The 144,179-nt window shown below is 32.5% G+C and overlaps 3 protein-coding genes across 5 annotated transcripts; 1 reads left to right on the plus strand and 2 right to left on the minus strand.

Moving 5' to 3' along the window:
* Positions 1-24,483: 24,483 nt before the first annotated feature.
* On the minus strand, positions 24,484-76,335 carry LOC143082712 (very-long-chain 3-oxoacyl-CoA reductase-B-like). 3 transcript variants are annotated; one of them, XM_076258533.1, is made up of 11 exons: positions 76,121-76,335; positions 74,328-74,374; positions 66,406-66,481; positions 65,516-65,626; positions 54,333-54,397; positions 52,371-52,415; positions 49,883-49,999; positions 48,265-48,330; positions 44,113-44,262; positions 34,768-34,901; positions 24,484-24,645 (listed from the first exon to the last, which is right to left on the minus strand). In XM_076258533.1, exons 1-10 carry the CDS (start codon positions 76,302-76,304, stop codon positions 34,785-34,787), a joined length of 978 nt encoding a protein of 325 aa, XP_076114648.1. In that variant the 5' UTR covers positions 76,305-76,335; the 3' UTR covers positions 24,484-24,645; positions 34,768-34,784. The 3 variants fall into 3 exon arrangements, with proteins under 3 accessions (XP_076114648.1, XP_076114650.1, XP_076114649.1); XM_076258535.1 differs by lacking the exon at positions 49,883-49,999; XM_076258534.1 differs by lacking the exon at positions 34,768-34,901.
* Positions 76,336-89,196: 12,861 nt separating this feature from the next.
* Positions 89,197-94,103, plus strand: LOC143082713 (uncharacterized). The gene is made up of 7 exons (XM_076258536.1): positions 89,197-89,711; positions 90,504-91,080; positions 91,444-91,627; positions 92,161-92,406; positions 92,779-92,950; positions 93,366-93,517; positions 93,919-94,103. The coding sequence occupies exons 1-7, from the start codon at positions 89,413-89,415 to the stop codon at positions 94,101-94,103; spliced, it is 1,815 nt and encodes a 604-aa protein (XP_076114651.1). The 5' UTR covers positions 89,197-89,412.
* LOC143082714 (uncharacterized) lies at positions 93,825-96,444 on the minus strand. Its single transcript, XM_076258537.1, has 3 exons — positions 96,095-96,444; positions 95,182-95,403; positions 93,825-94,571 (listed from the first exon to the last, which is right to left on the minus strand). Exons 1-3 carry the CDS (start codon positions 96,268-96,270, stop codon positions 94,415-94,417), a joined length of 555 nt encoding a protein of 184 aa, XP_076114652.1. The 5' UTR covers positions 96,271-96,444; the 3' UTR covers positions 93,825-94,414.
* Positions 96,445-144,179: the final 47,735 nt, after the last annotated feature.

Raw genomic sequence — 144,179 nt, forward strand, 5'->3', positions numbered from 1 at the left:
TACGATTATACTACTTTAATATATACAGACTCTCTGTATTCTGTAAGGGAATTTCTATGTTAGTATAGAAAGTCCCTGATTCTGTTTACTGTTTTCTTTGAAATGTTTACTATTTAAGGGGTCATACCACTTGCATATATATTAAAATTAGTAAAACATGCTCAACTTCATCTAAAACTACCAAAAACTTTTACCTGAAGTGGGACAGTCGGACGAAACGGACGGACGGACGACCGAACAAACGAACGCACGGATGTGCAGACTAGAAAACATAATGCCCATAATTGGGGCATAAAAATTTATTGTTTAAAGGGAAAATAGTGATTTGGCAAAAAATAATTAGAAAGGTAGAGATTAGAGGGATGCAGGACCTTTTTCGGGGCGTCGGGATCGGGTGTTTTTAAGCTCGGGACTTGGGGATTGATCCTTACGGGATCCGGGAAAATATTTTTCGATTTCGGGATATGAATTTCTTTAAATTCTACATCTCGGGATTTTATGGTTTTAAGCCCGGGATTTCGGGATCAGGACCCCTCCGACAACCCTTCAAATTAGCCTTAGTCGGTATTAATCATTTATACACGATTTAAATCCTACCATTGGCATGTTAATAAGGCTCTCAAAGAAAAAAGCACTGATGAATTGTCATAGAAGCATATTTTTTAGACTAATAATGGTCTATATATAAGCAGTTACATTTATTTCATGTTTGAAACGGTGCAAATTTTTAATTTGATTTGACTTTTACCAAAAAGAAGCATTGTAGCAAAGGAGAATAATTGTGGTCGTAGGCCAGAAACACGAATATAATTGAATTTAACAGAAAGGAAACACATATCGGACTTTGAAAAAAGGGAGAGGGCTTTTGATACCTTTTATGTAATTCTCCATACATAATATCTTTTACAAAAAATCATCCTACAACAGTTCACAAGCTGTATATGCCCGCGATTTCGCGGGTGTGTTTTAGTATTATTTATATTTGGATTTTGCCTTTCGTAATGGACCTTTCGTTTGAATTTTTCTTGGAATTTTTTGTTGTTGCTTTTTATAACTTACGAACAGCCCTTGTTTGTGTAAATGACTTTCATCATGAACGGTGGGAACAAAGCATTAATTGAGAAAGAAAATTAAATATAAGTACGTGAAAGAGTTACTGTTCACATTTTGGCTGTTATTTTTGTTTTGCAAATCCCTTTTTAGCAGAGCCTCAATTATTAGAACGTTTGTGAGGATAAAAGGACAAGTAAGGAATAATGGTCTTGGTTTAGAAAATATACACTGAATAAAAATTATCTACAGTTTATCATACATGTCGTTTAATATTACAAATATAACAAAACAAAAGGAACACTTGTACCTTGTAAGCATGAGAATGGAAATAAAGTCTACGATAACTATCAAAAGTCTATTTAATATCCGGAATGGATTCAAATTGCATACAACACAATTTTTAAGTTAATATAAGACAATCGATTCTTGGAACAGTTCTGAGTAAATGATAAGTAATCTATTGATTTGGTTTGGAACTTTCAATAAAAATTCCAAATCTCAGACAAGTTATGTAATGAAACAGAATTATTATAATTGACAATTATGTACTCTAAAAGAATTTCTATTCTGTCTGTTCTAAATAATTATAAATGTAACATGTGTGAAGCATCCTTTCAAAGTTAATAGTGCAGGTGTACTGGCTAGCCATATTAACTGCGCAATAATAAGCGACAAAAAGTCATTTAAAGTCATTTAAAATAGCGACTAGAAGCAATCATTTTGATATATAGTAGTTTAAATGTATACACATATTTAAAGAAGAAAAGCATAAAACACATCCAACTTCAAAGGAAAGACCGAGCAAGACGACAAATTTGGGAATGAAATAAGGTGCTCCAGGATTACATACAGCGGGGCATCCATCGCGTTCGGCACTTTGTCAGAACTAATGTCAACCACTTTCACAAAACCAGGGAAATTAAAACATTCTTAAAATAGATGTGTCAAATAAAGGCAACAGTAGTATACCGTTGTTCAAAACTCGTAAATCTAGGGACAAAAACAAAATCGGGGTAACACACTAAAACTGAGGGAAATGCATTGAATATAAGAGGAGAACAACGGCACAACATTAAAATGTAACACACACAGAAACGGACTAAGCATTAGACAAAATCCGATGAGAATAACAAATATAATATCAAATCAAAACCAAATACATGAATATGAGATAGAAAAGTACCGTGACACGTCTTATAGTAATGTGAATTTACACTCAAATAGAACAGAAAACAAACGACACAACGGAAACACAACGTAAAAATGTTACACACAGAAACGAACTATGATATAACAATGGCCATTTTCCTGACTTGGTACAGGACATTTTTAAAGACAAAAATGGTGGGTTGAACCTGGTTTTATGGCATGCCAAACCTTGCACTTTAATGACAATGTTAAATATAACATTAAAATGACAACAAAATATTACAGGACTACATTGCAAATAAATAGGAGAACGTATTAGGCAAAGAAACACATGAATAATAGACGATCATAAGAATGGCCCCGTCTCAAAAAGTTGAAAAATCTGCAATTTCAATAAAACTTGTGGATACAAACATGATGGTAGTCTCACATATCAAAAATCAGTTCAAAATCTGGATGCGTATAGAAAAAAAGTCTGTAATCTGTGTTTTCCAACAATTTTCAAAGTTGTAAACTCTTAATTTTGGCAAGAATTAGGGGAGCAGAACAAAACTTTAACTTGATCTGTAACTCATCATGAGTAACTCACATACCAAAAATCAGCCCAATATCTAAAAGCGTTTAGAAAAAAAGTCTGTATATCCGCGTCTTATCAATTGCTTTAGAATGAAAGTGAAATTTTAAAAAGAAGAAAGGAAAAATGTAGACCTTTTATGTTATTAATCTTTACAGATTCTAACGTATTAGAATTTTAAACTTTGTCAGAATGAGGTAAACTGAACTTTCAATCTACACCAAGAATACAGACACAACAATTGTCTTAATTTAATGTATCTTTGGTAAAGCAATACATTGATAAATAAGATTACACATGTATATGTGTATACGTGTGCGTAAAGGAACACACATTAATAGATAATGGCGAGTCGGAAAGTGATTAACATTATAACAAATCCATTTTTGACATTTTTACCATTTATGTCTGTTTGTTTTGTTCATACATCGTTGTCAGTATCATAGCTTCATGTAGCTTTAAAATGAGACCATTTTCTACAAAAGAAAATACCTGCACCAAGTCAGGAATATGATAGTTGTTATCCATTTGTTAGTTGTGTTTGAGGTTTTGGTTTTGCCATTTGACTTGACATTTTCTGTTTAAAATTTTCCTCAAAGTTCTTTATTTTTGTTATTTTACTTTTGAATGCATTCAAAATTGTATAGTTAAAATTATGGGTCGAGTAAATTGGTTTAGAAGTGATTTGTAAACAAACAAGTTGATTCAACGAGTTTCTTCGATTGGTTTTGTTCGTGGCTGTCAGAATCAGAATCAGAATCTGAAATGGATTTGTTAACTTTTTGTTACGGAGAAAACTAATTTGAATGCTGTATTTGGACGGTATATTTAAAATTTGAATAATTATTAAGGAGGATATAATAGAAAAATATTGATACATTTAGAAGATCGTTATGAGTGTTAGTTCTTATGGTATATGTTAACGATACCACTATTCTCCCAAGTCTTTTACTAAAACTATATGCCACTTTAGATATTGAATTGGTCGTAATCTTATAAATAGCTGGTTCAAATATCTTACCAATTGTAAAGTTGTTTAGTTATGCAACAAAAGTAACAAATTACCAAAAAAATGTGATTATAGATTTTTCTCAGAAAATTTGTCTATACTTTTTTAAAAATTTTACATGAGTAATGTTTTATTTTTGTTGTTGCTTCACTAACCTTTGATCCACAACTTCTTTCATTCTTGGAGTACTATATATTCTGAACATGTCTCTTCTAAATGTACCAGTGAAATTTTAAGCATACTTTTTTTTTTAAATCCATGATGTATGACAAACGTATATAAAAAAAATAGCCAGTCAAATAATGTGTAACCTGGGAGGAAAGAACACTCATTTGCTTTCCCTTTTTAATTTTATAATGTACTAAAAGTTTTATATCGGAAGAATTAATTTTGAATGTTTCTTATAATGATAGCGTTCAAAATCTCTTGTTGTTTGTTTTTTTATGAGTAGTGTATAATAAAATTATATTGTTTTCTAGAATGCCATTGTCCACCAAAATGTGTATGGAAACTACGGTCTTGCCTACAGACAGGAAAATGTGAACTCTGTCGGAAACCACCATATGGAAAACGACAGGTTTGTTTAATATCTTATTATTCAAAACATTCTTGAGCAATTGGAAAATAATAAGTTGCAGCCAAAAAAAAATACATACATTTATACTTTCAGATAATAAATGTAATTTGTTGAATTCAGTTCTACGAATTTTCTATACTGTTAATAACTTTTATAACTTAAAAAAACGTTTTTAAGATATGATGGATTACAAAAAGATATCTTCCAAAGATTGTTTTTCGCCGATTTATTTTGCTTTCTATACATATTTTAAAAGAATTCAATCAGTAATATTTCAGAAGATAATAGAGATAAATGGATTATTTCTTTTCTTTCTCAGTTTAATCTACCAATTATATTTGATCGTAACATCATTTTGCCATACAATAGGTAGACATCGTGTCAGGGAAAGCATTATTTATAGCATTTCTTGCAATTGTTTTTCGACTTTTCTTGTGAAAATTCTATTCCAGTCTATATAAAACTAATTTCCAATTTATCTCTGAAAACATAAAAGCTTTATATAGATTTTTGTTCATGGTTTTAGTATTATACCATTTGTCTTATATGTAACCATACAATTAAAGATTACCTATTTATATGTAACCATACAATTAAAGATTACTTATTTATATGTAACCATACAATTAAAGATTACCTATTTATATGTAAGCATACAATTAAAGATAAACTATTTATATGTAACCATACAATTACAAATAACCTATTTATATGTAACCATACAATTAAAGGTAACCAATGTACAAGATATCACAATATTCTTATATATGGGATATAATTCTCGCGTTTACAGACAATGGACAGATACGAAAGTGATACACAAACTCACAAGTCGAAAACAGACTGACAATACAATGAAAAAAAAAAAAAAAAATGATCCAAACACAAACGACATAGAAAACAAAAAACTTAGCAACACTAACACCCCCAAAAATCGGGGGTGATCTCAGGTGCTGTGGAAAGGTAATCAGATCCCGCTCCACATATTGCACCCATCGTTTTTCACATTTAAAGATTGAAAAGTTTTATTAAAACAAGTATTTTTATTGCAGGATTCCCACATGGCAGCCATTGAATCCTCAGATTATCGCAAGCAAAAGACGTTTGAAGATATACATATGCTTGCTCTGTTATGAACAGACTTGTCCGAACGGGAAATTCAGCTCATCGTTTTATATGCTGTGTCCTTTTTTTAAATAGATTTTTATTGAAATTATTTTGTTATCATTTGAAAAGTTTGGCTTACACCCTTTTATCACAATGTTATTTGAAGAACTAACATAAGCATTATACGAATGGAAATTTAAAGCAGAAAATTTACTAGTATACTTATGTTGTAATTCACAATAACTGTTTAAAATCTTTCGAGTACATTGAAATTAAAAAAACATAATATTGTTATAAAAATTACTTTGTTAGACGATTTAGTACGCAACCAGACACCACTTAAAAAACCCACACCAACCAACTACTACGATTTATTTCTGTCACACTTTTTAACAATAATGATGTAAATTTTTCGTCATACAAACCTTTATGGATTGTAAATAAGGCAAAAAAGTTGATAGCTAGTTACATATAAGATATAAACTTAACTGCAAAACTGTAGTAGAAAATCATAGCAACGACAAAGTGCCAATGTGTAAAAATAAGTTATTCATTCTTTTTTATATAAATTAGGCCGTTAGTTTTCTCGTTTGAATTGTTTTACATTGTGTTTAACATTGTCATATCGGAGCCTTTTATAGCTGACTATGCGGTATGGGCTTTGCTCATTGTTGAAGGCCGTACGGTGACCTATAGTTGTTAATGTCTGTGTCATTTTGGTCTCTTGTGGAGAGTTGTCTCATTGGCAATCATACCACATCTTTTAGAAGAGGCATTAAGCTGTGATGTGGTTATGATATTTTTTTTACTATATGACTCTTTGTAGAAGGCACGTACTTGAAGTAGAAGAGTATATGATCTCGTACTTTAGCAAATAGTAAAATCACAAAAATACTGAACTCCGAGGAAAATTCAAAACGAAAAGTCCCTAGTCAAATGGCAAAATCAAAAGCTCAAACACATCAAACGAATGGTGGATTGAACCTGGTTTTATACCTAGCTAAACATCTTACTTGTATGACAGTCGAATCAAATTCCATTATATTGACAACAATGCGTAAACAAAACAAACAGACATACTAGGTAAAAATCTCAAAAAGGGGTACATCAGTCAACATTGTGTTATACTCTTAATCACTATAAAAACAAACAAATGCATAACAAAGGAGCACGAAAAGGCATATATCAAATTTAAAAATCTCATTCATTGTTTTTTTTTATTATACTATTTTGTTTATCTATGTTAAATCCACTCATAAAGGATTGCAAGATTTTAAGTACTGCGACCGAATCCTTAGATATAAAGTTTTGAAGTTGATAAAATCAATTATACCTCCGTTTATATATTAAATTTTCAGAAAATGCCGTTAATGATCTTCAGGTTTATCGATACGTGGGAATAGCATTTGCTGACAGAAAGCTAGATATTTATTAAGCAGTCAGTAAACCACATTGTATCACACTCCCTGAAAATATCGTGAAACTTACTAATTCGTATTTGACAAAGTTTTCTGTTGCCTTTATTTATATCATAATGAGTGCCCATTAATGTTTAAAAAACGGATAGGAAATCATCAAGAGTATATTTTATTCGACGATTAATTCGTTGATTTCGATACATACGTTTGCCATGAGACCTGTCTTTTATCGTGAATATTCATATACCAGCATTGTCATGAAAATGGTTTGGACTGTTATAATGAAAATAATTGTATAACGTTCTAGATTACATGATCTTTACGTAAGTGCGTCACTGTTTGTGTTGTTCTATGGAGTATGTCGCTGATTACGACCTTTAATGTTTTACTTTTACAAATTGCGACTTGGACGGAGAGTTGTCTCATTTGCACTCATACCACATCTTCTTATATCTATAAATCTGGAAAAATTATTATGTTTATAAACAAAATCACCAAACCCTTAATAAGCAAACATAGAAATGTCATTATGTAAATTTTAGCAAAGATTGGACGATAAATGGAAATTGTGTGAAGATGTTTGTTTTCAATTGAGTAGCAAGTATCGAGTTGTATTCAAAGCACTGACGTACTAGTACCTAGAATGATTCGAAGATCTGATGAATGTCTAATGAAAAGCACAGAATTAAAATTGAGAATGGAAATGGTGAATGTGCCAAAGAGACAACAACCCAACCATAGAGCAGACAACAGCAGAAGGTCACCAACAGGTCTTTAATGCAACGAGAAATTCTCGTACCCGGAGGTGTCCTTCAGCTGGCCCCTAAACAAATATATACTGGTTCAGTGATAATGAACACCATACTAAACTCCAAATTATACACAAGAAACTATAAGTTAAAATAATACAAGACTAACAAAGGCCAGAGGCTTCTGACTTGGGACAGGCGCAAAAAATGCGGCGGGGTTAAACATGTTTGTGAGATCTCAACCCTCCCCCTATACCTCTAGCCAATGCAGAAAAGTAAACTCATAACAATACGCACAATAAAATTTAGTTCAAGAGAAGTCCGAGTCTGATGTCAGAAGATGTAACCAAAGAAAATAAACAAAATGACAATAATACATAAATAACATTGAATCTATCTGTAGAATGTTAGAAATAACTTGCAGTTGTTTTATAACGTCTATTATCATATATTTGCATAAAATCGAGGACAATAACAGATATTGAAAAGTGCAAGGCACTATCTGAACGCCGGACAATTAATTCAATAAATGTTTCCTGTCCGATAAAACGGCAAACAGAAACCCTACAATGAAAACATGTCTTCCTAATCTTATCCAATCATGATCATGTGTATATAAAAGTTAGACTTTGACTTTGAAATCAAAGAGAAAAGGCCAATTTCTAACCTGAATATCTTTTGGACAATAAGCTTAAGTATAAATCTGCCACAATTAAAAGGTTTAGAAATACAATCATAAGAATCTAAATAAGCACACATACAAATGCCATTATGTAAATTTTAGTAAATATTGGAAGATAATTCGAAAATGGACCCAGTGTGAAGAGGTTTACTTTCAGTTGAGTAGCAAGTATCGAGTTGTTATCAAAGCACTGACTACATTCTACTACAGATAACGACAAGATCAGATGAATGTCAAATAAAAAGTACAGAATTTACTCTCCCTGTAGACTGTTAGAAATAACCTCCAGTTGTTTTATAACGTCCATTATCATATATTTGCTTAAAATATAGGACAAAAATAGGAAAGGAAAAGTGCAAGGCACTAACTGAACGCCGGGTAATTAATTCAATAAATGTTTTCAGTCAGAAAAAATGTCAAACAGATGTCCTACCGGGAATATATATCTTCCTATTCTTTTCGAACTTGTAGATGGGTACATTAAAAATTAGACTTTCACATTGAAATCAGAGGGAAAAGGCCAATTTCCCACTGATTCTATTTCATAGTAGCCGCAAAAACATATTTTTACATTTTTACTTAAATTCACAGCTCCGTAACTGTACTTATAGATTCTCACAATTACAAGGATATTGAGCCAAAGTTATAAATGAAGATTGCACGCAATTGTGTCAGAATTCGGATAAGTTCTAATACTTATCCCCAAATAGACAAGTTGTGTTGGATATTCTCATTGAAGATATATATATATATATAAAAAAAAAAAAAAACAAATTGCCGTTTAAATTTTTATAACGTAATGCATTTAGGTACATGTTATATTGGTGTGTGACGCCCGTAAAGTTTTGACATTGACATTGCGGTATGGTGTGTTTTACATATCAACTGCGATGTCTAACATATTTTTATAAATCTATTTTTTTTTGGTAAGATGTTGTTCTCATTATTTATTTGTTTCGAAAATAATTATAACTTGCCAAAATTTAAATGTTTAGAAATAAAACCATTAGGATCTAAATAAGCACACGTAAAAATGTCTTTATGTAAATTATAGTAAAATTTGAAGATAAATCAAAATCAGACCTAATGGTACGATGTTTGATTTCAGTCAAGTAGTAAGAATCGAGTTGTAATCAAAGCACTGACTTACTACTACTTCGGATGAAGCGAAGATCTGATGAATGTAAAATAAATACTACAGAATTTAATCTCTCTGTAGCCTGTGAGAAATAACCTGCAGTTGTTTTATAACGTCCATTATCATATATTTGCATAAAATTTAGGACAAAAACAGATATTGAAAAGTGTAAGGCACTATCTGAACGCGGACAATTAATTCAATAAATGTTTCCTGTCCGATAAAACGGCAAACAGAACCCTACAATGAAAACATGTCTTCCTAATCTTATCCAATCATGATCATGTGTATATAAAAGTTAGACTTTGACTTTGAAATCAAAGAGAAAAGGCCAATTTCTAACCTGAATATCTTTTGGACAATAAGCTTAAGTATAAATCTGCCACAATTAAAAGGTTTAGAAATACAATCATAAGAATCTAAATAAGCACACATACAAATGCCATTATGTAAATTTTAGTAAATATTGGAAGATAATTCGAAAATGGACCCAGTGTGAAGAGGTTTACTTTCAGTTGAGTAGCAAGTATCGAGTTGTTATCAAAGCACTGACTACATTCTACTACAGATAACGACAAGATCAGATGAATGTCAAATAAAAAGTACAGAATTTACTCTCCCTGTAGACTGTTAGAAATAACCTCCAGTTGTTTTATAACGTCCATTATCATATATTTGCTTAAAATATAGGACAAAAATAGGAAAGGAAAAGTGCAAGGCACTAACTGAACGCCGGGTAATTAATTCAATAAATGTTTTCAGTCAGAAAAAATGTCAAACAGATGTCCTACCGGGAATATATATCTTCCTATTCTTTTCGAACTTGTAGATGGGTACATTAAAAATTAGACTTTCACATTGAAATCAGAGGGAAAAGGCCAATTTCCCACTGATTCTATTTCATAGTAGCCGCAAAAACATATTTTTACATTTTTACTTAAATTCACAGCTCCGTAACTGTACTTATAGATTCTCACAATTACAAGGATATTGAGCCAAAGTTATAAATGAAGATTGCACGCAATTGTGTCAGAATTCGGATAAGTTCTAATACTTATCCCCAAATAGACAAGTTGTGTTGGATATTCTCATTGAAGATATATATATATATATATAAAAAAAAAAAAAACAAATTGCCGTTTAAATTTTTATAACGTAATGCATTTAGGTACATGTTATATTGGTGTGTGACGCCCGTAAAGTTTTGACATTGACATTGCGGTATGGTGTGTTTTACATATCAACTGCGATGTCTAACATATTTTTATAAATCTATTTTTTTTTGGTAAGATGTTGTTCTCATTATTTATTTGTTTCGAAAATAATTATAACTTGCCAAAATTTAAATGTTTAGAAATAAAACCATTAGGATCTAAATAAGCACACGTAAAAATGTCTTTATGTAAATTATAGTAAAATTTGAAGATAAATCAAAATCAGACCTAATGGTACGATGTTTGATTTCAGTCAAGTAGTAAGAATCGAGTTGTAATCAAAGCACTGACTTACTACTACTTCGGATGAAGCGAAGATCTGATGAATGTAAAATAAATACTACAGAATTTAATCTCTCTGTAGCCTGTGAGAAATAACCTGCAGTTGTTTTATAACGTCCATTATCATATATTTGCATAAAATTTAGGACAAAAACAGATATTGAAAAGTGTAAGGCACTATCTGAACGCGGACAATTAATTCAATAAATTTTTTTCTGTCCGATAAAATGCCAAACAGACGCCCCGTGGCGAATATATGTTCTTTATCCCTATTTTGACAAGAATATGTGTACACGTATACAAAAGTTAGTTTTGACTTTGAAATCAAATGAGTATGAACAAATTCCCCCTGAATCTATTTTACGATAGCGACAAAAATTCTTTACATCTGTTCGTAAATTCACAGTATTAGAGCTCCATGAGTGTACATATAGGTTCTTACAATAGTTGGCTGATTCAAAAATTAATATTCAGACCAAAGTTATAAATGCCCGCAATTGTGATAATTTTTTATATTTATTCCAAAAATATAAAAGAGAGACATTCTCATTGTTGTATTTTGATACACATTATTTTGGTAAGTGACGTCATTACAATTTTAAACCAAAATGACTGCGTTAGCAGCTTGTAGAGTCCACGTATTCATGTATTATTAAAAAAAAATAATGTAAACGACACCGTATGTGTTTCTTTATTCTACATTGGCTAGAGGGATAGGGGAGGGTTGAAATATCACAACACATGTTAAACCCCGCCGCATTTTTGCGCATGTCCCAAGTCAGGAGCCTATATATGACCTTTCTTAGTCTGGTATGTTTTTTTAATTTTAGTTCATTTATATGTTTTGGGGTTAAGTGTGACGTCCATTTTCACTAAACTAGTACACAATTTTGTTGCGGGTTCAGATGAGGACCACCTCCAGGTGTGGGATTTTCTCGAAGCGTTGAAGACCCATTGGTGGCCTTCGGCTGCTGTCTACTCTTTGGTCGGTTGTTGTCTCTTTGACATAATTCCTATTTTCATTCTCAATTTCAGTATAAAAGTTTAATGTTACTAATCAGTAATGCTTATACAAAAACAAATAGTAATAAGTGGTATGTATTTCATTTGATCATATTCATAGGTTTCAAAACAAGTGAGAACTGGATATCACTTTATATCAACTCGTGTTATTTAATTACAATATAATAACAAATGAGCCTCTGCTAGTTTATTATTACCATTTAAATTGAAAAGCGAGAGATTATATCAAGCGATATCCAATTATCAAGAGTTTTTAAACCTATTTCTCCTATGGTCAACGATCTTTTTGTGTTAGATTGATCTTGTCTTTTGCACGGTTTATTCTGGCTATTCCTACATTTTGAATTTTATAGGTAAAATAGTAAAATCTTATGTAGGAGTTCCCAGAAATTTTATGTAAACAATGGGATTATGTAGGATTATGTTGTAACAATATTAAACTAATGAATCAAGGTAAATCCTGGTAAATCTTGTTGAAAAAAGGAAAAAGAATAATTTCCATTACAATATTTTATAATATAATTAAAAAGCAAATTTTGGGTAAATAATATTTAAAAACACTAAATAAATTTATAGACTCAATTTAATTCACAAGCGTTTGAAATTAATTAGGTGAAAACACATTAATATAAACAAGTAAATGATATCAATTGAAATAAAAACATATCAAAATTGCAGTTGTTTTGTTTTAAAAAAGCACTAAATTTTTAGTTACACTACATATTCATTGCAATAAAACACCAAAAATATACTAAATAGGCATTAAACCAGAGCACTTAAACAGTAACAAATTTTACTTATTAAACACAGAAGAGAATATAAAGTCTGTATCAATGTTCAGTAGATGAGAAGCAGCATCTATATACTAGATTGGTACAAGTTCACCATTCTCTAACCTTGTTTTCAGTGTTTGAATACAAAAATAAGATAAAGTGGTATGTTTGCATATGCGACAACTCTCCACAACAGACCAAAATGACACATATATTAACAACTATAGGTCACTGACGGCCTTCAACAATTAGCAACACCCATACCGCATAGTCAGTTTAAAAGACCCCTAAATTACCTATATCAGGCCATGACATACATCAAAATCACAAGTGCTGGCTCAGAAGCGGCGAGAAGTCGACATGACACAGAAAAAGAAAACTTTGCTCATAAAAAGTATCAACAACTAATGAGTGGAGGAGTAAGCAGACATTTAGAACTCACTTATCACATATTTAGTTTATTACTTATATTGAGTAAGTATTTTACATGACATAAACAGTCATCTAACCATAAAAATGAGGTCAAGGACAACGGACATATGACAGACGGTAACTTTGTAACATAAGAAATCTGCAGAAAAAGTATGAAGTATCCAGGTTTTCTGATTCTGAAATATAAACGCGTTATCTTAACAGTTTATCTTGTAACCACTGGTTTGTTATCCTGATTTCTCGCAGACAATAATAAAAAAAAAACAAATAACAAAATAAGTCAAAATATATATATTAAAAAAAAACAACAGAAAAATAAAATATAGGCAGGAGGTGAAAAGTTAGATCACATCAGATTCACATCGATCCTAGAGTAGAAAGACTTGCGTGGAATGTGTAGCCTGATGCTTTGGTATGTTATAGGAATATATACTTATTATCAAGTAGAGTAACAAGTCCAAAGCAGACAAAAAACTACATCCATCTTAGATACAGTAACGACTTACGTGATTTAATATAACCAATTCAGGACTGTAGCAGTCTTTGGCCTTTTTGTTTTTCTTTGATACCATGTCGTGGCTCTGTACTTATACATCCCGTCATTATGTTATTATGATATTGTAATTTTTTGTCTTTCGTTGTTGCTAATGCTCCTTGTCTATATGCCTTTTTGTGTTTTCTTTGTTACATATTTGTTTGTTTTATAGTAATTAAGATTATAACACAATGTTGGCTGATGTTCTCTATTTTAAACATTTTTACCTATTACATCTATTTGTTTTGTTCGCACATCGTTGTCAATATAAGGAATTTTGTGCGATTGTCATATCAGTGAGAGGTTAAGCTAAATATAAAACCAGGTTTAACTAACCACTTTATACATAAAAAAAAATGCCTGTACCAGGAATATGACATTTGCTATCTATTCGTGTGATGTTTGGGCTTTTGATTTTGCCATTTGATTAGGGACTTTCGTTTTTAATTTTTCACATAGTTTAGTATTTTTGTGATTTTATTTGTTGCACTTGTTTCACTTTAAAGTTTCGTATTTTTATCTTTGTCGAAGTAAAATTTATTTTATAAATGGTTGTCTGTTTGTTAAGGGCAAAACGTATCTTAGAAATAAAAGGGAACATGTTCTAACGTTCTACATTGTTATAAGAAACACGATGTTTTCTAGTTTTATTATGAATATTCAATGGAGATATATTTTTACTAAAATCGTGGTAGCCGATTTGACATATAAAATCGGTTTCTATTGTTTTGTAGAATTATTTTTCCATTGAACTTGAACTAATTAAACTTTAACCGGAAATTAATTGTTAATTTTGTCTTTATTCGTATATCAAAGTTGCCTTATATGTCAGAAAGACTAATCTGTATAGTCATATCAGATGGTAAATAACGTCATTTCACAAGTAAACAAAAATTTGAGAGTCACGGTTTTAAATAAAATGAAACTACAAAAGATTACGTTCAAATTGATGGAGTTATTATATTAAACTATTATTAAATTAGGGTTATTTTTACGCAGTAATTATACTTTATGACTCGACAAAATTTTCCTAGTGATTTATTGATGTTGAACTGGATCTAGTAACCCGTAAACTGAATTAAGTTTATTTTCTTACAGACGCCAATCATAAATTGCATAATTGTTCTATAAAGATTTATAAAAGAAAAAACCAGAGCAAACACAATTTAACAGTCTTCTAGGAAACATAATTCATTTATTATAATATACTTGTACATGTATCATAATATACCTGTATGCATATCCTTAAGAAGCGATCTACAACGGTCAAACCACAAATTCATATAAAGCATGGGAAAATTACCAGAGGGACATTCAAACTGGAAGATCGAAAATAAACTGACGACACCCTGACTAAAAAAGAAAAAGACAAACAGACAAATAATAGTGCACAAGACACAATATAGAAAAATAAAGACTAAGCAACACGAACCCCACCAAAAACTGGGGGTGATCACATGTGTAAAAGTAGCCCTTCCCTGACACAATTAATTACTTTTAGTGAAATTGTTCACTTTAACAAACAAAAACAATTGCAAAAGTGAATATGTTGGTGGAAGAGAAATATATATATAGACCATTTTGAGCACAAAATTACCAGTTTATGACTTTGCATTAAAATTGGAGGTTGAATGCGCTCCATATTAAACTTATTTGAGATTTCAAGATATCAAGTAGCCTTGGATCCTAAATGCTCAAAAAAGATGGTTTGATCAGGGTGAAATGCTATATACACTACAAAGTAAAATAAAATCTGAAAAGATCACTTTTTGTCTGAATTTGCTTGAACTTTTACTCGACATTCTTTCTTTGTCTGAAATATCTAAAAAAAATCTTGACAAAGTCTGAATTTATCTAATAAAGTTCTTGATTTTTCTTGACATAGGTCGTGACAGTATTGACTGTCTGATTATGTCTTGACATATTCTTGACATTTTTAATAATATCTGAATATATCTTGATTCATTTGCAATGTCTTTAAGCTGTCTGAACATATCTCGACACATTCTTGACGGTCTTAACGATGTCTTGACACTATCTCAACCGTGCAAATTTCTCCTGAATTGTGTAGAGACACATTCCTCACAGTTTAAACACTTTCTTTTGCTGTTTTACACTCATTTCTATTATTGCTAAACTAAACTTAGAAGATTTAGGATACAATAATACATTGCTAATTATAAAAGCCACATTTTGGCATAATAATTGTTTATCAACCTTATTAACATCGAATATTATGTGAGAAAAATGAAATATGTTTATATAATGATTGGTTTCAATCACTTAGCATTTATTAATCAACATTTAAAAACCCATTTTTGAATTGGCTTTAATCAGCATATTCGCATTTGATTTTGTTAATGTTTAAAATTCATAGCCATAATCATATTTATGAAAATATTCATATACCCAAATTTTTTATTTATCAAAATATTTATTTATATGCCCAACTTTTGTTTTTGTTGAAATAAATGTAACTTAAAATAACAGTATATTGTCTAAAGGGAAATAATGATAAAGATACATCCTGTACATGGTTCATGATTTGTAAAACTCAGAATTGTCAAGTAAATTCGAGACATAATTCAAAATGATTAGAATATGTCAAGACATACTAAGAAAAAAATATGTCGAGAACCTATCGAGAAATTTCACGCCAACATTCATAATGTCAAGAATATGTCAAGTAAATTTCATACAAATATAAATCAGAAACAGTCGAGAAAAATTAAGACACCTGTCATTCTTTTGGAGAATATGTAATAATTGTTCTTGCAAATTGAGACAAACATTGTTCTTTTGCAAGCCTACAGCAATCACCAAAAGCAGTAAACTATGATCGTTTATTAAAGGATTATATTCAGTTTTAAGAAATTTTTTAGTATTTTTGATGACAGACAGTACGTTTATCTTTACTTTTAACATTTAGACCTTTGAATACTTTCGCTAGACAACGGTAAGATGAGGGGACTGGGTTGTAACCCTTGGCTAGCGAAATGATTGAGAGGGAGAGCGAAAAACAGAAATTAACAAACAATGAAGTAATCACTATGTAAAATATTCCCTCGAGCTCTCAGTATCTTATTCCTTTACAGGTGAATTTGATTTCATATCCTTTTTTTCAAGAAGAGCAACTTAAAAGTTTAAACGGTATCTTAAAAGGGGATAATTTGTACAAAATGTTGAAACATTCTCAAACTGCAAAATACAATAGATAAAAATAGGTAGCAAACTCGTGCAATTAGATTTTTCTAGGTCTGTTAGATTTTATATTATAGTTTAAAATCTTAGGTTAATCCTCGTTTTTACCTGTATACGAATGAGTTTTTATCGGTCGGATCAGTCAATCAAAGCGTTAACTCTTATTTGACATTATTTTCCTTTTAATACCTGAACACGCCTAATTCATACCTAACCCATCTCTAGCTAAGGCAATGAGGTCAAATTATTAACTTTAAAAAACATTATTCATCAGCAACGTTTTTTACCCTTATATTGACAAAATTGAACCAAAATGAGGGCTTAAAGCGAATTATTATTTCTCTATTTCACTTTAATAAATGACCGAACTATTAAAAATCATATTTTATTTTTTCTTATGTCTTTAATAAATCAATTACGTAGGTGTTACAACTACATCGATTAGTTCAAAAACGTCACATGCTCTCCGATCATTTAAACAATTATCATTTACGATCTTTATTTTGATTCATTTATAGTTTATTGATGGGAGTACATCGTTATTAGTTGTTATTCCTCAAACATTTAAGTCACATTAAATCATAATAATTCCTGCTGAAATATAACACAAAAACTAAATGTAATTCTTAATGACAGTCAATGGGCAATATTTGTTTTTATAGTTTCCGTTCACAGGTGCAAGTCTGTCAACATTATCATTTCATTTGTTTTAATGATTTAAAATGTTATATGAGGAAGCAAAGAAGACATTGTATTTATTATGAATGGAAAGAAAAGCTGGATAAATGTCAATGAAACAGCAACTGCTAAAACACACGCAAGGGTCATCATACGATCGATCACGTAACATCAGTTTTATCAATGAACTTCCCTATCCTTTAAGAATGGAATTCATAACTAATATTAAAGTACTATAATATCTAATACTGGAAATATGTATTTGGATCTAGATGGGGTCCTTCATTTCTGTATTCTTTAATTTATTCGGCCATTTTTGTCTATTCTGTATATATATGTTTTGCCCATTATTCTCTATTCTTTATATTTAAGCATCTCATTTTCCCATATTTATTATTTTTTCGGTCCATATCTGACTATTCTGAAAACCGGAATCTACTTCGTCTTGTAATGGATCCGTCTTAATTTGAAACACAAATAATTCAACATGATTGTAAAGATGTGTTATAAACATCCAGGTACATAAGGTTATCTTAACAAACATCAGTGAACATCAAGTGGTATAACTAGTAACAGTGAAAATGAGATTGTGTACTATGCATCAGTGAGAATGAGTTTGTGTATAAGGTATCAGTGTAAATAAGCCTTGTGTATAAGGCTTCAGTTGAAATGGGTTTTGTGTTTTAGGCTTCAGTTGAAATGGGTTTGTGTATAAGGTATCAGTGTAAATGGGTTTGTGTATAAGGCATCAGTCTATATGACGTTTGTGCATAAGGCATCAGTGTAAATGAGTTTGTGTATAAGGCATCAGTGTAAATGAGTTTTGTGTATAAGGCATAAGTGTAAATGAGTTTTGTGTTTAAGGCTTCAGTTGAAATGGGTTTTGTGTATAAGGCTTCAGTTGAAATGGGTTTGTGTATAAGGTATCAGTGTAAATGGGTTTGTGTATAAGGCTTCAGTTGAAATGGGTTTTGTGTATAAGGCTTCAGTTGAAATGGGTTTGTGTATAAGGTATCAGTGTAAATGGGTTTGTGTATAAGGCATCAGTGTAAATGAGTTTTGTGTATAAGGCATCAGTGTAAATGGTTTGGTGTATAAGGCATCAGTGTAAATGAGTTTTGTGTATAAGGCTTCAGTTGAAATGGGTTTGTGTATAAGGTATCAGTGTAAATGGGTTTGTGTATAAGGCATCAGTCTATATGACGTTTGTGCATAAGGCATCAGTGTAAATGAGTTTGTGTATAAGGAATCAGTGTAAATGAGTTTTGTGTATAAGGCATAAGTGTAAATGAGTTTTGTGTTTAAGGCATCGGTGTAAATTAGTTTGCTTCAGTGTAAATGAGTTTGTATGTAAGGCATAAGTGTAAAAGAGTTTGTGTATAAGGCGTCAGTGTAAATGGGTTTGTGTATAAGGCATAAGTGTAAATGGGTTTGTGTATAAGGCATCAGTGTAAATGAGTTTTGTGTATAAGGCATAAGTGTAAATGAGTTTGTGTATTAGGAATAAGTGTAAATAAGTTTTGTGTATAAGGCATACGTGTAAATGAGTTTTGTGTATACGGCATCAGTGTAAATTAGTTTGTGTATAAAGCAAAAGTGTAAATGAGTTTTGTGTATAAGGCATAAATGTAAATGAGTTTCGTGTATAAGGCATCAGTGTAAATTAGTTTGTGTATAATGCTTCAGTGTAAATGAGTTTTTATATAAGGCTTCAGGGTAAAAGAGTTTGTGTATAAGGCGTCAGTGTAAATGGGTTTGTGTATAAGGCATCAGTGTAAATGGGTTTGTGTATAAGGTATCAGTGTAAATGAGTTTGTGTATAAGGCATCATTGTAAATGAGTTTATGTATAAGGCATCAGTGTAAATTGGTTTGTGTATAAGGCATCAGTGTAAAGGAGTGTGTATCAGGCATCAGTGTAAATGACTTTGTGTACAAGGCATCAGTGTAAATGGGTTTGTGTATAAGGTATCAGTGTAAATGAGTTTGTGTATAAGGCATCAGTGTAAATGAGTTTGTGTATAAGGCATCAGTGTAAATGAGTTTGTGTATGAAGCATCACTGTAAATGAGCTTGTGTATCATGCAGTAGTGAAACTTTGTGAACTAAGCATCAGGGAAAATAAGTTTGTTAACCACACATAATTGAAAATGAGTTTGTGTATCAGGCATATTGAAAGCTCAAACACATCAAACGAATGGAAAATAACTGTCATAATTCTGACTTGGTACAGGCATTTTCTTATGTTGAATTGATCGATTAAAACTTGTGTTATAGCTGGCCTAACTTCTCACGTGTATGACAGTCCCATAAATTCAATTATATTGACGACTATGTGTGAACAAATAGGTAAAATTGTCAAAAATAGGGGTACAGCAGTCAAACTTGTGTTATAACTAATCACTATAATCAGAGTTCGCGAAATCTTTTTTTCCCTGGTGGTCCTTGAAGAAAATTTACTGGTCCTCACTATTAATTCTATTGAAAAATACTAAAATTGTGTCAGTCCTATGCTAAATTTTGTTGGTTAAATCCTGAGGACTGACACTTTTTGCGAACTCTGTATAATAACAAACATTTGACACAATTACATAAATGACGGGATGTTAAAGTACAGAGCCACATCATATGCAAACTAGAGGCTCTAAAGAGGCTGTGTCGCTCACCTTGGTCTATGTGAATATTAAACAAAGGAAGCAGATGGATTCATGACATGACAAAATTGTGTTTTGGTGATGGTGATGTGTTTGTACATATTACTTTACTAAACAGTCTTGCTGCTTACAATTATCTCTATCTCTAATGAACTTGGCCCAGTAGTTTCAGTGAAAAATGTTAATAAAAATTTACAAATTTTATGAAAATTGTTAAAAATTGACTATAAAGGACAATAACTCCTTAGGGGGTCAACTGACCATTTCGGTCACTTGACTTATTTGTAAATCTTACTTTGCTGAACATTATTGCTGTTTACAGTTTATCTCTATCTATAATAATATTCAAGATAATAACCAAACACAGCAAAATTTCCTTAAAACTACCAATTCAGGGGCAGCAACCCAACAACGGGTTGTCTGATTCATCTGAAAATTTCAGGGCAGATAGATCTTGACCTGATAAACAATTTTACCCCCATGTCAGATTTGCTCTAAATGCATTGGTTTTTTGAGTTATAAGCCAAAAACTGCATTTTACCCCTATGTTCTATTTTTAGCTGTGGCAGCCATCTTGATTTGATGGCCGGGTCACCGGACACATTTTTTAAACTAGATACCCCAAAGATGATTGTGGCCAAGTTTGGATTAATTTGGCCCAGTAGTTTCAGAGGAGAAGATTTTTGTAAAAGATAACTAAGATTTATGAACTAGAGGCTCTCAAGAGCCTGTGTCGCTCACACGGTCTATGTGCATATTAAACAATGGACACAGATAAATTCATGACATAATTGTGTTTTGGTGATGGTGATGTGTTTATAGAATTTACTTTACTGACCCAGTAATTACAGAGGAAAATATTTTCTAAAAATTTATGAAAAATGCTAAAAATTAACTATAAAGGGCAATAACTCCTTAAGGGGTCAATTGACTATTTTGGTTATGAAAAACTTATTTGTAGATCTTGTTTTGCTGAACATTATTGCTGTTTACAGTTTATCACTATCTATAATGATATTCAAGACAATAACAAAAAATGATGATTGTAGCCAAGTTTGTATTAATTTAGCCCAGTAGTTTCAGAGGAGAAGATTTTTGTAAAAGATTACTAAAATTTACGAAAAATGGTTAAAATTTGACTATAAAGGGCAATAACTCCTAAAGGGGTCAACTGACCATTTCGTTCATGTTGAAGTATTTGTAAATCTTACTTTGCTGAACATTATTGCTGTTTACAGTTTATCTCTATGTATAATAATATTCAAGATAATAACCAAAAACAGCAAAATTTCCTTAAAAATACCTATTCAGGGGCAGCAACCCAACAACAGGTTGTCTGATTCATCTGAAAATTTCAGGACAGATAGATCTTGACCTGATAAACACTTTTAACCCGATCAGATTTGCTCTAAATGCTTTGGTTTTTGAGTTATAAGCCAAAAACTGCATTTTACCCCCATGTTCTATTTTTAGCCATGGTGGCCATCTTGGTTGGTTGGCCGGGTCATGCCACACATTTTTTAAACTAGATACCCCAAAGATGATTGTGGCCAAGTTTGGATTAATTTGGCCCAGTAGTTTCAGAGAAGATTTTTGTAAAAGATTTCTAAGATTTACGAAAAATGGTCAAAAATTGACTATAAAGGTCAATAACTCCTAAAGGGGTCAACTGACCATTTTGGTCATGTTGACTTATTTGTATATCTAACTTTGCTGAACATTATTGCTGTTTACAGTTTATCTCTATCTATAATAATATTCAAGATAATAACCAAAAACAGCAAAAATTCCCTAAAATTCCCAATCAGGGGCAGCAACCCAACAACGGTTTGTCGGATTCATCTGAAAATTTGAAGGCAGAAAAATCTTGACCTGATAAACAATTTTACCCCCATGTCAGAATTGCTCTAAATGCTTTGGTTTTTGAGTTATAAGCCAAAAACTGCATTTTACCCCTATGTTCTATTTTTAGCCATGGCGGCCATCTTGGTTGGTTGGCCGGGTCACGCCACACATTTTTTAAACTAGATACCCCAATGATGATTGTGGTCAAGTTTGGTTTTATTTGGCCCAGTAGTTTCAGAGGAGAAGATTTTTGTAAAAGTTAACGACGACGACGGACGACGGACGCCAAGTGATGGGAAAAGCTCACTTGGCCCTTTGGGCCAGGTGAGCTAAAAATGGTTTAAAATTGACTATAAAGGACAATAACTCCTAAAGAGGTCAACTGACCATTTCGGTCACATTGACTTATTTGTAAATCTTACTTTGCTGAACATTATTGCTGTTTACAGTTTATCTCCATCTATAATAATATTCAAGATAATAACCAAAAACAGCAAAATTTCCTTAAAATTACCAATTCAGGGGCAGCAACCCAACAAGGGGTTGTCCGATTCATCTGAAAATTTCAGGGCAGATAGATCTTGACCTGATAAACAATTTTTACCCCATGTCAGATTTGCTCTAAATGCTTTGGTTTTTTAGTTATAAGCCAAAAACTGCATTTTACCCCTATGTTCTATTTTTAGCCATGGCAGCCATCTTGGTTGGTTGGCCGGGTCACCGAACACATTTTTTAAACTAGATACCCCAATGATGATTGTGGCCAAGTTTGGTTTAATTTGGCCTAGTAGTTTCAGAGGAGAAGATTTTTGTAAAAGTTAACGACGACGACGAACGAACGACGGACGCAAAGTGATGGGAAAAGCTCACTTGGCCCTTCGGGCCAGGTGAGCTAAAAAGAGACACAAAAAGGCAAATAGACAGAACATATTAGCCAAAATGAAGGACAAGAATAAAACAATTATAACCAAGAATAAAACAATTATAACCAAGAGTACTTTTAGATTTGTACTCTGTGTTTTTTGTCTCTCTTTGACCTAATATGAGTTTAGAATTTCCTTTTGGTATCGTTCTCCCCTGTTATAAATGCTATTTTTGTTGCAATTTTATTTAAAAACATCCTATAATTTTTTTGGATCAAAAACTTTTTCCATATAAGGAATATTTTACAAAATAACAAAATTTTACAACCTACAATTAACTGTACATTCAGATTGATATTAACCTATAAAGGAGTAGGGGCAATAAAGCCATTATTTAGTCCAAATATTACTGCAAATTTAAAAGTTATCATGTATATTCTTAAATTACTCCAAACTAGATTGAGGTACAAGGTAACCAGAAAATAAAAACATATTTCACATTGAACGAGTTACCATGGCCACAAACCATAACTAAATTTGAATATTTTGTAAAATTTCATGATTTTTCATGTTTTTCATCAATTTTTAAGTATGTTTCAGATTGAAAAAGTATGTGCACATCCAATAAACAAATTTATATTTGGTGAGATTATGTCAATAGTTATAATAAAGCTTCTCTTAAATTATTTTGTTGTTCCTTGGCTGGGCACAATGTTTCCACAATGGAAATATCGATTGAAAACTGCATAATTTCTGTATTTTTCAGCGTTATAGTGAGAATGGTACATAACATGACGTAATTGTGACATCATCAGATAAAATCATTTATGTTTTGATTTATACTTGTTGACCCTATATATTTCTAAACATTTTGTGCCAATTTGAAACAGTTTTGAAACATTTTATTTTCTTGTGCCAAAACAGGGCATTAACACACCTACTCCTTTTTATAAAAATCTGGAAAAATCTAAGAATTATTAGAGCAATAACAAGGCTATTTCCATAAATTTGATATTTCCAAGGGACATAACTCTTTTAAAAAAGTCGATTGTCCACAATTATAAAACTTATCTGAGATATTGTTGATATTAACCTATTATATAAGTTTTATAGGCAAGAATTGTACCTGTGAGAGCGCTAACAAGAATGGACAGAGGGAGGATCACACAGAGGAACAGAGGGATGGATGCCTGGTGTTTCCATGCCCCCCACGATGGGTTATGCAGGGGACAACAAATACCTTGTCATGTACAGAGATTAACAAAAAAACAAATTATATAGTGCCTTCTTATTGTCATTCAAAAGTAGGCAGATATAAGCTGTATAGTGACTTAAACCTGCTAACATTTATATTGTATGGTCTATGGTAGATAGTTGTCTCATTATTTTAATAAATGGATTAAAAATGTAATTTCTTTCAAGAATTTGTGTTCTAACCAAACAATAGTAATGATAGATATCTTGGTAACAAGGTAACATAATTTTTTTTACCACACTTCCTAAGAAAATATATCTGACAAGAGTGGTACATGATTTCATCATTTTTATTATCAAATATAAATAAAAACAAAAGATTTTAATCCTTTTTTGGAGCATTAGATTTTCTAAGTCCCTTCTTCCTCGCACCTTGTAAAATCTTCATACCCGAATTCAGCATGAGACTTTCTGGGATTAAACCATACAACCATCCCTGAAAAATAAAACACCTAAATGAAAGTCACAACCATGGATTAAAAATAATTTGTTAAACAAAACCCTGTATCTTTACATGGTTTTATGTGAAACAATCTGGAAACTGAAATAATTCAGACAGACAGACTGATTGACAGCTATGTGAATCACTATATACCCTGTCTTTGAGAATAGGGGTGTAAGCAAGGGGGAATATGTCCATAGGACACAGATGATGCACCCCATAAAGGAACATAACTGAAGAACACAAAAAGTGAAGCTACCCAAATTTATACTTTATCTAGTTTTGTTGTAATAAGTATTGTGTACAAGTTTTATTTGGTTGTGGCAAACTAAGGTAAGAGAACGGAAACAATAATTCAGCATTTTTCTATTTGTAATGGTGCATAACACTAAAACAGTAAAAGTGAAGCCATCAAAAATTCAAACGATCTCTGTGTTATGGTAATACATTGTGTATAAGTTTCGTAACATTTGATTGATGCAAACTTAAGATAGAGAACAGAAATCAACGTTGGCCAATTGGGGCGTACAGATGGACAAGGGCAAAACTTAATGCCGCCTCCTCTATGGCAGGGGGCATAAAAAGAAAGATTAGACAAATAATCAACATCTGATGCAATATATGGAACATACTTACCTTAAACTATAAAAAGAAGATGTGGTATGGTTGCCATGAGGCAACTATCCATCATATCTCCACAAGAGACCAAATGACACAGAAATTAACAACTATAGGTCACAGTACTGGCTTGTATTAAAAATTTATTTTCTTAAATAACTTTAAATATATTATTGATCAAGACTAAAAAGGGTGAAGATTTATATCTCAAAAAACAAGTCTTAACATGCAACATGATCATGTGACTGTCAAGTGACTGTTTGAATTCAGGCCCTTGTTAGAAGTTGATGTATGTCTTGTGACTGTTCGATTTTAGGCCCCTTGTTAGTAGATGATGTATGTCTTGTAACTGTTCGATTTTAGGCCCCTTGTTAGTAGATGATGTATGTCTTGTGACTATTAGACTTTAGGCCCCTTGTTAGTAGATGATGTATGTCTTGTGACTGTTCGATTTTAGGCCCCTTGTTAGTAGAGGATGTATGTCTTGTGACTATTAGATTTTAGGCCCCTTGTTAGTAGATGATGTATGTCTTGTGACTATTAGACTTTAGGCCCCTTGTTAGTAGATGATGTATGTCTTGTGACTGTTCGATTTTAGGCCCCTTGTTAGTAGATGATGTATGTCTTGTGACTATTAGATTTTAGGCCCCTTGTTACTAGATGATGTATGTCTTTTTAGGCGCCTTGTTAGTAGATGATGTATGTCTTGTGACTATTCAGGCCCCTTGTTAGTAGATGATGTATGTCTTGTGACTGTTCAGGCCCCTTGTTAGTAGATGATGTATGTCTTGTGACTATTCAGGCCCTTGTTAGTAGATGATGTATGTCTTGTGACTGTTCAGGCCCCTTGTTAGTAGATGATGTATGTCTTGTGACTATTCAGGCCCCTTGTTAGTAGATATGTATGTCATACCTAATGTTGTCCACTATTTTGAGATTTAAGTTTTAATTGCATGATCATTGTTTGTTTATGTTAAATTTATTCCCATCTTTTCAAGACTCCAGATGATTAAGAGCTTTACAAATTGTATAGACTACGGTCTATAATTGATGACTGTATATTACCCTCTGTCATGGTCCCTGAATAACAGTCTTATGGTTAGGATTGTCTTTTTGGTGTCCTCTCCTTGAACTTAACAATATATCTCCTTTCAATCATATATATATATCTGAATTAAATTTATGTAATTTGGTATTTCATAATGATAATAAGTCCATGATTCCTTTAGAACTTATATTTCCTTTAAAAAAAACATGCTTCTGAACAGCTGTTATAAAAGTTTTTTTTATCTTAAGGGATAGTCTGCAGTGAATGATAATTATCTTCATTCACGCCTACAACTCGCACCTATTCTTTAAGAACAAAAAGTAAAAGCTAATGAATGGATAAATGTATATGTAATTAACTTTCAGTTATTCACCAAGGAATCTTTGATATAAATGCTTTCATGAAAGATCATGATCTTCTTAATCAAAGGTTTGAAAGGTCAATATCCCATATTTCAGATTATTTTTTAATTTTTAATTTGAACTACATGTAGGATCTTTTACTGTTTGATTGAAGCATATCTGAATGTCAAACTTCATTTAATGAGGGCACTGTTTTAATGAAACTCTTGATTTTTTTAAAGGCTAATTGACTTTATATATAAAATGACATTTAAGACATATAAGAAATTAATTTTTTACAGTGAATATACTGTGTCAAGTTTGTATACAGACCATTAGTCATGTTTGAAACTAGATTAAGACACAACCTCATATGGCAAAGAGTAAAATTTATTGAAAGTACAATACCAGAAATCTATAAAATGTTGTATCAGTTTGCAAGAATAACATTTTGCGTAAGAGAAATGCAAAAGAAAGCAAAGGCATATTCACAATTTCATACCCAAAAAGTCAAAATTAACACACAAAGCCATGGCAAAATATAAAAAGAAAACCAACAGACAAAAATTCGCAAAGGTTCCATGGAACCCAGTGTCTTTTCTATTTTTGCTGTTAGTCCTGAATCAACAAAAATGGGGAAAAATTATCAAAAATGTTCCTCTAGATACAATCTTTTGATTGTAAGAAGATTCTGTCTAAGTTTGGTAAAAATCCAGGATGGTTTAAGAATATAATAAATGTGTTAGAAACTTTAACTGCAGACTGTAAGTAGATTAACTTGAAGAAAACATTTAATTAGTAATATATGGAAACTAGAGGCTCTAAAGAGCCTGTGTCGCTCACCTTGGTCTATGTGCATATTAAACAAAGGACACAAATGGATTCATGACAAAATTGTATTTTGGTGATGGTGATGTGTTTGAAGTTCTTACTTTACTGAACGATTTTGCTTCTTACAATTATATCTATCATGAACTTTGCCCATTAGTAACAGAGAACTATATTTGGTAAAAATTTACATAAATTTACCAAATTAATGAAAATTGTTAAAAATTGACTATAAAGGGCAATAACTCCTTAAGGGGTCAATTGACCATTTAGGTCATGTTGACTTATTTGTAGATCTTACTTTGCTGAACATTATTGCTGTTTACAGTTTATCTCTAACTATAATAATATTCAAGATAATAACCAAAAACAGCAAAATTTCTTCAAAATTACCAATTCAGGGGCAGCAACCCAACAACCGATTGACCGATTCATCTGAAAATTTCAGGGCAGATAGTTCTTGACCTGATAAACATTTTTATCCCCTGTCAGATTTCCTCAAAATGTTTTGGTTTTTGAGTTATAAGCCAAAAACTGCATTTTACCCCTATGTTCTATTTTTAGCGGTGGCGGCAATCTTGGTTGGTTGACCAGGTCACGCCACACATTTTTTAAACTAGATACCCCAAAGATGATTGTGGCCAAGTTTGGATTAATTTGGCCAAGTAGTTTCAGAGGAGAAGATTTTTGTAAAAGATTACTTTAATTTACGAAAAATGGTTAAAAATTGACTATAAAGGGCAATAACTCCTAAACGGGTCAACTGACCATTTTGGTCATGTTGACTTATTTGTAGATCTTACTTTGCTGAACATTATTGCTGTTTACAGTTTATCTCTATCTATAATAATATTCAAGATAATAACCAAAAACAGCAAAATTTCCTCAAAATTACCAATTCAGGGGCAGCAACCCAACAACCGATTGACCGATTCATCTGAAAATTTCAGGGCAGATAGATCTTGACCTGATAAACATTTTTATCCCATGTCAGATTTCCTCAAAATGCTTTGGTTTTTGAGTTATAAGCCAAAAACTGCATTTTACCCCTTTGTTCTATTTTTAGCCGTGGCGGCCATCTTGGTTGGTTGACCAGGTCACGCCACACATTTTTTAAACTAGATACCCCAAAGATGATTGTGGCCAAGTTTGGATTAATTTGGCCAAGTAGTTTCAGAGGAGAAGATTTTTGTAAAAGATTACTTTAATTTACGAAAAATGGTTAAAAATTGACTATAAAGGGCAATAACTCCTAAACGGGTCAACTGACCATTTTGGTCATGTTGACTTATTTGTAGATCTTACTTTGCTGAACATTATTGCTGTTTACAGTTTATCTCTAACTATAATAATATTCAAGATAATAACAAAAAACAGCAAAATTTCTTCAAAATTACCAATTCAGGGGCAGCAACCCAACAACCGATTGACCGATTCATCTGAAAATTTCAGGGCAGATAGATCTTGACCTGATAAACATTTTTACCCCATGTCAGATTTGCTCTAAATGCTTTGGTTTTTGAGTTATAAGCCAAAAACTGCATTTTACCCCTATGTTCTATTTTTAGCCGTGGCGGCCATCTTGGTTGGTTGACCGGGTCACGCCACACATTTTTTAAACTAGATACCCCAATGATGATTGTGGCCAAGTTTGGTTTGATTTGGCCCAGTAGTTTCAGAGGAGAAGATTTTTGTAAAAGTTAACGACGACGGACGACGACGGACGACGACGGACGACGGACGCCAAGTGATGAGAAAAGCTCACTTGGCCCTTCGGGCCAGGTGAGCTAAAAAGGGGAAATAAAATTTTACAAAATTTTCTTTTAGATACTAGCTTTTGATCATAAAAGTCCATTATTATTGCAAGGTTTTGAATAATTTAACAACTCCCATTCTGATATCTGATACATATCTGTATTCAGTTTTACTGAAATCAAAATGGCATAAAATAAAACTAGAGGCTCTAAAGAGCCTGTGTCGCTCACCTTGTTCTATGTGAATATTAAACAAAGGAAGAAGATGGATTCATGACAAAATTGTGTTTTGGTGATGATAATGTGTTTGTACATCTTACTTTACTGAACATTCTTGCTGTTTACAATTATCTCTATCTATAATGAACTTGGCCCAGTAGTTTCAGTAAAAAATAATTGTAAAAATTTACAAATTTTATGAAAATTGTTAAAAATTGACTTTAAAGGACAATAACTCCTTAGGGGGTCAATTGACCATTTCAGTCATGTTGACTTATTTGTAAATCTTACTTTGCTGTACATTACTGCTGTTTAAAGTTTATCTCTATCTATAATAATATTCAAGATAATAACCCAAAACAGTAAAATTTCCTTAAAATTACCAATTTAGGGGCAGTAACCCAACAACCGATTGACCGATTCATCTGAAAATTTCAGGGCAGATAGATTTTGACCTGATAAACAATTTAACCCATGTCAGATTTGCTCTAAATGCTTTGGTTTTTGAGTTATAAGCCAAAAACTGCATTTTACCCCTATGTTTTATTTTTAGCCATGGCAGCCATCTTGGTTGGATGGCCGGGTCACCGGACACATTTTTTAAACTAGATACCCCAAAGATGATTGTGGCCAAGTTTGGATTAATTTGGCCCAGTAGTTTTAGAGAAGAAGATTTTAGTAAAAGATTACTAAGATTTACGAAAAATGGTTAAAAATTGACTGTAAAGGGCAATAACTCCTAAAGGGGTCAACTGACCATTTCGGTCAAGTTCACTTATTTGTAAATCTTACTTTGTTGAACATTATTGCTGTTCACAGTTTATCTCTTTCTATAATAATATTCAAGATAATAACCAAAAACAGTAAAATTTCCTTAAAATTACCAATTTAGGGGCAGCAACCCAACAACGGGTTGTCGGATTCATCTGAAAATTTGAGGGCAGATAGATCTTGACCTGATAAACAATTTTACACTCTGTCAGATTTGCTCTAAATGCTTTGGTTTTTGAGTTATAAGCCAAAAACTGCATTTTACCCCTATGTTCTATTTTTAGCCATGGCGGCTATCTTGGTTGGTTGGCTGGGTCACGCCACACATTTTTTTAAACAAGTTACCCCTATGATGATTGTGGCCAAGTTTAGTTTAATTTGGCCCAGTAGTTTCAGAGAAGAAGATTTTTGTAAAAGATTACTAAGATTTACGAAAAAATGGTTAAAAATTGACTATAAAGGGCAATAACTCCTTCAGGGGTCAACTGACCATTTTGGTCATTTTGACTTATTTGTAAATCTTACTTTGCTGAACATTATTGCTGTTTACAGTTTATCTCTATCTATAATAATATTCAAGATAATAACCAAAAACAGCAAAATTTCCTTAAAATTACCAATTCAGGGGCAGTAACCCAACAACAGGTTGTCTTATTCATCTGAAAATTTCAGAACAGATAGATCTTGACCTGATAAACACTTTTACCACATGTCAGATTTGCTCTAAATGCTTTGGTTTTTGAGTTATAAGCCAAAAACTGCATTTTACCCCTATGTTCTATTTTTAGCCATGGCGGCCATCTTGGTTGGTTGGCCGGGTCTTGCCACACATTTTTTAAACTACATATCCCAAAGATGATTGTGGCCAAGTTTGGATTAATTTGGCCCAGTTGTTTCAGAGGAGAAGATTTTTGTAAAAGATTACTAAGATTTACGAAAAATGGTTAAAAATTGACTATAAAGGTCAATAACTCCTAAAGGGGTCAACTGACCATTTTGGTCATGTTGACTTATTTGTAAATCTTACTTTGCTGAACATTATTGCTGTTTACAGTTTATCTCTATCTATAATAATATTCAAGATAATAGCCAAAAACAGCAAAAATTCCCTAAAATTACCAATTCAGGGGCAGCAACCCAACAACAGGTTGTCCGATTCATCTGAAAATTTCAGGACAGGTAGATCTTGACCTGATAAACACTTTTACCGCATGTCAAATTTGCTCTAAATGCTTAGGTTTTTGAGTTATAAGCCAAAAACTGCATTTTACCTCTATGTTCTATTTTTAGCCATGGCGGCCATCTTGGTTGGTTGGCCGGGTCACGCCACACATTTTTTAAACTAGATATCCCAAAGATGATTGTGGCCAAGTTTGGATTAATTTGGCCCAGTTGTTTCAGAGGAGAAGATTTTTGTAAAAGATTACTAAGATTTACGAAAAATGGTTAAAAATTGACTATAAAGGTCAATAACTCCTAAAGGGGTCAACTGACCATTTTGGTCATGTTGACTTATTTGTAAATCTTACTTTGCTGAACATTATTGCTGTTTACAGTTTATCTCTATCTATAATAATATTCAAGATAATAGCCAAAAACAGCAAAAATTCCCTAAAATTACCAGTTCAGGGCAGCAACCCAATAACGGGTTGTCGGATTCATCTGAAAATTTGAGGGCAGATAGATCTTGACCTGATAAACAATTTTACCCCATGTCAGATTTGCTCTAAATGCTTTGGTTTTTGAGTTATAAGCCAAAAACTGCATTTTACCCCTATGTTCTATTTTTAGCCATGGCGGCCATCTTGGTTGGTTGGCCAGGTCACGCCACACATTTTTTAAACTAGATACCCCAATGATGATTGTGGCCAAGTTTGGTTTAATTTGGCCCAGTAGTTTCAGAGGAGAAGATTTTTGTAAAAGTTAACGACGACGGACGACAGACGACGGACGACGACGACGACGCCGGACGCCGGACGCCAAGTGATGGGAAAAGCTCACTTGGCCCTTCGGGCCAGGTGAGCTAAAAATAAATGCTAGCAATAATTTCTAATCTTTAGTAGAAACTATATACATGCTATATTAATTTACAAAGACCACAACAGGGTCCCAGACAAAATAGTTTAAATCCTTGTTTGACTGGTTTTAATTCTGTTTTGAAACCATTTCAAGAAAGCTGGTTCCAAAAAAAAATTAATGAATTGTGTATTGTTCGACTATTTCTATAAGTCATATTGTACAAAAAACAAGAATATGTCCATAGAACATAGGTGCCCCAGTTGACTATAATTTTCTATGTTTAGTGGACCTGAAATTGGAGGCATAATTTTAATTTGGCATTAAACATGTTAAAATTAGAAAGATTATATCATAGATAGGGAACATGTGTACTAAGTTTCAAGCTAATTGGACTTCAACTACATAAAAAATTACATTGACCAAAAACTTTAACCTGAAGCAGGACAGACAGAGACAGAAGGATAAATGAACGAATGGTCAGACCGACAGAAGGATGAACGAACTAATGGTCAGACCTACGAATGGATGCACAGACAGAAAAAAATATGCCCCTAAGTGGGGCATAAAAATAAAAAGCAGATTAAGTTATTTTCATGACCACCAAAATTCATTGGTTCAGGAAAATTTAATGGGTATTGAATTTTGTTTAGCAAAAGTTTGCATATAAACCTTTCAAAAATTTGCATTTATATAGTTAAACAATTTGATTGTAATTTTCATATACACATTAAATCCTTGATAATTGGTATCTATACTATTAAACGAGAAGACCTCATTTTGTGTGTCGCTTCTCTTCCTTCCACCATAAATTAATCATCATAGCTCTGTGTTCTATATGTATCATGCATAGTCGCATTTGTCATCCATTCTTATCATTACTCAGATTGTGTTATTTTTGGAGAAAAACGAAAAAAAAGGAGTCCGAATATTGATTCCGTCATCAGACTGACTTTAAGTCATAGATAAACTTCCGGTTTGAAACATGCACAAGTACAACCAATCGTATGATAGATAACAAAAATGAAAAAATAAATAAGCCAATCAGAGCGTTCTCCATATCATGGTGTTTAGATCGCCAGAACCACAACTTTTATACCTCCTTAGAGAGAATTATTTTTCGAAAAACGAAAATAAAAGGAGTCCGAATATTGATTCCGTCATCAGACTGACTTTTAGTCATAGATAAACTTCCGGTTTGAAACACGCACAAGTACAACCAATCGTATGATAGATAACAAAAATGAAAAAATAAATAAGCCAATCAGAGCGTTCTCCATATCATGGTGTTTAGATCGCCAGAACCACAACTATTATACCTCCTTAGAGAGGACAATTATTTTTCGCGTTTATCTACATGTAAACTACAATTATAATACTTTAATATATAGAGACTCTCTGTATTCTGTCTGCAGTTTTCTTTGAAGTACATTACTATTTAAGGGGTCATACCAGTTAAATATATATTAAAATAAGTAAAACATGTGGAAACAAGAATGTGTCCATAGTACACGGATGCCACATCGGCACTATATTTACTAAGTTTCGAGTTGATTGGACTTCAACTTCATCAAAAACCTCCTCGACCAAAAACTTTAACCTGATGCAGGATAGACGGACGGACGAACGGACAAACGAACGGACAAACGAACGGATGCCCATAAATGGGTCATAAAAATTTATTGTTGGAAGTCAAAGTAGTGATTTGGCAAAAATGAAAGTAGGGTAGATTAGAGGGAGGCAGGACCTTTTTCGGGACGTCAGGGTCGTGTGAGTTTAAGCCTGGGATTTGGGGATTGTTCCTTACAGGATTCGGGAAAATATTTTTCGATTTCGGGATATGAATTTCTTTAAATTCTGCATCTCGGGATTTCATGTTTTTAAGCCCGGCTTTTCAGGATCAGGACCCCTCCGACCACCCTCAAATTGGCCTTAGTCGGTCTTAATCATTTATACAAGATTCATATCCTACCATTGGCATGTTTAATAAGGCTCTCAAAAGAAAAAGCACTTATGGATTGTCCTAGAAGCATATTTTATCAGACGAATAATGGTCTATATATAAGCAGTTACATTTATTTCATGTTTGAAGCGGTGCAAATTTTTAATTTAATTTGACTTTTACCAAAAGATGCATTGTAGCAAAGGAGAAGAATAATTGTGGTCTGAGGCACAAAACACGAAAATAATTAAATTTAACAGAAAGGAAACAAATATCGTACTTTGCAAAAAGGGAGAGGGCTTTTGATACCTTTTATGAAATTCTCCATACATAATATCTTTTACAAAAAATCACCCTACAGCAGTTCACAAGCTGTATATGCCCGCAATTTCGCAGGTGTGTTCTAGTAATATTGAATATACAGTACTGAAAAATATTTCTTTCCAAATCTGTAAACCCTTTTTGGTGAATTAGTACAGCCTAATATATATATATAGATATACATTATGAGTGCATCAGTAATACAGATAATATCTAGCAAACAAAAATGGGAGGAAAGCTCAATATTTTTTTTTATACCATTGTACATGTATCATTTAGTCTGTTTTGGAACCATTCAATCTTTTTATTGGAGCTCCCTTTTTCTTCTCTAGCAATATTCTGACCAAAATGCTCATCTGTGTCTGCTTGGGTATTACATCCAGCAGCCATCCCTTTAAATATTCATTTAAATCAAATGTGAAACTTTGGTTAAATATATCTATTTATATTAGTTTTTCCTTTTTTGAGGTAACATAAGATTGAATAAATTGCTTCGCTGAGTGCTGCTGGATACAAAGGCAGAGGTCCTGAACAGTTGGGGCAAAAATTGACACAATTTTTGCGCTTGATACAGATCTGAATTTGAATTGTAATTAAATAGTTGACACATAATAGGTTTCTGACACAGAATAACTGTAGTCAAAGAACTTAGAATTGGTTATATGATTTGAATTTATATATTTTTTGCTTTTGTGCTTTTGCAAATTGACCACCACCCCCAACCCACCCCTAAAAAAAATGTTTACCCCATTTTTTGCTTTTGTGCAATACACTATGCTGTTGCCTATTGGCTCCCCCCAAAAAAATATGGCTTGAGCCATAACCCCCCAAAGTCAATCCGAACCATCCCTTTGTGGTATGGAAACTTGTGGTATAATTTCAGAGAGATTAATACACTTAAACACAAGTTGTTGTCTGGAAACTACAAAATGCTTATTTGGGCCTCTTTTTTGGCCCCTAATTCTTAATCTGATGGTACCATAACCCCAAAATCAATCCGAACCTTTCTTTAGTGGTATTGAACCATCTGGTAAAAATTTATAGAGATCCATTTACTTAAACTAATGTTTTTGTCCGGAAGGTAAATGCATCTTTGGACAACGACGACATGATAGCATTATACAATGCAAAAGATTTTTGGCAGGCGTATAAAAACATGTATTTTTTTTTTTTTTTATATCAATGATGTCACAGAATATGCCCTTCTTATTATAAGCGTTTAAATACAAAAAAAGTCCTTTGACAAATAAAAACCATACTATTTTTTGAATTTTTAAATATTGACTTTGGACCTTGAAATGTAGAGCATATGCAAGTACCAACTAAATAACTTACCATAATGTTTGTCTATATAAACAACATCTTTCAAGTAAATATTTGTGTTAAACATCAAGTCTTTCAAACTGACAATTATCTTTAAACAAGCGAAGTGAAACGAGTCATTTTGGTACAGGCTATAATTGGCCCTGATCAATGATTATGTTCAATGTTTCAAGGTGAAACATGCTCCAAGTTGATGAAATCAAAGAGCTGATAGCTCTGAAGTGGAAGAAGGTGAATAAAAGGTAACTTGAATTACCATACATGTAAAAGCAGCCCCACTTACCCAGGCTGCTTTGTTCCATTATCGTTAAAATGTATTTTTTTTCTTCAAACAAGAAAAGGTCATAAGTACATGGATTTCCCATCCGTACAATCATTTTCTATGTTCAGTTGACTATGAAAATTAGGTAAAATCTTTAATTTGGCAGTAATTAAGAAGATCATATCAAGAGGAACACATGTGTACTAAGTTTCAAGTTGATTGGATTTCAACTTCATCAAAAACTACCTCGACCATAAACTTTATAACCAGAAGCAGGACGGACGGACAGACTAGAAAACATATTGCCCATAAATGGAGCATAAAAATAGTAAGACTTGTTACATACCTGCCAACTTTTGAAAGTTCCCATATGAGTTTTTACTGTACAACAATTTTAAAGGTTACAATTTTTAGCGACATATTTTGCAAGATCTGGATTGTCTAGAAAAAGTGTCATATTTGTATGATGAACTTACATGCCTTTTCCTTAAGTCTGTTTGCATGATTCTAGTTATATATTAAATCGGTAGAAAAAATATACATGAAGCTAGCAGACCAGGGTTTATTTTCCAGATTAAGAATATTAGATGCTTGTTGAAATTTCCAATTTTGAATTATGCACAAAGATGGACCTTTAACAGGTTGGGAACAACACTCCAAATGAGGGTAACCTAACTGGAAGATCATCACAACCCACTGTAAAAATTGAACACAAAATATAATTTTTCAATAAAATGCTGAAAATAGGCTTTAAAGTATTAAAATGCATTGCAAAAAACAAATATTTCATTAAATAAATTTAAGTAGAATATTCCTATGATATTCCTTTTCATATTGGATACAAATTTTATTGAGTCTACTGCAGACACTTTGTAGTCAAAGTGTTTCAACTGAGGTACTACACAGGCGTCAAAAGGCGTCATTATGGAGTAAAGGGGGTGGCGTCAAAAAGCGTCATTATGGAGGAAAGGGTTAAGTACTGAATGGTCAAAACATCATGTTTTTTTTATCGACATAAATTTTGTCATAAATGTAACCAAATGATGTAGAAATTGTGTTTTTTCTTCAAATTTCCATCAAATTGTAATGTTTATAGTTCCATTATTGCCTCTCTATTTGAATAAAATAAAATAATAAGAAGAATCTGTTTCTTGTTTTGTTTTTGACAAATGATTGCTCACTGCTAGCAAATGAATCATTATATTTATATATCTTATCTGTATATATTTCTGTTCATGTCTTCATCTCCTTATCATTTGTAAATGTATAGACAAATAAGAAAGAAATAAGCTCCACATGTATATTTGCAACATCGTAAAATAATTAAAAGAAAAATTCTGTTGTAAACAAAATTATGATATAAACTTCAATTTAATCCTTGAAAGGAGGTCTAGATTGCTAAAATAATTTATAAATTTTAATTTTTTTATTTGTCCAAAATCATTTAAATTCATTTAATCAACATCCTTTTATGATTATTTGATTAAAATATTAATCATTTATAGTCTTTTTACAATTTATATTTTTAAAAGCAAAATAACTGAAAACAGGATAAAACAAAGGGAAGTAACAAAAAAGTATTTCAATATTCCCAATACACATCGTTTTGATAACACAACGGCAGTTAGCCGGAGGTAAACATCGTTGATTACCAGTATGTTTGACACCCAAGCTGTCAAGTGAAGCCATATAATTATACATCTTTTTTGATGTTCAGGTAAAATTTAACACAGGTGTCAATTACACCCGTACAGTAGTAAGAAATGATCAAATATGGCGTCTGAAAAATTTCATACACGGGAGTTTTTTCTCCTAAACGGGAGGTTCACATGTATGTTACGAAGGGCATCTAATTCACATGACAAAGGAAAACCATGAATAAAGACAACACTTTATATATCCTTTTTATTTATATAAAAACAAAATCTTCTTGTCTGTAGGATTGCAAATTCGTAACTTCAAGGGCGAACTTGTAAACAGGGCGAGTTGTCCCAATACCAAATTCACGCATGCGTAATACAAATATCTACAGTTAAAACATACTGTTACAAGTAAACAAATAACGTTCATGTGGATGAGATGAAATCTAATAATTTACATAAATAAAAGGGTCATATTTACGATAGTGATTGTTTTACAATCATAATTTACAAATTAAATGATTCAGATGCCTAATCATGTGTAAAAATTGGTGTCAGGAATCTAAGTTGTTTTGAAATTGTAATACACGAAATGAATGCGGCATACGGAGACTCAATGCCAATGGTCAGCCCCTTAAGTCTTCAGAAGACTTGACGTCTTCTTCCACTAAAAACTATGAGAAAGTTTTATTTTCAAAGTGTTGAATTTTACATCACAAATATGCCAAAAATAGAGAATTTTGCTTAAAATTTAAAATTATCCATAAATTTTACCAGATTAAGGTCTGGGAAACATTAAACGCAGGTGTCAAACCAGATGCTCCACAGGGCGCAGCTTTATACGACCACAGAGGTCGAACCTTGAACAGTTGGGGCAAGTATAGACACAACATTTAAGCTTGATACAGCTCTGAATTTGGATTGTGATTAAAACCCTTTCATCCCCGACGTTGCTTTGAGGCATCACCTGAAGTTGGCCGGACAGTGCTTCAACGCATTGCCTGACATTGGCCCATAGTTTTTCGGTATTTTTAAAATCAGTTTTATGACGAAATGACAGGGCATATGAACGGAGAAATGGACGTAGTCATTAAGCGTATTTTGAAATTTGTTTTCATGCTTCATTTAGTGTAATCATACAGTTTAAAATTTAAAAAAAATACAGTTGAAACATCATACACAATGGGAGAAATTAATGGTGTCCTCCGTGGAGCAACTTATGTACAACGGACGTTTATTTCCATGTTAAACGTTTTGAAAGAGGCCTTCTCTGGTGAAAAATTGGAAATGTTTATTCCCTGACCTCATTTGCAATCATTTGCATATCAATGCAGATATTCAGGGGTTATTTAATACAACATTTCATTGAAAGTTGCCGTTTTCAGATTCGGATGAGCTAACCTTATTGTTCCTTCGCTATTTTTTTATTTGTGCCTGTAAATGGCCACGACAAACATTTATTTAGTCCAAAAATGAGACCGCATGCAAGTCTCCATTTGTCTTTTGTTTTTCGATTCTATTTTATAAATATATTGACCTTTAAAAACGGCCTTCTATTGACGAATTTATGAACACAAAATATATATCATCTTGTTCTGGGGATATTATGTTTTTTTCTTATTTCTCGGGAAATCGTGGTACCCCAGACTGAGAGAAAAAATTTTTGTGAATGGAACAAGGTATTGAATCTTTCTAATTGTATCTCTTCAGAAATTTAAGAATGTGCAAGTCTTTGATCTTACACTCCCAAGTTTGCAGACCACAATTTTTAAAAGTCCAGTCACACTCACAGCAGGATGGATAAAAGTAAATTATAAAATACACAAGCTAATGATATATGTGTATGTCCAGTCTTTTTGCTTTGATATATATTAGAATAAAATGGAAAAAGAGTTGATATTTTAACAGATTAAATTATAAAGATTGTAGTTAGCTGGTATTGCAAAGTACATGTTGACATGTAGCAATAGAGAAGAACAATAATTTAATAATATTTAATGTGAAAGGAAAAGAACATGTTTACCTCCAGCTCCAGATTAATGACATTTATATATATTTTTTTAATTTATACCTCAGAAATTAATGGGCACTATCTTATTAATGTCTTATTTATGGAGGGCTTTAGGTAAAAGCAAAATTTTTTTTTTAATTTATTGACTTGTAAACACCAACCTAATATACCCTAGGTACTAACTACAGGAAAGGAGTGATCTGAGAGACTGTACTTCTGAAATATTAAGTCTTTTCATTTTCAAACCTTAGAAAATAATACTTCAAGTGACATGTTATATGATGTTTCATAATGAAACAAATTAAGCAAATAAAATGTACAAAGGAAGACTTTCAATTCAAATTTGAGACACCACAGATAATACAAAATTCTTATCTTTCCAATATGTAAATAATATCTTGTGAAAATATACATGAGGGTAAATGTTGGGAAATGGTTTACATAACAATTGTTAGACAAGCAACCCAACTATATATATACACAATAAAAATAAGATATTCAGATGTCACCTAGAGAGAGGATTAAGACATGCATTGCATCTCATATGTATTACATTAATGTTTACTGGGTGTAATTCAACACAAAATACGTTGTTCAGTTGCCCTGTCCCAAATACAAAGAGGGAAAACATATTGGTACTTGAAAATTGGCTGTCTTTTATAAATTTCTTTTTTTACTTTAATCTGATTAGTCTAACAGTGGTAATTTTGAGCAGATTCCAGGATGTTAGTATCTGACTTAAAAGCAGAAATTATTAGAAAAAATATTTCAAACTCTATGTCATTTCGGCTCTGGTATATATTTTAGGTCACTGGTGTAAGATATCAGATATAGCTTTAATGTTTTATAAGAAATCATCAGTTTGGCATAATGAATAAGGGGAATATTAGATTCTATATTTAATGCTTAAAGTGACAAGTCATGGGCAGTATAAATAAATATATTGTATCTCACTTTCTCTTGTCAGGTGTATGTGTTTTAATTTTAATGATTTTTAAGGGGGTAACAAAATCAGAGACATAATGTACTCTGACAAAATTGATATTCCTTTTAACAAGAGTCCAATTCCAAATTTTATTTTCAAAAAAAATAATTTGAAAAACCTGGGTGTTGTTTAGGAAATTTCAATTCCAAATGTTAAAGTCCAAGTGTTCATATATATGCAACTATAAATAAATCATCAAAATTCCCAATGATAAGAAAGTTTAGGTAAAGATTTTATACTCTGACTTCTAGATAATCAAGACCGTCAAGGGAGCGTTTCTCTGTAATTTCCTCCTAAAAAAAAATCAGATGATTTTGATGCTGAAATAGTAAAAAAACCTGCTTCTACGCTACTTATATTGTTGTGTTTTGAAACATGACCTATTTATATAAATAACTGGGGAAAGCCGATTCCAAATCAAGTCAAGGTCAACAATGGCTGCAGATGAATGTTGGACGCTGACAAAATATTATGATCATCGTGAGACGTGGACCATATGGCATACACTTTCCTTTACACAACTGTTTTAATAATTAAAATGAGCAGTCACCGATTTGTTTGATGAAGGTATTTTAGTGGAAAATACGCGAATATGATTCTTTTCAAAGAGACTTCTCCTTTAAAAAATTCTGTTTTTTTACGAATGGACTTAGTTCTTCCATAGCTTTGCTTAAAATCAAATATTTATTTTACACCTATTTACAGAAAAAATACGACAGAACAGTTCGTATATTATTCACTTATCGATGTTTAATCAATAATTGCACAACAGCTCCAGGAAAAGCATCAACAGTCAGATTTACGAAATGACAACAAAAAACATGCACTTTTATTGAAATCAATTCAGGCGGGTGACGGTCGCATGCAATTTTTATAATGTCATAGAGATGCTCAATCCAGTTCAATCCGGTAAAGAAAGTGTTAATTAAATAGTTGACACAACATAGGTTTCTGACAAAGAATGAATGTGGTCTAAGAACTTAAACTTAAAAACTTAAAAATTTTAAATTGGACATTTACCTATTATGGTCCAATATCCAAAATCTAAATACATGGTTAGATTCAGCATATCATAGAACCCCAAGAATTCAATTTTTGATGAAATCAAATAATGTTCAACTTTTAGACCCTTTAGACCTCAATGTGGACCAATTTGATAACTGGGCCCAAATATTAAAAATCTAAATACATGGTTAGATTCAGCATATTGAAGAACCCCATATATTCAATTTTTGTTGAAATCAAACAAACTTTAATTTTTGACCCTTTGGACCTTAATGTAGACCAATTTGAAAACGGGACAATACTGTGCAATTGAATATTTCTTGCTACTGCGCAAAACTGTGCAATTGAAAATTTCTTGCTATTGCACAATACTTAATATAATAATTTTGGACCCCGATTTGGGCCAACTTGAAAACAGGACCCATAATCAAAAATCTAAGTACATGTTTAGATTCACGATATCAAAGAACCCCAAGAATTCAATTTTTGTTTAAATCAAGCAAAGTTTAATTTTGGACCCTTTGGACATTAATGTAGACCAATATTTGAAAACAGGACCAAAAATTAAGAATCTGAATACACGGTTAGACTTGGCATATCAAAGAACCCTAAAATAAGTTTAATTTTGGATGCTTGGCCCCTAATTCGTTTGGACCAAAACTCCAAAAATCAATCCCAACCTTCCATTAGTGGTCATAAATCTTGTGTTAAAATTTCATAGATTTCTATTAACTTATACTAAAGTTATTGTGCAAAAACCAAGAAAAATGCATATTTTAGACCTGTTTTTGGCCCCTAATTCCTAAACTGTTGGGACTAAAACTCCCAAAATCAATCCCAACCTTCCTTTTGTGGTCATAGACCTTATGTTAAAATTTCATAGATTTCTGTTTACTTATACTAAAGTTATTGTGCAAAAACCAAGAAAAATGCTTATTTAGGCCCTTTTTGGCCCCTAATTCCTAAACTGTTTGGACCAAAACACCCAAAATCAATCCCAACCTTCCTTTCATGGTTATAAACCTTGTGTTTAAATTTCATAGATTTCTATTTACTTTTACTAAAGTTAGAGTGCGAAAACCAAGTGTCTTCGACGACTACAACGCCAATGTGATGACCTTAAATCAACTACTCAACAGTTCTTTAAATGAGTAAAATAACTCAAGAAACCTGAAATCTATTTCTAAATTTTGTTGGGATTGCAATTGGCCGTTTCAGAATCTAAAGCATCATGGGTAATTTCATTGTTGGTACCCCAAAGTGAAAATAACGTTACGTCATTGGTTGAATGTCCATTGTTTATAACGTTTTAAACCAATCAAAACGCTTTGGTGTACACTTTTGAAAATATTACCCAGGATGCATTAGATTATGAAACGGCCAATTGGATGATTTGTAGCTTCACTCAGCAGAACAGATACCTATATTCAATCATTTCTCTAATCCATATTGTTTGTTTCTTTGTGTCATATGAACCAATATAAGAACTAGTATAAGTATTTATAAAACCATCTGCTACACAAAACATCTTAAGAAATATAATATTGTACTCTTTAATGCTTGAAAACATTAGTAATTATGTACCCAGTAGTTGTAATTTATTTTTCAACCTTTTTTTGTTATTAGCCTTCAAATACAATGGCATATGCTCTTTTCTCATGATTCACTTTGAAATCAGATCACAAAAGCAGTGGGAGAATTGATTGAAAATAAAGGTAAAGAAAACATTTCCCAGTTTAAGCATTATAGAATTAATGTAGAATATGACACTTTTAGACTGAAAAAATTACAAAGTTTAAAGCTCAGTCAGTGAATCATTGGTGAACTCTAAAATACAAAATAGAAAGTTTTTTGTACTTAAATTATCTGCATGTAACCTTTCATAGATATATTTACACCTTTGGGTATTAAGCTGATTTTTTTGATGACCTTAGTCATAAATAATCTTTAGATGTCATATGCATGCAAGAATCATATTTTTATGAAATCAAATGTTTTTGTAATTGTCATACAAAATTTTCTGAGAACTTGTGTGAGATCTTAAGTAATGGCAGACAGTTTTGCATACAAATGTCTTAAAATAGAAAATAAATAAAGCTTATTATAAGGATACATTAAGCTCAGTTAAAAACAAATGTTAATTGAAAAAAAATGTTCTTTATTTAAAAAAACAGTTGAAATAATAGGATAACTTCGCTTAGTTTCCTTCATTTTTAAAAATGAAAAATGAATTCCTGGCTACAAATGCCATTTCATAAACCAGACCAATGCTTTCTTCTATTTTAGGACACCTATACAAAATGTTACTTTAAAACATTACTATATCTAAATAACAGGTAAGGAGTGAAAACAAAGAATCTCCAGTAAATATACTTACAGTAATACTATGTGACCACCATCCGTTTGTTGCCTTCTCAAAACCAACAGTATCTAAAGCACTGGCAGCATACTGATCAGGGTAGGGGATCCAAAAGCTGCCTTTCTTTACCTTAGACATTTTGGTGGCAACAAAATAGGGCAATACACTCTAAAAACGAAGATAAGAGTTAAAATTGATTAAAATATGATGCATTCTGCTTCTATATGCTCAAAGCCTGGCACAAAAGATGATTCTATTCAATATTTTGACAGTCAGCTGTACACGCCTGCTTTGACCTATACAAAATTCAAATATTGAGTAAATTAACAGTCATTATGCATCTTAAGTTTGCAAATTATTAAACAAAAACAACTTAACATGCCATTTTGGAATCAACCAAGGACCATAATCCTGAATGGCACAAGGTAATTCATCAATATCTAATTTTACTTCAATTTTGTTTTTAAGTGACATTGAATTAATTGGAAAAGCATTATATGTTCCAATCACTTGTAAATGCAGAAAATATGACTTAAACTGTAATTTTCCAAACAATTTAGGACCATTATTGCCAAAAGGAATAAGTGAAAATCATCAATATTAATCTTGACCTCCATTTGTCACCCAAAGGAACATATAAAGTTGAAAGCATAGATTAAAAGGTTCATACGTTAATGTAGGAAAACAGCTTGAATCCCCTGTCTTGTTTGCCCAAATGCTGTACTATAACCCGAAATCAATAACCAGATTTCTGTTGGGGAAAACTTTTGTTTCAAAATTTATGGAAAAGTTTTAGTACATGTGAACCTATTTTAAACTGAATTGATCTGTATAAAGAGTGTCTGATTGTCAGACCTTGAGAAGGACTTAAAGTATTACATGTATAACGCATTTGATATAACATTTCTTTTTTTTTTTAAAAATAAAAAAGAAGCTAAATTGAAATAAACATGATACATTTTGCCCAACATGCATGCCCAAAGGCATATTATATCACATTATTCAAAATGTTACAAAATTGACATAACAATGAAAAATAAACCCTATAGAATTTTGAAAAGTCAAAGAACAGAGTTCCAATGTACCTCCCATAGTACATATTTTATCTATCAAAGGAAAAATGGCAATAACTAAATAAAACACACTATTTTTTAGCACTAAAAAGACCATTTTCCATAAATTTATTATATCCTAGGGGCATAACTCTTCCAAAAAAAAGTTGATCATCCACCATTATAGAACTTGTCCAAGTATTGATGATATTATAAGCATATAGTATAAGGTTTATAAAACATCTGGCAGGAATTGTTCCTGAGCTAACATGACCTGATGGACAGACAGACAGACACATTGACACTCAGTATTTCCATGTCCTCCTCAACACATTACGCGGTTGACGCAGTTCAAACTTTAAATCTAAACACAATAATCTTGATTCTTACAGGTGAGAAAAAAACAAGTTGAAAGAAAAGATTGGTTATGAAAAATATCAAACCAAACACCTTTAGTTAATATAAGTTAAAAGATGGAAACTTCATCTCAAAAATAATGTTTCTCTATTTTTCTGATAGTTTGGACTTTTTTGTGGGTACAAATTTTCATAGCTACTTGATATCATGGATTTGAAAAATATCTGCATGCAAGCCTCAAAGAAATCTGTACTTTATTGAACCCTGTATGGTGATTCTACACCAATCACATTTACAATGTCTGCATGCAAGCCTCAAAGAAATCTGTACTTTATTGAACCCTGTATGGTGATTCTATACGAATCACATCTACAATGTCTGCATGCAAGCCTTAAAAGAAATCTGTACTTTATTGAACCCTGTATGGTGATTCTACACCAATCACATCTACAATGTCGGCATGCAAGCCTTAAAAGAAATCTGTACTTTATTGAACCCTGAATGGTGATTCTACACCAATCACATCTACCATGTCTGCATGTAAGCCTTAAAAGAAATCTGTACTTTATATTGAACCCTGTATGGTGATTCTACACCAATCACATCTACAATGTCTGCATGCAAGCCTTAAAAGAAATCTGTACTTTATATTGAACCCTGTATGGTGATTCTACACCAATCACATCTACAATGTCTGCATGCAAGCCTTAAAAGAAATCTGTACTTTATTGAACCCTGTATGATGATTCTACACCAATCACATCTACCATGTCTACATGCAAGCCTCAAAGAAATCATTACTTTATTGGACCCTGCATGGTGATTCTACACCAATCACATCTACAATGTTGCATGCAAGCCTCAAAGAAATCAGTTGTTTATTGAACCCTGTATGGTGATTCTTCACCAATCACATCTACCATGTCTACATGCAAGCCTCAAAGAAATCATAACTTTATTGAATCCTGTATGGTGATTCTACACCAATCACATCTACCATGTCTGCATGTAAGCCTCAAAGAAATCTGTACTTTATTGAACCCTGTATATTGATTCTACATCAATCACATCTACAATGTCTGCATGCAAGCCTTAAAAGAAATCTGTACTTTATATTGAACCCTGTATGGTGATTCTACACCAGTCACATCTACCATGTCTGCATGTAAGCCTCAAAGAAATCTGTTGTTTATTGAACCCTGTATGGTGATTCTACACCAATCACATCTACCATGTCTGCATGTAAGCCTCAAAGAAATCTGTACTTTATTGAACCCTGTATGGTGATTCTACATCAATCACATCTACAATGTCTGCATGTAAGCCTCAAAGAAATCTGTACTTTATTGAACCCTGTATGGTGATTCTACACCAATCACATCTACCATGTCTGTATGTAAGCCTCAAAGAAATCTGTACTTTATTGAATCCTGTATGGTGATTCTACACCAATCACATCTACCATGTCTGCATGTAAGCCTCAAAGAAATCTGTTGTTTATTGAACCCTGTATGGTGATTCTACACCAATCACATCTACCATGTCTGCATGCAAGCCTCAAAGAAATCAGTTGTTTATTGAACCCTGTATGGTGATTCTACACCAAATAAATCTACCATGTCTGCATGCCTCAAAGAAATCAGTACTTTATTGAATCCTGTATGGTGATTCTACACCAGTCACATCTACCATGTCTTCATGCAAGTCTCAAAGAAATCATTTATTTATTGAATCCTGTATGGTGATTCTACATCAATCACATCTACAATGCTGCATGCAAGCCTCAAAGAAATCTGTACTTTATTGAACCCTGTATGGTGATTCCACACCAATCACACCTACCATGTCTGCATGTAAGCCTCAAAGAAATCTGTACTTTATATTGAACCCTGTATGGTGATTCTACACCAAATACATCTACCATGTCTGCATGCCTCAAAGAAATCAGTACTTCATTGAATCCTGTATGGTGATTCTACACCAGTCACATCTACCATGTCTACATGCAAGTCTCAAAGAAATCATTACTTTATTGAATCCTGTATGGTTATTCTACATCAATCACATCTACAATGCTGCATGCAAGCCTCAAAGAAATCTGTACTTTATATTGAACCCTGTATGGTGATTCCACACCAATCACACCTAACATGTCTGCATGTAAGCCTCAAAGAAATCTGTACTTTATATTGAACCCTGTATGGTGATTCCACACCAATCACATCTACCATGTCTGCATGCAAGCCTCAAAGAAATCTGTACTTTATATTGAACCCTGTATGGTGATTCTACACCAATCACATCTACCATGTCTTCATGCAAGCCTCAAAGAAATCTGTACCTTATATTGAACCCTGTATGGTGATTCTACACCATTCACATCTACCATGTCTGCATGTAAGCCTCAAAGAAATCAGTCGTTTATTGAACCCTGTATGGTGATTCTACACCAATCACATCTACCATGTCTGCATGTAAGCCTCAAAGAAATCTGTACTTTATATTGAACCCTGTATGGTGATTCTACACCAGTCACATCTACCATGTCTGCATGTAAGCCTCAAAGAAATCTGTACTTTATTGAACCCTGTATGGTGATTCTACACCAAATACATCTACCATGTCCTTAATAGAGGACAGGATTGAGGCTACAACAAACATAACATATCGATGGTCATCTGTGTAGTTTATTTACATAGATATCATAATGTTGAAATGTAATATTTCTATTTTAAAGTATAATTTCTTGTCATTTAATTACCTGTACAGTAATACCACGGTCCCTGTATTCTCGTTCTAGACACAGTGAAAAGTAATGAACAAAAGCCTGAAAAAAATAATCAGTAAGATTATATTTACATAAAATTAGCTTTTTTATAATCATGATTATAAAATATCACAAACATTTCACAATACAATTATTAACATCTGAAGTTATAACTATATGTTAACTTTGCAATCATAAAATGTATTCATTATTTTCATTGCATATATATTAATAAAATAAGCTTCACCCATAATAAAACAAACAGTTTACTTTTAATTTCGATGACGTTTGTATAACACAAAATGACCTCCAATGGAATAATCTCAGTTATAGAGCTCAAAGTCCTTAACCTTTTTTTTTAAACTCTTGAATTGAAACGGACACATGCAAACTTAAACAACTTAACATCTGATGGTTCATATATTTTCTTTTACTCTGCAGAAGTATGAGCTAACAAGAGTGTGTCCCTAGTACACAGATGCCCCATCTGCACTATCATTTTCTATGTTCAATGGACCGTGAAAATGGGGGAAAATCTCTAATTTGGCATTAAAATTAGAAATATCATATCATACAGACATTAGTACTTTTTCAAGTTTATTGGATCTCAACTTCATCAAAAACTATCTCAACCAAAATTGTAACCAGAAGGTACAAGTCTTGTATTACAACTCCAGTTTCCGGTGCATGTCAAAACATGGAGGCATGTGGCATGACCCACTTTTTTTTTGATTAATTCACAATTTCACATCAGTACATACATGATATGAACATGAATTTTTTTTTTCTATGTAGCATTTTTTATTTTTTTATTTTCAAAGATCATCTGTTTTGCATGTAAGCCTATGGAGCAGTCAATTACAAGACTGCAACCTGAAGTGGACAGACGGACGGATGGACAGACAAACGAACGAACGGACACAGACCAGAAAACATAATAATAATAAATGGGGCATAAAAACCTGTAAACAATGTTGAGAAAGATAACTACATGTGAAAAGAAACAAACATTCAATTAATTTGGCTGCATGATGGGCTGGACAATCTTCATATTCAGAGTAATCTTCCGTTACTGAAATTGTGAAGGAACACCAAAACTTATTTCCTGGTTAATATTACTGATAAAAGGTCTGGCTACAATAACTTTTAAAAGATAAAAATGAATTGTAAATTTTGAAATTTCTCTTTGTCTTGTAGCCTTTTTTTTTAGATAAACACAAAAAAATCATTTAATATAAAACTATAAAATTAATAAAAGCTACACTTGTGGATTTAACTGTTTTTTTCATGTGAGTAAAGTACTCAGATGCATTATATTGTCAAATGATTTTATCAATTAGTCCTGTGAGTCTTCATTCTAAATTTCTTTTCACATGGTGAGTTTGCTTTTGAAATGCATACCCCTGAGATAGATATAAGAAGATGTGGTATGAGTGCCTATGAGACAACTCTCCATCCAAGTCACAATTTGTAAAAATAAACCATTATAGGTCAAAGTACCGTCTTAAACACGAAGTCTTGGCTCACACTGAACAGCAAGCTATAAAGGTGCCTGATTTACAAGCAAAGTCTATGTTATATAACCATCTAGACAGTATACAATAAAAAGTACCTTGGAAGCTGAATACACAGTTAGAAGAGGACAAGGATTTACACCTGAGGCAGACGCTACATTGATGACCACTCCTCTACTCCGTGACACCATTTCAGGTAAAACAACACTTGTCATCTGTGGAAAAATACAACATTTTCCTCATTTATACTACCATTAAAATGTGAATTTCTCATATGGTAAATTCAGAAATGATTGTAATATTATTATTAATACCAAAAAGTTGACAGGTTAGCCACTATAAAAACTGGTCATTGTTTTTTTAATCCAAGGTTCCAATAATCTAGGCTAACACATGACTAAATGTAGTAGCACATGCCCAATAAACAAAAAATAAAGCCCTAGTAATGAGACTATAAGGTCGGTAGGTCAGCAATTTAAAAAAAAACAAAACATTTTTCTATTTTTTGCAGTCAAAATCCAGAAAAAATTGTGTGTTTACCGAAATTGTTTCCAGTATTATTCACACCCTACTGGAAGTTGACCATTTTACTTGTGTTTGGTTGTAAAATAAACAAAATACAATAAAAAGTCATGATACATTTTTAGTTAATTTTGTTGCATTCTGTTATGAATTCTTGCATTTTAGTCATAACAGATACTTCTGATAGAAATTTATCAGTTTAGTTTATTTTAATTCAGGACCCTCAATATTTGATCGTTTGAAAAGTTCTAGGGTCAGTCTGGTAACTGGAACCAGATATATTTTTATTTGGCCTTAACATGAAATTGCCCATATTTGATTCAGATATAATTTTCCCAAAAAGTAAAACACATCATTAAAAAATTGTTTTTGAGAACATATCTTAACATGTATGTGGGATTTTCATTTTTTTTTCAATTTCCATTTATTGCAAAAACATAACATTGTGCTTAGGCCACTAGTCAGCATTTTTTTTAAAAAGAAAGAAATAAAACATCTGACATACTTAGACATTTAATTATACCAATCTGAAGTACAATGAACGCATTATTGTTCTTAGAGTACTAACTTCCATTGATTTTGTTGGTAAATGTAAACCACAACTTCTGTCAAGTCCGATAGTAACAGGCTTTACCTTATACTTAGAGCTAGGCAGCTCATTAAATGTACAATCAAGTTATATAAGAAACAGAATTCTCATTAAATTGGTGATGTTGGTATTTAATATTGGTTTTCTGTTAATTGGCGTCTTCTGAGGACAAATGATACACCTTAAATTGTAAAAGTTCATTCTACATGGGATTTTATTTGATTGATCTTAAAACTGTACCTCAGATTATCTCTAAAAACAAGATAGCTTTTATAATATCTAAAAAATACAAGATATCTTATATAATCTCTAAAAAACAAGATATCTTAAATAATCTCTAAAAAAAACAAGATATCTTAAATAACATGAATAATCTCTAAAAAAACAAGATACAGTCGACTCTCGTTGTCTCGAAGTCAGCTGGACCAGGGAAATATTTCGAGATACACATAGTTCGACTCAAACGAAAACCGGAAGTTTGACAGAACAAGGGACACAACTCTTGTTTAGCTTGGTAAAGCAAAAATAAATCCGGATGAATATGGGGAGGGGATCGATATTCTGGTATCAGATCGATGTATTTGTACGTCATGGTCTTTCATGATTATAATAACATTATTTTTACTTATTCAATTGTTTCATTTACAATTTTTTCCTATGGCTTTTATCGGAGAGAGTAATTTCCAATGGATAGTTTCGATATTCAGGTTGTTTATAGTTGACAAAATTGTTTATTCTCGGATACAAGAGACTTCAGAAAAGTTATATTCCTCTTCATTTTGTTTTATCTCACTCTTTCTTTTCAAAAGAAAATACAACAAGATTAAAGACGCCGATTGAGTAGTATTTAGGTGATCATCAACGGAAGTCATAATCCTTACTGTATACACACCCAAGCTCATAAGTGTAAATCACAATTAATTGTTTTGTAAACATTTTAAATGTATCACTAATTATTTATAAAAATTCTATAAAAATAATCTTAGGTAAACACTCGTGGAAATAGCATGTCATAAATCAATACAGTGGTCAGTGACTGGAAATTTAATTACACGTGTATTGTCAGATTAACTCTTCAATCCATTTAAATGGCGGAGGTTATGTTTTGACATATGTGTATTAGTTTGAGAAAAATAATGAATTTTGAATGCTTTTGTTAACCTTGGGATCGTAAATTTAGTTCGACTCAACCAAAATTTCGACTCATCCAATTTCGACTCATCAGGAGTCGAATTACGTACATTCATATGGAACAAAGTTTGGGACCACGTGAAAACTTCGACTCATCTGAAATTTCGAGTCAACCGAGTTCGAGACAACGAGAGTTAACTGTATCTTAAATTATCTCTAAAAAAAAAGAAGTTATCTTAAATAATCTCTAAAAAAAAACAAGATATCTTAAATAATCTCTAAAAAAACAAGATATCTTAAATAATCTCTAAATCTCTGCTGTTATCGTACTTGGCAATACATACCATTGTTACAGATGTAATATTGACATGCAGTAAGTCCATTATCTTCTACAAAGAAAAATATTCTAAATAAAGAACTTTGGATACAGATTATATCAAAATAGCCATTATACACCAATTAATGATATCAGACTCCTGGTGTAGTGCGGGGACTAATTGTTAATATGTCAGAACTTTACAATTGTATATTACTCAGCTTATGTATAAAACAAGAGTGCACACGCTGAAATGTCTCGCCTTCTATACTAATCATTGATATTATGTTGATAGTCCTAAGTATAAAGCTTAGTTTTATTACAACTGTCTCATAAACTTAACTTTAACCAAGATAACTAAACAAAGGCTAATGAACCTTGAAAATGAGGTCAAGGTCAGATGAACCATGCCAGGCAGACATGTACAGCTAACAATGCTTCTATACAACATATATAGTTGACCCATTACTTATAGTTTAAAAAATAGACCAAAACACAAAAACTTAACACTGTGCAATGAACTGTGAAAATGAGGTCACCGTCAAATAAAACCTGCGCGACTGACATAAAGATCATAAAATATTTCCATACACCAAATATAGTTGACCTATGGCATACAGTATAAGATAAAAAGACCAAAACTCAAAAACTTAACTTTGACCACTGAACCATGAAAATGAGGTCAAGGTCACATGACATCTGCCCGCTAGACATGTACACCTTACCATCATTCCATACAACAAATATAGTAGACCTATTGCATATAGTATGAGAAAAACAGACCAAAACACAAAAATTTAACTATAACCACTGAACCATGAAAATGAGGTCAAGGTCAGATGACACCTGCCAGTTGGACATGTATACCTTACAGTCCTTCCATACACCGAATATACTAGCCCTATTGCTTATAGTATCTGAGATATGGACTTGACCACCAAAACTTAACCTTGATCACTGATCCATGAAATGAGGTCGAGGTCAAGTGAAAACTGTCTGACAGACATGAGGACCTTGCAAGGTACGCACATACCAAATATAGTTATCCTATTACTTATAATAAGAGAGAATTCAACATTACAAAAAATTTGAACTTTTTTTTCAAGTGGTCACTGAACCATGAAAATGAGGTCAAGGACATTGGACATGTGACTGACGGAAACTTCGTAAGATGAAGCATCTATATACAAAGTATGAAGCATCCAGGTCTTCCACCTTCTGAAATATAAAGCTTTTAAGAAGTGAGCTAACACCGCCGCCGCCGCCGCCGCCGCCGCCGTAGCCGCCGCCGCCGGATCACTATCCCTATGTCGAGCTTTCTGCAACAAAAGTTGCAGGCTCGACAAAAATAATGTGATATTTGGTCTGGAACATGACAATGTTCAGTTGAGTGATTTTAAAATTTGCCAGACTCCTTTTGAGTATACTTTTAATTTTTAATAGACCATAAGGCTTTGAGTATATTTTTTTTCAGTGTATAATATGATACATTTGGCTATACTTGAACAACATCAAATAGATGCTCTCATATCTTATTAATTCAATGATTGCAATATTTACTCGCTTTATTGTAAATTCAGATATTTTGGGGTTCATTCTTCATGGACTTTAAGGATTTTAAATGTAGCATTTTATAGTTAAGGCTTTCAAACAATATGCATAGTAATATGGCAATTTTTTTATCTGATGAATTAAATCTAAGCCTTAACTAATACTTAGAGACTATTGAAGTGCTCTTTGCATCAATATGCCAATGATTTGATATGTATTTGAGGAACTAATTCCTATTCCTATATCATGCATATTAAATGCCTTCAATAAACTGAGAAAAGTATGAAGATTTTTTTTATATTCTTTATCTTTTCGAACTATTTCATTTTGAGTAAACCAAGCGTAAACTATAAAAACAGAGCATTAGTACCCCTTGTAGCAAACCCCTAGTATATTTTTAAAATTGTGAAGATAAATCTTTTTTATCATTTATGTTTACCTTTTCTCGATCAGGGATTTCCAAGAAGTACATAGGGAAATCATATGACATTCCCACGTTATTTACTGAAAAGATAAAAAGGTAAAAGATATTACTGTTATTTTTAATTAAAAGTTTGTTGAATTCTAAGCATACATGTACAACTAAAGGTGCTTTGTGGTGTATTTGTATATCATAAGTACTTAATTAATGGAGAAAATGCTTAATTCATATACTAAACAAGACAAAATACCCCTTCAACAGTTTTTATCAAAAATTGTCTGTCAACTTGAAGAAAATGCAAACTCGACCTGTTAGTCATTACCTATCATAATCTGCTCCAGATCTGCAAGCATTAATTATAAAAGAATTGTTCATAAGAGAATAAATATCTCTTTCCATTTAGAATCAATATACACTTAACTGTACCAAACATTAGCGCAATATCTATAGCCATTACACAAACCAGTTAGTCAATTAAGTACAATAAATTTTGTAATTTCAATATGTTCAAAATCCATAATGCCCCAAAAATCAGTTAACTGGAACAAGATGCATCTGTAACAGTGTAAGTCATTATTGTACAAAGAAATCAGATTAATATCTGTAGGATCAATTATTAAACTTAAAGAACAAAACTTGACCCAATACTTTTCAATAGTGATGGTGTATCCAATAAGGACAAATCTTCTTTTTCAATTTACTGATTAACCTAGTATATAAATTCCAATAAATACAATATAACTTCTCAAACATTATACAATAAAACTAGCATTATATTTAAAATATCATATATCTGGATTATAAACATAGGAAATTCATTTTTATGTAAAAAAAGAACAGAATTAAAATGGGCACTAGCTGTCAAATTCATGTTCACCGATTTGACTCAAATTCTCAATTTTGATTTAAAACAATGTAAAACATTTATCAAAATAATAAAAAAGTCTAAAATAAACAATTTACCAGGCATGGGCTCATATTGTGTATATTAGTCTAGATTCCATTTAATTTACCAAATTTGGTACTGTTGAGTTGACCAACCTAGACCTCAAATTGCCATATCAGCCTTTTAAACATATATAGATATGAATAGGTATCAGACTCATGTACAATGTATTTGGATTTTTCTATGTCTGTTTAATATAACATCACTTTTACCTGTATTAAGAATTATTGTTTGTGAATCAAATTGGTCAATCAAGTGATTTACCTTTGTTTCACTTTCAATGTTGACATTCTTTACCTTTAAATAATTTAACATGCACAATGTATGTGGTATCCAACTCTAACTAAGGGGTTAAATTGAAGTTCATATGAATACGGATTTAATGAGGTCAAATTACTCACTTGCAAGTGAATAATTCATCAACAATGTTTCTTAGCTTATTTTGGCAAAATTGAACCATACTGACTGCTTAAAGCGATATATTATTTTACTTTTTCACTTTATAAATGATGAACAAAAATGTGAAAGTTTACAGAGCATAATGAAGGAGAGATAGACACCATATGATAGCAATACAAACTTAAATTATATTTTTCTGTTTGAATAATTGATGTAAACATTTATTACACACATAAAGTACATGAATTTGCATGAATTTCAATATTTTCATAATAGAAAATAAAGCTAGGAAGGTGAATTTTACCAACTACAAAATGTAGTTCTAGCGTATACATGTATGCATTCAATTGACTATTACATTCTGTAGTTTAGTTTAAACATATTTTATTGTTCTAATCCATTTGTCATTTTTGAACAATAAAATATGTTTAAACTAAACTACAAAATCATGTAATAGTTATATAATTGAATGCATACATGTATACCCTAGAATGACTTTGAGGTGTCATATGAATTGCAGCTGCAGGTTGGTTGGGGATCATGGGTGCCTGTATCAAATCGCAGGAAAAAGACTTTTATTCAGTTTTTTGGTAGATAAAGACTCAAATTTGATTTTGTCAGAATTTATAAACTTCCTTATTTTTGACATTACCTTTGAGTTTGTTATTTTTTTCATACTTTATTTATGAAATGAGTTTTGTATTATTCTAATTTTACAGAAAATATATGGGCGAATTTAGAGTACAGGAAGACAAAAGAGGGACGATTGATACAAAAGGGACATTCAAACTCATAGATTAATAATTTAATTTTGGATGTAACACGTCTTCTGATTGGCTGACGTTATTTTGTTATGAGCCCATAGACATAATTTAGTCATGCGACCGTAACGTCATCAACGTTTTTTCATGGTTTTCTACGGTTTAAAATGGAATTTAGAATTAAATTATAAGAAATGACTGTAATATTTTTTCTGTCTATTCGAAATAACATAAAAAATGTGGTGCACACTGTTAAATAACCCGCTACGCGCGTTATTCAGTGTGCACCACATTTTTTATGTTATTTCTTCATAGACAGAAAAAATATAACAGTCATTCCTTAAATAAATTGACAACGTATGGCTTAAAAAGAAAATGATAAATTTGAAGACAAAAATTCAATAACAGTATATTTCTGAAGATTTTGACAAGATAAGAATATTGTTTACAAAAAAGTCAATACAAATGTTTTATAGTGAAATATATATAGCCATTCATGTACATAAAACATCTTCAACTTTTTATTTTAATATTTGAAGAATTATATGACTTAAAGAGTCCTGATGTTTGTCACATGGATGTTAATGTGAATAAAGAAATTCAACACAAGCATAAAACATCTTTTTTTACAAAAAAAAAGTCATGTTTTCCATTCATTATGTTTAGAAAACAAATATATTATTCCTTGAACCCACCCACTTTATATATTCCAAAGATTAATATAAATTGTGATACAATATTAAAAGCAAGAACAGTTCATTCACCCATTGTTTTATTACAGCAGTGCAAAGATATAAAAGTAAAACATTTATTCTGAGAGCTAAGGAAACGTTACGTCTTTGCTTTCTAAGAATTAATCAAGAATATTGCTTCTAATATGACACATAAATTGAACACTTCTGGCTTAAAGGATTACAAATTTCTTTTCAAAATAAACCACAGTTTCAGATTTCTTAATATATTACAACAATTAATCCTACACTAAATATTTAATTGCATTGCTTGGAAATTTTATTGATAAATAATAACATGATTCTTAAGATTTATAGTTTTATCATGTTTCAGTTGAGACGGTTCACAAGTACAGTTATTGGTGAAAGCCTTGCTGACTTAAACTTTAGGGGACTCAACATTCCTATACTGTAAATTCAGAAATTATTGCATGCATTTATTTTGGTGATTACAGACAATTGCGGAAAACTTTTATTCCATTGAGCATAATCAAACTACAATTCTTTTTTTCATAGGCAGTTTTAAGATATTGAACAGTTAATAATGGTAAAGGTTAGAGCAAATTATTGTCAATCAGGGACAAAAACACTGATGGAGTACGTAGAAAGATCTGAACCAAGCACTTCATAAATTATGGGTTAGATTTATAGCTTTTTGTTCGGTGTGAGCCAAGGCTCTATATTGACCTATAATGGTTTACTTTTATAAATTGTTATTTGGATGGAGAGTTGTCTCATTGGCACTCACACCACATCTTCCTATATCTATTGGATGGAGAGTTGTCTCATTGGCACTCACACCACATTTTTCTATATCTATCTAGAATTGGGATATTAATAGTCACATTTATCATAGGAGGACATGACCCAAGCTTTTTTTTTGGGGGGGGGGGGCAAACCTTAATATAAGTAGCCTAAACAGGTCTTTCAATATCAAACAAGAAAAATGTGGTAGAGTGGACATGCAAAATTCCATAAATAAATTACTTTGAAGGACAAAGGGCAAATTCAGAGGTCATCAACCAATAACACATGTTCCAACTCTTCTGGAATTTTGGAATTTTTTTTATTTTCTTCAAAATCCAAATAAATCTTAATTAAAATAAAATATCCAAATATAAGCAACTGATAAACAGAAATCTAGGTTAAAAGTTAAGACATTTTATTACAAAACTTTTTTCAATCACCCTAAAATAAAACTTTTATACCAAGAATCTTCATTTAATTGAAAATACAAGCTATGAAAGCCAATTCATTCATGATATATGATCTGTCATTAAAATGAAATTAAACCAATCCTACAATTAATGATCTTCAATTTTTGTGTGCCAGATATAAATCTAGAGCATCATGGGATATTCTTTGGCATTGGTAATATGGTTAATCCAATTATATTCCCTTAAAGATGCATTGCTTAGTCAGGATAATGACAGTTTTATCACTCGTAAGTATTTTCAATGATACTCTGATTTCTACAATATACCATAAATTTAGATATCATTGGGTGCATTTGTTATTGAGATTTTTGAAGAATCGACAAAATGTGAGGTTACTAGGTAATTATTGCTATTCATGAAAATCTCCATCTAGATAATAAATTCTATATCAGAATTCTATTTTTTTTTTATTATTGCATTAATTTCTGTAAATGTTTTTTTATTTGTCAAAGACACTTATATCAAAATATCAAAGGGTAATCTTAAGCTATTCTTCATAAGCATATCTACTCTGGAAACATACAAGTAAATAAAAATCTAAAAATTCATTTTGCTGAATAAACTGAGAATTTGAATGGGGAATGTGTCAAAGAGACAATAACCCAACCAAAGAGCAGAAAACGGCCAAAGGCCACCAATAGATCTTCATAAACACAGCAAGAAAATCCCACAACCAGAGGAGTGCTTTAGCTGACCCTAAACAAAAATGTGAACAAGTTCAGTGATAATTGACATCATAAATAGCATGACAGAGAAGACTTATCGGATACGCATGAAGGCATCATCATACAATATAATAATTGTATACTAAAAAAAATCTACATAAATTAAATACAGTTAATTTGAAAACATCATTATGCCTCAAGTATTGTCCAGCGTTCTTATGGAAATGCAATGTCCAGCATAGGTCAAGCTTCATAAATGCATGATAACCAAAGTAAAGCAAAGAGCAAAACTGTATATTCTGTTCTTACTGTTGAAAAACTAAATGCAAAGAGGTTAATATAACAAGATACCAAAAAAAGGTTTACAAGATACCAAAAATAGGTTTATCGTAAGTGATTATCAGTATTTCGTTTTAACTTACTGTAAATAAGAACATAAGCATAAATAATAGACCATTATTGAAGTCTAACACCTACACATGTACATCTTGATCATGTTGATGTGAATTAATAATACTGGTACTTTTATTGATGCCTTACATCTTGATTTAAGTTAAACTGACCCTGTATCATCCATCTGGCTTAAATCATGAACAAAATAGCTAGGAAGTACATGCATTCTGGTGTACATGTCATACTACTACAGTAATTGTCTGTTCAGGGGAGACAATTCTTGGAATTTTGAAAATACTTTACCAAAAATTAAGTTATCTTTTTTTCGATAATCATCTACATACTTCATTTAAAAAGGAGACTCTAGCACAGATAGTTAAACAAGAATGTTGCTATACAAAGTCATATTTCCAAGGGAAATATATTTTTTTTACTAAGTGACAACAATCCTAGCTAAACTGTTACAATTATATAACATGCAATGTAGTAAAAAAATCATTATTTTCATTTTTGTATGGGTATGAACAACCTAACATACTTTCACAATTGTTTTTTTCTCATTTTACTATCATTATATCTTAAATTCAGTAAACACATAGATCTGCAGAGGGCTAAATCTTTAGGAAATATATTCTAAGCAATTATTTACATACAATTGTGTGAGCACAGCAAAATTTATATAATTTACACTTTCTTATTTACTTACAAACAGACTTGATGACATATGTTCTACTTGTAGTGGGCCATTTACTACTGTTATCAATGATTATGATATCAAAATAACTTATACATTTGAGGAGTTCCAAGGCTAGTCAGAGATGTTAATCTATTTGTTTAGTGTATGTAGATATTAAAACTCAATAAATCATTGAGGAGAAAGCATTAATCAAAACAAATAATGTGATATATATGTGAATTATGCTGTCAATGCAGACTCAATGTCTATTTTCAATTCATAATAATGTTTTTTCCCTACCAATAAATATATTTTTTTTTTACGATTTCATGTAAATTTCCTTTAAAAACAATTTAATTGCAAAACCTTTGACATTTGATTTAATATTTAAAAAACAAGAATGTGTCCATAGTACACGAATGCCCCACTCGCACTATCATTTTCTATGTTCAGTGGACCGTGAAATTGGGGTCAAAACTTTAATTTGGAATTAAAATTAGAAAGATCATATCATAGGGAACATGTGTTCTAAGTTTCAAGTTGATGTAACTTTAATTTCATCAAAAACTACCTTGACCAAAAACTTTAACCTGAACTTTGCACTATCATTTTCTATGTTCAGTGGACCATGAAATTGGGGTCAAAACTATAATTTGGCATTAAAATTAGAAAGATCATATCATGGGGAACAAGTGTACTAAGTTTCAAGTTGATTGGACTTCAACTTCTTCAAAAACTACCTTGACCAAAAACTTTAACCTGAAGCGGACAGACGAACAGAGGCACAGACGGACAGACGGACGGACGGACGGACGAACGGAGGCACAGACCAGAAAACATAATGCCCCTCTACTATCGTAGGTGGGGCATAAAAAAGAAATTTCTGGAGAATGACATATACATGTAACCTTTATTTTGGTTTTCATGTAAAAAAATAAAAGATTTGCTGAAATTGTAGTCTTTTAACAGGTGCTGTGACCTTCACCTTTTTTTGCTTCAAGGCCAATAATCCACAAAAGGTAGGTAAAGATCTAATTGGGTTGGGGCTCTTTGGTACTAGATAAAAAAGTTCCCCTTACTAAAAGTCACTGTTTTTCACCCTGTTCATAACTACAATTGAAATTAAATTATAAAAACAATAAGATGTTACATTTATTGTTAATGGGACAACTAGCCACCAAAAACAAAATGATGTATATGCCAAGAACTATAGGTCTACATACAACATTCAACAATGAGCAAAACTAATACCGCATAGAAAGCAACATTTCCCCACATAACAAAATACAAGAGTGCACACGCTGAAATGTCTCGCCTTCAATATCATTGATATTAAGTTGATAGTCCTAAATATAAAGCTTTATCACAACTGTCACATAAACTTAACCAAGAAAAGTAAACATTGACCAATGAACAATGAAAATGAGGTCAATGTCAGATGAACCATGCCAGGCAGGCATGTACAAGTAACATGACTTCCATACAACAAATAAATAGTTGACCCATTGCTTATAGTTTTTAAGAAAAACAGACCAGACACAAAAACTTAACACTGAGCAATGAACTGTGAAATTGAGGTCAAGGTCAAATAAAACCTGCGCGACTGACAAATAGATCATAAAATATTTCCATACACCAAATATAGTTGACCTATTGCAATTTGTATTAGAAAAAAAAAAACCAAAAGTTTTGACTACTGAACCACAAAAATGAGGTCAGATGACCCCTGCCAATTGGACATGTACACCTTACAGTCCTTCCATACACCGAATATACTAGACCTATTGCTTATAGAATCTGACATATGGACTTGACCACCAAAACTTAACCTTGTTCACTGATCCATGAAAAGAGGTCGAGATAAAGGGAAAACTGTCTGACAGGCATGAAGACCTTGCAAGGTACGCACATACCAAATATAGTTATCCTATTACTTATAATAAGAGAGAATTTAACATTACAAAAAATCTTAACTTTTTTTTCAAGTAGTCACTGAACCATGAAAATGAGGTCAAGGACATTGGACATGTGACTGACGGAAACTTTGTAACATGAAGCATCCAGGTCTTCCACCTTCTTTAATATAAAGCTTTTAAGAAGTTAGCTAACGCCGCTGCCGTAGCTGCCGGATCACTATCCCTATGTCTAGCTTTCTGCAACAAAAGTTGCAGGCCCAACAATAAAACAATTCAAAAAAGAAAACTAATGCCTGCTTTTTACAGAAAACAATAATAAAAAAAAATACAAAATATGATAGATAAAAACAATCGACAAAACCAATGAATAACTGGCTCTAGACTTGGGACAGGCAATTACAGCATGTGGCAGGGATAAACACACTTGCTGGCAAGCAACACTCCCATAACCTGAAACAGTGGTGTTACAGCACACTTGAGATATTTCAGGTAAATAAAAATATGGAGAACAAGAATGTGTCCAAAGTACACGGATGCCCCACTCCCACTATCATTTTCCATGTTCAATGGACCGTGAAATTGGATAAAAAATATAAGTAGGCATTAAAATTAGAAAGACAATATCATAGGGAACATTTGTACTAAGTTTCAAGTTGATTGGACTTCAACTTCATCAAAAACTACCTTGACCAAAAACTTTAACCTGAAACATGCACTTTCATTTTCTATGTTCAGTGGACCGTGAAATTGGGGTCAAAAGTTTAATTTGGCTTTAAAATTAAAAAGATCATATCATAAGGAACATGTGTACTAAGTGTCAAGTTGATTGGACTTCAACTTCATCAAAAACTACCTTGACCAAAAACTTTAACCTGAAGCGGGACAGACGGACGAACGAACAGACGAACGAACGAACAGACGGACGGACGAACGAACGAACGGACGCACAGACCAGAAAACATAATGCCCCTCTACTATCGTAGGTGGGGCATAAAAATATAAAATCGTTTCATCCCGCTGCAATTGTTTGCATCTGTCCTGAGTTAGGAATCTTATGTTAAGTGATTGTCGTCTGTTTATGTTTTTCTTTTAAAGTGTTTCTTTATTAGACTGTTAGTTTTCCTGTTTGAATGGCTTCACATTAATAATTTTTAGGGCCCTTTTTTACGTTGCTGTTCAGCGCACCTGTGAGCCTTGGCTCCGTGTTGAAGACAGTACCTTGACATATAATAATTTACTTTTATAAATTGTGACTTGGATGAAAAGTTGTCTCAATGGCACTCATACCACATCTTCCTATATCTGCTTAGTTAAAGTTACAGGTATTTTCAATCCTTTAAATTTATGCTAGTTGAATGCTTCTTTAAATTATTTCAATCAACAAAGATGTTGATAAATAGCTCTCCATCAATGACCTAAGCTTCCCTCCCCATCTCTTCCTGCTTCCAATGCTAACAACAATAATCATTAACACTATATAATATTTGAAAACAGAAAACAAATAATGCAATGATACAGAGCTTTACGTTTTCCTTTTCAAGTATAAAAGTTGGTCATGAAGGGTATGACCTAGCAGATCTTAGTTTTCCCTAAAATTTTCAAAACTATAACTAAATTAATAAGCACAGTCCTTTCAATGTAAACAAACATGTATTCTATCCTTGCAAACTTGTTGAACTGATGAGACAAACTGTATATCATGCATGTTTATGCAAGATAAACCCTGGTGTGTCTTCAATGACAAGAGCCTTTCACAATCCAATTATAGTAGTTTGTAAGATGTTGAACAAGTGAACAAGATAGAAACAACTATTAATACACACCAAACACCACTGCTTCTCTACATATCTGTAGAAATACAGCAACATTGATATATAAAGCTTGCAATCATTAAAACAAAAAACATACAAAAAGTATTACACAGCATAAGGTATTAAAGTTAACTCCAGTCAAAGATTCTCAATAATCGTTTTGTTTGAAAATGCAAACTGATTAACAAAAAAGTTATAACAAACAATCATGATTCCAAAGGTCACTGAACATCTCTACTCCACAAAAGATAAAAAATAACCTTCATCAGTAATATTAATGGAGTAACCTTCATCAGTATCACTTGACTTTTTTAAAATGTAATTCTACAATTCTGAAATACCAAAAATGTATCTTCATGTGTATACTGCATGAAAAATTCTATCCAATGTATAATCTATGTTTGAAAATCACATTTATTTACAACTATACAACTGTTTTTTTTTTTAAAAGAACTCAAATATTTCTACAATACTGTATAAGGGGAGGTTACTGTTCCTGAAATTTACAACACAATCATTCTTTAATTTACTGTTCATTTAAAAAAATGTCAATGGAATTAGATGCGATGAATTATTCATGTTATTTGTATACACCTCATTTGCTTCATGCTAATAACCTTTCAATTAGGTCATGAGCTAGAATACTTAATCAGTCGACCCGTTTGTAGAGGTGAATTCAAACTGCAAATTGATAAAACATTTTAGCAATTGGTATTATGAAAGGACACTATCTTTCGTATATCACCTTCAATAAATCATTCACGCAAAAAAAAAAAACTTTTCCTAGATATACTTGCAAATTTAATTAACAAATTGTGTAGAAACCTCTAACAATTTTTTTGTAATTGTTGCCAAAATAGGCTTTAACATACAACAAACACCAATGAATTCAAAAGACTGGGGATTGGACTCAACTTACTCAATCTAGACAAGCACATAAAGTCAACCAGGTTTCAAGGTCATAAATCTGAGTCATATACCAAGTAAGGCATGTGATAAAGTTTTTTTTTCTACTGTTCTATAGCTATGATTGTATTAACTTGATGTATTTACATGCATATTTTTTTACTGTGTGGTCAAATTCAAGAATATGACCACATTTCTCCCATTCAACATGTTTAGATAAACATATAATGTTCTTTACCCTAAAAGTAATGGAGAGAAAATGCAGTTTATAGGTGTAATACCACCAAATCTTGGAACGTCACATCCGGTTGTATACGAAAGTAGGTCTAAAAAAATATTCCCTTGAACTTGACAGTTGTAGAAAATTAACTCTGCATTTCAATGCACTTAAATTTTTCTGAGTCATAAACATGTATGTTGAGTGTCTGAAAGCATTATTCCTTTTTAATTTGATGGTCTTATAAAATATTTTGGAAAGTTGAGGTTACATAGTTACCAAAGCAGGTAACCAGTAAATAACAGTGTAAAAATTGGGTTGTTTACTTCCAGTGATGGTTACTTTCTTATATGCAATGAAATATAGTGTGAAATTTTCACTGTAGCACTGGAAAGGATTAAACTTGCAAAGTATTTCTTTGGTTGAAATAAAGGTAAATACTGTACATTTTTTTTAAAAGTGCCAATTTAACAAAGACTAATAGGGGAAAATCAATGGTGGTATTACACCTATAGTTATATAAAAGTAAATTTAGTTTTTCTGCCAGTGACAAATAGCCTTACCAAGAACTCCAATGTCAAGTCCAGCTAACTGACTTCTTATTGCATCATATATTTGTAAGCCAGCACTAAAATCAGCTACAATTATCTTGGTTTTTACTTTGAACTTTTGTTCTAAAAAAAAAGCACATTAGAATCAGAAATGATTAAGAAATTTAATATCAATAAGTTATGTATGAAACAAAATTTGTATCAATTGTTCAACTTTGGCGTTGCTAAATATCAAATTAGTCTAAACAAATTGGTAACCACCTATTCAATGAATTCAAAGAGTGAATTGATCAACTGAGTGTTTTTATCTGGTTTGAATGCTCATACATGTATAAACCATTGTGACACTAATATTGCATTTTCAAAAAGAATGGTATAATATAGAAAATTGAAAAGCACAGTTCACAAAGAGCAGAAAAAAAACCTTTACTCATCTGTTTATGTTACAGATGCCTCATGTGGAGCTGGGTTCTGCTAAACTTTATGATGAGATCATCCTGGTTTTCAGTGAGGTTTGTGTTGATAAGTCCTTGGTTTTTATATGTAGGTGTTTGATGTATGTCTTTTGATAAATTTTTGGGATTTAGTCATTGCATTCTCATTAGCCTTGTTTCGTGAAACATTGATATTGATATTCATTTTGTTTAGTCAACTAATAAGTTAAAAATCACTTTTCTACAATATTGATTGAAAATCTGTTTTTCTACAAAAACCATATATATATAAAGGATTCTGTTGAATGTGTGTTCAATACTTCCTATGCTTCATGTTCTTTGATCTTAAGATATTATTTTTTTTTAATCCTTTAATATATAACTTGGACTTTGCTCCAGGATACAGGTTCAAAATGATCATTCTATTTCTCTAGGACCATCTTTGTAATTATCTTAAAATAGATGTACCTATTTCTTTGGCACAATCTTCTAGCTTTGACTTTGTCCTGCTTATCAAAATAATGTCCATTCCTTTCTTGGCCAGCTGTGAACATTAAAATGTATTCCATAACCATACATGTATGTTGAAATTGGATCCCTTTTTTGAGTGAAATGTATCACAAAATTTTAAAAAAATCAACAAAACCAAAAAAATTTTATGAGAAATCTCCTATTGGTCCTGTGCTAATTTTAAAAAACTTTTTGTACATGACATTTTGAATATAACAACAAATTCTTTGTTGAAGTATTCTTGTGATATGATCATATGCTTCAATCATTTCAAGCTACTTATAATACTAGTATAAGATTTGAACACGTAATCTTAATAATTTCCTACTTCCTATATCAAGTGTCTGGACCTGCATCAGGCCAACCTTAAAAATATGTTTGTTTGCAGTTTTCCGACTGTACCTTCAGACTGAAGGGTCGGTAGGTAGGAAAAATATTTTATTTTATCAGCCAAAATACAGTTTAAACAAGCAGTTACACTAAACCAAGTTTCTTGTGAAGAAAAAAAAAAAACATTTTAAAACAACAAACACTGGACATGCTGAAAACCAACATCAAATGAACAGGCATTTTCAGATAAAAAACTTTTTAACCAAAACTGAAACTTTAACATAGTGTCATTACCCAATTTATGACATAAAATATGGTATAATTATTAAATACTGGAACACTTATAAACAAGGAATGTCATTATGACTAGAACTGTTTTCAAGAAATATATTCAGACATGTATGCTTCTTGACTAGAATATTTTCATGAGTAGAGTATTTTCATCAGAAAAATGTAGATATTAAAGATTTATAAGACAATGTGTTAAAGAGTGTATTTTTAATAAAAAAAAAAATAACCATTGAATCTTCCTCAATTGAAAAAAAGGCAACTTGAAAAACTAGAGGCTCTAAAGAGCCTGTGTCGCTCACCTTGGTCTATGTGAATATTAAACAATGGACACAGATGGATTCATGACAAAATTGTGTTTTGGTGATGGTGATGTGTTTGTAGATCTTACTTTACTAAACATTCTTGCTGCTTACAATTATCTCTATCTATAACAGTACTTTCTGTGGAAAATGTTATTGAAAATCTTCAAATTTTAAGAAAATTGTTAAAAATTGACTATGAAGGGCAATAACTTCTTAGGGGGTCAATTGACTATTTTTGTCATACTGACTTATTTTTAGTTCTTACTTTGCTGTCCATTATTGGTGTTTACAGTTTATCTCTATCTATAATAATATTCAAGATAATAACAAAAAAACAGCAAAATTTCCTCAAAATTACCAATTCAGGGGCAGCAACCTAACAACCAATTATCCGATTCATCTGAAAATTCCAGGGCAGATAGATCGTGACCTGATCAACAATTTTACTTCCTGTCAGATTTGCTCTTAATGCTTTGGTTTTTGAGTTATAAGCCAAAAACTGCATTTTACCCCCATGTTCTATTTTTAGCCATGGCGGCCATCTTGGTTTGTTGGCCGAGTTACCGGACACATTTTTTTAACTAGATACCCCAATGATGATTATGGCTAAGTTTGGTTAAATTTGGCCCAGTAGTTTCAGAGGAGAAGATTTTTCTAAAAGATTACTAAGATTTATGAAAAATGGTTAAAAATTGACTATAAAGGGCAATAACTCCTAAAGTGGTCAACTGACCATTTTGGTCATGTTGACTTATTTGTAGATCTTACTTTGCTGAACATTATTGCTGTTTACAGTTTATCTCTATCTATAATAATATTCAAGATAATAACCAAAAACAGCAAAATTTCCTTAAAGTTAACATTTCAGGGACAGCAACCCAACAACGAAATGTCCGATTCATCTGAAAATTCCAGGGCAGATACATCGTGACCTGATCAACAATTTAACTTCCTGTCAGATTTGCTCTAAATGCTTTGGTTTTTGAGTTATAAGCCAAAAACTGCATTTTAACCCTATGTTCTATTTTTAGCCATGGCGGCCATCTTGGTTGGTTGGCCGGGTCACCGGACACATTTTTTAAACTAGATACCCCAATGATGATTGTGGTCAAGTTTGGTTAAATTTGGCCCAGTAGTTTCAGAGGAGAAGATTTTTCTAAAAGATTACTAAGATTTATGAAAAATGGTTAAAAATTGACTATAAAGGGCAATAACTCCTAAAGTGGTCAACTGACCATTTCGGTCATGTTGACTTATTTGTAGATCTTACTTTGCTGAACATTATTGCTGTTTACAGTTTATCTCTATCTATAATAATATTCAAGATAATAACCAAAAACAGCAAAATTTCCTTAAAGTTAACATTTCAGGGACAGCAACCCAACAACGAAATGTCCGATTCATCTGAAAATTCCAGGGCAGATACATCATGCCCTGATCAACAATTTAACTTCCTGTCAGATTTGCTCTAAATGCTTTGGTTTTTGAGTTATAAGCCAAAAACTGCATTTTAACCCTATGTTCTATTTTTAGCCATGGCGGCCATCTTGGTTGGTTGGCCGGGCCACCGGACACATTTTTTAAACTAGATACCCCAATGATGATTGTGGCCAAGTTTGGTTTAATTTGGCCCAGTAGTTTCAGAGGAGAAGAGTTTTGTAAAAGTTAACGACGACGACGGACGCCAAGTGATGAGAAAAGCTCACTTGGCCTTTTAGGCCAGGTGAGCTAAAAAGTATTAAGACATTCGACTGTTTTCATATTTCTAACAATATTTAATTATATGTGATAAGGTTATATTTTTGCCAGGCTTTAATGAAAACCAAAGAAATCTAAAGTTTGGGGTGAAATCCATAGCACCCCATTAAAAGTAAATGGTCTGTACTGAAATGTTTTTAATGCATAAAAAAAATTGGCAGCATAGCTCCTAAGGACATGTTTTAATTGAATTCACACAGGCCACACAGTTTGGGTATATTTAATATTGTAAGAAAGAGAATAATTGCAATGAGTGGGGCAGCCCCCCTTATCCTAAAGGAGCATACTCATTGCAATCAAAGATAGATTTAATATAGAGAGAGTATATTTATTTTTCAAGCTAACCATTCATTTTCTCTACATCTTTGTGTAGTTAGGGTTGCTTCTTATTGACTTGGCATGATCTATATCCATTAACATTTCAAATGAGCCCATTTCTCCGTACAGGCGTACAGATATCCTAGTCCTATAATACAAGACTCTGCAGGTTCATATCATTTACATTCAACATTTTTTATCGGATATTTTTTTTTACTATCAATGTTGAATCTGCGGTTCAACATTAATAGTAAAAAAAAATATCCGATAAATAACGTTGAATGTAAATGATATGAACCTGCAGAGTCTTATATTATAGGACTAACAGATATCCATGAAGATTTAAGTCACGGAGGAGTGGTTTCATCTTTGTCGTCTTCACAACGATTTGTAGAAAATATGCCATACTTCAAGCTGCTGTCGAATTATTTAACCACTGAAATTGGTTCCATAAAGTCAGGCTCCACAGATTCTGTACCCGATTTGTTTGAGACAGAATGGTTATCGTGTCAGTTATGAATATCCGCTGCATCATCGTCAATGATATCATCACACATCATTACATGTGCCTGAATCTGTATAAACAGTTTACTAATAAACTTTTTTGTTTGTTATTTGTCTTAAAATTGACACGAGACGACAGCGTAAAGTACTCCTCCGTGACTTCATGGATACCTGTAAAGGGAAAATGGTAGTATTTAATATTCCCAGCATTAGGTTGGCCTTTTGTGTACCCAAGGCAGGTGAAGGAAGTCAAATTAGGAGCGCTGTGATTGGATGTAAGGGTACAATATATTTTTTATTTATCTATGAATAACTGCAGTGTGTATATTTACAACATAAATTTTTTTGAAAAGACTTGCAAAATTTCATAAATTTGGTGCAAAATGACGGTGGGCATGGATAACATAAACAAGCTCCGTTGGAAGTTGGTCATGATACTATTTGGCTTTAATTTTTAAAACACAATAATAAAGTACTAACACAACATATAACTGTTTTATCCAGGTTTTTATCTTAAAAAGTTGTAAATTTAGAAAATGTTAAGATTGTCGCCTATGGCAGAATAAATAGTACCGTTTTCCCTATACTGAAGATAGCAAGGGAAATCAAAGTCACTTAGACTTCAATTCTTTTATACTATTTTGAAGCTTTTGATTAGTACATTTGATTTTTATCACAAAGAATAGAAATTTTTCACTGAGAACAATACTGTGTTGAGGAAAGTGCTGAGTCATCATGATAGGTCAAATTGATTGGTAATGATATAAAACTTTATTCTAGGATGTCAATACTAACTATATTGTGTAAAATGCACCATATTATAGTTCTTTTGTATTTGATTTCACCTTTCGCAATGATTTTTTCAATTGGAAACACCAGAATTCAAGTCGCGACAAATATTTTTTACTGAAATGTTTGCCTTTTTTGCTGCGTAATTCCCTAAATGTATCACTTGGGTATTTCTGTAAACATAATCTATTAAAATGGGAAATTGTCTGGTTAAGTTTGTACTGTTTATGGAATTAGGCAATATTTGGTCACATTGGAAGCATTTTCAGTGTTAGAATTGTTCATCTAAGAAAAAAAGAGGCCCACTTGAGGCTAAATTTACATAGAATTTATGCTCTCCTGTGTAAAGAATTGTTCACATTCTTGATAATTCATGCAGCAAATATTTCAAAAGTGCTTCATTTTGTAGTTTCTTTCTTTTATTATATCAGACATAAATAATTTTTCATTTCCTACTGTTTGAATGGACTTTTGGTGGAAATTAATACTCCCAAGGGACATAATTCAGCTTTTTCATTGATTAATACAGGCAACAAATGCAACTTTACAGCTGAGTATTTTGCATATTTAATGTTTAAAGTGTCTAATATCTTTGTTTTCATCATCTCAAGACAGAATAGTAGATTTTATAACAAGCTCTGAAATTTTTAACCACAATATGGCATATACTAAAGCATGGAATGGAGATTAGTATGAAAAATCTTGAATTTGTGGATTTGTTGTAAATTTTTGATAAAATGAATACAAATTGAATGGAACTGTCCATTTTATCTGTTTAAATGGAACTATTTATCATTCTTTTTGAATAAGATAAGATATGATTGGATACAGGTTGTTTATTTAGGCTTTTCTGAAAGAAGTAGAGAATGAGGCAAACCAGCATGTGGGGGTGGGGACATAAAATGATCTATGTTTCTTTAAGTACTGGGAACATACAAGTATTTATTATAGCCAAAGTTTTCACAATAGCCCAGTATCGCAATCATAATGTCATAAGAATTCTTTATATCTTTATGTCACAGTATAGGGAAAACGGTAGTATTTAATATTCCCAGCATTAGGTTGGCCTTTTGTGTACCCAAGGCAGGTGAAGGAAGTCAAATTAGGAGCGCTGTGATTGGATGTAAGGGTACAATATATTTTTTATTTATCTATGAATAACTGCAGTGTGTATATTTACAACATAAATTTTGAAACCTATTGAAATATTTTCTAGAGAATTATTTGAAAAGACTTGCAAAATTTCATAAATTTGGTGCAAAATGACGGTGGGCATGGATAACATAAACAAGCTCCGTTGGAAGTTGGTCATGATACTATTTGGCTTTAATTTTTAAAACACAATAATAAAGTACTAACACAACATATAACTGTTTTATCCAGGTTTTTATCTTAAAAAGTTGTAAATTTAGAAAATGTTAAGATTGTCGCCTATGGCAGAATAAATAGTACCGTTTTCCCTAAACAATTTCCATGTGCTTTATCATTAAATGGTCACATGAACGCTTGACGGGAAGCTAAGAAAAACCGAACTTGAAATGCATAATTGACCCAGACTTTAAATCATTTCCGGAAAGGACCCAAAGTTCCGGATCGCGGCAATTAAAGCAATAAAATTTTCACAGTCGGGAGGATTTTCAAGGGTCGGTCGGTAAACTGCAAACAAACAATATTTTAATTTAAGCCTCAGCTTCTAGCAATTGATTGAGGAAACATGAACAATTAATAATTTCCTTTCAATGAAGCCAAAAATATTTCCTTGTTCAACAATGGGTTGTAAAATTACAAATAATGGCAAACAGGTATAGTCATTATAGTAGGAGCTTCATTGCAGAAATATCTTACAGCCTACAACTCAATATTATCAAGCTGTAGTCCAAATTTAATAATGGATCCATCCCTTCCATCAGCAGCCTAGAAAATTTTCAATAACATTTTTCTTGAGCTATGAGTGTCGTAAATTTACTAACTATCAGCAAACAAAAAGAAGCTGTACTACCATGATTACAGTTGTAAAAATTTCTTACACACTACAACTCAACATTTTAAAGCTGCAAAGAAGCCAACGCAAATTTTTTGTATGTACAAGTTTCTACCCAAAATATCATGGAAAGACTAAGGACAGTAAGTCAGATGGAGTTAAGCAGTTCATGGACCTTTTTTTCTGTTTATTAAGGTAGATAGGGTGTCTTACTCCATTTTGGATTTTGAAATACCAGAAAACAAGGTCTAGATTTTTGATAAAATGTGCAAATTTTGAAATTAGTAGGTAATTCATGAGTAAGATTTTTCATTATAACATAGAATATGCCATGTTTTATCATATTTATGATTGTATTTTACCAAAAAAAACAAACTTTTGCTTGATTCATTTTTTACCAACTTTGCCAAATAAGGGGAGACAACTCAAATGCAAGGGCAGATAATTCAGATAGTGTTACTTTTACAATAGAATGTGTTAGGAATTTACCCATTTTATTATGTAGCAAGAAAACAAGTCTGGTGACCCCATTTTTTCTTCTTCTTGTCAGAAAGAATAATATTGGAGCTATCTTCACATATTTTATCTCAAATCTCTATGGTGTAGTTTTAGTTTTATGACCGAAAATTGGGTTTTCCATGCACAATCTATCCAAAATTTGACAATATTGCACAACCTGTAGTGTGAAGATAAGTCCGGTGACCCATTCTTTTCATTAATGTTCTTAAACAAGCAGGATATAAACTACATTTTGGCAAATTATTAAAAAATTCTATGGATTATAATTTAGACACCCCATCTACCTTAAGCAGGAAAAACAGCTACTGTATTTTTCTTTTATCATGTTTATATGACTTACTTAACATGCTTAGTTTCATGTGGACCTTATGGCTAAAATGGCTGTATTTTCACCTCAAAATTTACTCCGAGTACAGACAAACCTGTGCATCTGTAAAAATTTTCAGGCATAGCATGCCCTAGATAAATAAATTTCAAATATGTTTTGTGTTTTAGAAAAATAAAAACTTACCAGGATTTTGCTGTGCACTTTTTTTCATTCCTCCAGAAGGTGCCAAAATAAACTAAGTTGGGAAACAGGTTTGAGAACTTCCCCACAGGTAATTATTGAAGTGAGCTGGGTTTTTTTTACATGGACATGAGATGGACAATAGATACCTGACAATAGTTGGTTATTTAAACTGTGTACCTGAGTGGACCATATCAAGGTAAACTCAACTGTTTGTTTATTTTATCATCTTCTGCAGGGACGAAAAAAAGTGTACGGTAAAATTCAGTTAAGTTATGAATTTTCTAAATTATACAATGCATTTGAATTCTATTTATCTAGGGCATGCTATGCCTTAAAACTTCTCAAAATGCACAGGTTTGCCTGTACTCAGATTAAATTTTGAGGTGAAAATACGGCCATTTTAGCCATAGGGTCCACATGAACCTTAAGACCTGAAACAGTATACAATGGTATATATGATTACAAGCTAAGAGATGCTATGAAAAGAGCAACAATTCTACAACACAAACAAACTAAAAGATGTATACTTATTGAATAGTCAATAACTAAATGTAATAACTTAGAAAGGAGAACTTACTTGGTGTGTGTATCCTTTTCCAATGCCATCTGTAGCACCAGTAACCACTGTCAAAAAAGAAATGATGTTTTTATATCTATGTTTTATTCCACATTATCAAGAGCAGTGCTGCCAAGTCTCACGCATTTTCATGCATATTTGGCAGCATTTTCCTTTGATCTATTGTTTTTTCTCTTTGATCTTTACAAGATGTAGTACACGGATGCCCCACTCCCACTAACATTTTCTAAGTTAAGTGGACCGTGAAATTGGGGTAAAAACTCTAATTTGGCATTAAAATTAGAAAGATCATATCATAGGGAACATGCATACCAAGTTTCAAGTTGATTGAACTTCAACTTCATCAAAAACTACCTTGACCAAAAACTTTAACCTGAAGTGGGACAGACAGACGAAAGAACGAACGGACGGACAAACAGACGGACTAAGAACGAATAGAGGGACAAACGAACAAACAGACGCGCAGACAAGAAAACATAATGCCTCTCTACTATGGTAATAGGGGCATAAAAAGTACAATGTAAAAAAATAAGGAGATGTGGTTTTACAATCAGGGCCAATTCACCCAGATTCCTGTTCACTAGCTGTGATACCTGTTCACCCTACATGTAGGTCCCTTCACCCTGATCTTTACTTTTATTTTGTTGTCTTATTGAAAAATATATATTATATATTATGAAAAAAATTTCGGAAAATTTCGGATGATATTTATGTTGCATTGCTGCTACTGGATAATTACTATTCATTCTCATTTGATTTGTGCTATGAAATGTAGATGAAGGGGGTCTCATTGGGGGTTCTGATCTCGGTTCCCGCTTACTGTTTTGCCAGATTCCTAGATCCTGCTTACACTGTGAACGTAAGGAATTCTTATTTTTTTTGTAATTTCCCGTGGCCTGCTAGTCATGCTAGTCTTCATTTCCCTTTTTCATGTTTTTCACGGCACAATAATTTGACATTCACATGTCACGTTTACAAAAAATCAGCAATCCCGCCTCACGCTGAGACCCATGATGAATACAAAGATATTTAATATAAAACAAATGATAATCAAATTCCATATAGAAAATTTGGTCAAAACAAACTTGAGATCAAAGAAGCCAAATATATATTTTCTTTTAATATGTTGATATTTTCTATATTGATATCTGAACAAGTTTATTAAACTTTAATATAGAAAAAAAAAACTAAGGCAGAAGGACTCTACAGTATGGGTTAATGAATATGTACATATGGGCATGATGGGAGTCAACCCAGCCCAATTCTTTCAGTTCAAAAGTTGTTTGACAGTAAATTCAAAACTGTTAAATATGAATTTTGGACCATAACGACCTCAAATGGATCCACATCAAATGATGAAAGAGGGGGGTGGGGAGGACCTTTTTAAGAGACGTCGGGATCGGGTGTTTTAAAGCTCTGGATTTTGGGATTGACCCTTTCGGGATCCTGGATTTGTTTTATCGAATTTCGGGATGTTGGGATTTAATTTTTTTTTTAATTCAGGGACTCGGGATTTCATGTTTTCAATCGCTGGATTTTGGGATCAGGATCACACCCCCCCTATGAAACCTGTTACCAAAAGACATGTGAGACAACCATGACAACATTGACTTCATTGACTTTTAGAGGTTTACATACAATATGCAGGCTTCAACAATAGACAGTTGTTTTACATGCAAATCGACCCCTCACATCATAGCTTTTAAAAGTTAAAATTTGCCAGATACTATTCCGACTCTAAATAAACTTATTACTACAAGTCTATATTTTTTCATAAGACAAGTTGCACCTACCAGCCCACTGTCCACATTTCTTAAAATTCTTAGTTAAACCAAGCGGTTTTGCTAACAGAAAGACTTTGATGCCATTAAAAATTGACAGGGCGAGTTTAAGTGCGATGTATGAAACAGACACCACTCCTGCTACTGCAAAAAGGTCTGAATAATTCCCAAGGAAACTTTGGACATTAGACGCCATGTTGAGACTACCGGCAAGTGAATCATGTGATGTGTAAGATTTTTATGTAGAACGGTAATTTATCGTATGTTTTTAAACACTTCAGTGATCAAAATCGTGTGTCCAAGGTAAACACTGATAAAAATTTAGAGTTATCTCGCTTTGTGTGCTATTTGGCACATTGTTCTTCAAACAGTTTTTATTCGAGCGCAACTGCTGAGACTTGAATATACAAATTGAGCGTGCGTCTGGCACACCAAGCATTTTTCCATTTAATTTAAGGCAGTGTCTGCGCGTACCCGCATGCGGGTACGAATAGTCATATTGCCAGTCTTGGCTGCGCGTACCCACATCCGATTTTCTATTAAAATGCCATCGGATCGGGACTGAAACGTGAAATATATACGGAAATTATCGATAATATAGGGATTTCGTGTAGAACGAGTGAAGAGTATGAAAAATAATATTTTCAAATTGTATTTATTAAATAATGATACATAATAAACATTGCAAAAATTAAATGCACAATGATGGAAAATGAAACTGTACATTCCCTGTAAAAGAAAACATGATAGAAATTAATACTATTATAAAATTTAAATGAAAATTTTAAGAATAAAATTTTAATAATTTAAAAAAATACCCATATGATATCTTAAAATAATCTTTTAGTAAAATGTAAAACAGAAACTGAAATTTTAAAATATATAAAAATTCTAAAATTTAAGCTTGAGTTTATAAAAATTAAAGAAGCAAGTAATGATATCAATTTAAACCAATTATAAAAGATTCATGTAACCAGAGACATATAAATACATGTCTCTGATGTAACTAATTAAGGTTTTGTCCATCTTTAGTTACGCCAAGTTTAATGTGGAAAGGACATTCCATTTGGAAAGTACTGAAATTAGACTTATCCTTAATATCACGAACGATTTACAATACAAAAACTATAAGTAATCGACATTATAAAAAAAACTTAAATGAAACGCGTGGCAAATTCGATTAAAAACTACAATTTAAAACAAATACCTTGTATTAGGCCTTTTTCTTGTCGAATTTGTTTGGAATTGCTTCCTACCATGAATGCAGGAAAAATTTATTCTGTTGTACTTTAAATCTTCTTTAATTTTTGTGCTCCCGGTTCTTCTTTCTTTTCTCTGCGGCTTCTATAAATTCTTATATACAATTGTATGAAATATATATGTGTATATTTATGAAAATTCTGAGTAGTTTTAATCAATTTATTCACTTATTGCAACAAATTCCGTATATATTTCACGTTTCATTCACGATCCGACGGCATTTTATTATAAAACCAGATGTGGGTACGCGCAGCCTAGAACGGCAATTTGACTATTCGTACCCACATGCGGGTACGCGCAGACACTGCCTTAATTTAAATTGCGAACCTGATAGAAAACACCCCCTATAGAAAATTCTTTGATTTTGTTATCAGTATAAAATTAAAAGCAATAAAATTTCTAAATATCATTGTTAAATATATATATGCACATTCATGGATTTACAATCTGTCGATACCTGTATCTTGACATTATTGCATAAGGTCATGTTTTTCTCTGACTGTTTATGACGCCTTTATACTAAATCCCGTATTGGATGTTGGATGTGTACTGATTGATAATTTAGTCTTAGATGTATGATTTTTACTAGTTGTTAGTTGTCATACCCAACTATATCAGTCACATTCAGGACCGATAACTCTGTCGACAAATATTGTCGTGTATACAATGTCGTTGAAATCAGAGGCAATTGTATACTAGTATATGTCTATGTTGAAATGTATACAATAACTTTTTTTTACACAAGTTTAACTTTATATCAATTTATTGAATGCCTGGATTTTTCTTAAAATATTAGATTAAAGGGAAACTTCGCAAAAAAATCAAAAATTGATATTATGTTCATTCTGTATAAAAATGCTCAAATTCATAGATATTAAAGTTTTATTCCGCTAGATAAGCGATCACCATCGATTTTAAATTTAGAGTATCAATTCTCTGCGTTCGGCCATTTTGTCTTCTTTCTCGATTAATAACAACGATATGTCTATAAACCACAAAGGAACAAAACGACAGTAACCGATGTAGTCGTAATTGCGTGTCGATATCTTGTCACTCGTACGGTTGTTTTATCCGACTAACTAACTTGATACGGAAAATATTCTTATTTCTTTTTAAATTACCATGGTCTGTTGTTTTTAAACTGTTAATATTGGAATTAGGTAAAAAGTCAAAGTTGAAATCATAAATAAGTGTTCCGTGAAAATTGTTTTCGAAAATCTAATTTGTTCATAATTCTTTTAAAGTAATAAACTTTTTTCAAATAAATTCTAATCTTCCCTCATCTGATCACCAGCATGACTAAAGGCATTACTTCCAAAGGTATTGTGAGGGGTGTGAGGTGACACGTCCAGGTATTCAAGCGATTTCCTGTCGGGCTTGCAAGTTCATGCATCGTTTCACTTCTGCAGGTATTGATCAGTGTACACGGCCGATAACTTATAACTTTCCATTTTGAACTATCAGATGTATAATATACAAGTCTGTCTTACTTGTCATTACTAAACTCATACGCTTGTTTATAAATAACATTTCTGGTGTAAAGAATATTATTCATAAAAATATAAATAATACCCCAAAAAATAAGATTTGATGAAATTAAAATCTATTTAAATATTTTTTCCAAGGGTGAATTTGGGAAAATGTAATATATACTCGTTGCCAATAGTGAAGGACAGAGTGGAACATACCAGAAATATTGATTTAAAAAATGAACGCACTTGTCGACGATTCGTTTATACGACTGGGTAGAAAGTTACGGAACTATAGCGCAATTTAAGATATATACATGTATACATATTGAACATAAGAAAAAAATATATATTTTGAATAAATTGGGGTAAAAGTTTTGTAAATAGACTAGTCCACGTATGCCAACAGTATGTAATCATCGAATGTCGATAGACTATTGTATACCAAAAGAAGAAGAAGAAGAGAACCAATTTGATTTAAATACAGGTTGATGTATAACTTGCTTTGGTTCATCGAAGTTGTGGACATATTAAAATTACAGATTTATATTTCAATAAGATTGTTCTCGAACAAAGGAAGGAATTCGTCATCACAATTGTTATATATGCCACTGGACGGACACTAATTATAAAAATACATTGCTTGTCCGCTAAATAGGGGTATTCTTGTCAGATAAAAGACTTTTAGTTATATTAAAAAAATAGGAAAATATGACATTAAATTGGTTCTGTCTTTTTTTTTAAACATCGTTAAAAAGATGTGTGTCTAAGGTGAACGCCACAAGAACCCTGTAATACTAGTACGAGAGTATAGCATGTAAACATTCCTTCTCAATAATATGGTTGTATTGGAAATCTTTTCATACAGATTGAATGACAACTCATGGTCCGATATGCATGTAATATTTGCCACATGACGCCCATAGTTCTTTCTACCATCATCATCTTATTCTTTAATATTGCTGTTAACATCGATGGTTCACACCCAAACAAAATGGGATGATGTACCTTCAGAGCTTCTCCGTGTTATAACTTGTGAATCTTAATATATAGACGAAATTTCGGTATTGAAATGAATCTACATCTCACAAACAGGATGTTTAAATAACGATTTTGAGTAATCCCCTAACGAACCAATATAAACGTATGGCAAGATATAACCATGATTGAAGGAATTTAGTTTTTGTCAGACGCAAGAACTCATCACTATCATAAACGTATACGTATATATGCATGCAGTTTCAAATATCAAGAACAAGCGGTCGATGTCGATAGTCCGTTTTCTAACTGTTCAGAGTTAGACATGTCACTTGTTCATTCTTGGAAGCCTTCATATTCCCCGTCCAACGATTGGAACTCTTTCTGGTTGTGTTGACTATATATGCTTGTATGGTTATTCTGTCGTTCAAGTTATCTGTACAACTGGTTGCATTTCCTCTCCTTTCCCAACAAACAAACTAACGAAACGCTACTAGTCTGCTTTCTCTGGAGCTCATCCTCAATGGCGCTTATATATATACGTCAGTAAACTTACATGTATACTAATAATGATTGTTTCAAGAACAACGATGTAGGGACGAACTATATTATTATTCTAATTTCGTCAATATCAGTTATGCATGACTAAAATAAAAGTTTTATTACAACAACTGTATTTGGTCTCGAATGTATGTTAACTAATTAATGTGTTTTTATAGACTAGCTCAAATCCTCATCCAAATAATATAATCTATATGTAATTATCGTTTCCTACCACACCGAGATTTAATGCCAAGCGGTAGACATATTTTAGGTACTGAACAATATTATTGATAACAATAATTAATCATTAATGTGCAAAGATTAAAAAACAACAGTAGTTTTTCTTTATTTGTACGTATTATATTCCGCTTCGGTAGAGTTATCTTCAAATAGTTTCAGATATTAATAAATACATGGGTCTCAAAAGTCTAAATGTAAGTATTCTCGTACATTTTTTTGCCTAATAAAGACAATCAAAATGCTTTGGTAAAGCTATTTCTAATTTCCCCTTTTTTATGAGACATAAATCAAGGACAAGAGGTGTATATCATTTCATTCTGACACATGAATTAAGTTTCCCAACCGAAAATTGTTTATTTCTTAGTAAATTAATTTATTTGAATTCAAATAAATAATAGCACCAAATATAATTAAATAATTCCACGGCGATCTATTTTCAATTTGTCACCAACTTGAATATGTATTTTAAATGTGTGTATTAAATGCTCCCTTGTTTTATAATCCACTGATCCGAATAGACAGTCACACCTGGCAAGGTGTGCCCTAGAGGCGTGGTTAACATGATACCGAAGTGCAAATAACAATTTACCTTTCAACAAGCCATCTACGAGTTTTGCCACAGAACCGTGAATACACACATCGTATAAACCTAGTCATAGCAGAGACAGTAAAAGGTCAATAAGAGTACATCAACATCACAGGCACTTGTCTCAGAAAAAAAATTTTCCTATATACCTTAATGTTACAAGTGCCTGTGCCCTGAAAGCAGCCGTTAGTGAAGAAATAACAACAAAATAGTAAACAAAGAAAAATCAACTCACCAAAACCAAAATGGCGGCCTCCATTTGGCGTCCTCTACTACCGGTTCCTGACCCACGGCAGAAAATATTTAAACTCTCATCAATCGCCTTCGGGCACCGAGGCGACCGTGCGAGGGCTGTATAGCCAGTCAAGGTCGTTAAACACTTCCATTTGTTGTAACTGCGAGTACTCTCAGATCGCTCAGATCTGTACATCGTGTCTTTTTGTTGTTGGGATGGAAGAAGAAGAAGAAGAAGAAGAAGAAGAAGAAGAAGAAGAAGAAGAAGAAGAAGAAGAAGAAGAAGAAGCAGCAACAGAAGCAGAAGCAGAAGCAGAAGCAGAAGAAGAAGAAGAAGAAGAAGAAGAAGAAGAAGAAGAAGAAGAAGAAGAAGAAGAAGAAGAAGAAGCAGCAACAGAAGCAGAAGCAGAAGCAGAAGCAGAAGCAGAAGAAGAAGAAGAAACAGAAGCTGAAGCTGAAGCTGAAGCTGAAGCAGAAGAAGAAGAAGAAGAAGAAGAAGAAGAAGAAACAGAAGCTGAAGCAGAAGAAGAAGAAGAAGAAGAAGAAGAAGAAGAAGAAGAAGAAGAAGCAGCAACAGAAGCAGAAGCAGAAGAAGAAGAAGAAAAAGAAGAAGAAGAAGAAGAAGAAGAAGAAGAAGAAGAAGAAGAAGAAGAAGAAGAAGAAGAAGGAGAAGAAGAAGAAGAAGAAGAAGAAGCAGCAACAGAAGCAGAAACAGAAGCAGAAGCAGAAGCAGAAGCAGAAGAAGAAGAAGAAGAAGAAGAAGAAGAAGAAACAGAAGCTGAAGCTGAAGCTGAAGCTGAAGCAGAAGAAGAAGAAGAAGAAAAGAAGAAGAAACAGAAGCTGAAGCAGAAGAAGAAGAAGAAGAAGAAGAAGAAGAAGCAGCAACAGAAGCAGAAGCAGAAGCAGAAGCAGAAGCAGAAGAAGAAGAAGAAACAGAAGCTGAAGCTGAAGCTGAAGCAGAAGAAGAAGAAGAAGAAGAAGAAGAAGAAGAAGAAACAGAAGCTGAAGCAGAAGAAGAAGAAGAAGAAGAAGAAGAAGAAGAAGAAGCAGCAACAGAAGCAGAAGCAGAAGAAGAAGAAGAAAAAGAAGAAGAAGAAGAAGAAGAAGAAGAAGAAGAAGAAGAAGAAGAAGGAGAAGAAGAAGAAGAAGAAGAAGAAGCAGCAACAGAAGCAGAAACAGAAGCAGAAGCAGAAGCAGAAGCAGAAGCAGAAGAAGAAGAAGAAGAAGAAACAGAAGCTGAAGCTGAAGCTGAAGCTGAAGCAGAAGAAGAAGAAGAAGAAAAGAAGAAGAAACAGAAGCTGAAGCAGAAGAAGAAGAAGAAGAAGAAGAAGAAGAAGAAGAAGAAGAAGAAGAAGAAGAAGAAGAAGAAGAAGAAGAAGAAGCAGAAGACCACAAAGAAGAAGAAGAAAATTCACGTACCCACAAAGAGTTTGTTCTCATGCTCAGTCAGACAAAGCAACTAACACTATCATGTAAAATAAAAAAAAGAAATTAACAACTATAGGCCGTCGTACGGCCTTCAACAATGAGCAAAGCTCATACTGCATAGTCAGATATAAAAGGCCCCGAAATGACTAATGTAAAACAATTCAAACGAGAAAAACTAACGGCCTACTAGTAATCTATGTACAAAAATGAACGAAAAAAATATAATACACCAACCGTTAAAACGACAACCGGTGAATTACAGACTCCTGACTTGGGACGGGCACAAACATACAGAATTCGGCGGTGTCAAACATTTTAGCGGGAACCCAACCTTCCCCCTAATCTGGGACAGTGGTCATGCATTACAATATAAGAACGAAAATGGTATGACGTCATAATTCTGCACGTTCTTATACGGACCGGTCATTTTACGGTTGCTAAAATGTAATGAATTAAGGGGATGGAGTACGAGTTATCATTTGTTGCTGAAATGTAATGAATTAAGGGGATGGAGTACGAGTTATACATTTCTGGAAAAGGGGGGAGGGTATTCAATGTTTCAATACTTCAGTGGGGTAGCGCATCGCCGGGGAAGAATTTTACAATATTTTAACTAGTCCTGTTTTTCAATGATATACATGTAAACATTATTCCTGATTTGATGAATGGTCTCAATCAGTATCTGAAGTTATTGAACAGAAGACTCTAGCGCTTGGTTCAGATGTCATACCGGTATTTATAAATATTGCGTCATATTGTTTTGGCTTAAAACTTCATTTAAAAGTTAAATAATTTATCATGCGAGTCGTTACCATTTCCGTTTCTTTGTTGCACAAAAAATTTACACGATGAAGAATCACAATAATAGGGAATACTAGTTTTATGTTTATCAGTTTTGCTTTGTTTTTTTAAAGGTTTTTTTAGTATTACAAAAGACATATATGTCTCTTGTATCATATCCATTTCAATGCATTTAATAAAAACGCTGGTTATTTGAGAACTCAGGTCACTGAATCTAGCCTCATTCTGTGTCAGTCTAGTGTTATTTGAGAACTCAGGTCACTGAATCTAGCCTCATTCTGTGTCAGTCTAGTGTTATTTGAGAACTCAGGTCACTGAATCTAGCCTCATTCTGTGTCAGTCTAGTGTTATTTGATAACTCAGGTCACTGAATCTAGCCTCATTCTGTGTTATTTGAGAACTTAGGTCACTAAATCTAGCCTCTTTCTGTGTCAGTGTAGTGTTATTTGAGAACTCAGGTCACTGAATCTAGCCTCTTTCTGTGTCAGTGTAGTGTTATTTGAGAACTCAGGTCACTGAATCTAGCCTCTTTCTGTGTCAGTGTAGTGTTATTTGAGAACTCAGGTCACTGAATCTAGCCTCTTTCTGTGTCAGTGTAGTGTTATTTGAGAACTCAGGTCACTGAATCTAGCCTCTTTCTGTGTCAGTGTAGTGTTATTTGAGAACTTAGGTCACTGAATCTAGCCTCTTTCTGTGTCAGTGTAGTGTTATTTGAGAACTCAGGTCACTGAATCTAGCCTCTTTCTGTGTCAGTGTAGTGTTATTTGAGAACTCAGGTCACTGAATCTAGCCTCTTTCTGTGTCAGTGTAGTGTTATTTGAGAACTTAGGTCACTGAATCTAGCCTCTTTCTGTGTCAGTGTAGTGTTATTTGAGAACTCAGGTCACTGAATCTAGCCTCTTTCTGTGTCAGTGTAGTGTTATTTGAGAACTCGGGTCACTGAATCTAGCCTCTTTCTGTGTCAGTGTAGTGTTATTTGAGAACTGAGGTCACTGAATCTAGCCTCATTCTGTGTCAGTGTAGTGTTATTTGAGAACGGAGGTCACTGAATCTAGCCTCATTCTGTGTCAGTCTAGTGTTATTTGAGAACTGAGGTCACTGAATCTAGCCTCTTTCTGTGTCAGTCTAGTGTTATTTGTTTGGAATAAACTTAGTTTATCATACAATTTAATACATTATGTATGAAGTATAGATTTGTTGACAACTTATAAACTGTAAGGTAAGATGGCTGAGGCATTCATCCTATGTTATCCGCGACCATAACCATCATCCGAAAATATTATTATTGACGAAATGTATATAACAAAGACAACTAATACTTTTTATTCCGTTTGATGTCCGGAATCCAATTTTAAAAAATGCATATTTTTTTTGTTTTACTAGAATGCAATTTTATGGCAGGCCTAGATGTTTTCAAAAAAACATTTGTACTGCCTACTTTGGACTACAATAAACCCATCATAGATACCAGGATTGAAATTTAGTAGTAGAGCTAGACGCGCGTTTCGCAATCTACAGAAGACTCATCAGTGACGCTCGAATAAAAATAATGAAAAGGCCATATAAGGGAGCTACCATTTGATTTTTATGGGGGGGATGAAATATTTTGTTCTGCATTTTTTTAGCTGTAATCTCTGTCCTGCCTTTTTATTTTTCACTCTAATCGGTCCTGCCTTTTTTTTACCTAAATTGTCGTTCTGCCTTTTTTTTACTCAAAACTCCTGTCCTGCCTATTTTTTTCAAATTTCATCCTAGCCCCCCCATTAAAATCAAATGGTAGCTCCCTAAAGGTCTCTCTATTTTTTATAGAGGGACGAACATCAAAGCCTATACACATACTTCCACATTTAATTTTTTGCTTGGTAAAATCAGAATACTTAAATTGAGAATGGAAATGGGCAATGTGTCAAAGAGACAACAACCCGACAATAGAACAGACACTAGCAGAAGGTCATCAATAGGTGTTCAATGCAACGAGAAACTCCCGCACCTTGAGGCGTCCTTCAGCTGGCCCATAAACAAATATTTATACTAGTTCAGTGATAATGGACGCCGTACTAAACTACTAGTATAAGTATACTTGTATCTTTCTCTGCTTAACAAAAAATTCAACTAAGACATAACTTACGGGGCATTTTATAACTGACTATGCGATATGGGCTTTGCTCATTGTTGAAGGCCGTACGGTGACCTATAGTTGTTAATTTCTGTGTTATTTTGGTCTCATTGACAATCATACCACATCTTCTTTTTTTTAATTTCAAATTTACGATACAGTAACATATCTCAACACAACACAAGTAATCTTAATTCACTTTTCGAAAATTGACATCAAAAATCATGAAAACATAGATTTGATTTACCATTTTATTTATTTTTGCACACGTAGATTTTGTTTTACATAATGTCAACCAGCCTTAGAAAACATGTTCACAGAAAAAAGAAAATTAAATGAACTGCTCTTATAACATCACATTTTCAACACTATATATTGCATCTGTAACTTTTCACATTTTAATCTTCCTATGAGCAATATAAGAATTTACCTTTACAGAGTTTTATTTTTTTTATGTTGACCACATACAAACTGGCTACCACGGTAAAAAATGCGTTATAATTGCCCGAAATTGAAAAGGTCTTTTGTGGAAACGCTGGTGTATTCAATTGGGATTTTGCATTAAAAAACCATGATTTGTCCTTCAGTTTCCTAATTCTGAGCAAATATTGATGATAGACGACACCGTGAATTCTAACTAGGGTGTTCCTATACTTGTTCTCATTTTTTGGTGCCACAACGAAATAAAAAAAAACAGCCCTCTACGCTGTAACATAACACAACATACGGAAAACACCAAGAAACAGTTTCAAAGGAATCGTCTCATACATAGATATACATTATCACGTGACTAAGGCAAAATGGACGTGTATTTTTTCTAGCTCTTATCAATGTTCGATTTCTTCATATTATGTTGGATATATTTTGACTAAGTGGGATTAAAGTGGTGATTTATTATGCCAAGAACCAACAGAAATGACAATAGCAATAGCAATAGCAATAAAAGAAAAGATCGGAATAGCAGCGACAGTGGAACTGATACTAAACAGAATAAACAGAGTAAATAGCACAAAAGAAGTGAGTTTCAAGAATATAAAGAGACATCGGACATATCGGTGAGTGAAATCTTAAATCACACAAACTCAATTTTGTATAATTCTCACGACGATATAGAGAGCAAAGTCTTCAGTGAAAGATCCGTAGAGCAAAACCAAACGAAAAACAATACAGAAACAAAAATGGCATCAAGTGGAAAAAATCAAAATAAAAACACTGACTCTTCAGTCTCTGAAAAACTTGATACCTTAGTAAGTGCTATACATGATCTCAAATCAAATCAAGAAGGAATGAAAAGAATGTTCGAGTCAAAACTTGATAAATTGAGAACTGATTTAATGGCAAATGTAGACAACAAAATTCGAGCACTGCCTGACGAGTTATCAGTGGACATTAGTATGGAAGCGATATTCCAGTAACGGAAGGTGAGGACTTGATGTCCAAAGCGGAGAATCTTATTAGCGCTCTCGGAGAAGATGTATTTTCAAATGTCAACGTTATAGCTGCAACTCGACTTACTAACAGATTCAATGACCGACCTGGAATTGTAAAAATAAGCTTCAGAAACACAGCAGAAAAAGTTAGAGTTTTAAGAAACAAGATGAAGTTAAAAGATAGTGAACATTACAATAATGTCTATATTAAAAGCAGTAAGTCGCGCGTAGAACGGATAATTGAGATGAACGCACGTACTGTTCAGGAATATGACAGTTCTTGTCCATTCGTTTTTGATGCGTTTTGTTATTTGATTTTGCCATGTGATTATGGACTTTCCGAATTGATTTTCCTCTGAGTTCAGTATTTTTGTGATTTTACTTTTTTCTTAGAAATCTACCACAAGGAAAGTCGTTTCGAGTGGACGCAAATGGTCGAATTAAACCGAAGAACAACAATGTTCAGCAAAACGAAAACCCGCAAAATGTAAACACCGAAAATGAGCACATGTACATTTGTAGCACCTCAACCGGCCCATATCAAATATAGTTATCCTATTACTTATAATAAGAGAGAATTCAACATTACAAAAAATTTGAACTTTTTTTTCAAGTGGTCACTGAACCATGAAAATGAGGTCAAGGACATTGGACATGTGACTGACGGAAACTTCGTAACATGAAGCATCTATATACAAAGTATGAAGTATCCAGGTCTTCTACCTTCTAAAATATAAAGCTTTTAAGAAGTGAGCTAACGCCGCCGCCGTAGCCGCCGTAGCCGCCGCCGCCGCCGCCGGATCACTATCCCTATGTCGAGCTTTCTGCAACAAAAGTTGCAGGCTCGACAAAAATCAGTACTTATTGAAAATGTTCATCAGGATGATTAAAGAGGGGACAAAGACATGAATTTATTTTATTGTATTAAAATTTCTTTAAATATTACTTTTAAATTTCCCCTGTTATATGTCATACTTATTACACATTTATTGTGAGCTGCTTCAGTAATTCAAATTTCACACCAACATACTTGGTTAGGTCAGAGACATGTCTCTGGTTAGGTGATAGGTAATTTATTACCTGTCTTTTTCTCTTATTTAATGCAATTTAATTACCTGTTCAACTCCAACATTTTTAAGAAATATATTTTGATAATAGAGATATATATATATATGGTGAAGTAATTGATATAAAAGTAATGAAATTTCTACACAGATCATTATATATACATTCTAAATTTTAAAATGTGCATTTAATTTCATATTGTGTTTATACAGTACATGTATGAGGGGGGGGGGGGGGGTCTGTTATTCTGTAAACATTTTCACCCCTTTTTTCTCAAATCTTAAAAAAAATTAACACCTTTTTTCTCTAAATTTTCATTTTTTTTGCCCTTTATTCTCTAATCTTCATTTTTTAGAGGCATTATTCTATAATCATTTAACACCATCCAAACCCTCATGTATGTATGTAGTGTGGCTATAATAAACTTTAAACTTGAAGTGTACACTAAAAATTCAAATTATTAAATTAATATATAAGAACCAAATAATTGGTGGTAAACAGGGAGATATCCAGCCATTTTCGAAAAAAAAGGGGGGGTGGGGGGGGGGGGGGGGGGGGGGGGCGGCAACTTTATGTCCCCATTCAAATATATGGATCCGCCACTGAAATTTTGATTGCTACTCAGACAACTATCCATGAAAGCTCAAATTAAAGGGATTTAAGAAGTAATATGTATATTTCTCTATGTTTTTGATTTCATTATAATTGTAATTTTAGACCATTTAATTATTCAGAAATGCAATTGACCATCATAGGCTGATCCAGGGGGGGGGGGCCTTTTGTGGAAAAATTTGGTTAATTATATAGGGAATCACTGAAGCATTTGTGACTGGACTGGAGCAAGTGCAACCCTCCCCCCCTTTGTAGGTGTCAGTGGGACCCCTTAGGAAAATTTCTGGATCCTCCACTGACCATGATTGACCATTGTTGGACCACTTGTTTTTTATATCTCTTTCATAGTAAAGTTGTGTAAAACTAAATAAACAACAAATATTTATTCTTTGCAGATCCTACAGCTTGCATATGACAACTATGAACGAGAGACGGAATGTGTACAACTCCAAGTACCAGACAGTACCACAACACCAGAACCAGAACCAGAACCAGAGCTGCCAACCTCCAATGTTACAGAGAACAATACATCCAAAGTTACCATGGTTACACAGACTACTCCACCACCATCACCAAAAGTAGTAAAACACAAGAAAAGCCAATCCTACCTCCGTCCACAGCAACGTACCAGGAAACATCAAACAGATCTTAAGATAACACAACCTTCAGCAACATACAGTACAATTGCTACACAGACTGATGATGACATTACAAAATGTACATGTGCCAGTACTCTACCTACAACAACTCACACCACTTCAGCCCAAAACTCTGATGACGATGAGGTTTCCAGCCATGCAGATAGTGATGAGGACTACCAACCCTCAGATGATGATCAGAGGTATGTAGTACTATATGTATAATTATTTTTTGGAAATAGAATATATATAAATTGATCAACCTGTTTAAAAAACAGACTCTGTAATCCGCTTCCAGTCTCTTTGAAACATTCGTCAATTCCATTCTCAATTTTTAAAACTTTATAAACTTATATTAATTCAATATGTATATATAAAAGAAGATTAGGTATGATTGCCCATGAGACAACTCCCCACAATAGACCAAAATGAAATCAAAATTAACAACTATCTATAGATCACATATGGCCTTCAACAATAAGCAAAGCCTCTAATGCACAGTCAGCTACAAAAGGCCTAGAAATGACAATTCAAATAAGAAAACTAACACATGTTTTTAAAAACTAAATCCTTAAAACAAAATATAAATAAAAATCGCTGAAAGAAAGATGCTATACTGAGGACAAGAAATAGTAAATTTTGATTCATTTTGTATGTAGGTTGAAATTTAACATGTAAAATGAACATAGATAAAAGAAGAAGTTGTGTGAGTGCCAATGAGACAACTCTCCATCCAAATAACAATTTATAAAAGTAAACCATTATAGGTCAATGTACGGACTTCAACATCGAGCCTTGCCTCACACTGAACAACCAACTTTTAATGTATGTGCATTTGTCATTTCATACCTTATTGAACCAATTCATTTCTTTTACCAACAAAATGTAATTAATTTTCATCCAAAAATAAGGTCTTAAGACCATCCAGTGTGCAAGTATTTGCTGGAATTCATTTTAGTATCGCATGCAATGTAAAACTATATATTTTTTTTTAGTTCTGATGCTGACGCCGATGACATGAATGATGAACCCAAAAACTACCGTCTTAATGCAAAAGCAACCCCTGAAGAACAGAAGCAGTTCCTTGTAAGCGAGTCAGCCCTAGCAGAGTTATTGTCCGTGTGCAGATATTGCAGCAGTGAAGCTGTTCCAGTGATTACAGTATCCAAGGGTACCCTGATTGAGACAAACTCTATCTGTGTAAATGGACATTTGTCCATCTGGAAAAGCCAGTCCAGCCACAACAGCCTGCCATGGAGCAACTTAATGACAGCTACAGCAATTATGTTAAGTGGATGCAACGCAACATCAGTTCTTAGAATGTTTGACCACCTAAATGTCCAGATGTTTTCTATGAGGACTTATAACAGACTACAGTCTTTTTATGTTTCACCAGCAGCTACCATGGCCTGGGATTCCGAACAGTCCAGTTTGCTACAGCAATTGAGAGGGTCTGATGTTATATTGGGAGGTGATGCAAGGTGTGATTCCCCGGGTTATTCTGCCAAGTATGGGTCGTACACCCTAATGGACCTACAGACAAAGAAAATCCTTGACTTCCAATTGATACAGGTAAAAATAGGCTTTTATCTTTAAAATGTGTACATAATTAAAAATTAACAGTAGTCTTGTAAAAACCAGAAGATGTGGATTAATTGCCAATGAGACAACTCTAAACCAGAGCAAAAAAAACATGGAGTTAATTATAAGTCAATGTACAGTGAGTCTTCAATAATGAGCAATACCCACACTGCTTAGTCAACAATGAGGGGGAAATACTATGAAAAAAACTAAATGAAATAAGTTTATATTTCTCTTTTGATTTTATAAATTTTTCTAGATGTTCTTATATACATGACGATGTATATTTAATTAGCTAGATAATTAGAAATTTATGTCTATTTGAGATAATATATATTTTATTTTGTTTTGTAGAGCAACGAGGTGAAAGGTTCAACGCACATGGAACTAGAGGGCTTGAAGCGTGCTCTGGGATTTCTCAAAGACTATGTCAATATTAAAGAAGTTGTGACAGACAGACACTCATCCATCAAGAAGTACATGAGGATCAGCGAGGGCGACAAAAAACATCTTTTTGATGTATGGCATGTAGCTAAAGGTAATTAAAATGTATATCTGTAAAAATCATTCCAAACTAAGGTTTTATCCATCAGATAGAAAAAAAATTTAAAGCTAATGCTAGATATAATATACCAAAAGCATAGAAAAAAATGATGACAGATTGACCCATCTAATAAAGTAATTCCAATTTCTTCGTTCATAAAAAGATTATGACCTTTAAATGGGGTATTGTCTTATATGATTAATTTCACTAAAGCATGCATAATTATAAAAAAGAAGATGTGGTATTATTGCAAGGACACAACTCTCCTCAAGAGACTAACGGGCTAAAAAATAAACAACAGTTCACAGTTAAGATAGCCTTCAGCAATAAGCAAATCACATACATGTAATGTCAGTTTCAACACAGGGTCCATAGTTATCAAAAGGATATGTGATGAATACAAAGTCTTGTTTTGTCACAAAAAAATAATTCATTTATGATTGTGAGCTGTTTACCCTAATTGTTAATGTTTATATTTTCATTTTGGACATAGTTTTTTATATTTTCTTTCTTATTTCCAATTACAGGTGTTTCTAAGAAGTTAGAAGCGGCAGCAAAAAAGAGTGGAGGCAAAGACATCCGTCCATGGATCAAATCCATTGTTAACCATATCTACTGGATTTCCTCTTCTTGTGGAATGGATGGGGATTTGAAGACAGCCAAGTGGTTGTCCATCATGAACCACATGTGCAACAAGCATGAAGGGCATTCTAGCATCTATCCAAAGTGCGACCATGGTGAATTATCACAAGACCGTCAATGGCTTGAAGAAGGTATTTATATTAAATTAAATGTACCGGGTATATATAGTATTTGTTTAGAAAGAAAGACATGTAAATGATGAATTTTAAGCAGACAAGCACAATATCCATGTCAGTTTATTGGACTAAATATTTTATACAGAATCAACACCTGAAACCTTAATGACAGATAATGAAAACACTAAAACAGTGTACTTATACCTTTATTTTCAGAAGCAAAGTTAGTAAGACACAGGTGCCTTTGTTATAATGAGACTAGTAACAGAGTTATTTCCCTTATCATTTCTAACAAGATTTGTCTCTCTTTGTTCCATTGATAATTCTGCAATTATTTTCAAGCTTAATATACATTTTTTTAAGGGTCATCTAAAATTGTTATTTCAGGTTCTGTGCCGTATAAGAGAATGAAAGCTGTTGTAGAGAGCAAATACCTTCTGACAGATGTACCAAAGTTATCTCCAGTATACCAGACCTATGCCTTGGAGGTTTTCCATTCTGTGGTTAACAACTTTGCACCAAAGAGCACCCACTTTTTCTACTCATCTATGCTTGCACGGTAAATATTTAATTTTATTTGCTGTGTGTAATTATGTCCCACCTACAACAGTAGAGGGGTATTATGTTTTATGGTCTGTCTGTCCGTCATGCTGCAGTTTAAATTTTTTTGTCAAGGCACTGATTTAAAAAATTAAAGTGAGAGTTTCATGTGAAAGTTTTTGGTCGAGGTAGTTTCTGATGAAGAGGTAGTCCAATTAACTTGAAACTTAGTACACCTTATCCGTATCGTATGATATTTCTATTTTAAATGCCAAATTACATTTTTACAGTCAATTGAACATGGGAAATGAAAGTGCGAGAGGGGCATCCATGTACTTTGGACACATTCTTGTTTATAATTTACTAATTTTACACCTAACAAAACTTTTATTTTTTCAACATATTGACTAATAAATGTTGTAAATCCCTTTCAGATTGTGTGTTGCAGCATTGCACTACAACGAGAACTGCAACAGAGATAGAGCTTTCACTAAAGATGGTCTGCAATGCTTCAGCATGATTTATCCCAAAGCAAAGAAAGGCAAAGAAGCTGTTGTTAAATCCAGACCTTCACCAGCTACTTATGGTATGTATTAAAATCCAACTTGTGGTTAAAAAAAAAAGATAAGAAGTTGTTTGATTGCAAAAGAAACTATCCATCAAAACTAATATGAAGTGGATGTTATCACTACAGATAACCTTACGGTCTTCAACAATGAGGAAAACTATACTGTATGATAAGCTTTAAAAAGGCACTGACATCAAAATATCATTCATATAAAACAATTTAACAGACATTTGTATGGTATGCAACAAAGAGCTAACATAGTTTTTAACCAAGTAATCACAGCTTGTACATGCTTTGCTATAGGATGTCAGTTAAAAACTTGATGCATCAATTCATTTTTATTTAGTAAAAATTAAGAATAACATTGTAATACTTGCAGTGCACAAAATTTGAAAATAATATTGACTATTTTTTTGTAGATTATGTTCTGCTGATCAAGCAAGCTGTGGTGTCCAGAAGGGAACATGACTGCTCATCCTATTCAAATGCTGCAGGGGATGTAAAGATACTTCAAAACCATTTTCCGGTCAGTTTGACACAGACATTCGAGCCATTCCAAAAGGCAGACCTCATTGCAAGACACAGGTCCCGCTTTCAGAGATAGAGGAAAATTATTAAGAACAGTTTAATGTTTGTACGATATGCAGTGGATGATCATTGTAAACTTTTACATGTGAATAATATTCATGAGTTTTGAAAAATGCAGGCTTTTTTCATGTTATTTATTGTGAAGAAATATCAACCTTGATTTCTTATTTCGCAATAAAAAAAATGGTATAAGGTACACTTTTATTATTTAAATTATTCTTAAAAACTGTTGATCTACTGTGCAAGGAAAAAAAGTCAATGTTTTTATTAATACAAGTGTTTCATTTAAAATAAATAGTTACAAAAAGTCATCACTCCAAACTTAATTCATACAACTGCATATTTGAAGCCACAGTATTCTTCAGACGGGAAACTGTCTCTGATTTTTTTCACAACACATGCAGGCAAGATCTTTCTGTTGTGACGTCCAAGGCGATGCCATATCCACTGAACAAATCTCCTATATGCCATAAACCTATATTTCCTACAAAGCAAAACATCAATTATATTCATGTACAACTTTCAGTACCATACTTTTAACTGATGTAAATATATTTACAAACATACAATGAAAGTTATAATGAAAAATTTCTTATTGATCTTTTTTTTATTTTCGAAAGACCAAAACATTTTAAATCTGTTGTACCTGTCATTTTGTGTTGTATTTAGGTTAAAAAGAAATATTTAGGATTGATAAATATTACCTAAGGTGTACTGCCATGTATATATTTGCTACTTATGTACATGATGTATATTATTATGACACGAAAGAACTTGGGCCTTTCTACATGTTCAATATGCTTTGAAATATGTTATGTATAAACAAATTGTTTCTGTGATATTTGAATTATGAATTTATCTGTGATATTTGAATTATGAATTTATCTGAGATATTAAATTATTATTGAATTCATCTGTTAGTTTCTTTATTGAATTGTCAATGATTGTACTAACTCTGTATAATTAAAAATATTGAAGTCACTTAAGTATTGTCTCGAAAACAGTGAATGAACCTGGATTCAATAAAACAATAATTGATTTGAAATTGATCCAACATGAACATGAACCTAGCCTACTACTATTTCAAAACTTACTCATTGATGGGTTCATTGTCGTCAAATGGACCAACATGCTCCATGTATGCATACATGCTGACTTGTAACACATGACGGTTTAAGCAGTTGGCAATAAAGACCTCATGTTCTGTGATGCAGTTTAAGTCATCTGGTTGCATTAAATAGCTTACAGCTGATATGTCTGAACAGCATACACATTCATCTGCTGTTGTCATGGAATTGCAGTTTCCACAATCACACCTATAACATGAAAAAAAAAACTTATTTATGTGAAACCAGCAGTACAAAATACACAATATAGAAAATATAAAACAAGAGTAGGTTTCACAAATAAACTTTTGGCCACGGTTGATCATAAGCAAGTGCAGGCCAAACCATGGGTAAAGATGGGAGGGGGCAACTGTGTGTCCCCATTCAAAATTATGAATTGATTGTGGAGGTATATTTATATATCTTGAATTAAACTCTATAAAAAAATATCATAAATGTGGTGAATGTCTTGTTCATATATACTATGCTCATCAAATATATATGGACATTTTTTTTCTTTTCATTGCCAAAATTGTATTACTGTCTCTAGTGACTGGTTTACTCATATACTTCAGGTGGTCTGTTTATACAATATAATGTTGGACAATTTTTTCTTCCCCCCCCCCTGTCCATTTATTATATTTGACAGTTCGTAATTCTTTATATAAATGAAACAAAAACTGTATACGACGTTGTAGGAAGGCGTCCCAGAAAAAATAAATAAAATAGCCTTGCCAAACGTCATAATTATTTGGATTAGGGCAGAGGGAAACAAACTATTTTCGGTGGATAAATAAATCGTAAAAAAAACCAGAAATTTACATTTTTAACTGTTATACATGCATCTGCCATCAATTGAACTCTGAAAGTGTTTGGTTACAAGTATATTTATAATACGAACCAGTTTGTGTTTACAAGGCGATCGACATTGCTTGAAAGATCGTCAATGTCGGACTCTTCGGATGACGAATTTATATCTTCTTCTTGATTATTTTCCACAAGTAACGGCTCAAACTGATACGGTCGAATATCTAAACTTTGAGAATTGCCTTGTAAACTGCTGTCAACACCGTCCATTGTTTAATTACGCAAAAATGCGATGTACTTCGTCCATATTGAGACATTTTCTCAGCTTGTATCCACTGACGTCATCACGATCACGTGATCGGTATCTCATTAAAAATCAAAGATGACGACAAGCGCTGGATTCTTTGACCATAAAAAGTCATTTTAATGAGGTTTTGACAAGAAAAATTAATTATAATATATTTTTTTACCAATTTGAATTGATTAATTAAAAAAAAAAAAAAAAAAAAAATTGTGTCACGTCTCCTTTAAACTCAGACACATTAATATCGGTGGATGGACTAGAGAAAACTGTAATTTAAGAATAGGCATTATAAACGCACTTGAATGTGATATTATTTCAGTGTGCAAAACTCATTTACGAGCGAAAATCAATATTTCTATGGAGGGTTATTCATGGTATGGTTTCAACAGATCAGAAATACACATAAATGCACCGAAATCTTCAGGGGGAGTCGGCATTCTTATTAAAGACTGGATATTTGAAATTTTTAAAGTTTCAGTGATCGACAAGTCGGTTGACGGAGTTCTCGGACTTAAACTAGAAAGTCGTTCTACAAATTTTAATTTCTTAATGTTCTCGTGCTATTTACCTCCAGAAAATTCTAATAGAGGACGTGACGCCCAGAGCTTTTTTGCACATTTGCTTACTCAAATTTATATGAACTGCGATAGTGATGGTATTTTCCTACTTGGTGACTTTAATTCGAGGATCGGATCCATGTCTGAAATGCTGTTTGAAGCCGACGAAATTACAAAAAAGAACCAAATAAACAATTGTGTAAACCAGCATGACCACGAATTTATAGAATTTCTAAACGAATCAAAATTTTGTGCACTGAACGGTAGATTTGTCGACGGGGATAATTATAATTCAATATCGAAGAAAGGTAAAGCGGTAGTTGACTTTATATGTGTCCCCCAGGACATGTTTACAGATGTTAAATACTTTCGAGTGTTAACGGTCCAATCAATTGTCGATGACTTTAAATTACATGATGATAGGAAGCAAATCAAAATTACCTGATCATTCAGCTATTGTGTCGGAATTCAATATTACGCGTCACTGCCTCGCAACACAGACAAAAGATACACGTAGCTCTTGTTCTCGTTTTAAACTCAATCAGATCCCGTTAGATTTTATGACCAGTGATATTAAACGTACTGCCTTATTGAATTTAATAGAAAAGATTGAACGTTGCAGAGAAACTCAGGACAATGTTGATAAAATTTACACCGAATTGTGCTCAATTATTTTTTCGGAAATGACAGACAAAATCCCGAAAGTTGAATTTAATGGCTCAAAGAAACGCTTTAAGCAGAAAAAACCGTATTGGAATGGCCAATTAATGGACCTCTGGAACAAAATAACAATCAATGAGAAAGAATTTACTCGATGGAAAGGTAAAAATCGTAAAATTAGAGCGGGATTACGGAACAACTATATACAAGCACGAGATATGTTTGATAAAACATTGCGGCGAACTGAGCGAGCTTATAGGAGAATGAAAGCTGTAGATATTGAATCGATGACTACGAAGAATCCTTATGACTTTTGGGAGAAAATTCGAAACCTTGGTCCGAGAAATTCTAAAACTTTACCAGTTGAAATTGTCGATGAATTGGGAAATATTGTAAAAGATGAACAGTTGGTGTTTGATAAATGGCGAATAGACTTTGAAAATTTATACAACTTAAGCAACAGTGACGAGTTTGATGATGAACATTACGATCGTGTAAAGTCTCATAAGTACCAATTAGAATCTAATATGGAGGACCCACTATTTGCTCCGAATGAATATTTGAACCGCAACATTACTCTAGATGAAGTTAACAGTATCGTTATGCACGCCAAATCAAAGTCTGCGAGTGGTTTCGATGAAATCCCATACAGTGTTCTGAAATGCCCTGTAGTGATTGAGACATTATTACAGCTGTTTCAGCTCATTATGGACACTAGCTTTATACCATCAATTTGGAGGAAAGCTGTCATTTGTCCTATACTAAAGGATACTTCTTCAGATACACGGCTGCCTATGAACTACAGAGGTGTTAGTCTGCTATCATGTGTAAGCAAACTGTATAGTGCTTTCATTAACAAGCGAATTACGCATTATTTAGAAAATCAGGATATACTCGCAGACGAACAGAACGGCTTCAGAAAAAATCGATCTTGTGAGGATCACATTTACACGCTAAACAGTATTGTCCGTAACAATAAGTCTCTCTTTGTTGCGTTTATTGATCTTAGAAAATGTTTTGACTTCATAGACAGAGATATGATGCTGTATAAACTACTCATTCACAACATTGATGGCAAACTGTACAACTCTGTGAAAAGCATCTATCAGAATTCTGAATCTTGTGTCCGATTAAATGGCAAACTTACAAGCTGGTTTGACTGTAAATCCGGAGCGAAACAGGGGGACAATTTATCCCCGACACTTTTCTCCATATTTATCAATGATCTAGTAAAGGAATTGAACGATCTAAACGTAGGAATAGATTTAGATAATAGAAAATTGTCAGTTCTATTGTATACGGACGACATAGCTATATTAGCGAAATCTGAATTGGACCTTCAATGTATGTTAGATAAACTTCACCAATGGTGTAAGCGATGGCGAGTATTGATTAACACTGAAAAGTCGAAATGTATTCATTTTAGGAAAGGGAAATCTAAACAAACTGAGTTTAATTTCACCGTGGGCAGGAATCAGTTGGAATAAGTTAACGAGTACTAATACTTAGGTATAACATTTAGCTACAACGGCAGTTTTTTGTCAAATGTGGATCTTCTTGCGAAAAGTGGCGGACGAGCACTTGGGAATATAATTGCTAAAATTCATAATATTAAGGACTTTGGATATAAATCATATGAAAAATTATTCAACTCATGTATTGTTCCTATACTTGATTAGTCGTCTGGTGTATGGGGATACCGAAAATATCAGTCAATAGACAATATTCAGAACAGGGCTATTCGTTACTATTTAGGAGTACAAAGATTTGCACCTATCCTTGCTATACACGGAGATAGCGGCTGGATCCCGAGTCAGTATCGGCGTTGGATCAATATGGTGAGATACTGGAATAGACTCATTCGATTTGACAACAACCGCATCACCAAATTAACATTCAATATTGACTATGATCGTTGTAAAAGTAACTGGTGTAGTGAAGTAAAGGATATACTAGACCAGCTTGAACTAGGACATTTTTACGAACTGAAATCAGAGGTCGATTTATCTTTGGTTGAAACTAACATTTTTCGTCTGTATTCAGATATCTGGAGGAATTCCGTCCAAGAAGTTTCAAAATTACGAACATATAGGAACTTTAAAACAGTCTTTGAAACTGAAAATTACGTGAATTTGAACTTGAGTAAAATTGAGCGGTCACACTTAGCGCAATTTAGAAGTGGAACTTTACCATTAAGAGTGGAAACTGGTAGATACTCAAACGAAAGTGTAGAAGAAAGACTATGTATATTTTGTAAAAATCAAGAAACTGAAACTGAGTTCCATTTTATGTTTGATTGTCCATTGTATATTGAATGTCGAGTTAACTTTTTTGGTAAACTTTTAATTGAGAAAAATTTCACAGATTTGAATCATGCTGACAAATTGAACTTTTTAATGTCTTTCCACATAAGAAAATTAGCAAAATATATAGTTCGTGCATTTCATATAAGACGTCAGTTGTTATATAACACTTAATTTTTTTTACATATTTAAAGCTTAAATTTTTGTTTACAAATATTTTTATGTCTATATATTTTTGAAATTTACTTACGTCAACAAAAGATTAGAACGTGATATAATTATTTAATAATTGTTTTACTTTATTTGAGGTGACTTATAGGTCCATTGGGCCGGGTGTATTACTATTTATCATATATTATATGTTTATAATCTGTACATAATTTACACATGTCACTATAATAAATAATTTACTTACTTACTTACTTACTTACATAGAAAACAAAAACATGCATGAATGCACTAAGGGTGTCTCTTTATTTATTTCGAGTTTTGTGTTGTCAATCTGACATCCATCCAAGATGGCTGTCAATGTGGAACTCAGTTATGTATAGAACCTTCTCACGTTTTACCAAAATTTACTATTCACACTGATCTGTGTCCACAAGATTTGAATATGCCTGTATATTGATCTCGTCCTTCAGAATAAGTTTATCTTTGTTTTATAGATTATATTAAAAAAAAACTGACTATAATCCATCAGAAACAAAACGTATACAATATCATCTTTCAGAAAGAACTATCAAACATTTAATGAAAAGCCATATAATCTCTTTCTTTATGCAGCATTATGCTCATAGTACAACAAATCAATCAATTGATCTGAAGTCATATGTCACTAAGTCATTTAAAGACACGATGTCTATCAAGCTTTAATGAAAACTCTAAAGCCAAAGTTATATCTTCATGTAGGTTTACAGTTTTATCTTTGGAATCTGTACTAATTCCAAGATATCTGGTGTTTTTCTTTCAGCAAGGATACGAAATGGTTCACATTTCATTTATAGAAATAGAACTGGATATTTAAAGATTTAAAGCTACACACAAAAGTTGGAACCTTGATGCAATTTCTGATTTAGATATAAAGGCTAGCAGAGACTGATCCTGTCATTTTTAAAACAATTTAAGGAGGTAGGGGTTCCAACCATATATACCAATTCAAAAACATCGATCGTAAAAAAAAGTAGGTTTCCAACCCCGGAGCCCCTTTAGATTTGCCACTGTTTTACTAACCGAAAACGCGATTTTCGGGATTTGTTTTCGAAAATTTACAGTATAAGATGCCTTCTACACAAGGCAGGTTTCAATACACTATACAAGAACAAAACAATGGCTTGCAAATTGAGTAAAACATTTCACTGAAACAAGACTTAGTGTAAATGTATAGTCCATCAGCTGGTAAGGCAAAATTTCAATTCTGTGTTACACCCCAGGGTACCGCAATTTTTTGGTATAAGTCTAAAGAGTAATGTCTGAAGAATATTTTAAGAGGTGTTAGACTTTTGAAAAAGTGTCCAAAAGGGGTTAAAAGGGGTCTTTTTTAAGAGTATATCAAAAATTTTGTTTCACACATATATACAGAAAAAAGAAAAAATAACCAAGTATTCAGTACAATTACCCTTAAATTGAACAAATCATATCTTATTAATACGGAGGCTAATTTTTATTTGATTTTTAAATCGTATAGGACCAAGAAAAAAAGGGGGAGGGTAATATCCAAAATCCATGATGTTGAATGAACCAAAGCATACATACTAGTTTTCTTGATAAAAAAAGGTATATTTTTACATTGAAACATAAAGCATAAAGTAACTAAAGGCAGTTGAACAAAATTCAAAGGTAAGAAAGGAAAAAAAAACATGGAATCAATGACAAACACAAACATAAGCAATGTACATCACAGTCATTGAAAAACACACATAGTACTAAACAATTAAAAGAACTGTCAGGGATTCAAGGTCTACTAGAACACACCCGCGAAATCGCGGGCATAAACAGCTTGTAAACTGTTGTAGGATGAATTTTTGTAAAAGATATTATGACTGGAGAATTTCATATAAGGTATCAAAAGCCCTCTCCCTTTTTTCCAAAGTCCGTTATGTGTTTCCTTTCTGTTAAATTCATTTTTTTTTTCGTTTTTCTGGCCTTATACTACAATTATTCTACCCCTTTGCTACAATGCATTTTTTGGTAAAAGTCAAATTAAATTAAAAATTTGCACCTCTTCGACATGAAATAAATGAAACTGCTTATAGACCATAATTAATCTAATAAAATGTGCTTCTAGGACAATCCATCAGTGCTTTTCCTTTTGAGAGCCTATTATCATGCCAATGGTAGGATTTGAATATCGTATAAATGACTAAGGCTCATTTGAGAGGTGGTCTGAGGGGCCCTGATCCCGAAATCCCGGGCTTAAAAACATGATATCCCGAGGTGCGTATTTTAACGAAATTCATATCCCGACATCACGAAATTAAAAAAAAAAAATATTCCCGCATCCCGTAGAGATCAATCCCGAAATCCCGTGCTTAAAAACACCCGACCCCGACGTCCCGAATAAGTCCTGCCTCCCTCTAATCTCTACCCTACTTTCATTTTGGCCAAATCACTACTTTCACTTTCAACCATAAATTTTTATGCCCCATTTATTGGAATTATGTTTTCTAGTCTGTTCGTCCGTTCGTTCGTTCGTTCGTCCGTTCGTTCGTTCGTTCGTTCGTTCGTTCGTTCGTTCGTTCGTCCGTCCTTCTGTCCGGCTTCAGGTTAAAGTTTTCACTTTCAACAATAAATGTTTATGCCCCATTTATGGGAAATATTTTTTCTAGTCTGTTCGTCCGTTCGTTCGTTCGTCCGTCCGTCCGACTGACGCGCTTCGGGTTAAAGTTTTTGTCGAGGTAGTTTTTGATGAAGTTGAAGTTCAACCAACTCGAAACTTTGTAAATATGTTCCCTATGATATGATCTTTCTAATTTTAATGCCAAATTAGAGATTTTACCGCATTTCACGGTCCACTAAACATAGTAAATGATAGTGCCGATGTGACATCCGTATACTATGGACACATTCTTGTTTCTTCATGTTTTACTTATTTCAATATTTATGCAACTGGTATGACCCCTTAGATAGTAAATATTTCAGAAAAAATAGACAGAATACAGAGAGTCTCTGTATATTATAGAAGTATAATCGTAGATTACAGGTGGATAAACGCGAAAACATAATTGTCTCTAAGGAGGTATAATAGTTGTGGTTCTTGCGATCTAAAAACCATGATATGGAAAACGCTCTGATTGGCTTATTTATTTTTCATTTTTGTAATCTATCATACGATTGGTTGTTCTTGTGCATGTTTAAAACCGGAAGTCTTATCTATGACTAAAAGTCAGTCTGATAACGGAAACAATATCCGGACACCTATTTTGTCGTTTTTTCCCCAAAATAACTCAATCTGAATAATCATAAGAATGGATGACAAATGCGACTATGCATGTTACCTAAAGAACACAGAGGCATGATGATTAATTTATTGTGGAAGGAAGAGAAGCGACACACAAAATGAGGTCTTCTCGTTTAATTATATAGATATCAAAGTTATTTTAACAACAGAATCACCACCTTTTAAGGTCATGAAGAAGGTCAATCCATAGAATCATCTTCATTTTCGTCAACGCCATCTACCGAATCATCATCACCATCATCTTCATCATCTTCGTCGTCATCGTCAGCCATATCAACGATTTGATTATTCTTGCTGCTACAATCACTTGTATATTTGCAGCCATCTGTACAGGATAAACCTTGTCGAATACATGAACATCTTTTGATGGCACAACCAGCGCAGCTATACATGAACAGCTTATCAGTATCAATAAAGCATCTAACGCTGGCGGTTGGTCTAGCCAATTGATGCTGATCAAATCGTTCTTAACAATCCAATCATGGTTGTTTGGCGATGGAACAGTGTTGTGTTATAGAGTAGATTTCCAAATCTTTGCCTGAATGTTGAATCGTTTGATGTGCTTTAACATTGCATCTTTTGTTGGGTCAGTAGATGACAATGAATGTTTTTTGCATTGCAAAAAAAATCTTAAATCCATTGATGTTATTATAATCGTATCCATATATAGCACACAAAAACCTATCGAGTGTTTTCGACAGTTCTTCGCCTACCTCTTTAAAATTTTCACCAAGACGGGATAGACCTTCTGAAAACTCCACAGAACGATTCAAAACGCCAAATGCTTTGCTTTTTCCCTTACCAGACAAAGCACTAACTGAATCACAACCACTAAAGGCGTGAAATCCTGTCAGTGCTCTACAAACATTCTCCCCAAATTTTGCGCACATTGATTGCACATTTAATAATCTGCATTTGGAAGACGTACCTATCAGAAGAATAATATTTGAACTGATGCGATTCTGAAAATAGCAGGCCAATACTTCCACATCAGATTGATTTTATTACAATGGAATCGTTACCTTTGTCAGCTGCGTGTTTTGCATGAAGAAACATTTTTGTGTCGGCTTCTTCCTGTTTGCTTAGAAGCTTTTTTACATTTTACACTTGTCACTATTTCATTTTCAACAGTGATACAAATAAATCAATTCCTTCAAGTGTATAAAATCTATAGGATTGTTTACTCCATTCCGACACAAAAATTTAACAAAAGCAACTTTGTTTCTACCAACTGACAACAATTTCTTCCATTGCCGAGGACACGATTGTGATGGTCTCGAAATTATTGTTATGATTTGCCCTCCTAAGGACCTGCGATCCCGTTCTAATTTTTTATGGATATTGTGGGATACTGATCAGTGACAAAATCAATGCGGGGGACAGGATGGTTTTAAAAACAACATTTGCCAAATCAGAAAAAGTACTTGGTATCTTTGTGATGGATTGAATGACTGCCATGCCATCAAATATCCACATGCTTTTCTCAGGAATAGCTTGCATTTGTTCAACGCCCTTTTCTATAAGACCAGCAATGACAGATTTATTTGTCTTTACTAGTGTACCATCAACGTTTGCAAGAGACTATGGAAGAGGACATAATTCAAACTTGAGGACCTCTCGCATATCCAACTGTCTTGTCTGGGCTATTACTCTATATCTACTTTCAATGTGTTGTTGTTCATATATCAGTTATTAACTGCTTACCTTTATTTCCTTTGTTGAAAATGTAAGCAATGATTGTCTTTTAATTGGTTTGAAAATGCCGATTGACTTTTGAACAAGCCGTTCACTGATGAAATTGTCTGATGCCAACTTTCCCTTTTTATAGGCGTCGCACATTAATTCAGAGGAAGAAACAGTGCCCGAGGACAAGCCTGATAGCTGCTCAGATGTCTCAAATGGGTTTGTCCACCTTTGCAGTGTTTGAACCAATTTCAAAACGTCAGTTTCATTTCATTTCATTCGAGTTTTGTCAAGTTCTGTTTTTGTGGATGTTTCAGGATTAACTATTCATGCCAAATCTCGACATTTTGATGATATTGAAGCTCTTTCATGTGCATTTAGCAACCAACGTTTAACAGAACCTTTATTCAAACTGAAACCAACAACGCCATCTCTTGTTTTGGTATCTCTGTTCAACGTTTGCTCGATTGTTTGGTCAACTGGAGATCTAGAAAATCCATGAGAGTCTCTCTCAACACAAAAACCACCAGATGAAAGATATACATGGGTATCAGGATATGTATTTGGCAGTTTTTGCATATGAAGCAAATAGACTGACATATATCGGGAATAGTTTTGACGTCATGCGAAAAACCATGGTAACATTTTTTCAACACAAGCCAAATGAAGTTCCCAATTACCTTCCCTTGTTGCTCTTATAAATGCCAATAAAAGTTCGACCATTTCTATGTAAGAATTCCAGAACTTTTTCATTAGTCCCTCACTTAGATTACAATATACACTAAAGGCCTCAAATAGTTTACCAACATAAGGTGAAATTAGCAAGGTTTTTAATTTGTTTTCTGTTAAATTTTGTCTGATTTGAGCTAAGATTGACAGAACAGATGCTGAAAATTAGGATCGAAAAATTCATTCTCATCATTTGAATTAAGCCAAGAGCCAAATGCTTCCCAACGTAATCGTTTAAAAGCTTCAAAAACAATTTTGAGCAATCGCAGCGCTCGATTATAATGTTTTACCTTCAAATACACCAGTCAAAGAACCTGACCCAATAACTCCAACAGCAGATCGCCCAGCCCTGCATCGCCAAACCGTTTCCCAATGACTGCTATAAAAGCACATGTAGTGTGACAATATGTACAAAATTTATAAAACAATAGTGAAGCAATATATCCAATCAAGAAGGAAAGAAAAATGATAAAAAAACACTATCAAATGAGGAACAATGTATATATTACGAAAAGCAAATAAATAATAACCAGATGGTATGTCAAATCGACATAATTGTGTGCCAAAGAAAGTAAAAAGTCTTAACAAATTCCCCAACTGACTATTTGACCTACGTTCAAAGCAATGTTTGTCGATTGAATGACTTAACAATCGTAACTCAATCACCACATAGCTAAAACACAAAATGTAAACAAGCACACCTTTATTGAGTTCGATAGAGTGCACCTTTTCAAAACGCAAAAAATTAACTTTAATTTGTAATTTTTTCATAAATATTTTGTTACACATTTACTTTCTAAAATAATTTGTCTCACAAAAACAACATAATCGACAATTAAATGTTTGTTTTCAGTTGCAAATTTATGAGATTAAAGTGCGTATGTGTGCACTCAGGTATGAATATATTGTTGACTGAATCGAAGACGGTAATTTGATGATTTCCGGTATTTTACGAGTATTTGCACGTACATATGTTTTATTGAATAATTCATATTTTAGACGATATATACATACTGCAAATAGTTTAAACATTGCATACTGGTCAATTTTAAAGTTTAATTCACAAAAACGGACAATTGTATTACGAATTTCTTCATGAAATGAGAAAATATGCCTTAATTTTAACCCAAAAAAATCGAATTGTTTGTAATGTAAATACACACTTTTTTAAAACAAAAAATCTTTAGTTTTACATTAAATATGATAGTTTTATATCTGTTTTAGTTGTTTTAACCTAAACTTTATTTTTTTTCAATCGCTTTATATTAAAAATTTTAATTAAAAATTACTAAGTGGTGATAGCTAAATAAGGGGACCATTGTAAGGGACGTTTTTAAACATCTTTTGGACATTTTTTTTTTGGTCTAACACCTTGTATTTTATCAATAAGATACTGAAGTTGAATTCTATCAAAAAAAATCGCGGTACCCTGAGGTGTAACACAAACTCCTTAACTAGAGCGCTTTTGAAAACTAGCTGATGGACTATAGTAAATATGTTGCAAGTATAGATGCCACTGTTTACCAGTATTCTTGATACAAGTTGTCAACATGCAAAATTTAAACAAATTTTATTTATGGAAAACTTGCTAAAAGGTAGGTAGCTTCTATAAAGTAAATAACTAGTATCCAATTGTGATGAACATAATCATTAATGGAACATAGAGGTTAAACGGTGAAATATTTGCGACGTGTGAATGATCAGTATGATTTTCTTCCAATTGTTCGGTTTTTTTTTGAAATTTTGATGGATAGCCGACTCTTTTTAGCAGTTATGTCATTTATTGTTGGTTTTAACAAAATTTTGCATTTCCTGGTAACCTATTCTAGCAGTTAAAAAGTAACCTTCAAGAACAAGATAAGAGATATAGTTTTACAAACAAGACAAATCATCGTTGTCAGCAATTAATTGACGGTTTTAGTCGTCATAGTGTTGTGATGTTGCAAAACCTACATGTATAGTAGACCGACATATTCTCAAAGGAAGTCGTTTGTTGATGTGGCTCATACGTTTTTCTCATTTTCGTTTGTTTTCATGTTTGCTAGTAATTTTGGGGCCCTTTATATCTTGCTGCTCGATGTGACCCAAGGCTCCGTGTCGACAACCGTACTTTGACCTAGTATGATGGTTTACTTTTACAAATTGTGACTTAGATGGAGAGTTGTCTCATTGGCACTCATACCACATCGTCTTATAATTATTGTCAACAAGACAAGACCTTCTTTCAGTTATTGTCAGTAACGAGTTCACCTATTATCACTGGGGTAAAGCTGATGACCGTAACTGCATTCACGGTCATCCCAAGATGTCGGATGAAAAATTAGGTCAGTATCTGTATTGTCTGTTACAGTGTTTCTATATCATTTTCTATACAAAGTATACATTGATATGATGTAAATTTATAAAAGATTCACACAGAAATCACAAATTACTACCAAAAAATGTTCAGGAAACGGGAAATTCAATTTGAAAAAATCGCTAAGATGTCCGTAAATCATTATCAAAATATTTTCAAGATGACCGTAACATAAAACAAGGATGACCGTGATTGGTAAACAGATGACCGTAACTTGTAAAAGATGACCGTAATTTGTATTTTTTGGATTCGAGCGTCACTGATGAGTCTTTTGTAGACGAAACACGCGTCTGGCGTATATACTAAATTTAGTTCGGGTATGAGTTTATTTACAACCACTGGGTCGATGCCACTGCTGGTGGAGATTTATTTCCCCGAGGGTATCACAAGCCCAGTAGTCAGCACTTTTTGTGCTGACATGAATTGTCATCGATATGGTTATATTTATAAATTTACTGTTTACAAAATTTTGAATTTTTTGAAATCATAGGCTTTTCTACCTCAGGAATAGTTTACCTTAGCTGTATTTGGCAAAACTTTTAGGAATTTTGGTCCTCAATGCTCTTCAACTTCGTACTTTATTTGGCCTTTTTAACTTTTTTTTGGATTCGAGCGTCACTGATGAGTCTTTTGTAGACGAAACGCGCGTCTGGCGTATATACTAAATTTAGTCCTGGTATCTATGATGAGTTTATTTGTAAAGAATGACTGTAATTTATAAAGGATGATCGTAACTTTTAAATGATGACCCTCAATTCTAATCATAGCTTTTTGTTGTGTTTGTCTCAATAGGGGCCCAGTTAGCGGATATAAACATGTTTCATCATTAATTTTTAACTATTTGCCGTATTTTGGGTCATGACAATTATAGTAAATTGCAAATTTCTGGTAAACAATGAAATATTTATTGACAACGACTTTAAAATTTTAATACAAATTGACAGAGATACCACGAAAAGTTGAAGAAACAATAATGTGTCTCTAGTACATGCCTCATCTACACTATAATTTTCTATGTTCAGTAGACCGTTAAAATGGAAAAAAAACCTGTAATTTGGCATTATGATTAGAAAGATCATATCATAGAAAACATGTGTACATGTACTACGTTTCAAATTCAAATTCATATATTTTATTGGACAAAGCACATATGATACAATGCGTATTCCAAGATACAAACACATTAAACATGACAATTTATGCAAATACAACATAAAGAAAACATTTCAAGTACTAATTATATATATAATATCACAGTATTACCCAGTATTATACTTATGGTAGACCAACTGACATTAAGTTTCAAGTTGATTGGACTTCAACGTCATCAAAAACCTCCTTGACCAAAATCTTAACCGTCCGAGGTTGGACAGACGGACGAACGAGCAGACGAACGGACTTGTGGAGAGGGCTTACATAGGCTATGCCTGTTGCCCAATCCAATTCAATTTATTTGAATAAAATATTGTTTAAACTAAACTAAACGAACGGACGAACAAACGAACGGACGCAGACCAGAAAACATAATGCCCATAAATGGAGCAAAAAAAAAAAAAAACACTCATCAAACATTATGAATATCCGGTAATCGACCCTGTGTATATGGTTCCAGAGGATTTTTTTTTGTTGGGATTCATCTCAAGAGAAAAGTGTTGTGGCTTTTAAAGACGGAAAGAAGTTTGTGCACTGAAGTCTCGTATAGTCTATCCACTGCCTTGGCAATTTGGGTTCCCCTCCAAAATCCCGGATTCACGCTACCCTTGTCGTTGCTGACAGAAAATCAGTAAGTGTATACACGCCACATGTATGCGTAAAACATACATGTGTAGTCTACCTGTTAAAATATAAAAATCAACAATAATGTTTCAATAGTTTATCTGCAATTGTCCAAAACCACCCTCCGAACTTGGCGATTTGGATACCCGACGTTATACAAAATCAGACCCGAGTTTTACGGATTTATCGTTATTTTTTTCATATTATTTCCAATTTTGTCTTCCATCGATACAATGAATCATATCATGCTAGAAATCTACTTCATTTCTGATTATGTATTCGATGCAATTTCTATCATAAGTTAAACGTTACATCCACGTATAATAGAATAATTTAAAAAAAATAATCATACATGATGCCTATTTTAATGTCTTGAAAGTTTTCAAATTGTATCAACCAATCAACTTAGGGACGACATCAAAAGATCAATGAAGGATAAAAAACTTAATTCAAATAGTTTGGGGGTGGGGGGTTAAACTTGCTGCAAGTTTTGATTATCCTACATCGATTTTACATATATCCATATGGGTCAATCAATTTTTCCCAAATTAAGTTAAGAGGGGGGTAGGGGGGTCATTAAAAAAACTATGTGAATTAAGTTTTTTTATCCTACATTGAACTTTTGATGTAGTCCCTTACATGAGAAGGAAATATCTTTCAATCAGGTAGCAGACAATATTATCATCGAGGACTTTGCATCTATCCACTGTTAAAATAGGGAAACAATAATAAATATATGATTTTAGTGACCAGAACAATTAATACGTTGACGAAATGATCGAATCCTTAGAACATATACCACTGGATCTAACAGTGGATTTAGAAAAAGAATCAAATCAGAAATTACCAATGCTCTGATGAGTTTCTCATTCAAGGGATTACGGATAGCTGCAAAACCAAGTATAATTTTAGGCATCATTGACATGAGCAAAATTGATATAAGTATCCCTAATGTAATCACTGTTTTAAAAAATCTACGAGATCCAGTATTTGAAATCGATTTCGGCATTGAAAAAGACTGTCCAGAGGTGTTTAATTGAGAATTGACTGGATATGTGTCCAGTTGTATATTTGTTATCTCGGAGGAATGGTAAGTTCTTTGAATGGCTTGTTGTCTACTAGATACTGTTTGCACCGACAAAGAGAACAAATCAACGTTGTTGAATTGAGGTATGACTGAGGGACTCTCTGATTGTAAAGGTGTAAAACGTGTAGAATTGTTACCTTCTCGATTAGCTTGTTCAATTTGTACTCTATTTGTCAAGATTCTTAGGCTTGTTCGCTGGCAAGATCTGTATATGCGAACTACAACTCCAATATATATAATAATTATTGCAGAAACCAATATCAAATACATTGACTGAAATATACGTAGCGCGAGTAATCTATTCTGTCCTAAGAATGAATTGAGAGAACATGTTGACTCTGACCAAACATTTCCGAAAACATAATGGAATATAAAACTAAAGACAAAAAAGACAACAAAAATTCCTATTGTTATAGCAACGATGGGTATCTTCTGACAAGGATTTTGTACTGTTGGAAATGTAGCTATTAAACGTTCAATGCAAATCCAGAGATTTTGAATTATTGAAAAGAGAATTGTCGAATTAAGCATTGATATTCCGATGTAACAGAACGGTGGCGAATAATTCAAGGTAAATCTTGTATAAATAGTTCCAGCACTAAATGCAGCAGATACTAATCCTGTGGCCGAATCACTAACACTCAAACACATTACCAGCATTTCGAATCTTTTTTCTTTAAGTTTCTTATCCTTGCACAGTATTACCATAGAACAAATGTTAAATACCGAGGTAAACAAAGCCACAATAAATGATAATATATGAAATTCAATTTGTCGTGAATTGTTTGTTGATTCGGATGCGTTCATGATTGTATTCATGTATATGGTCGTTTGTTCGTTAGTACTTGTGGCACCGTTAAAGTCCACAATTCCTCTAAAGTCCACAACACCACTAAAGTCCATAACAAATTGCCGCTAAAGTCCACAACGCCGCTAAAGTCCACAAACTTTCCGCTAAAGTCCACAAAATGACCTCCGTTAAAGTCCACAAGAAAACGCCGTTAAAGTCCACAACAACAAGTTCCGCTAAAGTCCACAAAAAAGCACCGTTAAAGTCCAAACATTTTTTTTTATTAATAAAAAATCAATTCGCTTCTTTTTTTTTTTACTCCCGATAGTATAGATCTAATAAAAAAGCCTGGACTTTTGTTCTTGTAAAGTATTTTTTATCAGCTTGAATTATATTTTTGATAAATGAAAAGATTACAGTTTCTGATTTTGATCCCAACAAATCTGATCTTTGTATTGCGATTTCCTATCAATCAAACAGAATTCATTTCGTAAAAGTTATCTACATGTAGCTATGGTGCGTTTTTCGTATTCTTTAGTAAACATTTGTACATCCACAAGAAACTCCAATATAATCGTTCTTTTTATTTATATGCTGAAGATACTGACATATCTTGGAGCCTATATTTGGGGTCCTACTAAAAAGCGCCCCTGAGCGCCATGGGGAAGAAAAGGCACCCGGGGAAGAAGAAAAAAAAAACGCCCGGGGAAAAGAAAAGGCGCCCGGGGAAAATATATAGATATTATATTGGCATGAGACAACTATGTGTCGATGAAATAAGTTATACACATTTTTTTTTTTAAATCTAGACAAGTATTTTACTAATTCAGATAATAGACATTTGTTTGTAATAAAGCACAAAAACAAGTATAAATGTTTCAATTTTAACAACAATATATGAATACTATTTCGAAAGACAGATAATAATGAATCACAGTTAATGCTGAAGATTTTTATAAACGTTAGTCATCAAAAGACATGATTCTCAAAAACGATATCAAAATGAAAAACGCAAAAACAAAACAGATAGATATTAATTTTATCCGTTAAATTCTAGATACTATTTTATGATCATGAACAAGCTTCTGGCCAAATTTCCTACAAATCCAGGATAGTTAAAGAAAAATATTAAAATTTTAAACACTTTAACCACAGAGTGAATGTTATGTTTCCTGGCAGAAAAACTAACTTCATTTATAAGTAAAATACGGGAAGAATGGATTTTTTTTTCAAAATTAACTTCTGGATACCAACTTAATAATATCATAAACAAGCTTCTGTCTGGTACAAATCAAAGTTTTCTCGCTTGAATTGTTTTACATTTTCATTTCGGGGCCTTTTATAGCTGACTATATGGTGACACTGAAATTTTCTTTACAAATATATGAAACATAAAAAAGAAATCCATGCAGTGTCTGTTAGGCTCCACAGCAGCCAACATGGTCTGTAAATCTCAAAAATAGACTTTGAACCATAATGTTCTTGTTTGAAATCAACATAATGATAAAGAATCCACACTTTCATGCATTTTGTAGTGCTAAGCAGATTTCCATCACTCATTGGTTTCATGTTTGTTTTGTTTTCTAAAAGAAAAATGTATTTGTTTCAAAATGCGTTGAAGATGAATTGAATACGCGGATGCGGTTCTGTACTGTCTATTACCTATGATGAGTACACGTATAAAAGATTTTATTTTAACAATGCTATATGTATATAATTGTTCCAGATAATATGTGTACGTGTACGGTCCGGACCGTATAGGTATACGCGAACGTATGCTCGACCCGTATGAGTATACTTGTACGGCCTAGGTACGAGCTCGACCATACACGTGTATTTGAACCATATGGGTTGATTTGTCTGTATCAATAGTTAGAAAATGAAATAAAAACTTTAACTGAATACAAAAGTGACGCTACTTTGTCACTTTATCAGTTAAGATCCTGTATTAAATATGAAATTTGAGTTCAAATGCTCACTGAAGTTATTGGAAGTACATACATGTATAATGTTGGAAGATACGTATACGTTTTTAGAATATTCAGAACTTTAATAGAAAAAAGTCAAGCCAATAAATAGTCAGAAAGATGTGTAGCCTACAATTTGTTGTTACAGATATCATCATTGTATCATGAAAATTTAAGTTTTTCATAAAAATATTTAGGGCCTATTTCCTTCAGGATTTTATCAAAATTGGTACCAATGGAAGCAGAATTCTCATTAGTTTATTTGTTTATTTAAGAAATAATTCATGGGGGCTCAAAAAGAGCAAAAACAAGATTAGTTTTTCGAAAATAATAATATTATAGGCAACGTAACTATTTTTGCGTTAAGGTAATTTTGAAACGCATCTATTTTACGGAGAGAATACATAAATATGAATTTATATTATATTTTTCATTTATCTACGTTGAAATGAGTTCTTCTTTTCTATATAACATTATTTTTTAAATAAAACCTGATTTGAGAACATTTCAATGAGACAGCAACTCAACAATAAATATAACAAATATATATTTAAACCACTCATCTGGAGACCAAAGTGAAAATTTAAATATTACTTGCATCATACTTGTACATTTATAACATAAATATCAGTTAATAGGATATTGATTAGGTTTTGACTTATAATGAATTTACGAAAACTTTTGCACAATAGTGTATGTGTTGTACTGTTTCAACACTGTTCAAAGTTAGCGAAGGGTTTGGTGCCAGCAATGTGTTCAACTTCGCCACATTCTGTATGTACATGTACCTATCCAAGTCAGGAACGTGTAACTAGTTGGCTGTCGTTTGTTTCTGTATATCATATTATTTTCACGTTTATTGTTATTTAAATATATCAGGCCGTTACTTTTCTCGTTTGAATTGTTCAACAGTTTTTTTTTTATATTGGGGTCTTTCATAGCTTTCTGTGAAGTCTCGATGTTGCTCATATTGAAGGACGTACGGTGAGCTATAATAGTTGTTAAATTCTCTGATAGAGATGAAATTGTCTCGTCGGCAATTATATCATATATTTTTTCTATCAGTTAAATAATTTCCGAGGCCTTGTTTGTCGAGCGATCTAAGAAGTATATATATCTACAGTAATCACTAGGATGTCAACACAGAGGTTGTAAATTCGACGAACCCCGCTTGAGGCATATGCGTTCGACTCCAATCCTTATCAACTACTTCGTTATTGTTCCGCACTCCCTTATTTAAAACAACAAATTGTTGACTAATTCCTTACACTCACTTCATTTGAACCTTGGTGGAGAGTTGTACTATCGACAATCATACCACATCTCCTTATTTTCATATTGACTGCTTACTTATGGTGTCCGTACTTTGTACTGTGTACTATGTATTTGTTTTCGAGACAAAAAATATACATACAATAGTTGTTTAACTTGGTAAAGTGTTTTTAATCACATGCAAAATTACACCAAGATTAATATGTATAAACTCACAAAACAGTAAATCTGTTCTACAGTAACCAATAAAATTGTATTGAAAAGAACAGAATATAATGATTCCTTGAAAGTTTATAATTCGTTAAAGTTTCAGCTCAAATCTTCATACTAGACTTCCATTAGGCTTTTCAAAATACTAATCAAAGTACTGAAATACTGAACAAATGACAGGAAATTCAACCTCACCGTGATAACTATTATATTGTAGTGATACAAATCAGTATATTATATTAACATAACAGTTACATGTATATATAATTTAGAATTAACTATCCTGGATTTGTAGGAAATTTGGCAGGAAGCTTGTTCATGATCATAAAATAGTATCTAGTCTAAGAATTTAGCGGATAAAATTAATATCTATCTGTTTTGTTTTTGCGTTTTTCATTTTGATATCGTTTTTGAGAATCATGTCTTTTGATGTCTAACATTTTAAAAAATCTTCAGCATTAACTGTGATTCATTGTTATCTGTCTTTCGAAATAGTATTCATATATTGTTGTTAAAGTTGAAACATTCATACTTGTTTTTGTGCTTTATTACAAACAAATGTCTATTATCTGAATTAGTAAAATACTTGTCTAAAATTAAAAAAAAAAATAAATGTGCATAACTTATTTCATCGACACAAAGTTGTCTCATGCCAATATAATATCTATATATTTTTCCCGGGCGCCTTTTCTTTTCCCCGGGCGTTTTTTTCTTCATCCCCGGGCGATTCTTCTTCCCCATGGCGCTCAGGGGCGCTTTTTAGTAGGACCCCAAATATAGGCTCCAAGATCTGTCAGTGTCTCCAACATATAAATAAAAAGAACGATATATTGGAGTTTCTTGTTGATGTACAAATGTTTACTAAAGAATACGAAAAACGCACCATAGCTACATGTAGATAACTTTTACGAAATGTTGTCTGTTTGATTGATAGGAAATCGCAAAACAAAGATCAGATTTGTGGGGATCAAAATCAGAAACTGTAATCTTTTCATTTATCAAAAATATAATTCAAGTTGATAAGAAATACTTTACAAGAACAAAAGTCCAGGCTTTTTATTAGCTCTATACTATCGGGAGTAAAAAAAAAGAAGCGAATTGATTTTTTTATTAATAAAAAAAATGTTTGGACTTTAACGGTGCTTTTTTGTGGACTTTAGCGGAACTTGTTGTTGTGGACTTTAGCGGCGTTTTCTTGTGGACCTTAGCGGAGGTCATTTTGTGGACTTTAGCGGAAAGTTTGTGGACTTTAGCGGCGTTGTGGACTTTAGCGACAATTTGTTGTGGACTTTAGCGGTGTTGTGGACTTTAGAGGAATTGTGGACTTTAACGGTGCCACAAGTACTAAACGACATGATACCTGTTACCATATCAACAACATTTCTAGATCACTGTCATATCACCTAAGCTTTTATAAAACATCCCATTATTTCATTTTCAATACTGTAATGTCTTTTAAGTGTATACAGCCTACATTGTTGAAAAAAAATTGCTTTTTATAATGTTATGATCTTTCCAGTAATCTTTTTACCTTCTTTGATATAAACATGATAAACGATCGAAGCTTTTGTTTGTGGGACAATGAAGATTTTTTATTTGATTTTAGATTTTCTCTCCGCTATTTTCTATATAGGAACGTGGTGAATAAAAAAAGATATTTAGTGTCGTATACATGCGACTTACGATGTGTCTCATGTGTTGGGTATATCAAATAACAATTAAACCGGTACTCAAGAACTAAACAGTCTTTAACGAATAAAAGGTGATATTAAGTACATGTTCTGCCATCAACCTTCAAACTCCAAAGCAAGTTTTTGGACTAATTTATTTTCGTGTGTATCAATTGTCGTGGATTGAGGAAAACTTATATTTTCGTGGATATATAATTTTATCAAGTTGGCATTAATAAGCCTTTAGAAAATTAATATGTCGTTCATCTGTTCCAACGAAGTGAACGAAAAGTGGTATCAAACGAATAATTATAAATCTACTGTTTACGTTTTAGGCAAATATTTTGAGGTTAAGCTACAAAAGTAGCTATAAACCAGGTAAGATCCAACATCTTCTTCGGACAATGCTTATATAAAGGCATGAATTTGACAATTGTTTTTCACAAGTTTCGTTGGTTAAAGACATGGGATTTTGTCGGTTTTATTTATGAATTTCCCTTATTTGAATTTAGCTTGGAGTTTGGTATTTTTGTATTGCATTTTTTAACTAAGAATACACAACTTTAGACTAAAACTCAATCGTTTCCTGCACGTGTGTCCAGTGTTGGTTAGAAAACATATAATATCATTTAAAGTAAGCATGACTCGCGTGTCTAGTATATTTAAACATATTTATTCATTGTGGATTGGGAGGCAAGTTTTTACAACTTATATTAATTCCTTTCCACTGTGCTGATGCAAATGCTGCCTTAATTAACCTTCTCTTCTTCGAAATCTACAAGGGTGTCTGTAACTATATAACGATATTGCTCTCTCTAAACAAGTGTAAGGCATTTGTCGTCACCTTTCGACATAATATCATCGTTTCTCAAGAGCATACTCGCAAATAATGCCAAGATAGAGAGCCGAAAATTCAGTCCCTAAACATTTCTCTCCGGAACGGGAATCGAACCAGGAACATTTGTGTTTGAAGTCCGATACTCGAACCACCACACCACGGCTCTTCTCCCCTCTGTCTAAAATAGATACACTTTGGGCGAAAGTCACAAATTCAACTTAACGACGTTTACCGTCAGGTACGTTTACATATTTGTAAAGAAGGGGTTGGTAATTCAGTGTCACTTCGTAGAAAAACTGAGGAGGAAATAACACTTTACCGACAGGTAACGTTTACACATTTGTGAAGGAGGGGTTGGTAACTTCACTGTTTATTTGTAGAAACTGAGTGGGAAATAACATTTGAAAGTTTCGTGCGTTCCAATTTTTTTGTGGATTTAGCTTTACAGTACTTTTATGTCCAGGGATTTTGAAAGCTTTGTTTTTTGCCTTGTTCGTACTTGATTAAGGTAATTAAAACACGGTGGATGCATACAATTTATAAAGGGATTTTTTTCTTCATTTTTTTGCTGTAGAAATATACAAATTGTAGTTTCAAAATATAAGAATGAGTAGCGTTGAAAACAATCCAAATTAGTTTCCTGCAATCTCTTTTCATTTTACTAAATTTCCATAGCATACGAACTAGCTAGGTTAGATAAAAACACTGTCTTGCATAAGGGATATAACTGAGAGTTCACCAACAATCTCTATGTTATTGTTCCAAAGAAGGATCATATAATCTGTCAGTTGTTGTAGATTACTGACTCATTCGGCATTCTGCTCACACATAGTAAAACGTCACCACAGTCCGAGTAGAAAGTTGTTGAATAAGTGGTATGTTAAAGAACGTCTTGTCCTTTTTCTATAACAGTTAATTGAAAGGCCATGTGATAAATACTAGACGATGGTCTTGAAGTATAAATTCTAGGTACTGATGTTGTTTATCATCTAAATAACGTGTTTTATTACATTGGTTGCAATGAATTACATTGATTTCCCAATGAAATAAAAACCAATAATTTCACATATGAAATAATATCAGATTATTACATGACATTTTTCATATCGCATGTATTATCAGCCCTAGGTTCAATATCAGCCCAAGAGCCGCATGGCTCGAGGGCTGATATTGACCGAGGGCTGATAATACATGCGATATGAAAAATGACATGTTATGATCTTTTTATCATATGCTTCAACAGTAAAGAAAAATAACAGATTCATATCATGATCCTTTTAGAAAAGAAGTTCAAAGAGTGAAAAGTTCAGGGACGTCGGACCCAAATTTTGGTACATTCGATATGAGTCTTTCTAACATATGCCTCAACAGAGAAAAAAAAACATTTTAACATGGACGAATCGACAAAAAAAAATAATTCAACAATATACATAATGAACATTGTTTGGAAAAGACAACCTTTTTTAAAGTAACTTTCTAAATTATGTTTGAAACTTTTAAAAAATGCATTTATTAAATAATTTTTTTTTTTCTTTTCTTTTTTTAAATTTTTTATATTATTTTACACAATATATTTTCCAGTATCCAAATAATTGTTTTGTACACTACTTTGTAATGTTTTTCACTGAAAACGTAGTATTGATGTGTATTTTCCGGAATTTGCCGAGTATCACCGGAATGCCATGTGATAACGTTACGGAAAGGCATGTGATAACAATCGAAGCATGTGATAAACTTTTCATATCAGCCCGCTAAGCACTAATCGGAAAAAATATGAAATATACGTTAATTTAATGCTATTATCATACGGTAAAATTCATATGTTATTTAGTCTAAGTATATGATAAACGTGGTTATTTAATTCCTCTGACGTCATACAACAATAGGCGTTGTCAAAACGTCGATTACGTCAGATTAAAAAAAATTGTGAATACGTAGAAAAAGATATAGTAGTTCCTTACATTTTCTACTTTAATTTCATATAAAAAGCCATTTGCCAATGTAATAAAAAGAATAACTTATCAAAGAATTCAAATTTAATTCACCAATTTCTACAAAAGAGAATGCCTGCAATATGACAGTTGTTATCACTTCGTTAGATGTGTTTGAGCTTTTGATTTTGCCATTTGATAAGGGACATCCTTTTTGACTTCCTTCGGGTACTTTTGTGATTTTACTTTTTTCCAATTATTGTAACCACATTTCTGTTCCCCTTTCTTCGAATTTCACCTATCGAATTAGACTTACATGAGCAAGAAATCTGATGTTACATATGGATCGAGACAGTTTACTCTTTTTGAGCACCCAAGATCGCCTCAATATTTGATGTGGTTCGTATTGATCAGTCTATCATTTTCAATGTTGAGGTATGTGTACTGTTTTATATGTCTTTTTGACGCATTTCCTTTTTCGCCAAATGTCGGTGTCAGTTTGTGATCGACTTATAAGTTTAAGCTGGGATTGTATTGGCGCATGACAAATATTTGTACCTTATTTTTTTCAAAATTTATTCTAGTTAATAGTTCCAGAGTATAAGATTTTTGTAATCATTACTGAGTTTTTGAACTGTGGTTATTTTTCTACTTGATTAATCACTTATGTTGTATTTTAAAACTTATAATGAACCGAACGAGAGCAGCTGATATGGGTCGTTTTCAAAAAATGTCGAATTTTCAGTACACCCATGCTAACTTTTTTTATTTCTAATGGAAATTTCAGTTGTAATGGTTTAAATGAAAGCTTGTCGGATTTGTGATTCAGAACATTAATAATAAACACACCTTACATCTATTTTGATAAGATTAAACTGCATTTAAGACCCATTTTGGGGGTATTTGTCTGCGTACAGTGTCAGAAAAACACATTTCAAATGATTTTTTTGCGATTTTCTGATCGCCTCGATATCTGCAAAAGGGACTTTTTAAGAACGTTTAATATTACTCTAACGAAAAATCGTAGCTTCTATATCATTGTATGTAACATATTATCTACAAACTAAATTGAATCTGCGTACAGGAGGTTCATGTCTTTCCTGTTACCGCTACTTAAATCAGCCGTGAAATTATTCTCCCTATGAATATTGAATCAGTCAGTGTTGATCTCAAAAGTGCAAAGTAATCTTTACATTTAAAACGCCTCGTTTCTTGAACGACAGTGTAGAGAAAAGAAATTTCAAGACATTTAGTGAAAAAAAATATAGCGTACTTTTTTTCATGTCTATGCTGTTACCACCAATTTTGATTAAATACACCAACAGTATACTTGTAAAAAGTGCAATAACGTGTTGGAAACCAAATTCACAATAGAAAAACATAATCACTTCACCAAAGGGAGTAGTCATTTCACAACAGCAATCAAAAACGAAGAAATTTGTCTATCCTGTTATGTCTATCCTGTTACTATGGTTGCTATGGTTACAGTAACAGGATAGACAATTGTAGACAAAAACGTCGTTAATTTTTTTATCTTAACATATAGGTGCAAAACGAATGAAATATTTCGTTGTTTGAAGTCATCTTAAGGTTATAACGTATTAATCTTCCCAATTAAGCATTCGCAGGTGCAATACTGATATCGGTAACAGGATAGACAAAAAGGTAACAGGATAGACTTTTATATAGTAATATATCAGAAACGTACGTTCCTGTTACCAATGAAATATAGAGAAAAGTAAACTACCTTATGAGGGATTTACTTGATGTTGGGTTTATTTGAAAGGGTGAAAAAATGCCGAACAATATAAATTGCTATCTTAGACTTGCATTACTGGTGTTAATTTTTACAACCTTTGAAAACCAATTTTTAGAGGCATTTTTCAGTACAACCTGTTAAATTGGCAAATAATCTATTATATTACAGAATGAATATTATATATAGAAGTTTATTCTCTTGAAAACCATCTAATTGTCTACGTAAAACAAGCTTAACATTTTATCTAAACCTTTTCTTAATAACCCAAAATTTCTTTTGAAATGGTAACAGGATAGACAAAATAATGTACCACCGATCAAAAAATGTTTCAACATATTTTTGTATGACATCATTAAGATTGCATCTTTTAATATGTTGTTCTTAAAGTACTGTTTGTTTTGATTTGCTTATGTAGAGGGTTGTTTGAATAAGTAACTTTTAATAATATTTTCAATTTCAAAATTCGACATTTTTTGAAAATGACCCATATAGTTTACACTCTTCGGTTCTGTATCATAAAATGATAATGTGTTAGACATTTTTCCTTTACCTTTTTTTTTTATGACCGGTGCATTTTAATTCACGATTTGTTAGTGATAACTATTGAGTAACATGCATTAGATAATGAATCACATAATTTATTTAATTCTTGAATCATTAACAGTTCCATTTAACATGTTTAGTTTTTGCATTTAAATTAACAAAATCCACAATAAAAAAATCGGATATTTTAGAGAATACAAATTTGCTTATATATTTATCGAACGAGTCCTAGGATCTGTCCTAATACAAGTCTTAGGACAAGACTTAATAAGGTGGAATAACCACTGTCCTACGCCATTTTTCCTGGTTTGATATCATCCTTGTGAGCAGCAACCCTCTTTCACAGAAATCATGATAGGAAATACAAGCCAAGGACTATCGTTTCAACTGGGAGAGATATACTCCCTATACCGATGCTGCTTTGATTTTGCTACAAAAAAAATGAAAAGTTCGCAATTGGAAAGCTGAAATCATCTCTTTTGTCATAAAGTTTTGTTCTCAATCGACTCATCATTGTCAATTTTTAGATGTAAGTCGAGATATAAGACAGACTTAACCTAAATTGCAACATTTTTGAAAACCCCACTTAGGGCATGTTCTAATTCTACGACAACTTCGATAAACAGGACTCATTTTGACAAGTCTACGCATGAGTAACAATAATTTTAATGGCTAGAAAAAAAAACCTTTTGTGACGATGAGATGAATGCTCTGTTCCACTATATATACATACATGTATGCAATTAAATAATTGCAAATATTGAGCGAAAAAGACATTAAATATCGGGAGCCAAAAAGCATGTCATACATATAAGAAGAGTAGGGATGAATCCCAATGAGATATTCTCCATCCAAGTCACAATTTATAAAAGTATACCATTATAGATAAAAAAAAGTACGGTGTCAACACGGAGCCTTGGCTTATACCAAACATCAAGCTATAAAGGCCTCCAAAATGACTATTGTAAAAACAAGAAAACCAACGGTCTTATTTAAATAAAAAACGAGAAACGAGAAACACTTATAAACCACATCAACAAACGTCAACTAGTAAACATCAGATTTCGAACTTAGGACAGATACATACAATTGGAGCGACTCGTTTTAAAAGGTATAAACCTCCACCATTATCTGGAACAGCCGTCTTTTTTTTCACACCTGGAACTCTGTTGTCACGTAAAGATTCAGTGAAGATGTCAGGATATGACAATTGTTTTTCATTCATTTTCAGTTTGATCTTTTGAATTTGTCATTTGATAAAGGGCTTTCCGTTTTAAAATTTCCTTGGAGATCGTTTTTTTTTACTATTTTACTTTTAAGAGTAATGATGTTAAATTTCATTATTGATAAAAGTGAATTCAAATTTGAAATAATCAGTAAAGATGGTGATAATTTTTTTTATCGTACTGTGCATTGTTTCTTCTTTCCAATAAAGGTGGGGCTTGTGGATTTAAAAAAAATATATCTTAATACAGGAAAGTTAAACTTTTACAAACTATTATATTCATTATTGAATCTCTGCTTGTTCTGCGAAATAAATCCAGTTTCTACTTACACTGATGGCAATATTTGGATTTGAAGACAAACAAAACACTGAATAATGTTACGAGTTAACATAATGAAATACATATTGTTCATGAACAACAACACCAGTTATTTAGATATAGAAGAATATCTGGACAAAAATCAAACATACTGATATATTTTAAAGGATTTGAAAGTATAACGTTTAAATCTTTCTTATCAAAATTAATCTTTAAAACAAGTTAAATTTAAAGCGTTCTCGGAAAGAGTTAATCCGTATCACATATATTACTGGATCTAATAAAGGGTTTATATAGATAGATATGTCTACAACTTGTATGGCCACTAAATGTTCAGGTGTCAATATTGGTTCGTTCATGACAAGAAGCCCAACAAAAACTTTAGGTAATGTAGCTATTAATAAAATCAATATGATTAATCCCAGTGTTATCGCTATTTTCACGGTCTTCCGTATTTTGGTTTTTGATTTATCAACGCTTCGTTGGTTGGTTGATGAATGACCCTGGCTGTTAGCATCTGGATTGTGTGTGGACAAAGCAGTTTGTGCCGTCGTCATTGAAATCGAAAATACACGAGACTGCCGTCTTCCGAGTGTAGTATTTCCCAGTAGTGGTTGAATTCGCCGCCATGATCTATATACACGAAAGATAACCCCAGAGTATGTTAAAATAATGGCAATTACTATTATCAATTTCGTCGATTGATAGATGCGTAAAAAATGTTTCCTATTTTGTCCCAGTATGCCTTGTATATTGCATGCTGTAGACCAGAAGTTACCATATAACAAGAAGTATATAAGAACCAATACGAAACAAAGCACATATAGAGCCACCGTCATTCCAATAATAGACACTTTTTGACAAGGATTTGTTAATGATGGAAAAGTAGCAATGTATCGTTCAATACAAATCCATAATGTCTGAAGTAATGAAAAAAGAAAAGTTGCTATCAAAAGAATTTCTATAAAATAGCAAAAATGTGGCACATTCTCTCCTGACGATCTGAGATAAAGGCTCATTGAACGTGAAGTTACGGATATAATACCAATAGCAGCGTCACTTATACTCAAACACATTGTCAACATTTCAAATCTTTTTTGTTTTATTTTCTTGTCCGTTGCGAGAATAATTAAGCAGCAAACATTCAAAATAACAATAACAATTGACACTACTAGCATTCCAATCGTCACAGTCAATAATCTAACTCTGTCTGTATCTATTTTATGTGTTGAATTTAAAGTCAAAGTAGAGTTGAACATTGAAGTATTCATTTTGATGAAATTCTAACAGCACAACTTCCTTAATGCATAGTACATGTAGGACTGGAAAACCAAACACTCTAAATGATAGCTTTATATCATCATTATATATATTCAATCAGAAAATATTTAAGGAAAGTTTTTTCTGTTTATTTTAGTGACCAATTAAAAGCAAGCACAGTATTATTCTAACCTGTAAATCCCGTTGAAAAGGAAACAGTACGGTGAAAAGGAAATATGATTCTTTGTGATATTCGTATTACAAAGAAAAACATTCTTAATTAAACAAACGTATATCCACAAAAAGCAATTATTATCTTTCAGTAATATTTTCTACGCATTTTCATGAAGCCTGGTAGGCGTGGTATACAAGACTTCCTTTTAAAATATTTTCAGGCTTTTAACTTAAATGAGTACCATAATTACAATATATTAAGGACCATTTAGTAGTAATGAACAAGAAAAGAATTGGTTACTAAATCACGTGTGTATATCACATGTTGACGATATGGAATTGGTACATGGACATTCACGAACGTGTGAATTAGTATAACAAGAAAAACAAATCACAAGCAAGTGCAGAAGTCAATAAAAACAAATAATTTCAAATGTTATTAACAAGTGAAAAACAAATATCATATTCTTGACTTTGTACAGACATTTTCTGAATAGTGGGTTAAACCTGATTTTATAGCTAAATAAACCTCGCACTAAATCGTTGAATAATAAATGAAATAATGATCGGAATCAAATCATGATAATTAAAAAGTTAGAAACTTATCAATTCTCAAATAAAAAAAAATATTTCCTCGACTTCATTTTTATAATGAAGTGGAGGACAAAACGAATTATTCACGAGTTTCAAATTAAAAACGGGTTTAAAAATATCAGCTAAATTCTTCATTACAATTTCATGTTAAATCTTTTCCAATTGTGTAGTTGGTTTTGATTTTTATATAAAATTCTTTATTCGGCGTTCTATATATGAATAGTTCATTTTATGGAAAACTGGTATGAAATGTGAACAAAAGCAACACAGTATATTTTTTCATGTGTCTGAAGCATTTTTCAGGATTTACCTTTATCAGTCTTAATGATGTCATACAAGTGGTATATTAAACATTGCCATTAAGCGCGAGGTTTGGCTAGTCACAAACCCAGGTTCAACCCACCAGTTCGATTCTATGTATTTTGCAGTGTCGTTTTTTGGTTGTTGCATTCAGTGCTTCTGTTGCTTCGTTAATTTCCTCTTATAGCTGATGTCTTTCCCTCGGTTTCAGTTTGGAACCCGGATTTGTATTCTCTCAATCGAGTTATGATTTTTGAACAGCGGTATACTACTGTAACAGTTGCCTTTATTTAAGCCGTTACGATAAGGAAGATATACAAGGATTTTTCAAATAAACATGTTTAAAAGAATACTACCTATTTCTATAACGTTCTGTTTATTGTTTTGGAATAGCCTCCCTTTATCTGTATCGTCAAATATCTTAACCATGTGCAAAAAAGGACAGATACATATAATATTAGTTCATTTTTCTCATATTTTAATGAACATTATAAATATGTACATTAAACACACATACATATATCTATAACGTCTCAATAAAGCAACCATAAGAATTCAATCAAAAAAGAAGTAACTTTAAAACGATAATGAGTGTTATAAAAAGGATGTTATATTCTTTATATGTACACAGTATTCCGTTAAACTAATTAGCTTCATCAGGCGCGTGCAGACATCTAGGTATGCTGTTCAGCTTAATATTGTTCATGTCCGCAATATACCTTTTTAAAGATTATTGCACTCTGCAAATAATAGATAAAAACAAAGAATTGTGTTCGTTATACAGTGCGGTTTGTATTCCATTTCTTTTACACTTTTTCTCAGCGGATGCAAAATGGATGTGATATTAGCAGGGATACAAAATACTTTTTCTAAATCAATTTAGTTTTTAATCAGGATGACGCTGTCAGAATAGTATAGTGAATAGTTTTTTTTTATGTTTATGTTCTAAGACAATGTCATTAAACTATGTACACTATTCAAGCAGCAGCGTTTAACAAACGTTGTACAAGAACGCTGATTGGACATAAGGGAAAATATACCATGTCCTCGTGAATGAACGTCATATCAAATACATTCAGAAAGCATTCATAAAAATTATTTAGTTTCTAAACAAAATATCAATATGAATTCATTTAATTTTGTTTTAAACGTGTAAAACAAAATATGTTTGTTACTTGATTTCCTGAGTTTAACAAAAGAAACCCCTTTAACATGTTTAATATCTTCTCATGACAAGCACGATAAGTCGCAAAACAGAATTCCAAACAGCAAGCGATGATTTCTAATCATACTAAATTAGTGTAATGGAATTATTAAATGCAATGTAAAACTTAACAATTCAGATATTTCTTATCCTAGATTACTTCCTTATGAAAACTATATTGTATTATTTCATGGTACACCGACCAGAAAATAAAACAAAACATTGCAATTGATTTATGACATAATTGAGCAATCATTTGAGACTTCGAAGCTGTTGATCGCTTAAAACACTGCACAATAATAAATTAACATATACATTTATACATTATTGTTTAATAATTTAATTTTGGATGTAACGCGTCTTCTGATTGCCTGACGTTATTTTGTTATCAGGCCATAATTTAGTCATATGACCGTGACGTCATCAACGTTTTTCATTGTTTTCTACGGTTTAAAATGGGATTTTGAATTAGATTTTAAAAATTACTGTAATATTTTTTTCTGTCTATTCAAAATATCATAAAAAATATGGTGCACACTGCTAAATAACCCGTTACGCACGTTATTCAGTGTGCACCAAATTTTTTAATGTTATTTCTTCATAGACAGAACAAATATTACAGTCATATTTCTTTTGTTATCTATACCAATATCAAAGAGTATTAAACTTAATTGTTTAAGTTGTAGACTACTGATTCAAAATAATGTAGATAATGACGACAATCTTTGTAACCTCTGAGAAAAAGTTTTTCATCTCTCTGTTGCAGCCATCATGTTTAGTTCGTACATGTAGCTAATATAAAAAAAGATGTGGTATGATTGCCAATGAGACAACTGTCCACAAGAGACCAAAATGACACAGACATTAACAACTATGGGTCACCGTACGGCCTTCAACAATGTGCAAAGCCCATACCGCATAGTCAGCTATAAAAGGACCCGTTAAGACAATGTAAAACAATTCAAACGAGAAAACTAACGGCCTTATTTATATAAAACAAATGACATAATACACATAAACAAACGACAACCACTGAATTACAGGCTCCTGACTTGGGAAAGGCATATACTTAAATAATGTGGCGGGGTTAAACATGTTAGTGTGATCCCAACCCTCCCCTAACCTTGGACAGTGGTATAACAGTACAAGATAAGAACGAACTATAAAAATCAGTTGAAAAGGCTTAACTAATCAGATGGACAAAAATACAAGTTGACGTGGCCGGGTACTTGTACATCCCGACAAAAAAGACACAAGGAACAGATCTGAGAGTACTCGTAGTAATCTAACTGCTAGTTCAAAGCCACTAAAAACTAATAAAACAAATCATGCACCTAAGACTAAATTATCAATCCGTACACATCCAACTTCCAATGGATTTAGTCTTAAGACGTCATAAACAGCCAAAGAAAAATATGACCTTGTGCAATGCCAAGTTACAGGTATCGACAGATTGTAGATCCATGAATGTGTATATGTATATAACATACTAGTAATATTTAGTTTTCTTTTAATTTACTGATAGCAAAATCAATATTTATGCCAATAAAAACAATATTCAATGATCTTATTACAGTGTTGAATTGGTAACCCTTTAGAAAAAGTTTATTCAAAGGAGCGATAAGTTTACATAGATCATTTCGAAATTTCCGGGCACGGTTAACAACATTTCCGTAAAAATGAGGATGTGCTATCCCGTTTGAAATAAGTTTTCTACAAGTACAACCAAACTTCAAAACCAAATCTTTATATCTATGGAAAAAATTTAGTAAAGGTTTTAAGTAATTTATGGTAACGATATCCCTGGTTTAATTATTTACCAGTAATACATAGATTACGTTCGTTAAAATCAAAAACGTCACAACAGACACGGGCATAGCGAACGAGCTGTGAAATGTAAACACCGTGAGATGTTTCCAAAGGAACAAAGGAACATCAGGAGCCTGTAATTCAGTGGTTAATTTAATTTAAACATATTTATTTGTAGTGGATTGGGAAACAAGTTTTGCAACTTATATTAATCTCTTTCCACTTTGCGGGTACGAGTGCTGCCTTGTAGCGGCATTAGCCTTCTCTTTTTTCGAAATCTACAAGGGTGTCTTTAACGTGCAAGAGATGTGGCTCTCTCTTAACACGGGTCAGCCATTTATCGTCCCCTTCCGACGGACTATCATCGTTTCCTCAAGACCATACTCGCAGATGGTGTCAAGGGAGAGCCGAAAATTGAGTTCCTGAAATTTTCATCCCAAACGGGAATCGAACCAGGAACCTTTGTGTTAGTAGTCCGATGCACTAACCACTACATCACGGCTTCAGTGGTTGTCGTTTGTTTATGTGTTACATATTTGTTTTTCGTTCATTTTTTTACATAAATAAGGCCGTTAGTTTTCTCGTTTGAATTGTTTTACATTGTCTTATCGGGGCCTTTTATAGCTCACTATGCGGTATGGGCTTTACTCATTGTTGAAGGCCGTACGGTGACCTATAGTTGTTAATGTCTGTGTCATTTTGGTCTTTTGTGGATAGTTGTCTCATTGGCAATCATACCACATCTTCTTTTTTATATCATCATCTAAAAATGGAAAATAAGCAATAGGGAGCAAAAAATGTCCCTTTTGCCGTAAATTTTAGTGTGAAGTTTCTCGTTTAAAATCGAAATATCTAAATCCAGGAAAGGACAGTTATTACCGAATAAATTTGATTTATTTAAAGTAAGTTCCGTGGGGTAAAGTTCAGCAGTATATTGAGAAAAATTCTGGATTATTTAATGAAAAAATATCATCAAGATAACGGTAAGTATTGTTGAATTTATCAATTAAATGCAATTTGGACGAGTCTTTACTGAGTTTAGTCATAAACTGTGATTCATAACAGTACATAATGCATACAAAAACACATACAATTGCGTCTTCGAAGGTTATTATAGTAAATCTTCGAATATTATAGTAACATTTTTTTGTCATTTGCAATGAAGTGAATTGCTATTTTAGTACTAATGCATACAAAATCTTTCTGTTTTCAACTTTGGGTGTCCCTATTTTGGATGACCTCTATTAATTCAAAGATGAGATTTTCAAAAGTATATTATGGCATTGGGCAAATTTCTTTATTTGGTATAACATGACCTGTGATTATTACATCTGAGGTTAAATTTTGTTTCACGTTCGCCAACATATTGCAACATGCAAGTTCCTCATCAAGTAAGAATTGGAATAATTATTTCCGTTTTACTATACGATATTACATAGATGTTGTACCGCTGATTTGTAACTGTGCTGGTAAAAGAGTTTTATATATGTTTTTTTTTTAAATTATCGCGATGCAGTACAGGACACATTATTTTCACAGACCCTCTGGATTTAAAATTTATTTTCTAGGAAATTTGTGATGAGACACCCTCCTATTCCCCTTCTACACTGCCTATTTCTTCCCAATTTTCGGCTAGTTTTAATATCTGAGTACGTTTTTTTTCATAAATACAATTATAAAATATTTTGTCATGTTCCTGATCCTTGCTTCAAATGTGACCTTGAAGTTGTATGTTGGATGATGCAGACATTACAGGTAACTGTTCAGTACTTGATCACTAAAACACATAACACTCAACATTACTAACTGAAATTAAATAAATAAACAAGGCCCCTTCTAGTATGGATTCATTCATATGATCTTCAATGTCATGCCTTTTTATGTTTGCCTTTTCAAATGTTTTTTTTAATTCGAGTGTCACTTATTTGTCTTTTGTAGACTTCTTGCGTACAAAGATTTAATTCTTACTAGAGCACACCCGCCAAATCGCGGGCATATACAGCTTGTGAACTGTTTTTTTAAAAGATATTATGTATGAAGAATTTCATAAAAGGTATTAAAAGCCCTCTCCCTTTTTCCAAAGTCCGATATTTGTTTCATTTCTGTTAAATTCAATTATTTTCGTGCATCTGGCCTCAGATCACAACTATTCTTCTCCTTTGCTACAATGCTTCTTTTGGGAAAGGTAAAATAAAATTAAAAAATTGCACCGTTTAAAACATGAAATAAATGTAACTACTTATATATAGATCATTATTAGTCTAATAAAATATGCTTCTAGGACAATCCATCACTGCTTTTTCTTTTGAGAGCCGCTTATTAACATGCCAATGGTAGGATATGAATCATGTATAAATGACAAAGACCGACTAAGGCTAAAGGGGTGGTCGCAGGGGTCCTGATCCCGAAATACCGGGCTTAAAACCATGAAATACCGAGATGCAGAATTTAAAGAAATTCATATCCCGAAATCCCAAAATCGAAAAATATATTCCTGGATCCCGTACGGATCAATCACCAAATCCCGAGCTTTAAAACACCCGATCCCGACGCCCCGAAATAAGGTCCTGCCTCCCTCTAATCTCTACCTTACTTTCATTTTTGCCAAATCACTATTTTCCCTTTCAACAATAAATGTTTATGTCCCATTTATGGGCATTTTGTTTTCTAGTCTGAGCATCCGTGCGTTCGTTAGGTCGTCCGTCCGTCATTCCCGCTTCAGGTTAACTTGAAGTTTTAGGTCGAGCTAGTTTAAGATGAAGTTGAGCATGTTTTACTTATTTTAAGATATATGCAAGTGGTATATGACCCCTAAATAGTAAACATTTCAAATAAAACAGTAGACAGAATCAGGGACTTTCTGTACTCACATAGAAAGTCCCTGACAGAATACAGAGAGTCTCTATATATTAAAGTAGTATAATCGTAGTTTACATGTAGATAAACCCGAAAAATAATTGTCCTCTCTAAGGATGTATAATGGTTGTGGTTTTTGCGATCTAAACACCATATTATGGAGAACGCTCTGAATGGCTTATTTATTTTTCATTTTTTGTTATCCATCAAAGGATTGGTTGTGTCACATGTTTTACTTATTTTAATATTTAGGAAACTGATATGACTGATAGTAAACATTTCAAAGAAAACAGTAGACAGAATACAGAGAGTCTATATATTAAAGTAGTATATGTAGATAAAAGCGAAAAATAATTGTCTTCTATAAGGAGGTATAATAGTTGTGGTTCTTGCGATCTAAACACCATGATATGGAGAACGCTCTGATTGTCTTATTTCATTTTTGTTATCTATCATACGATTGGTTGTATTTGTGCATGTTTCAAACCGGAAGTCTTATGTATGACTAAAAGTCAGTCCGATGACGGAATCATATCCGGACTCCTTTTTTGTCGTTTTTCTCCCAAAATAACTCAACCTGAATAATCATAAGAATGGATGACAAATGCGAATATACATGTTACATATAGGACACAGAGGCATGATGATTGATTTATTGTGGAAGGAAGAAAAGCGACACACAAATTGAGGTCTTCTCGTTTAATAGTATAGATATTGACTTACAGTTATGAACAGAAAATCTACCAAAAAAATCTACTTTGCAGTTAAAAAAATCGAGATTTGGTGTTCGGATGTAGGAAGGTAGTTTACCGATAGCATTGTATGTTTTCGTTATATATGAATTTGTATTATTCAATCTAATGCATTGTGAATATTTATTACCAAATATACTATTATATAAGTCTAGAATAACGACAACAGTAGAATACCGCTGTTTAAAAGTCAAAATGGATTAAGAGAAACAAATCCGGGTTACAAACCAAAAACCGAGTGAACCTCACCAACTATAAGAGGAAAACAACGGAACAACAGAAATACTGAACTGTAACAAAACCAAACACCAACATACATAAAAACAGACTATTACTACCATATATCTGACGTGGTAGAGGGCATCTTAAGAAAAACATGGTGGGTTAAACCTGGTGTTATGGCTAGCCAACCCTCCTGCTTATATGACAATGTTAAAGAAATATCGATAAATTGACAATATTAAACAAATATCGATAAATGACAACATGTTAACCACAGAATACCAACGGTCATTCCTAATTAACGACAGAACAGACCCACCACAAACAGGGATGTTTTTTGTGATGTATATATAAATACAGTCTTTAAATTCATACAATTACTTTAAACGAGATCCAAAAATTCACAATTATTTTCACAATACTAGTTCAAATAAATATCATTTAATAATAGTATTTGATTATTAGAATGTGACCAATTACACTTATATGAATATACACGACGAGAAGATGTTATAAAATCGTGTTGACAAATTATCGGATGAACAAATCGCCTTCGTCAGTGTCCATGTCTTTCAAATGCATTACAATGATAATTTATCTTTGTACATTACTACCTTATATTTTAACTTTTTTTTATCATTTTTATCAGTTTTATTTAAATCATATTCATGAAATTAATGTTTGTTAGCTGTGAGTTTATGCCTCGACAAGTGACTATGTAGAGATTTTACATTATTAAAAAAATGAATTTAATATCTAATTTACCTTTTGGTATTTCCATATTTGACAAAATAAAAAAGCGATACGAAGTACATGAATACATAGTACATCAAACTTTTAAACTGACATCATATGCAGAAAAAAATCAAACATTGTTATAAAATTGATTAAATGGTCCGTAGAAAAAAATTCTAGACATTCATAGTGTGGGCAATTATGTCCAAAAACAGCAAGTTCAAAAGAAAATAGAAAAATCACAAAAATATGGAACTCCTAAGAAAATTCAAACAGAAAGTCCCTAATCAAATGGCAACACTATCAACGCAAACACATTAAATGAATGAACATTAAACAAAAAGACAGGGTTAAAGTATAAGCATTATTAGTACAAATGTAGTAAAGCTTTAAATAATTTCAGTCTGTATTACCACATTTGAATTTCAAACGCTCTCTAAAAGTGTCAATCCGCAATACATATATAATTGGATCTAATAAGGGATTCAAATAAATAAACAAGTCTGAAATCTGTATACCAACCAAATGTGCAGGGGTAAGTGATGGTTCGTTCATGACGATAAGTCCAATTACAATCTTAGGTAATGCTGCAATTAATAAAACCAGTATAAGTATGCCGAGTGTTATAGCCATTTTCATGGTCTTCATCACCCTTGTTTTAGATTTACCTACGCGTGGTAGTTGTGTTGAAGAATGACCTTGGCTGCTATTGTCATTATTATATGTCGAAAAATCAGTTTGTACCGTCGTCATGGTAACCGAAGATCTTCGAAATGCTTGTCTGACATGTATGGTATTACCAAGTTGTGGTTGAATTCGTCGCCATGATTTATATACACGGAAGAGAACACCAGAATATGTTAAAACTATGACAAATACTATAATCAATTTCGTCGACTGGTATATGCGCAAGAATGTTTTCCTGTAATTTCCAAGGATACCTTGAATATTACATGCAGTAGACCAGAAATTACCATAGATCAAGAAGTAAATAAGAACAAGTCCGACACAAATCACATATAAAGCAACCGTCATTCCAATAATAGACATCTTCCGACATGGATTTGTAACTGTTGGAAAAGTAGCAATGAATCTTTCGATGCAAATCCATAATGTCTGCAATAATGAGAATAAAAAAGTTGCTATCAACAAAATTGTAAAAAAATAACAAAAATGTGGTGTATTCTCACCAGTTAATCTAAAATAAATCGTCCTTGAACGTAAAGCAATTGATATGATACCAATACCAGCGTCACTGATGCTCAAACATATTGTCAACATTTCAAATCTTTTTTCTTTTAATTTCTTGTCCTTTGCGAGAATTATTAAGCAGCATATATTTAATATAGCAATTACGATTGAAATCGACAGCACAATGATAGTCAAGTGTAATATTTTAATTCCATCTGTATCTATTTCATCTGTATCTATTTCCTGTGTTGAATTTAAATTCAATGTGGAGTTGTGTACTGAAATATTCATTTTGATGAAATTTTAACGGCACACCTGCATTAATACAATATGCATGTAGAACTGAAATTCCAACTACTCTGTTTGATATTGTACATCAGTGTTACATTGTTTCATGCATTGCAGATTGAATTGTTGTCATTACGAATTAATCCAATGTGAGGACGTAATTTACACCTGCTACTCCTTTTAAGATGAAATATAGATCAGTGCATAGGAAACATGATACAGGTAATATTCGTAAGTTAAAACAGAAGATTCTTTATTAACTAAAAGTATCAAAAGATTCTCCCAATAAAATGTTAAAAGCAATCTTTGTCATAAAACGTTATTTCCTTCTCATTTTTAATTAAATGGACGTACTGTACAAAAGCAGTTTTATATGATTTGGCAGTGTTATATGATGTGAAAAATAAGTTTTCACAATTTTGTTTAGAAAACACGTATTATAATATCGATTGCTAAAGCAACAGTTTGAATTACAGTGGAAATTAACAAATATTTATATTATCACACAGAACAAATAAAGAGAAATAAAGGATTGCATCAATAAAAGATGCAATATTGATCGCCATCATATATGTGTGAAGCTTGATTATATTATATTGTACCTTCCTCGATCCCGATGATGGCTAGATAAAGACAACAGTAGTACATCAGTGTTCAAAAGTCATAAATCGATTGAGAGAAAAAAAAAACGGATTAAAAACTTAAAGTTAGAGAAACACAACAACTATAAGAGGAAAGCAAAGGAACAACAGAAACACTGAAGTGCAACAAAACAAAAGCCAACATACATAAACACGAACTATGTAATAAAAGATGCAATATCGATCGATATCATAGATCTGTGACGTTTAATCGTATTATATTGGACCTTTGTCGACACCGCTGATGGCGGACTGCTAGTACACAAAAGTAAACAGTTCTTATTATAACGTGAATCAAGAATAGTTTACTTCTAAGGAAGTATTCAGGTGAAATAAAAAAAATCTAGAACGGCGAGAAAAGGCTGACTTGGACTTTTACCTTATGTTTGCATGGGTATTATTTTGGTCTCAAATCGAATGAAACGAAATCTAAAATCTGCTTTTATTTTGTTTAATAACCTTTAATGAGCTATATTAAGGGGGTAGACCTTAGTTCAGGGAGGTAACTCTTTAAATCAGTTAAGCGTTTGTAAAAGTCAAGTTCAATCAATGTATTTTAAGCATTTACCTGAAACAGATTGAAAATAATCTATGTAACCTAGAAGCTTAGAATAAATTTTTGAAAATAGTTGACGCAAACGTTCTGATGATTTTAAGAGTTATTTCCCTGAACCTAAGTCTACCTCCTTAAAAGAAAATAATTTACCCTGTTTCGTAAGGGAAAAACAAGGAGTCCGAAAAGCATGTTACTTTTAGATATTTTCTAATGTTGACATGTTATATCTTTACACATTTTGTGTTTAAGACATGTTGATTGACTGTACCTGATTTTACCTGTTTAGTTATACAAATATCTTAAATATAAATTTACTGATAACATTGATTTGAAACCAAACATGAACTTGAAATAGGATGACATTTTGGATTTTTTCTAAAGCAGCCATTCCATTGTAGTTACGCGATAGTTTTATCGTAATTACGCGATAATTGTCTCGTAATTACGCGATAATTTTCTCGAAATTACACGATAGTTTTCTCGTAATTACGAGATAAATAAAACAACTTTGTGACCCTAATAGACTTTCGTAATTTAACAGTTTTTTTTATCTAAAAATATTATAAACATTTGATTTGTTTGGCTTATTCAAATTACAAAAGATAATAAATACAGGCAATACATATGATGAAGACATAATCTTTCAATCAGTTTAATTGAAGTCTGTAACTGGCATTTCAGTTAACTGCTAGAAGTCTGTTGTTATTTATGTATTATTGTCATTCTGTTTATTTTTTTGTTGTTGTTTTTGTTTGTTTTTTTTTGTAATATATATATTTTTTTTTATTATTTTCATATCTTTCTCAAATCTCATCTTCAAATATAGATGTACAAACAATAGTTTTGTAATTTGAACCATTTTGCTTTTATTTTTATTGCTTTATTGGTCGAGCACATACTCATAGAGACTAGGCCAATTCTATAAAACCTAAGCCATTCAATTGCTACAGCAACAGATGGGACTATAAATCTTACTCTACATAGGTAAACATATCTCTTCAATATGAAAATACATGTACTAAGAATATCTTTAAATACATGATATTTTACACCCAAGATTATACTTGATAAGGTTGAATGAAAAATTATTTTACATATCACTTCCAACTTTTGAAAAAAGTAAGTTAGAATGTTCGAACATATCTTCATTAAAAAAGAGATGTATATATGTTTCTTTCGTTTCTGTACAAAATGTGCACAATTCTGTTTCACAATATTTACACTTCATAAGTAAAGTATTTGTTCCTAGAATTCTATTGAGTAGTGTGTATTGAAATACCCTTAATGTGGGATCTTCAGTTATAAGTAAAGGCAGACTAGAAAAGAAACTCCATTCTTCAGCCACGATATTTATTCCCAATTATATTTTCCATTTCTCTTGTATACGAGATGGGGTTTCCTTTTTTTTTTATCTAGAAAAGTTTTATAAATTTTTTTCGATACTTTATCCACTGTTTTTATAGCGGTTACAGTTTTGTGACCGACAGTATTAGTTTGAATGAATAACATTTTCCCAGTCCTTTAGAAGTGCAAAGATTAGTCAATAGAACTCTAGGAAAATTGTTTTTATATTATATTTCCTAATAAATTCTTCAAAGATGTAAAATCCTTCATTTACCTTAATTATATCATTTATGAATAATATATTATTCTTTATCCAACTATTATAAAAAGCTGTTTTTCCATCCATTATAATATTTTCATTTGAAAATAATGGTTGAGACAAAATGTCACTTGGGGCTGTGGTCAGAGGTTCACACAGTGAGGCCCGTGCTGAAATTAAATTTTGCCCAAAATGGTTAAATTCTTCTTTAATCTTATTGAGTGCTGATTTTGATAAATGCCGCATAATTTCTCCATCATTCATTTCAAGATGATCTGCCAATAGAACCTGCCAGGATGAATAATTTGTGGGGTTTAAAACTTTTTTAACCCAGGATAGCTTCAGTGATTTTATAATGGATTCAATATCTGGCATTTTTACCCCGCTATCCTCATAATTTGAGATTAGTGTATTGCTTTTAATTTTGTCCCCTTCACCATCCTACACAAATTTTTATAGCATAGCTTGAATCTGCTTTAATATATCTGGAGATGGGTGAGGTAAAACCGTAAAACATTGTATTAAAATCGGTAGGGCAAGAGTTTTTACAACTACAATTTTTCCATATATAGTTATATTTGTAAATGACCAATCACTTAAGAGAGTTTTTACTTTTTTACTTTTTTCTTAATAATTATCAACACATATATCAACTTTTGACAAACAATATTGAATGCCTAGGAGTTTGAAATTTCCGGAATGGTTCCATATTTTTTTTTTATTTGTGTTCAGCTCCTCACCACAGCCCCTTTTTGCCCCAATCCATATAACTTGTTTGTTTTCTTTTGTTACATCTTCTGAAATCAAACTTCATTAATCAGATATGTTTTTTTTTCTGTAACGAATTCGATTATACGTACCTTTTTCAATAGTCGAAGATGTACGTTCTAAAAAGTATGAGATTGACAAAGATCTGTTATAGTGATTAAGATTATAGCACTATGTTCACTGGTGTAGCCCGATTGTTGACATTTGTACCTATTTTTTCTGTTTATTTTGTTCACACATCGTTGTCAATATTATGGAATTTAATGCGACTGTCATGCAAGTGAGAGGTTTAGCTAGCCATGAAACTATGTTTGATTCACCATATTCTACATGAAAAAAATTCTTGTACCAAGTCAGGAATATGACAGTTGTTATCCATTCGTTAGATGTGTTTGAGCTTTTGGTTTTGATGTTTGATTGGGGACTTTTCGTTTCAGTATTTTTTCTGATTATATTTTTTACCAGCTTTAGATAAATATTTCAGCTTACTCAGGGGATTGATATAAATAAGGTCACGATTACTATATCATATGCATCATCATTTATTACAATGACACCACGAAAAACTGTTTTTTTTTAATTTAATGAAAAATAAAGACACGAACCCCGGCATATCGGAAATTGCAAAATATAGATTTGATACCAGGGCAGATTTATTGTTTAGAATATACATTAACATTTTATACCAAAGCAGATTAATTGTTTAGAATGTGCTATTGAAATTTTATACAAGTGCAGGTTAATTGTTTAGAATATACTATTAAAACTTGTTTGGATTCTTCAAAGGGATACATTGAATAGAGCAAGAAGCAGTGATAGAATGTCATAAGTATAGACTCGTTAGAACACAAACCATTTCCACACTACAAAGCTATGTTAAAATAAAAGATTGTGAACTCATCAGCGATGAGGAAATTGAAAATATTTTTTTACGTTTTTTTATTTTTTTATATTTTATTTTGAAAATAGGGTTTATAAAACTTTTATTTTTATGTCGATTGAAATGTTGAAACTTTATAATAATAAATATCACTTCATTTTTTTTAAAAACACTTACATATTAACACAACTAGAAAAAGAATTGATCACATCTTTCAATTAAACTGACTTCTTAGTAACAGGCAAACCACAGACTAAACATGTAATGTAAATCAAAAATCGAATAATAGCGGGTTTCATTGCACTATGTTCCCAATGTTGTCGTTTTGTTAAGCGACACGGTTTTATATGCGTTCATCTCATTTTCAAATTCCTATATTTCTATTAAATAATCATAATTTGTGCACTTGTGAAAATAAAACTTAGAATTGACTATAGAATTGTAATGTATTACATGTAGCAATCTGATGTTGTTGTGCATATTGTTGTTTCAAATTGTATATACATTTTTCGTTAACCCATCTCTACAGCTAATATTTTAAGTGTACCATCGCACACATTAGATAAGATTCACATACTTTATATAAAATATACCTTGTCAAATAAAAGCAATATTTGCTGAATTTAGTGAGGTCGTGATGATCAATGCTTCCAAACTCTAATAATATACAAATAATTTGACACTGCCTGCATTTTCTTCATTTTCAATTGCCGATTTTCAATTTCCTGGTAGTATTATGGTTTCGAATTATTCATTTTGATATGATATGGTTTCGTGCGCTTTTCTGGCTAAAACTAAATACGGCGATTTTAATTGTAATTTATACTAAATATATGATCATTAATCATTCTAATAAACAAGTTTTAAATGGGTAGTAGATATCTTTTAGTGACTTTCTAAAGGCTTTTTAATGATTAATGACGCATTCTTTGATGGAAATAAAAGTTTTCGATGATATAAAACTTGAAAACAAAAGTATAAAAAGAGAACTTCAATCGAAAAAGGAAGAAGCAAATATTTTTAGAATCTTAATGCTTATGTTAGCAGAATTATTGTATCAGTTCTAAGGGTTTCTTGCACGATCGATTGGATTGTAATAACTTAGCGTTTGCCTTCACTATAGTATCTTAAATCGAAAAGTTCTGTTTTGAGTTGTTGGTTTTGAGGTACAAAAAACTTATTCGGGCGCGGTTAAGAAACATATATAAAAAAATAGTACATCCAACAACGTAACAGATTTTAGAAAAAACTAATAGAAGTGAAACATATATTTTTTTTAAATTTTGACATTCTGTGAAAAAGTTCTGAGCCATAACATATATATTGAGCATTGTAATTATTTACTTGATGTACATACAATCATTATTCTTTAACTGCTCGATTTATGTATTGGTCTATACGAGAGGGTAACATTATCTCCCGCTCAGCCATGGGATAAAGTATATTGTCTCCCTAGTATAAGCTAATCAAATTCTGGAATTTTAGCGTGAAGTATAAGAAAACACATTATTCAACCGAAACTATAACAAGAACATATAAATGAAAACATGAAGGTTTGATGTACAAAATACCGAGATACGTCGTATAGCAATGTAAATTAATTCTCGGTATAACTTAATATTCGGGAATGGGTTACGTCTGGAACTTAGCAGACATACGACAAACCACAATCTAAGACGTGGTAAAATGTCATTAGTTCAGACACAACGTATAGATCAACCACTTCGTGATGGTGTTCATAAAATTTTCTAAGTATCATTTTTAATCGTTCCTCCTATTTGAAAAGTTTCTGCATAAGGAACACACTCCTGTGTACAAAGTCAGTATAGTGTGAACACGCACGCGCATAACGTATCAATTGAGATATGTTCTCATCATACAACGGAGCACAGGGTATCTAACTGCAGATAAATGAAAAAATGTATAATTGGAAAGTTGCAATCATCCCGTTTGTCATAGATTTTAGTGTGAAGTCGTCCATATGTGTCAATATTGAGGAAAATGTCAAGGTATGAAACAGTCCATCTTGTATCAGTAATATCCTTAAGGCGTTTTTATACAAGTATTGAATATCTGTTTGCGAGACAGAATCAAAATAAAAAACAATATATTAAAAACAATTGTTCCACAGTTGCAGCATTCTTAGGAAAAAAGAACACATGTGAAACTAAAAAAACTACCAAAATGGACGCCAGAATATGAGAAAAAGCCTGCAAGAATATTTAACCTGTCCTGGCATGACAAATATCAATGTCGGCTGTACGTTCTATACAAATAAGAAGATGTGGTATGAGTGCCATCGAGAAAACTCTCCATCCAAGTCACAATGTGTAAAAAGTAAACAATTATTGGTCAACGTACGGTCTTCAACACAGAGCCTTGGCTCTCACCGAACAGCTAGCTATATATGACTGGTGTCAAACAATATAAACAGGAAAACATATGGTCTAATCTTTATGAAAAACGAAAAAAACTTATAAACTTCACCAACAAATGACAAACTCTTTAAGAAACAGGAAGAGTGTTACAGTACTGTCAAGTTTTGCAAATAATCTTAGATTTTAAAAACCTATTTTTGATTTATTATTCTTTATCTAGTTACAAACAAATTAATTCAATACAACACATTATTCCAATCATCAAGTACGCTAAAATTAGAAAGTGTTTCTTTAAACATTATGTATATATAAAACTTTAAACATTTGAATACGACAGGCGAATCAAGATATCGAACAATTTAATTTGATTGAAATGTGTCCGACTATTTATATATATGATAATGTAGAGGCCTGAATTTCACATCTATCGAGAATATACTAGTAAGCAGAAGAACATGTGCAGAAATGATATATACTAAAACATTTTCTTTAAGTTCTATGCTGTGTTTAGCAAAGATTTCCTTTTGGTTAATTAATCAGTACTGTTACAGACAATTGTAAAAATAGGCGGGTAAAACATATAATTAAGACAATGCCTTATAGAAACAAAATCTTTAGAATTTAAAACTCAAAACACTGATTGTAAGCTTTAACTATGACCTAATTGAAAAATGTTATTACTTTCGAAAACTGTCAAACATGTATAATATGTATTGAAATTCTAGAAGTGCAGTTCAAGTGTTCACATAGAAAGAATTAATTGAACCCAATATTTGCATATTTGTCAAGTCATGTTGATTTAAAAGCCCCTCCTTCCTGGTATCTTTCATTGATATAAGGTTCGTTGTTAACCATCAAAGAAACAAATAATAATTTGATTTCATTAACAGTGACGTTAAATTTGACCTATTTACCTTACTGGTAATAGGTTTCTCTCTCGGGTCGACAGCTTCCATTGTTTTTAGTGTCGTTCTAAGAGGGCAAGTGACCAGATTTCAACAGGAAATATTTGTTTGATGTATCTAGGTTTAGAAACAGCTTCTGTTAACCTGACCTATTCACCACAAAAAGTGTAACATTTCCACTTTTATTATATCTTCTCTCTATTTACGATTACAAATCCTTAAAAAAACGTACGTGAATCTGATGATTGCATCGGTAAAGCATTTACGTCAGACACACGGAAGCTTTCTTACTGATTACGCAATAAATTATTAAGCGTGTTGTTTTCAATTTTTTACATCACTGAGTCGATACCTCTGCTGGTGGACTATCAGTCCCGAGGGTATCATCAGTTCAGTAGTCAGCACTTCGGTACAGACATGATTTAACAAACTTTACTAAAATTGTCCGTTTATAAATTTTGAAATTATTAAGAAACTAAGGTTTCAACTCCATCAGGCAAAGTTGGCTTTAGATGAATTTGGCTAATTTTTTTTTTACATATTTTTGACATAAGGGGATTGTAGTTACGACGTAAGGAACATATCCGATATCATTTGTGAAACGGTTATTCCATAACGGTCAACCAACTCATGATGGCGTCCGTAAAATGTACGAAGGGTTGATTTCAACTTCACCATTTGGAACTCTTGGTTTAATAGCTTCCTTGTGAGCAGCAACCCTCCATCAAGAAAATCATGATAGGAAATGCAAGCACGGGAATATCGTATCAATTGGGAGATATATAGCCCGTATGCATGTGCTGCTGGAATGTTGCTACCTAGAAATGGAAAGTTCACAATTGAAAAGCTGAAATCATCTCTTTTGTCGTAAAGATTTGTTTTCAACCCTCATTGTCAATTTCTAGATGTAAGTCAAGATATGAGGCCGACTTAACTGTATCTGTAGTATCCTTTATCTCTAGCTCGATTGGATAGATGCGTTCCACATAGTCACCAAATTTTGAATTATTTAGTGAAAGAACATCATCTATATAGCAAAAAGTAGAGTTAAAGGATATTGCCAATTTCTTATCTTTCTTTCTAAGAAGTTCCTGCATGACGCAGCCTCATAATAATAAAGAAACAAGTCGGCAAGTAGAGGGGCACAGTTTGTTCCCATTGGAATGCCGAGAGTCTGTTGAAAAACACGTCCTCCGAACGTAACAAATATGTTGTCAATCAAGAAATCAAGCATCTTGATAATATCAGTTTCAGAGAATTTTTTGTTCGAATAAACATAAATAAGGCCGTTAGTTTTCTCGTTTGAATTGTTTTACATTGTCTTATCGGGGCTTTTTATAGCTGACTATGCGGTATGGGATTTGCTCATTGTTGAAGGACGTACGGTGGCCTATAGTTGTTAATGTCTGTGTCATTTTGGTCTTTTGTGGATAGTTGTCTGATTGGCAATCATACCACATCTTCTTTTTTATATATGAAGATGGAATTGTAACAGATCAGCTGAGTTATCTTTTGTAACTTTTGTATTCACGCCACACACGCGTTTCGTCTTCAAAAAACTCATCAGTAAAGCTTGAATCCAAAAAAGCTAAAAACGCCAAATAAAGTACAAAGCATTGAGGACCAA

The sequence above is a fragment of the Mytilus galloprovincialis genome, chromosome 7, assembly GCF_965363235.1.
Source record: "Mytilus galloprovincialis chromosome 7, xbMytGall1.hap1.1, whole genome shotgun sequence".
Lineage (NCBI taxonomy): Eukaryota > Metazoa > Mollusca > Bivalvia > Mytilida > Mytilidae > Mytilus > Mytilus galloprovincialis.

What these genes read in the sequence shown, in the direction of transcription:
- LOC143082712 (XM_076258533.1), bottom strand. Translation starts at nt 76,304, where the DNA reads ATGGCGTCTAATGTCCAAAGTTTCCTTGGGAATTATTCAGACCTTTTT. An exon ending in AGATTGTGCCAAAGAAATAG is followed by an intron (nt 65,627 to 66,405) that starts GTACATCTATTT and finishes CTTTTTTTTTAG; the next exon opens with AACAAAAGTTCAAAGTAAAA. An exon ending in GGTGGTCACATAGTATTACT is followed by an intron (nt 34,902 to 44,112) that starts GTAAGTATATTT and finishes GAATATTTAAAG; the next exon opens with GGATGGCTGCTGGATGTAAT.
- LOC143082713 (XM_076258536.1), top strand. Translation starts at nt 89,413, where the DNA reads ATGGTTACACAGACTACTCCACCACCATCACCAAAAGTAGTAAAACAC. An exon ending in TACTCATCTATGCTTGCACG is followed by an intron (nt 92,951 to 93,365) that starts GTAAATATTTAA and finishes AATCCCTTTCAG; the next exon opens with ATTGTGTGTTGCAGCATTGC. An exon ending in ACCTTCACCAGCTACTTATG is followed by an intron (nt 93,518 to 93,918) that starts GTATGTATTAAA and finishes ATTTTTTTGTAG; the next exon opens with ATTATGTTCTGCTGATCAAG.
- LOC143082714 (XM_076258537.1), bottom strand. Translation starts at nt 96,270, where the DNA reads ATGGACGGTGTTGACAGCAGTTTACAAGGCAATTCTCAAAGTTTAGAT. An exon ending in CGCCTTGTAAACACAAACTG is followed by an intron (nt 95,404 to 96,094) that starts GTTCGTATTATA and finishes TTCATGTTATAG; the next exon opens with GTGTGATTGTGGAAACTGCA. An exon ending in GACAATGAACCCATCAATGA is followed by an intron (nt 94,572 to 95,181) that starts GTAAGTTTTGAA and finishes TTTGCTTTGTAG; the next exon opens with GAAATATAGGTTTATGGCAT.